The sequence below is a fragment of the Bacillus rossius genome, chromosome 15, assembly GCF_032445375.1.
Source record: "Bacillus rossius redtenbacheri isolate Brsri chromosome 15, Brsri_v3, whole genome shotgun sequence".
Taxonomy (NCBI): Eukaryota; Metazoa; Arthropoda; class Insecta; order Phasmatodea; family Bacillidae; genus Bacillus; species Bacillus rossius.
The window spans coordinates 46972016-47116194 of record NC_086342.1 but is presented as its reverse complement, the minus strand read 5'-3'; the positions used below and the strand labels follow the sequence as shown (position 1 = coordinate 47116194).

Below are 144179 nucleotides of genomic sequence, written 5' to 3'. Positions count from 1 at the left end.
CTGATAGTTAAAGGGCTCAAGGAAGTTATCTATATATTTTTTACTTTTTTTTTGTCGGGGTGGTTGAGGCCACTTGTGGCGGCCTCAGTCGTCTTGGTTATTACTTTTACCTTTATTTTGCGTAAAGTTTATTTTAAGATGAGTTAATTTTTTCAATAACATTATTTATGTGTTTATATTATTTAATGGTGTATGTTATTATTTATTTATTGTAACTTTTTAATCGTATACCTCTTTTATTTTACGTTAAGTACCCTTATTCTGGAGTGGGACTTGCAAGAAATAACCAGAACGATCTAGCGGAGTAAGGGGTGGTAGTAGAGGAGGGGCGTGACGTCAGCTGACGTGACAAGGGGAGGCGACGGCCAGCTATTTGCAGCGGAGGAGTGTGTGTTTGACCGCCGGCCGCGAAACTACTCGAGGGATAGTAGAATTAGCATCCCAGCGATGAGTAACTGGTGTTACGTTACGTGAATAAGATTTAATATGACGGTAACGACACGACACCTTGGGCGAAGCAACATAAGTGGTGGTATACGAGAACGCGATATTTGGGGGCCTAGTGCACGGGCCACCGATACAGCGCGATGCAAGAGGCGCTAAAAAGTGAGTGGGGTTTACACCCGACCCCGGCAGTCACCAACTACAGAGGTATGCTTCAGTAACAAGTAAGTGCGAGAACTGGATTTTGTACTTTTTGCCCGGCTGGTATGACTTATGGAAGACGTGTTTGAAAGACAGAGTGCGGCGACGGGAATTGGTGGTTGAATTTATCTAGACTGAAGGACGTCACAATTTCGTTCCCCCCCCCCCCCCCCTCCGCCGTAATAGACTTTGTGGGACTTTGGAATATAATTAAGTTTAGTGTAAGAGTGTCTGTATACAAATGTCGCTACGTGTGTTAAATTCAATTATAGTAATTTAAATGATATCTCGAATTAACCTTTTAGATCCCTTTACCCTATTCCAGTACTCAATTTTGAGCATATTATTTTTTGTAATTCATTATTATAACTATCACAATAGGTTATGCAGGACTGTCGGTAAATTTAGCATGCTAATGATTTATTTTGCGCACTGGCCAAATGTTACACCAGTCCATGCACGTCTGTTGAATTTAATTTTACTACAATTTCAATATCAGCATGGCAGTGGTGACGCGTATACGGGACTGGCGTGGCGAGTGCGGACGTGTGCAAATACCCCGGTATAAGGGGGGTTGGCCACAATAGAAACCCTGAAGATAGATAGCAGGATCCAGCAGAACCTAATATGGCGTGGTATAGCGCTCACGTCCGTGAATCGCAATATTTCTTGCAAGTTATTAAATGCGCGGATGAATCCTGCTGTTCCCACTTGAGGAGTGCATTAAAATCTGTCTTTCCAGAAACTTTCCTGCCGCCACCCTGCCCAATCCTTCAAACCGCAAACAAGTTCGTGGTACCTAGTCAGATAGACAAAGGATCATGAAAGTTTTCGCCACTTTTTGTGAGGTTGTCTGTTGATCTGTCGCCTCCTCTAGAAGGGTTTAAGCAGATGCCTTACGATTTCTTTTGCCCATCAGTACAATCCGACCTAAAGAACCAAGTATGTTCAACCTGTGGGGTTTATTTTACATCCCACCAGAGTGTGCAAATGCACAATCGTTACATGCATGGCAAGACTGCCCAAGACCTTCGTGAAAGTTGAATACGGCCACAGCGACTTGCTGCAAGAAGGGCAAATGAGCTTCTCTGCATTGTGCGTCGCTGTGAAACATCGTCTGAGGATGCTGATTGGCTCGACGAAGACGAAGTTGATGCAAGCGGGTTAACAATTCCGGAACCCTCTTCGTCTGCTCCCGGATGCCAGTAATGAAAGAATTTGAGTGGCTGGCAAACCCATGTACAGAGGAGCAGTAAAACTCCTGTTGAATTTTTTTTTTTACAATCTACTTATTTTAAATATGGCTAATTTTATTTTAAATGTTTTTCGTTTTCGTTCGATCGTATTCTTAAATACGATTATAGCTAATTTGACAAATATATTTTACTTCAGTTATTTTTATGTTTGTAATTGCATTGCCAAAGGTAAAAATAATTATTAGAAATATAATTTGTTATTTGATTTTAATAGATTTATTAGTAAAACGATAAAACAGGAGAGTGCATGACAAGAACAATGGCGGATAAAGCAAAAAGTGTGTAAGGAAAGAGCCAAGTCAGGAAAACGACGTAATTAAATGTATGATTGCTAAATGTATAATTGAGTAGTAAAAATTTATAAGGACAAAAAAAACATTAGAAAGGTCTTACTTTTAAAAACAAGACATTTCAAATGTTAATAAATAAAATTAACGCGATTAAAACAATAACAAAGGTATTTTAGTGACTTATTCCGGTACGTTACGCCACGTAATTGTGACGTTTAGGTAAAAATGGTCACTTGGGATTACGTAACGTTTTACTAGAGGGGAGGGGGGGGTACAGAAAAACGTTACGGTGCGTTACATGAGGGGGAGGGGGGGTCAAAAATATCAAAAAATTGTGTTACGTAATACGTGAACGCTCCCCTGGCCGGGAAGCCAACCACAGACCACTCAGCCAGCCACCGGTCCTACAGCCAGGAAGGGAACTATCCACCAGTAACAAAGCCCCAACCTGGCCGGGAAGCCAACCACAGACCACTCAGCCAGCCACCGGTCCTACAGCCAGGAAGGGAACTATCCACCAGTAACATCGCCCCAACCTGGCCGGGAAGCCAACCACAGACCACTCAGCCAGCCACCGGTCCTAAAGCCAGGAAGAGAACTATCCACCAGTAAAAAAGCCCCAACCTGGCCGGGAAGCCAACCACAGACCACTCAGCCAGCCACCGGTCCTACAGCCAGGAAGAGAACTATCCACCAGTAACAAAGACCCAACCTGGCCGGGAAGCCAACCACAGACCACTCAGCCAGCCACCGGTCCTACAGCCAGGAAGAGAACTATCCACCAGTAACAAAGCCCCAACCTGGCCGGAAAGCCAACCACGGACCACTCAGCCAGCTACCGGTCCTACAGCCATAAAGGGAACTATCCACCAGTAACAAAGCCCCAACCTGGCCGGGAAGCCAACCACAGAGCACTCAGCCAGCCACCGGTCCTACAGCCAGGAAGGGAACTATCCACCAGTAACAAAGCCCCAACCTGGCCGGGAAGCCAACCACAGACCACTCAGCCAGCCACCGGTCCTACAGCCAGGAAGGGAACTATCCACCAGTAACAAAGCCCCAACCTGGCCGGGAAGCCAACCACGGACCACTCAGCCAGCCACCGGTCCTACATCCAGGAAGGGAACTATCCACCAGTAACAAAGCCCCAACCTGGCCGGGAAGCCAACCACAGACCACTCAGCCAGCCACCGGTCCTACAGCCAGGAAGGGAACTATCCACCAGTAACAATGCCCCAACCTGGCCGGGAAGATAACCACGGACCACTCAGCCAGCCACTCAGGCAATGTGTTTACGAAATGTTGAGACAGTCAGAGTTGGTCTCGCGTTTAATTCTAAAGAGTTGTTTTAATTACTGAGGTGAACAAATTGTAACGCTGAATAAAAATTAATTATGCCAAGTTTAAGTGGGACAAAAGGCTTAAATAAGTTGCAATAAAAAAAGTAGTTTTCAGGTCTTTCTTAAGTGCTCTTATCTGACGCGGTTATAAGTGTCCAGGTAATTTTATAATTTCTAAATGTTGTATCCGATGAGGGTAAACGACTTGTATTTTCTGATTTATGCATCTGGTGAAAGAATAGGTGTACAGGTAGTTTTCTAAAAGCTGCATGTGGTAATGGGAACAGTGTTCATGAGGTGTCCAGGCACTTCGTTAAACGCTGGCATCTGAGTAGAGGGTAAGGGTCCAGGTATGTCTCAACATTCTGGCATCTAGTAAAGAGATAGGTGTCCATGTAGTTCTTTAAAAGCCGTATCTCGCGAGAGGTTAGGTGTCCAGGTATTTCTCTAAAAGCTGGATCTTGCGAGGGTTAGGTGTCCAGTTAGTACTCCAAATAGCCCAGGAAACAAAGATTTCAACCTGTGAAAAATTTGTCCAAAGCTGAATTTTTGCACAGTGGTAGATTAGACTATGCTTAATAACATACCGAAAGTTTACCGCTGTAGACCTTGTGCGTATCACTGAAAATTTGCAGTTAAGTCCTAGATGACAGCGAATTATAGCAGTTCTTTAAAATGCTTCCCATTTACGCACTTTTTACCGTAGACTCTCGATAGATATATGAAAATAATCTTAAAGCACTGCTACTCACATTTATAATGAATAAAGTTCTAAGTGTTAATATTAAAGGTAAGGAAAAAATGTTTAATTAATGAAATAAGTTTTTTTACATCAGTCAAGGCAATAAAAAGACAATTAACTTAAAAATAAAGGGTCTTACGTAAATATTTCTTAAACAAAAGTTGTTGTATAATTCTTAAGCTTTACAATGACATATCTCCCAAAAGTCTAGTTAATTTATAGGATCACTAGAAACTCCCGAGCTTATCAATGTCGTCTACGCACTGCGACAGAGCCACAGCCGCAAGCGCTGTGGCCACTCTCACTCCCACGAAATCGAAGATATTTAATCTTTGTAAAATTTGCTCCTAACTGAAATTTAAAACAGTGGTAACATTCAAGTTTTCTAGCAACATTTGAAATGTTTACCTCCGCAAACCTTACGCGGAACACCGAAAACGAGAAGTTAAGTCCTAAATAATACTTTATTTACCACTCAACAATATGGCACTATAACGTAATTACTATAGTATACTTTCAGAATAGTAAACCAAAACTTACTCAAAACATTATTCTCAATGATTAAATTTAAAATTATTTCACTACGTTTGACTAAATATGCTATTTATTCAATAATATTAAAAGAGAGGTGTTATGATAAAAAAGGCACAAATGGAAATACATATTACAAAAACACGAAGAGCCCGATGTAAAAACATTAAATAAAAGTAGTTGCAAAGTTCTTAAACTTTAAATTAGTTTATTTTTTGAGAGCCTGGTACAATGTGTCTGACCGCTAAAGCGATCCGAGCCGCGTAGTGTATACTACTGCGAGGTTGCCGAAATAGGCTCGGGTCGGGACGAATTTCGCTGTAAAGAAACAAAGGCTTTTAATACATGGAAAATTATCCCAAAGAAGAAACTGTGTACAGTTGTAGAATGATCGTTTCTTAGTAACATTCCAAAAGTTTACCGATGCAAACCTTGTGCGTCACACCAAAAACAAGCAGTTAAGCCCAAAATGACAATTTTTGCAACGATCCACAATAATGGATATTGCAAATTAATTTTATGGAGTAGACTGACAGTATGAAACCCAAAATAATCTAGAAACATTGCCCTATCTGAGGATGGTTATAAATAGTACAAAGTTTAAACATCTTTCTATAAAATAGACAATTTATATCATTAAAGTTAACGAATTCACTTTCATTCAATTTTAAGGAAATATAAATACATTTTACATAAACTTAAAGAGCCAAAAATGGAAATCGCTTAAAGTAAACGTTGTTGCATATTTATTCATCTTTAAATTGGTATATTTTTAAAGTGTCTCATACAATTAGTCTGATCGCTGAAGCGATCCGAGAAGCATAGTGTATACTACTGCGATGTTGTCGAAGTAGGCTCGGGTCGGGACGAAATTCGCTGTAAAGAAACAAAGGTTTTTAATACATGGAAAATTATCCAATAGAAGAAACTTTGTACAGTTGTAGAATGAACGTTTCTTAGTAACATGCCAAAAGTTTACCGATTAAAACCTTGTGCGTCACACCAAAAACGAGCAGTTAAGCCCAAAATGACAATATTTTGCAACGATCCGCAATAATGGATATTATAAATGCAGTTTATGGAGAACGCTGGCAGTATGGAACCCAAAATAATCTAGAAACATTGCCCTATCTGAGGATAGTAATAAAAAGTACACAGTTTTAACATATTTATATAACATAGACAATTTAAATCATTAAAGTTAGTGAATTCACTTTCATTCAATTTTAAGGAAATATAAATACATTTTACATAAACTTAAAAAGCCAAACATGGAAATCTCTTAAAGTAAACGTTGTTGAATATTTATTTATCTTTAAATTGGTATATTTTTAAAGTGTCTCATACAATTAGTCTGATCGCTGAAGCGATCCGAGCCGCGTAGTGTATACTACTGCGAGGTTGTCGAAGTAGGCTCGGGTCGGGACGAATTTCGCTGTAAAGAAACAAAGGTTTTTAATACATGGAAAATTATCCCAAAGAAGAAACTTTGTACAGTTGTAGAATAAACGTTTCTTAGTACAATGTCAAAAGTTTACCGATGCAAACCTTGTGCGTCACACCAAAAACGAGCAGTTAAGCCCAAAATGACAATTTTTTGCAACGATCCACAATAATGGATTTTATAAATGCAGTTTATGGATTAGACTGACAGTATGGAACCAAAAATAATCTAGAAACATTGCCCTATCTGAAGATAGTAATAAAAAGTACAAAGTTTAAACATCTTTCTATAAAATAGACAATTTATATCATTAAAGTTAACGAATTCACTTTCATTCTATTTTAAGGAAATATAAATACATTTTACATAAACTTAAAGAGCCAAAAATGGAAATCGCTTAAAGTAAACGTTGTTGCATATTTATTCATCTTTAAATTGGTATATTTTTTAAGTGTCTCATACAATTAGTCTGATCGCTGAAGCTATCCGAGAAGCATAGTGTATACTACTGCGAGGTTGTCGAAGTAGGCTCGGGTCGGGACGAATTTCGCTGTAAAGAAACAAAGGTTTTCAATACATGGAAAATTATCCAAAAGAAGAAACTTTGTACAGTTGTAGAATGAACGTTTCTTAGTAACATGCCAAAAGTTTACCGATGAAAACCTTGTGATCAAACCAATAACGAGCAGTTAAGCCTAAAATGATAATTTTTTTCATCGATCCACAATAATGGATATTATAAATGCAGTTTATGGAGAACGCTCGCAGTATGGAACCCAAAATAATCTTGAAACATTGCCCTATCTGAGGATAGTAATAAAAAGTACACAGTTTTAACATCATTTATATAATAGACAATTTTAATCATTAAAGTTAAGAAATTCATTTTCATTCAATTTTACGGAACAGTTAATACATCTTACATAAATATAAAGAGCCCTACGTAAAAATCGCTTTCAATAAACGTTGTTGCATATTTATTCATCTTTAAATGGGTATATTTGTTAAGGGTCTCATACAATTTGTTTGACCGCTGAAGCTATCCGAGCCGTGTAGTGTGTACTATACTGTGAGGTTGCCGAAGTCGGCTAGGGGTCGGGACGAATATCGCTGTTAAGAAACATGGAAAATTATCCCAAAGCAGAAACTTTGTACTGTTATAGAATAAACGTTTCTTAGTAACATGTCAAGTTTACCGATGTAACCCTTGTTATCACACCAATAACGAGCAGGTAAGTCTTAAATGATAATTTCCCATACGATCCACAAAATTGTGTTTCGTAAATAATTTAATAACTCCATAAATACTTTTTTTAAGTAGGCTCTCAGTATACAGCAAACTTGGTTTGTCCTCAAACGCCATACTGCAACGGTAATAGGAATATGAAATCACTACAGACAGAATTTTGTTCCGTTTACTATGGTGAAACCAGAGCTAACCGAGAAATGACCGAACGTCCCGGAAAGTTGTGATATTTGACGATATTGCGCGAGTAGCACACCCGTACGTGACTACAGAGAATGGATAGTTTCCTTAACCGTTAGGATTTCTGGTACGAACACCCTCTCACAGCTAGGGTCATAAAATACGGTCAAACTCTTGCAAAAACATCCACCACTGCTCTTTGCCACTAGCAATCCAACGACGTCAGCCAGACGCAGCACTCAAATACATTAACTTATTAAAAAAGACTGAATATGTAATGCTACCTATAGGTTTTACAACACAACTCGTGTTTTATTTATTTTCTGAAAAAAAAAAACCTATTATTGTAGGAATTATGTTGTAAAAGTGAAAAAAAACTCCGAGTACATTTTCGATGTATCGTTTTATTCAATTTTTATGTAGTAAACTGATTTTAAAGAAGTAAAAATATAATTTTTCATTTTGTCGAATACAGGCTACATTAAAATTATGCATTGTTCTGATCGAAAATAAAACGATGTATCAGCAATACAAAAAAAATTTGTTGCTAAAAAAATAATTTTTAATAATAAAATTTTTGAAACAGAATAAATCCATGCAGATATAAAACCAGAGGTCCTCTAGAGTTTTTCATTTACAAGTTCCAAGCAGAAATCGTTTATTGTTAATGTTATTGTATCAAAAACATTCATATAAGAAAAAAATGCATATCTCATTACATGTAACATAAATACACCCTCTCATATGAATTAGCTATGTTTTAAGTAATCCCTAAATAAAACCAAGTTGAATGAGTGTCGCAGTACACAGTGTGTCGCAATGCCGCGCCGGAACGGCGGTGGACGTAAGAGATCAGTACGGCCGCAGTACACTGCAACGCTCGGGCTGCTTTAATGAGCCAACTAATTACGTTAGACTCTTCATAAATATACTGTCTTAAAGCTAAATGTATAACCAAAAACATTTATTTGGACATTTTTCGCATTGGACTCTTCAAATTGATGTAAAAAGTATTTTTATCTGGGTGGCAAAGATAAAAAAAAATATGTCATGAATTAATCGCTTAATATCATATCTTTAATATTAACAATTTATGCTTTTTACAACATTAATGGCTGTATTAGAGTCTCAAGATTATTTTGATAATTTGATGGACAGTCTAAATTAAAAACTGTACAAATGGGTAGCATTTTAATGGACTGATGTAAGTCGCTGTCATCTAGGACTTAAATGCAAATTTTCGGTGATACGCACAAGGTCTACAGCGGTAAACTTTCGGTATGTTATTAAGCATAGTCAAATCTACAACTGTGCAAAAATTCAGCTTTGGACAAATTTTTCACAGGTTTGTGCCTTTTTAAGTCTTGGTTTCCTGGACTAAAAAGCCGCATCACGCGAGGGGTTCTCTCTCGGCTCTAGGGCCGTACACACATGCTCGTCATAAAGCACGCGGCTCACAAACGCGCGCGCCGGTTCGTCACGCGCCCGACCAATTACAGCCGCCGAGCCTCAGTCCTCCCCCGCGCTTTGTTCGGGCGCCGGAAACCAGGCTCCTGCGATCCCCGCCTCGCTTCCGGCCGCGGCTTCTCGCGTCGTGCGGTACGTCCGCGTACAGCACTGTCGTTTTTTTTTTTTTTTTCCTAACCTAACTAATAACTAAGTGTATTTGGGAGGGGTCTGGGTAGGGAAGACTCTAAGTGCGTCTCAGGCCGAAGCCTATACGCTCTAAGCATGCAGGTTATGAACCATGCAGGAGAGGAAGCATGCATCATGTGCTAGGAGGGGATTGGCCAGCCATGGCAACGTTTTAGCCATGACTAACTCCCCTCACTGACTATTCTAAGTTAAAAACTAGATAAGTTGGGCCCAGGTAAAACCTGCATAGACACAGGGAAAACCCTGGGCACTGACATGCGGGATGCAAAATTTCATGCATTAATTACAAGCAGGTTGGTTACAGGAAACAGAAGGATGGTTCTGGAAGAAGAGTTGGACAGAGTAGAAAGACTACTAAGCAAGTGGGCGGGAGCTTGGACATTTTGTCCGCATTTAGTTTGGTGGCACTGGTTGTTTCGGGGGCGACTTTAGTCGTTTCCCCCAGGCTGCCAGCCAGCCTGGTGTTTGAGAAGGGGAAAAAAAAATTGTGTTATGTATATATATATATATACACGCTCAGGCATATATACATATATATACACACGCATACATATCGTTTGGTATGCATGTTGTGTGTGTGCGATGTCACACTAGTTGCAATGGTAGCTGGTATTCAAAATCTCATGCCATCAGAAACACGACCGGCACTGGAGGTGAGGCCTGCCAGGCGAGCCATGCCCATCAGGCATAAAGAGTCAGCCCTAACAACACAGGCAGTGAACCCTGAGGCAGGTTAGAACATACACCTGCGTGCTTCGGACCATTTTGAATAAGCATCATGTTTGGTTATCACATGTATTACAGCCATCTGTGTGTTTATTTAGGTGTAATTCAAAATCTCATGCCATCAGAAACACGACCGGCGCTGGAGGTGAGGCCTGCCAGGCGGGCCATGCCCATCAGGCATAAAGAGTCAGCCCTAACAACACAGGCAGTGAACCCTGAGGCAGGTTAGTACATACACCTGCGTGCTTCGGACCATTTTGAATTATTATAATCATGTTTGGTTATTACATAATCACATAATTAATTGTCATGTATGATAATTAGGGCGCTTATGTTCTTAATTTACTTAACTTATAACTAAGGGGGTGAAACCTTAAATTTATATTATATTAACTTTTACTTATTATCGAGGGGCTGCCAGCACACATGTGTATTGTGCGCGAACTTTGTTTAATTTGTAATGCACACACTGCCCTTAATTATGCGTAAGCATAGGCAGATTTGTTTTGCCGGCCTGCCACGAGTCCGTGGAAGGCCGGCGCGGGAGGTACTGAGCTGCTCCGAGCGCCGGCAACTAGTTTTGTTTGGGGGGGGTCGCGCGCTGATTGGCTGTCAGGCTCGGCCAATCAGAGGGCGCCTCGCCCGCAGCTACGGCGGGCGGTGCGCCAGGATTGATTTCGGAAGCTTATACTTCTGTGTATTATTTGGGTCGTAGTTTCCAAGGGAGGAAATATGTGGATTTAAATTATTCACGCATTTATCGTAAAAATTTTGGGTTGTGCGGATATAAAAATCTTGCAAAGTTTCAGTGTTAGTTTCGCTGTGCAAGTTCTCTACTGGACAGTATATCGGGGCGTCTGCAGCGATTCGAATGCACCTATTCTGAACTCGCTGCAGTTTTATTAGATGGCAGTATGCAGCAGTAGCCCAGACTGGGGCTGCATACGTGATTATCGGGCGTATGAGAGCTTTGTAGAGCAGTAATCCGTTTTTGACTGTGCTGCCACATCGCCTGCTCATTACAGGATATAATGCGCGCATTCTAACCTGAGCTTGGGTTTGTTTAATGTCAATGTGCTGTCTCCACAGGAGTTTCCTATCCATGTGGACACCTAGGTATTTAACTACGTCCTTGTGAGGGATTGGCTCATCAAATAGACGTAGTTGCGGCCTGTTGTCGGCTGGCGGGAGGTTTTTGCGTGTAAACACAATCGCCTCAGACTTGGTCGTGTTTACTTTTATGCGCCAGGCTGTACACCACTGTTCAACTTCAGTGAGCGCAGTCTGGAGCCTGGTAGTGGCCAGCTGTAGGTTATGAGATCTGCTATACAGTACAGTGTCGTCTGCATAGCAGCCTAGCTTGACTAGTCTGTGTGCGGGGCGAGGCATGTCGCGTACATATATATTAAATAGTACTGGGCCTAGGATGCTGCCCTGCGGCACTCCGGCTTTAATTAATTTTAGGTCAGACGTTGCCCCTTCAGATGACACTCTAAAGGTTCTGCCTGCTAGATAGGATGCTATGAGTTTAGTGTAGCAATCCGGGAAGTTTGCTTCATACATTTTATATATTAGCCCTGCATGAAAAACTCTATCAAAGGCCTTTTCTACATCGAGAAACGTAGCAACTACGTAGTCTTGGACGTTGAATGCGCTGGTTATCTCTTCGGTAAGACGGACCAGTTGATGGGTAGTCGAATGAGCACTGCGAAAGCCAAATTGCTCATTTGGCAGCAAGTTATGTTCGTGTATGTGTATTTTGAGTCTGTGTAAAATTATGCGCTCCGCAACTTTAGACACAGTACTTAAGAGGCTTATTGGCCTGTAGTTCTGGGGCAGTGTTTTGTCCTTGCCCGGCTTGTGGAAGACTATTACTTTAGCTTCCTTCCACTGGGAGGGAAAAATATTCAGTCTGAGCATTGCATTAATGCATTCAGCCAGATATTCTAAGGCTTCGTCTGGAAGCTGTTTGAGAACAACTGCTTGTATGCCGTCGTTCCCAGGGGCTTTTCGCGGCTTCATATTCTTGATAGCACGCTTAATTTCTTGGGCCTGGGTGGGGAGAGGCTCAGAGATAGTGGGCTGGTGCAGTTTAGCGCGGAGTTCGCGGTAAATTTGTGCAGTGAATGGCCTGTCGCAAGGCTGCAAATTGGGCTGGAATGCTGTTTCTAAGGTGCTTGCGAAAGCATGCGCCTTGTCCTGGGGAAGAAATGCAAGTCCATTATTTGTTTGGAGGGGTGGAATTTTATCAAATTTATTCAAAATTCGCTTAGTCATTGCCCAGGCACTCCCGTCCTGTACATTGAGCTTCGCGATTTTGGCTTCCCACTGGCTGCTACGCCACAACGAGAGTTCATCTGATATAGCAGTTTGAAGCTCGTTGATTCTGCGTTTGATAATGTGCGTGCGTCGCCGTGTGTATTCGCGGCGCAGTCTGTTCTTTTGCGATATCATATCGCAAATGTATGCTGGCAGCTCGTCATGCACTAACTTAACCTCCTTTTCTGGGATGCACTGGCTAATTCCGTCTTGAATTTTCGCGGTAAAATTTGTTATAGCGGTTTCTAAATTATCACTATTATTTATTTCATCAAGTTCTGAAAGATTTAGTGACAAAAAATTTTTAAAACTGACCCAATCTGCATTTTTGTAATCCCTAACTTTGCGAGGTGGATTTGATTCGACATTTGCGTCGTCAAAAATTAAGTGAATAGGGAAGTGGTCAGACGTTAAGTCGTGTACAACTTCGAGTTCGAATCCCGAGTTCACACGTTTATTAATAACGATGTCTAGAACATCTGGGAGAACCCCCACACGCCCTGTGTCGTGTGTGGGCTCCATGGGAGCATGAATTTGGTAGTTGTGATTTAATTGGTGGTTATAAAGAATTGTACCATTCTGTGTGGCTCGCCTGCTGTTCCACTCTCTGTGTTTAGCATTTATGTCTCCTAAAGCGAGGAAGGTCGGGGCCGCCCCATACAGGGCGTCCAGATCAGCCTCGCTCAGGGACCTACCTGGTCGCGCATACATAGAAATAATTTTTATGTTTTGCCTGTTAATAGTTAGGTTAATGGCTATCGCTTCAAGATTGTGAAAAGCGGGGAGCTGCCACTCTGTGTGCTTTATACTTTTATGAACAAGAAGAGCCACTCCTCCGCCTCTGTGATTTACTCTGTCGCGCCTATAGATTACATAATTTAATATAGTAATTCTATCAGTCGGAGTTAAGTGGGTTTCATTAATCGCAGCTATTTTTATTTTGTATTTTTCTAAATGGTGAATTAATTCCGGTATTTTATTTTTAATGCCGCGTGCATTCCAGAATAGGAGGGACTTAAGACTATGGGCCGCGGTTGGTATGCAACACTGGGCCGGATTACGAGCTGCCATTAAGCTTGGCAGCAAGTGTTTGTACGAAGCCCATCATGGCTTGGACTTTGTCAGGCAGGGAGATGGCTGGGTCGCACCATATTACCATCAACTGGCACATGGGGACGATTGTTTCGGCCAGTGTCGAGTCCTTGTTAAAGGTACTCGACTTTGTCAGTACTTGCATGAAGTCAGCCAAGCCAGGTTGGGCTGGCTGCTCCGTGCGCATGGGCGGGGCTGTCGGCTGCTCTGAGGCCAAGTCGATCAGCATGTCAGCCTCAGGAGCAGGTGCTACCTGGGGCTGCCTGGGCGGGGGCGTTCGCTGCGCCGGGGCTGCTGGAGCCAGTCTGGTGGCCAGCGGCTTGGGCTGGGCAGGCTGCTTATCGCGAGCAGGCTGCTGTGCCCTCTCCTGGGGGGGCTGCTGCGGTTTGCCCTGGCCATTTTTGTGGCCAGTGGCATTTTTCTTGGGCCCCTGGGGCCCCCTTGGCTTGCGCAGCCAAGGGTTGTTGGCCAGGACTGGGTACTCCAGCTCGTTGTACCCCTGGCTGCACTGCTGCAGAGGTGTCCAGGGGTTGACGCCAGCCTGGGCCATGTACTGGCCGAAAGTGGCGGGCGGTGGGTACCTGGGGGGGCCCCAGGGATTCTGCCTGGGGGGGCCCTGGTAGCCTGAGGGGCCTGACTGCGGAGGCTGGGCAGCAGCCCGCCTATTTTCCCGCACGTCGCGGCGAGACTGTTGCTCGCGCCTCTTGCGGACGTCGGGGGGCAGGTGACGGCGGGTCTCCTTCTTATAGGCCTGGCAGCCCTTGAAATTGGCGCAGTGTGCCTCTTTGCAATGAGCACACTTCTTGTGGTCCGGGTTGCCCCCATTGGGGCAGTCGGGGGCGCGGTGTGGCCCGCTGCACCACCGGCACACTGGGGCAGCATGGCAGGCCTTGCCAACATGGTTATAGCGTTGGCAAACGCTGCATTGGGCGGGGCCTGAGGGGCGCCTGTAGTCGACGACACGCACCAGCATGCCGCCGAACTCTGTCAGGGAGTAGATGCGCTCAGAATCGCACGTCTGAGGCACCTCAATGACCAGGGCGTCGCATTTTTCCCTGCGCAGCCTGTTCTCCAAGAACCAGTGGTTCTGGACAGGCAGGTTCAGGGCTGCAAATTCCTCCTGGAGGAAATCGGTCGGGGTGTGGCGGTGTACTCCGCGCAAGACGAATTTCTTGGGCACTTCGTCACTCTGAAGGAGGACGGAGTGCTGGGCGCCTATCGCCTTAAGGGCCTGGACTGCCCTTTGGTAGTCCGGGACGGACGCAGGATTGACCTGGATCTCGTCCTTGCCGCGGTTTTGGCAGGTGAACTTTTCCGCCAGGGCCTGCTTGAGGGCGGTGTATACCCTTGGGTACGTGTGCCCCTGGTCTAAAAACACGAACAGGGGCTTCACTCGGAGCTTTTTGGGCGGTGCCGCAGCTCCGGCGGCATGGCCTGCAGTTGGTTGTGGGCGAGGGGGGGAGGGGCCCGCCTCGTCGTCGCTGCTGCCTGCACCGGACACCTCCGTGTGCAGGCGCTTGTTGCGCTTACCAGTGGCAACACTCCAGCCACTGGATTGATCGGTGCTAGGCCCTGAGGGGGCCTCGCTTTCTGTCATCTCGACAGCGTCGCTCATGTCGTCGTGGTAGCCTACGCTCGGGTCCACCCACTGACCGTCCCCCGGGGCTAAGTTAGCCGGGTTCAGGCTAGGCTACAGGGGAGCTAGCTCCCCGGGTGTTGCCGAGTTGTTGGTTGCCAATAACTTACTTTACCGCAGCTCACTCTTACCGCCTGTGCGCATGTAGCACACAGGCACCTTTCAGTACACCGCTGGGTAGCACTAAGAAGTGCTAACCACAGCTTGGGCGTCGACGATCTATAAATTCACGGCGAGCAGCTCCGGGACACGTCCGTCCTCTACCGAAGCGCAGCTGGAACTCCAGCACTGTCTGCCGTTCACACAAGGTATCGCCAGACGAGTTGCTCGTTCAATTCACTTACTGTCACTGCCGTCAGTGAAACCTTCACTACAACTCTCTCGCAACAGCTGTTGTGTTAACCAACTGTTCAACCAGATATTTACTAAACTATTGCATTCGAGCTGTGCATGTCACACACTTTATCCCCTCACTAGCTTCAATCGCGCACTTTCAGGGTATTGCTAGTGTTTTACCATTCGATATGTGTGATTTTGTAATTATTATGTGGTGGCGAGATGTGGATTGTCTGAGAAGGTTTTGGTTTGGTAGGATTGAGGCGCCAAGATGAGTTGGACGGTGTTATGTAAAAATGGTTCAACCCACAAACATCTTCAACTGAGTAAATTGAGCTCAAAGTTGAACACACAATAACCGGTATTGTGGCAGTGCGTTGAATGTTTGGTCGCAAGATAGCATAGTAGCAAGGAAAGTCGGTTACAAAAATTTAGCTCAATTAAAAGTGTCATTTTACCTACACAATTATTTCAATAACTTTTTTTTTTTCCTTTTGTTGGTTAACTCATTTGTGCATAACACCGTCCAGTTAGTTCTTGCCCCTGGTGGCAGCTACTGGAGCTGCCTAGTCTCCAGCCTGTGTCGGCAGGCAGGCGCCTCCCCCCTCCACGGGAGAACAGCACGTGCGCTGTGCGCCGAGGGGTGACTCAGGCAGCACCGGAAGGGCGCAGCCAGGGTGGGAAATAGCCCGACGTGACTCCTCTATGAGCCCCCCCCCCCCCCACCCACGGGCGATGACAAGTCTTCCGCTCCATACACGCGCTTCCTCAAGCCGCACCAACCCACAAGTGTTGCCTCTCTGTCTCTGGACCTCGTTACCAGAGTTCAGCTGTCGGCGACCCGAACAGTACCCAAGCAGTGTTTCTAAATACACACACGAGAGATGGCATAATAATAATTTATTCCGGTAAAGTTATGACAAAACCTGTGCCATGTGAGGAGTCCCGATTGTCTTGCTCACAAGTACTCCAAGTACCAATGGTCCACATATGCTTCTTCCTACGGCTGGCGTTCTTCCAACAGTGTTTGTAAACAACCTAGTGTAGTAAACCAGTCCGTAAACAAACTCGTGATGCTGTGCACGTGACAGTCGGGAAAGGTGCCACTGAACTACTTTTGAGAACCATCAAATTTAAGAGAGGTTAAATGACAGACTTTACAGTGAACTCCCTATTATCCGCGGGCGGATGATCCGCGGTGCGGATTATCCGCGCATGCTACGAAAAAATACAGCACATATGTAAATCTGTATTTTATTACAAGTGAGCAAATCTGAACTCTACTGACGAGTGTATTGTGTGCAGTATACAGTAAAACGCCACAGGCCTTCTCGGAACTCACGCAGTGACTGATTAAGTCTCTGAGTACGTCCTAGTTACGAAGCAAGTAACGAGCACTTTTATGCTTACATTACTGAAATGTATTGCATGTTAATTATTCAGTAAAATACTATAATTTTATCATAAATTAATTTTTTTATTGTTAATTGTTACTTTAACTGTACATTAATTTTTAGATTTTTAAGTTGAAATTATGTTTTCCTTTTTTGTTTCCCATTTTCGGCTCTTTTGCGGATTATTCGCGATTTTCAATATCCGCGGTGGCCCTGCAACTTAATTTCGCGGATAATCGGGAGTGTACTGTACTCTCAACCAACACTTTTGGTGATTGCTATTGCGAAAATTGTAACGCCGCAGAATACACGTTCCTCTTATAATTTTCACATCTCCGTTCCCAAATTTCCGATTAAAATATTATTTTGTGGAAACCTCTGTAAGAACTATAGGCACTTCTAAACCACCTTTACCTACCACTTAACATATTAACATTGCTGATAGCTATTCAAACACAACGAAAAGAATAACAATCGTATCTAATTATGATACTGTTGTCTAAAACACTGAGTGTTGAATAATCGGGTAAACTAATTAAATACTGAGAAAATTATTAAATAATAATCAAATGACAAAGAACCGGCTTGCAAACACACACTATTATATTCAAAAAAGGTATTATCAGACGTGATAACGTCTTATAAATCGATGAACGCCGGCTGCACGCACGAAAAAGCATGACTCATTGTCACGTTCCGCCTGAACCGAGCGTGCAAGAACCGGCCAACCACCGTGCGAGAAAATCTTCTATAATATCAAACAGGTTAAGGCGGGCTTTTTAAAAGCAGCAATTTAAATAATTTGATTTATTTGTCCAATCTCGTCATTTCAAATTAACAATTTATTGACATTAATATGATTTCAGTTTATTTCTATAACCAATCGTTCGTGATTATATTTAAACAAATTATTTAAATTAAATTTGCAAAAACTGTAAATAATATTTGAAAATTAAAAAGTATGCAATTTTTCATCAATGTTTTCTTATGACGTTATCACGTAAAATTATCGTCCGTAAACCGACTTAACAGACAAACCACCCCCCCCCCTTTTTTATTAAAGCATACAACGTCCATTAAAATAAAATAGTACAGATACTTATGTATCTTGATGTGTTTTGGGAGGGTTATGAAATCGTTTTAAGTAGCAAATGTACTATGCAACATCCTTGTATACGTGATAAGGGATGTGTAGAATGGGTTAGCCGAGGTAAAACTCGTGTCATAGAATTCAACAAACTTCAACTGCTGCAATGCATCTGAAACAAAACTCAACTTAATTTGAAACTTACGGCTTATACCAACAAACATGACTGATTAGTGCATAATGTTGCCTTATTACGATGTCGTTCACTTCCTACGTAAAGAATCCGGAAAAAAAAATTTTCGTCACGCATTTTGGCTACATTTCCCCATCGCTTTCTTTTATCTCACGCTCCAAATACCGCTGCTGGAAACAATAATAGTCCGTACACATTCGGTTCTATGAAGTGTCTGTACAAATATTTTCCAGATAAATTCAAAATTATACATTTGTACCTCAGAACCACAAAAGCCTTAGTCACAACTGGGAAACTTTACAGGAAAGTTAAAAAAAAAAAGAACTTTTTTTTTAAATATTACCGAGTTTTCCATCAATATCCATTATGTGGGTGGCAAAAAACAACTTGCGTTGAATTTATTACAAATGGAGAACTTAAGTTTTGGACTTACATACGTTCGTAAAACTCACACAATTCTTAAGAAGTTTTGAAGTGAAAACTTCTATGGGAAGGTTCGGATAGGGAGTAAATTGGGGACGCACCACAACGCCGAAATACCACAACGCCGAACGTACAATAACGCCGAATACCATAACGCCGAATTCCAAATTGACCACAACGCCGACGACCCGAAAACTGCCGTGTACCACAACGCCGAATGACCACAACGCCGAAATACATTAACGCCGAAAAATGTCATTGCAGTACTGCCACAAAAACAAACTCAGAAGAAAGTCACTAAATATACTGAAAGAGAATTGAAATGTACAACAACGCCGAAATACCATAACGCCGAATGCCACAACAACGAATCTACAATATGACCATAACGCCGAAACCATTATATGACCATAAGGCCGAAACCATTATATGACCATAACGCCGAAATTCTAATATGACCATAACGCCGAAATTCTAATATGACCATAACGCCGAAACCATAACTTGTTGCCTACCTGCCAGGCATTGAAATGCTGTATTCGTAAGATAAGCGCACTCTCTTGCAACTGTGAAGCTAAACATACAGCCAACATGTTTATCTTTTTGCACATTCAATATCAGTACTGATTTTTCCCCTAGTTAAAACATAACACTTTATTATTTTTTATAGGGCAAATGGAACATTGATCGAAATGAAATATATTTTTGAAAGAATAATTTTTTTTTTTTTACAATTGGACCCGGATCGCCTAGGTGGGAGGCTAATGCTGTAGCTAACCTCCACTCTTGCAGTTACTAATATATTATTCGATTCAGACTTACGTAGTTATAGCAAAAATGATAAGGTTACCGCTTAAAGTCCCGTAGGTACACGCTGCACAATGAAAACGCTGCATGCTCGTTCAATTGCTTGTGCGTGAAGGGCGACTCAGAGTTGGAGGCACCGAGGATAAGGGCGGTATATCGATTTAGTGTCTCATTCACACAAGTCACCTGTGAGTGGACGAGCGTCTTAAAACATTTGTCTCAATAAGTGTAGTAGTTTGTTGTTCGTAATTTACACATAAAGTATTTGATGTTTATTATAAATATCGTTAATTCTGTATACATTAGTTGTAAGCAAAGTTTGCATATTTTTCTCAAAACAGCTTGTTAAAGACAAAATATGCATGTTACACGAGCATACAATAAGTAAAAACCAATATTAAATTATTCAGAATGAAATTACATGCGATAGGCAATATGCTGAAATATACCCATAACGAAATAATTTCTTCTTTTTTTATAATTGCTGAGTTTTCGAATTTTTTTGTAAAATACGACGTTCTTCTGGTATTCATGTGATATCTTTGGGTTATTATATCCAGTTACGTGAAATTATTTAAGGAGGTTGTTTAGACCGGCCACTATAAATACTGTGCAGAGCTTCAGCAGTTCACGTATCACACAAGTGTACCGCGTGTGAGCTCGGCACTTGCTACCAATACCACTTAACATATGTTACACGTGTTCCTAGACCATTGATGCCAGCTTATACAATCCTCTATATAAATAACCTCTTTTGGAAGCTGAAAATGGCTAAAATGGTTATTTTCACCGTCAATTTTAGGTTTGAAAATAAAGTTTCACTGACTTTAAAATGGTTTAGGAACGTGTAAAAAACCTTCATATTTAATATTTCGTCATAAAATGATAGGATCCCCACTGAAATTGCCTTAGAGGGGAGTCTTCGACAATGTTGCTGCATGTCAGAAGACCGCCTGGCGGATATAGGCGTAAGGACCTTGATGCGCGTGTCTGTATCGCTCTTAGCTCTCCCGCCCTTCCCACGCCTCGAACATTAAAAACATACCCGCTATCAGATGGCCACCTTAAATCGTTGCGCAATATTTAGGATTCCTGCGTAGAACTGTTTCACAGCGGAAAGTTTTAACATATTTATGTTGAAATCATCTAATAAGATTATATCTTCATATTTTTCTAACATGTTAAATAATTCATTTTCAAGGTAGGCCGTTCACGGTAAAGTGGACACTTTGAAAATCACTACTATTTGAATAACCTAACAACCAATATTATATTTCGTAGAGGTTTCGGACATATAATTTTTGTTGGGTTGAAAAAACAGACTATCCTGAATAGAAAAATATAAATATTTAGCATAAATAAGTAGTGAAAGGATACAAATTTATCGAGAGAAAAAAGTAACCAGGTGCTCAGAAGTGTTAAATTTACCATGAACAGTCTTCAGTTTAATTAGTATATGGAATATACCTACATATTATTTTTTTTTTTGCTTGTACAGGACCCTTACGGCAATATCCCTGTGCTTATGACGTACTTCTGCTGATAAGTATTCATGCCTACCTGGCATGAGAAAGTCTAAGGCAGTCACTTTTATGCTTTTGTGTATATATATCGCTATTCCTACACCTGATATTCCAGTGATTCATTCTCATTTATGAACGTCTTTAAAAGCGCAGAGGGCATGCTAACGTTCCTTACACTGGACACATTTAAAATACACTTTCTTTTTATTGATATGTTATTTAAAAATCAATGCTCAAACGATACAATTACATAAATGTTACAAATACACAAAAACACTCCTAAGTGGCAGACTAAGTACTAATATAAAAAATTACAATTCTATTACGTTCATGAACACTCACACCCACAATTATACAGATCTGAATAAACATTTTGCGTGATGTCAGTGTCATCCCCTCAGCCATGGGATGACTAATCTGATGTCGGTAAACTGTTCCAAGCTTATGACAAGGCATTGGTGGATGACTTTGAATATAAATTAGTCTTGCATAGTGGTGTTAACCATCTATTGTCACTTTAAGAGCGGTGTTTACAAGGTGAAAATAATTCAAATATGAAAATAATTTTTTTTTAAGTTATCAAGCGTGGAAGAATTTAGTATTTTAGCGCCAGTGGTATGGCAGATCACAACCAGCATTCAGTATTTGCGTAAATCTGTAAGTATTATCATCATCTTTAGTCTATTATATCCCTCACATTGTTGACACACTACTAAATGAACGTTTATAATAGTAGTTATAGTACTTAGTAGTTGATGGTAGACGTTGTTTGTTTACAATGTGGGATATGTACCACCCCGCCCCTTCCCTCCACTTAAGTCCCTAAACAGGTTTATGGTAGTGTGAGGATGGTTCAACCAAATATTTTAGGACAATATAGGAAAGTCGTCGAAAAAACGGGCGACACTTTCATTAGCGCATTCTGGCGGCCTAGCCTGGACATACGTTGTAAGCGCATTTGAGACAATGTTATTTTGATAATTTTGAATGGGCGTTTTTTCTTTGTTTTCTCCTGTTTAAGTTATTTATAATGACTGGAAAAGTTTGTGCAATGTTTGGTTGCAATAATTACGATGTATCTAGCTTTTAGAAGTCGTTTTTTAGTTTTCCGAAGGCTGAAACTATAGCCAAATATCTTAATAGGAACTACAATATTTGCTATAGCCATGTTTACTTGTGTATAGTTTAAATCAAATATTCCTTTTCCACTGTTTAAAAATGATAGTGCCTTATTGGAAACAATGATGCATATTTCAAAATTCAATGTTTTAAAATATTTTTTAATCTATTTTTAATATAATTTTGTTTTTAAATTTTTATTGTATATTTTTAAACCAGAGCATTACCTAAAAAATAATTTAAATATCCTCAAATTTGTATTTTTGCGCTCCACTCATTATGCTGAATGACTTAGTTGTCACTGTAGTATTTCAAGCAGTTTACCTAAATTATTGATTTCAAAGGTTTTATGTTTGGTTTTCAACATAAAAATAATGTAAATTAGTTTTAAGTGTTTGGTTATGTTAAATAAATTAAATTAATCTCAATTTTATAAGTGTTTGGTTGACTTCAAATTAGCAACATTAAAAATACTTAATTTTGGTTCGGGACAATTCATATTCAATTTTTAAGTTGTTTTTTTCACTGTAAGCAGTTCCTCGAGGAAATTTTTTTCAACTTTCACGGAATATTTATAAAATATGTGATTTATAAAATTTCAGGTTTAGAGTTAAGTATGTTTCATTATTAAAAACTGTCTGATTTGCGTCATTTGGTTGTCTGTTATGTTTACAGTAACACTATATTTAATGGTCTTAAAAATCAATATAGCTCTGTAAATTGGGTAACTGTTTTGAAATATGAATACTCTGTTTCAGTAAAAATATATTGACCGTAAATTTATTTCACGATAACAACAATATTTCAAGAGACGAGAGTAAATCTGTGCTGGTATCTCCCATTGTAATGCATGGTAATTTTAATTTCGCGGGCGTTCCTTTAGGCAAAGCCACCAGGGTCGCTGCTGTCGGGTGTCGCCAGCTTTCACCATGTTAAAAGGCTCGAATTTCCTATATTGTCATTCTAAAATATTTGGTTTAACCCTCCACCACCACCCCCACACTCCTACTACAAAACGCTCATTCCGCACAGTGACCTTGACTATCCAGGGTGGACGGCATAACCTCCCGCAATTTGTTTTGATTTATTTTTGTAAAATTTTTATTTTTTTATTTTTATTTTACAGAAACAAAATGTAAACAAGTTTTGTGATTTAATTGTTCGTGTGTTTTTCGTCGTGATGAATTTTAACGAACTGCTGATTTTCATGGTAAAATATTTTAGAGGTGTAAAAGTAACGAAAATAAGCGTACCCGTATGTATTCGTTACTATAACATTCAGTACTCGTTACTATCGTATCGTTACTCGTTACTTCTGATACCGCATAACATGCAACGAATCGAGTCGTATTGCGTACGCGTACAGTATGACGTCGCGTAAATAATAATAATTAGAATATATACAATTAACAATATTTGATAATTAACAGTTTTTGTTAACCAAGAAACAATTAAATCTCATTAGAGCGGCCTTATTATATTATCTCTTTTAAGATAATAAAAAAAACGTGAAAATTCGCGATAGTAAAAAAAACAAAAACATACATATTTCTAATTTGTAAAAAATACTTTCATACGTTGTTTCTGTTCCAATCTCAAACTTTGTCTACACACACAATACCTTTAATAAACAGTAAAATAACTTGGACGACGAATTTCCAAATTATACTTTACTTAATAAACAAACATCGTTCTTTGTAACGTAAATTCATCGAATATGCGCGCGCATGCGTGAAACATACGAAAGATGCGAGTAACGAAATGCAGCCGTGTGCAACGTTTCGTTACTCGTATATAGACGGCGCACCCGTTACTCAGTAACGAATACATACGGTTCGCTACAGCTCTAAAATATTTACTATATATATGACAAGTTGGAGAAAAACTTTAAAATGAAATGTTTAAACGTAAGACGAGGAGATTTATGCCTTCCATTATTTCTGAATTCCTTTCCAAATGTCTATTTAATATATTTCCAGATATACTACCGTACATATACAAAGATTTAAAAAGTAATTAATTTGATACTCTTAGTTTTATGTGACGCCACGCTTGCTATTTACCGGCTGTTTTTCTTACGGGTCTGTGTAGTTGTAGAAAGAGAAAAATACGGACGGAACGGAACAACGATCCGTTTTCGTTTTCGGTTCCGTCTGTTCCGTTACCGTTGTATTTTAGAACAGGCCTTACTAGAAAAACGTAACGATTTTTCACTATACGCACAGTACCTACTGCATCACGGCAACGTAAATTTATGGCAAACCCAATAAAATATCTGACCTACGCTTTCGAACTGAACATACATATATTTAGTTTACATAAATATTCACACTGTCGACTACGAAGTTGTCACGTTTTGTGTTCTGGACTTTCCGGCGCACTTCGTTCACTTGGAAAAGAACAGACGAGTAAGTGACAACAGCGCGCCTTCCTTAGCACAATGGCCGCGCCAAGCACCTCTAGCAGAGCACTCCACGCATTCTAGCGGGCTCTTCGGAAGCAACGTTTACCCTCGCGGTATAGAGAATAGTTAGTTCTTGCGCTCCTGCACAAACCAATTACCTTTCTTGAACGCAGTAAACTTACGAACGGGACCTAACTCTAGCTCTATCAGTTTACATACATGCTATTTTACTAATTCGTCGCTACGCTTTAATAAGATAAATTTATAATTAGGTGCATACAATTTACAGTACGGTATCCAAGTAAATAATATTTAATTTATTATTTATTGCATCACACTAATTTCTATCTATGCTAGGCTCAAGATAAAGCCCCTGGGAATAAAAAAACAGCAAATATGTTCGCTAATTATACTTTCATAAAATCTGTAACATAAATACGAATGGTTCAAGAAAACATTATTAGGTGTACTATGCTTATTTTTTTTGTTAAACACATTTATATCGCATTTAAGAATGCATTTGCGGCTAGAACAAGATTTATTCTTAACATGAAAAAATTCACAAACCCCTACGATATGTAAGGAATTTATGAAATGTAATTTTCAAGACCCTAAAAACGCCCGAATATCTCAACCGCGCCATTTCAGCATTATCCTTTCGGGAAACCATTGAAAACCGGAATCAATGGTTAAAAGTTGGACATTGTTTGGTACAAATATAAAACTACAACTATTATTGCGTCCAAACCACCTTAATATAATGCATAATTATGTTATGTAGTCATCTTGCAAGACTTAAATGTTTTCCAAGCATTTGAATAGCTACTTCAGCTATATGTACCTCCACAGTGCACAATGAAACTTAGGCATGCGGGTTAATAATGATACATGTAAGTGAGTTTAAATGCTATCATGAAATGATAACGAAGCATTAACTGAGGAGACAGCTCGAGAGGAATGATTTTATAAATAACTATTCCGTTCACCAAGTATCCGGGGCTACTAATCACCGCTAACAATTCATATAACAACTGACAATTATAACTTACTTTAATTAATTGTGCCACTTTACAACTACAGATAAGATTCTAAACTTTTCTGCTTTCGTTATAAAGAAAATAAGTTTCCAAATACTGAGTTTAGGTTCCTGGCTGGTAGGCAACACGCTAGGGATTCGGCGCTGTGGTCAAATACGGATTCGGCGTTGTGGTCAAGTATGGATTCGGCGTTATGGTCAATTTGTATTTCGGCGTTATCGTCAACATTTAATTCTGCGTTATTGTCAATTACCGATTCGGCGTTATGGCATTCGGCGTTGTGGTATTTCGGCGTTAAGGTACTTTTGAGAAACACACATAAATTCATTTAGTAGTTTTCAGTTTGCTCATTTGGCACTCCCGCAGCAACATTTTTCGGCGTTATGGTCATTCGGCGTTGTGGTCATTCGGCGTTGTGGTACACAGCAGTTTTCGGGTCGTCGGCGTTGTGGTCAATTTGGAATTCGGCGTTATGGTATTCGGCGTTATTGTACGTTCGGCGTTGTGGTAATTCGGCGTTGTGGTAACGACCCGAGTAAATTCATGTAAGTCGTCATCGACATGGTCACGTGACGTGTTAACGATGACACTATATCTGTTCCTATTAGTACAACTTATTGCGCTTTTAAATCTTAAATAAACGAATACTGTGCAGTAAAAAGTGAGTATAAAACATATTAATATTCTCATATAGATGTATAGTTTGAATAATGAAGAAAACGGAGTCTTTGTAGTATTATAACCTAAAAATTAAGACCATCATTATTTATTTTTTAATGCCTACAATTACTATGAAATGCGTATTTTATAGTAATTTAGGAGTTATTTTACTAACGTGATAAAACAAATTTGTAGTGTGATATTTTTTTTGTATAAATTGCGAAAACGTTTTCACTTCTGTCGGCAGTCCTCATGACTGCTTTAAATTTTTTTTTTTTTTTTTGAGTGTGTGGAAGATGCATCATGTAACTGCCTTGCGTTCAAACACTGTATGTGGTTATTTCACAAGAAATTACACGTGTTTCCGTGATTCATAAAAACACGTTTCTTTCGCCAGAAACGACACAAAGCTCGTACCTAGTCGGCGCCCAAAAAAAGCCACAATCAGGTACAAAGCCAATGTTAACTCAAGAAGCACAGTCAAAAGTAACGTACAGTTAAACGCGAATAAACGGCACGAAACTTTAAAAAGGAAGAAAGAAAAGTGTTATGAACGCTTCTTGAATAAAAGTTTAGTTCCTTCAGAGGAATTCTTGTGCTGTCTGATATTTATATGTTGAACATTTTTTGTCCGTGCTGTCGTCGTTGTGTTGTTCATAACACTTGCTTAGTTTCATCGTTGGATACGTTTGTCCGACATCAGCTGATTCAGTCTTGTTTTCTGTGAATTTTTTATCTTCATATTTTTGACGTGAATACGTCTTTAAAATTGCTTCCATCGTGGGAGGCAATTCAAAAAACGAATAATAACAAAATCTGGGGATACAGTTTGGTGTTGTAGCTACACATCTATCATCTCCATCCAACAATCTAATTACACCACTGGATAGCTAAAGGATCAAAGAATTCGTTACGCCAAGTGAGGACTGTGACGCATCGCGCGCGGTGGAGGGGGAAGCGCCGCCATTTTGAGGTCATTTTGCTGCGTTTCGAGATTTCCATTTTAGTATGACTTTTGACTCGGAGAAGCTACGACGTTCGTTTGAGTTTCAATCGTCATATCTCGTCAAAATCTATCGGTTGCATGTATAAAAAATTAGTGTAAAATAGTTACAGAGAATATATATGGTGTTAAAATAAAAAAAATAGCGTATTTTATATTTCGTTTAGAAAATCTTACCTGTTACGCACACGTATTCACGTACAACACACGGCCGTGTCCATGACACAGCCACAACCCATTTTTTCCCCCGAAATTTTTCCATTGCGAACAGTGCCAAATTGCAATAGCGTATGTCCAAAAAAAAATTGGTTGCCTGTAAAGTCGGTTTACAGACGATAGTTTAACGTGACAACGTCATAACAAAACATTGATGAAATTATTGCATACTTTTATGAAATTATAGTAGTAATCAGATTTTTAAAATGCAAGAATAATTAACCTTTATTGCCGAAATTGTTGTTGTAATAAGCAATGAAAACAACATTAACTTTTCACTTCACTTTATTAACAGTCGACGAAACAGTTCACGTGTAGATAACTTGTAAATTATTTTAAAAACTGGCGTTTAGATATAAAGTTTAAAAATAATTATAAACAAGTTTTCATATAAGTAAAGTGTAATCAAATATATATCATCAATTATATCTTTGAATATATATACTGTATAGAAGTCGCCAGCCCAGGTTAAAATTTCTAATACGGTTTTGAGGTAGTTGGTTAATTCACCGCCGCAATCGCCACCATCTCTAGGGCATCGACTCGTGGTGGTCCCTGGCGGACAAGTGTCGAACTCTTCAAACACCCCTTCCCCCTCCCGTTGAACGACGTTGAGCTGCAGTGAATGATGGATGAGGGCTGCGGGGTATGACAGCAGGCGACAGCGCTGCGCTCTAACTTGTAAATAACAACTAAGACGATACAGGGCGTTACGGCAGCGCCCTGCAGCGGTGAAGTTCCCAAGCTGCTCATCATACGCTTCTGAAAAACGTAGAGTAAATCCTATCCACTCGCGACTTCTATACAGTATATATATTCAAAGATTATATGAATCACCATAAATTTTTAGTCAATTGTAACATAACCTATTATTACTGCACTCGCCGACAGCGTAACGGATCAATGAGCGTAACGGGACACAGCGTAACGGGACACAGCGTAACGGATCAATGAGCGTAACGGGACACACCGTAACGGGACAATGTGCGTAACGGTACACTTTTTCGTGCGTGCAGCCGGCGTTTATCGATTTATTAGACGCTGTCACGTCAAAAACAGCATTTAGTTTAGTGATTGACAAATACTGTAGACAGCGCACATCACTCCTACAGACAGGGCCAGATAAAGCAGAGAGCTTTTTTTTTTTCTCGCCAGCCAGCGAGCCAGGAACTCACACTGGGTCGACTGAGATCTGAATTAAATTTCACTTGCAGGAACAACTTCCCACAGAGGAAACTATACACACGTGATGAACAATATTATCACTTGCACGCAACAATTATTAATGCTAGTATAAATCTCCGCATTCCTCGACGAATAAAATCTTCCTGTAAAGATAAGGTTATAGACATAAAAAAAAACTTATTATTCGGAAGAATTTAATACCAAACTTTTAAATAATACTGTCTTTTTTTTTTCTTGTCTATAACAAGAAACAATATTTACCGAAGAAACTAACACTTTCATATCACACTAGCTGCAGTAACCGGCGTTGCCCGGGCTGAACACAGGCTGATATATTGTCCTCACGTTAAAGCAAAGTGGAAAGCGCTATATGACAGTGTGGTGGATACGGAGAAATGACACACAATTTTCTGTTTGCATGTTTATGACCTATTATTTATCTATTTTTTACCCATGACGATCGGCTTGTAAGGTTCATGCGCTGCAAAAACACTTCGATGTGCCAACATTCATGGCGATCGGTCAACGGTTACTGAGTACATCCACGTCATACATACATACATACCATAATCCTATTATATAGATATATACATCAGATAAAAAAAGGGGGGGTATGTCTGTAAAGTCAGTTTACGGACGATAATTTTACGTGATAACGTCATAAGAAAAAACTGATGAAAAATTGCATACTATTTAATTTTCAAATATTATTTACAGTTTTTGCAAATTTATTTTAAATAATTTGTTTAAATATAATCACGAACAATTAGTTAAAAAGCCCGCCTTAACCTGTCTGATATTATAGAAGATTTTCTCGCACGGTGGTTGGCCGGTTCTTGCACGCTCGGCTCAGGCGGAACGTGACAATATTTTCGTGCGAGTAGCCGGCGTTCATCGATTTATAAGACGTTATCACGTCAAAAAAAAGTTCGGAAAGACAAAATAACTTAAGACAAGTAAACATACACAATTATTAGAGACCGGAAAAATTCGCGGATTCATTTCACGACATGCTAGAATCCAAACAACTGTACATTTATATATTGCTTCTGCGATTGGCTTACAGTTTATCTGAAAGACTTTTAGCCAATGGGAAACCTTCGACCAAAAAAGTATCGAATCGCAAGCGTCCCAGATGACAAGTGTCACGAGTCAATAGGCAATGAGCAAGTGGCATTTGCCTGAGTGTGTAGATGGTTGTGGAGTCTATCCTAGAGGTCATTGAAAGCGCGAATTATTCCAGTCTCTAACAATTGTTGACCTAACCTAAAAATGGAATGAGGGGGACAGCTGTGACAGCCCCCCATACACAGTTCAGTGACACAGGAGGGCAGCGGTGACCCAGCTCCCACGCGCCCGCGCCAATCACACGAATTGATCATGGCGGCCTATTAGCTCGACCCCTCCTCCCCCCCCCCTTTCAGGGGAACACCCCCGGGGGTTCCCACGCTATGCGGCTCTTCAAAACCTTCGCATCCGCAAACCTACTGCATTTCATATCGGTGGACTCTTTCTCTTTTGGTACACTCCATAACTGTCCCATGACGCTTTCTTTAAGAATAGTAGGCCTACCTGTATGATTTAGTAGAAACCTGTAAGTAAAAAAAATCCTTTAAAGATATTTCATTACCTCATTTATTACATAATACTACCGTTAATGTGACCTGCAGATATAAAGTATTGAAAAATTGGTTTTCTGTAAAGTCGGTTTACGGACGATAGTTTAACGTGACGTCATAACAAAACATTGATGAAATGATTGCATACTTTTATGAATACAATAGAATAATTTCTATTGAATTATCACTATTTTGTATGGATACAAAGAAGGAGTGAAATTAAATCTACAATTTAATTGATAAATTTACTTTTATTTGCACTCATTAATTCAAATATGTTTATTACTTTAACGAACAGATTATTTTAACTATAACTTTTACACATGTTTGCTATTTAACTTCTTCCAATCTGTGTTATTCTGTTAAGGATAGGACGATGATAGGAAAAGTAGGAAACGAATGGGAGTGTTCCAAGTTTAATGTGCCTCGAAAAAGTCAAATCGATGGTTGTTCCAATCGTGTGGAAGAAAGATAGATGCGGCACAAGCGTACAATGAGCGTGACGGGACAATGTGCATTACGGGACATTTTCGTGCGTGCAGCCGGCGTTCATCGATTTATTAGATGTTGTCACGTCAAAAAAAATGTGACAGGCTACTACAAATAGTTCCCCACTGCGATGACATTGGCATTTAGTATTGAATTCATCTTCGTGGACGACTAGAACTGTAAAAACAATGTCAATAGAATGTCAATACGCACTTTGTAAATCTCTTGATTGTGATGCCGCCTCGTCAGGGGTGTATCTGTGTCAGTGAGGCTGGATGATAAGCACGACGCTCGCTGGTGCTTCTAGCGCGGTGTCTTCTCGTCGTGAATAGGACAACTGTGAGATTTGAGTGGTGACAACATTATGTAGTGGGGAAATGAAAATAAATGTGAATAACAAGTCCCTTAAGTGCTTTCAAGAATCTGTACCGGTTGTTTTATGCCTAAACATTACTCTGAAGAAAAAAACGCATTTTAGTCATTTTAACTCTTATAAAAATACATTTTAAAAACTTAATCCAGAAACAATTATATTTTTCGGCCTCCGCGAATTCTTAAATGCTTTTCGTAAGCAGACCCCACTCAGATATCTCGAGTAGTTTTCAAATCGCGTGGTTTTTCTTGAAGCTCTGCGCACCAGGTAGGCGGCGCCCTTAACGAAGACACATTTCCACGATTAAAACTCTGCTACGATATAAAAACTATTGGAACCAATATGGTGACAGTTCCCACATCTCCTCCAGTAACGAAATATTCATAAACATAAAAAAAATCATAACTGTTAATGCCATATTAACGTTTACAGAATCTTCCCGTAAAGACAACTAAGTGGATTACATAACTTGACGTTTTAAGTTAAAAAAATCTAATGCCACTAGCTTATCCAGACTTCATGGCGTAACTGTAATATATATTAGTTAAATTATTTCACTTTATTTATTAAATGTCCAAACTCTCGATGATTGTACGAATTATTTAATTCAAAATGAAAAATGAAATAATTCATCTTGCTAGGTCTGCGCCTTCACAGCACTACCAGACACCAAGGCTACTTGAAATTTTGTCGATTTGGGGATCTAAATAATTATTGTGTGAACCTCTCTAATATTGATTCACAATCGCCAATAAATTAATGTATCTAACATTAATAACAATATTTGGGGATGAAGTACCTTGGCTTCTGGGTTGTAGTCGTCTGGGTTGTAGCCGTGTCCTAGGCGAATAATTCAACGACGTTTCGGTCGACATAGCAGTCGCCATCATCAGGGAGCAGTATGTAACTGCTCCCTGATGATGGCGACTGCTGTGTCGACCGAAACGTCGGTGAATTATTCGCCTAGGACACGGCTACAACCCAGAAGCCAAGCTACTTCAGAAAATGGCCGTGAATGCCTGCGAACATTAGATGCTGTTAAAAAAAACTGATCACAATGAAAATAGCATACACATACCTTATGTCACGTGGTTTTGAGTAATTTTTGCAAATACGTCAATAAAGATCACCAGCTTTCGCGGCCATTGTCCGCAGTTGCTTGTCCATGTTGGAATCAATGACTTTCCAGATCAACCTTCGGAACAGTTCCACGCATCGTTGCCCATCGCTAAGCACGGCCTGGCGCCACAAACAATTCTCACAGCTGGTAGCGAGGTAACTGAAGCATTTCCTCGTCTTAAAGCATTGCTATGCTTGTCGGTTCATTAAAACCTGTAACTTATTTAGGTGGTCTCAGTAAGTAAAGCAAAATGACACGGTTCATTCCTCATCAAGGTCCCCGGAGTAGTGTATATGGTACATTAGTCCTCATTAATTATTGTATAGTCTTAAACCGGTAACCAGCATAGAAGGGGTGAGATATAGAAATTCGACTCTTATAGAGGAAACAGAAAATATGTTTTGCGCGACATCTGTCAGGTGGCCCCATAACTTCTAAAAGAGATCTTAACTGTGCAAAAAAAAAAAAAAAAAAACATTAAATATATTTTGTAATAAAAAAAAGCATGTTCTATATAAATGCGTAGGAGTAGAAAAATTTCTGGTTATGCCACAAGACAAAAAAAAATGGCTACCAAAAAAATAATAATTTTCACTGGTTTGTTTGCCTGTTAATAGTGTACATGCATTTCTTATCACAATATACAGATTGTCCATAAAAGAATGTCTCAGTTTCAATGGTATATTGTAACAGCTTAATTTTGACTACTTACAACAGATCATACATCAAACTGAAAATAAACTAACCTAGTTTTTCTTACAAATGTTCAATAAGTGCACCTTTAGTTATACGGCACGCATCCAACCTGAAGTCCAATTCTTCCCACACTTTGGTTAACAAGTCCGGAGTAATGGAAGCAATAGCGTCTTCAGTTCTGTGTCTCAACTCTGGCAGATCATTAAGTAGCGGCGGAACGTAGACACGATCTTCTATACCATCGGAGGATGTTTTTGCCCCTTGGAGGAAGGGGGGAGGTGTTTATCACAATTAAACTTTCAACGAAACGCACGTCGAACTGAAACTACGCTCTTAGGAAATTGCAGAACACAAAACGCCTTGCGCGTAGGTGGCGCAGTGAGTCTTGACCGCATGTTAAGAAGCACTCCCTCGTGACTTGCCTGAACAATACTTATTTACTTGCGCTTTCACTCAACACGCCTTGATGGCCTTCTTTTCATTTTCTCGTCATTACCATTGGTTAAGGACTGCCTCGCTTTCATTTTTTGTTCGGTCACAAATATGCTCGAGAGATATTTACCAAGTATGATATAATCTGGTGAACTAAAACACAGGACTTTTTTCGAAACCTTTTAATACAATGTTCTTACAACTTTCGGCGTAACAAAAGATGCAAGTTTCCAAAAGGATATTGGAAATTAAGGTGTTTACGTAGGGTCGTTTGCGAGACTTAAGTGAACTGTAGATCACCCTGTTTGTTTAGCAAAACAATGCTTAAGAAGACAAATTATGCCTACATCGCTTTATGTTTAACTATTGGCAAATATTGTACAAGACAATATAGGAAACCAAGGCTCGTTAACATGGGCCAGGCACGAGACACGATATTACAGCGATCGTAGCGGCGTGAGCTAAAAGTAAAAGTGCGAAATTTAAATTTATGTACGTATGCCAGCTCTATAGATTGTCAGCTGGAATTCGGTACGTCTACACTTCACCAAATATTGTAGTAGAAGCCAGAAAGAATGCTAATTATTTGTTTATAACACATTTCAATAAAAGTAATATATATAAACATCTCGTACGGTACACTAACATTGTTTATACAACGCTAAGTACAGCTCCTGCCACCAGGATAATTGCCATCACTTGTCTCGCGGATTTTCGACGACTTTCCTATATTGCCCTACTACAATATTTGCTATTAGTGTCAAATTATTATCTTGACGCATAAACGCTTGAAATTCATGGAAAATTGAGCTTGAACAACTTGTAATGACTGCCGATATAGTATTACTTTGGCGATCCACCAGTCTTGTGTTGAGTCTCTCTCAGAACAGAGCGGATCAGATCAAGGCTGCATCGGTAAAGGACACACGCTAAACAGTTCGGAAGCGAGGTTCTTGTCTTACGCGAACGAACCTAGTAGTGGATCAAACTGATTCAACAGAAGTAAACAAAGCCACGTGTTTTGTTTGCAAACAGCACAATAAAAGACGCGCTCTTGTATGTTTGTAATAATACATGTTGTAAGTGCTACGAATGAGATAGCAATGGCACTGTCGACAAGCAGACGGGCAGTCGGACCACAGACGAGCCCAGGTCGGATGGCTCGCGTCAGGTCAACGGGAAACCTTCATTTCACAGACGAGAGAGCCACACCCGAAGTTCATGCTCTTTTTTTCCGTTCTATCTCTTTGTATAAACCGGCGTGGCATTAAATTTTTCTGTCGATTAGGATAGGTTAGCTACATTATAAATACTTTAAAACATTGTGGATGGTTGGTTATATTAGGTAAGTATAGCTACATTAAAAATACTGTAAAATCATTTTATGGTTGCTTAGCAAATAACTTTTTAATATGTAGCTATCCAGGGCTAGGAAACCGTTTACATGATATCACAGTATCTTTAATGTAGCTATCCTAACCAAATCTATCGTCCACGATGTTTTAAAGTATTTATAATGTAGCTAACCTAACCTAATTGACCATTAGTTATCATGAGTTGTCCAAAATAAACATTCACGGACACTCCTCTAAAAAAAACAATTACAAATAAATACCGTTGCCTTGTTTATGGTCTTTCCTTTTATCAACACCGCCATATTTATTTACAATGAACAAAAAAAAATACCCCGAAGATGCACGATCGGGCGCTCGGCTGTCTCGTCTGTGAAAAGAAGGCTTCCCGACGAGCCTAGCTCGGATGGCTCGCGCGAGGTCAACAGCCATCACGAGTCATCGCCGCGCGTCTGAAGGCGACCTGACCTTGACGGCGTCCTCGCCCGCCGCGGACTGCGTGCTGAATGCCAGCACTTCAGTCCTTCAGAGTTTCAGACTTCAGCCGAGACGTCTCCGGAAACTCAACCCGCATTCCCCCGCGATGTGCCATGAGCCATGCTATCAACTATCAGAAGCACACGTAGAATTTCATTTCGGAAAAAGGGAATCGGGAAGGTGGTAGTTAGTGTTGATGGTAATGGTTATCACTCACCCCCCCCCCTCTACAAACCTTTTGCGTAAGCCCCTGTAACCTATATAATTTGAACAGAAGAACCAAACTCATCTAATGCAAAACAAGTATTGTTATTTTTTTAATGACCCAGTTCAATCACTAATGGATAAAAATTTCTCAATAAAGAAGAGTTTTTTTTTTTAATTCACACAGAAAAAAAAACTACTACGAGATTCAAAACCATTGTGAAAAACGAAAAAGACTTGTTTTATAAACTTTTTTTTTTGTATTTGGCATGTCCTACGCCATTGCACCTGAAGATCGATTGCTCGTATGATAAACAACAAAAAATAAGGCATAATAATTTACTGAGGATAAGTTAGATTCGAATCCCAGATTCATTTCCAAAAGCATTCCATAATTATAGTACGGTGCGATAAAACTCAACGCAAACCATGCGGTCATTTATGAAAACGGATGTAAAATTATTATAATATTATATAATATTATATTATTCCAAAATAAAACAAGGTTATGTTAACCTTCCAAATAGCTCTATTGTTTACTGGTCAACTTGTATACCACAGATCAAGCAATTTTAACAGGGTTTTATTTGAAAAAAAAAAAATGAAAATATTACACACACTATTTTATACATCATTAGATTCAGAGTCATATCGGTATGTTAGCCTTCATGTAAGTAGCTATAAAAGGTCACCCGAATTTGGTAGGTTTTAGCGAGGTACCTCACTTTAAAGAACGCCTTGCTAACTGTAAAAGAGCATATGCTTCATAGTTATAGTATCATATTGTCATGCACTCAGCTAGGCGTTATTTAAGGTGCGGTACATCGCTACATCCTACGAAATTAGGATCCATTGATAAACTTCAATATATGAAACGGAAGAATTAGCGTATTTTTAATTCTCCATAGTTGGCTACAGTTGTACCATTGAATATATATAACTTATAGAAGTCGCGAGGGGATACGATTTATTCTGCCAGTTTTGGAATCAAAACTGAGGTAGTTGCAAGCTCCCCCGCCAGACAGCTCTGCTTTCGAAAAGAAGGCACTCGTGGTTAGTGTCTCCCACGCTAGAGCGCTATAGTATCGCTTGTCTCAAGGTCGCGCGCGTATTATCTCTCTCTCTCTCTCTATCTTTTGTATTTTGTTTCCGTTGCTGTGTGGAGGGCCAGCGCATTGACAAGGCGGGAGGTTATGCTCGTCAAAACGATACGTAAATATATTGAACACAAATGTATTTTGTTTAAAGAACCGAAAGCAAAAAAATATTCCTTGAAATATTACACAATTATTTAAAAAGAGCCACATATATCAGTACTTCATTGGTGTTGGATTCCAGATGGTGTAATAAATATTGTATTTGAATAAAAATCGGTCCAATTGGAAATAAAATAAATATTTTATTCACCAAATTAATTAAAGTACCTCATAGAATCCACTTTAATATAAATTAAACCAAATGTATGCAAAGAGGAAATTATAAAATACCAGACACTGTTATATAAATAGTTGATCAGTGTAAATCTGTGCACGAACTTAGTCATGCATTAATAAAAACTTTAGTAAGCTCTAACACAAGAAACTCGTTTTTATCGGGGAAAAATATTGTATGTCAAAGAAATAACTAAACAGTAAACATGTACATACATAATATTTATGTTCGCATACGTGCAGTGAATATTATTTTGCAGTGATAAATTAATATTTTATTAACATGGCTAGATCTAAAAAAAAGTTTATACAAAATTTTAAAAATATTTACTACCTATACTTTTCAGAAGTAAAGTTGGTTTGTAAATTCTCCTTCAGGAGCATTATACAACACAGTGCATTAAATTGCGTTTCAAGTCAAATAAAAAAAAAATTAAAAATGGGTGGAAGTAAAATAAAAATACCACAAACAAATGATTATACGTACTATTTTATCATCTTTATAATTTACAAATAATGAGGGCCCAGTAACTTTGAGTTAAGTTGGTGTATAAAACTCTAGCGAAAAACAGTTCTCTGTATTCTAGAGTTGTTTGAAGTGTTTATTTACATGCACAAAAACTTTCAATGTAAAAAAAGCCACATAATCATCCTACCATAGTAGGTGACATTTTTGACAGTTCGTACAACGAAATTTGTGACTTTGACATATGAATTATATGAAGCATTAAGAATTGGTGAAGCAATAAACAAAACTAACACATATTCATGTAGTGCAAGACTAGCTAATCATGTATTAATAACTTTTGTTTATTTTACAGTAAAATATTCAGCGGCCAAAGACTTAATCCGTTGCAATAAATGTAATCTAAAGCCATCTTAAGTGAAACAAACTGTGGCTAAATGATGCCCAGTAATTTTGAGCGAAATTGTAATCGTGCAAGTTCCCATATACCACAGCTGTATTTACCTTATATTATATGTATATGCATAATAAATTTAAATATCACTTAACAACTTTAAAAAAATAAAACAGAGTACAATATAAATTTCAAAGAATTATTTAATTCTAAATATCAGTATATAAAACTCTTCCATTGCGTATAAATTTTTTTAACTTTTACTTCCGTACATTCTTAACGATACGAAACATGCACAATGCCATCTAATGACATTTAACAAAACTATTGTGTTATTGTCCCTAGGTATTCGTTACGTATACGTTTTATACGTTAAGTAAAATAATCTCATTAGTAAGTAATTAATGTAAAATATTTCATTGTCGAGCTTTAGCAAACGACTTACACACGTGCAATCACTGACACGTATAGAGGAAAGTTTATAAATCAATGACTCGTTAGAAAATGTACGTGTTTGTTTCATCATCTGTGAAATATGTAAAAATATGATCGTGTAAAACGCAGAGGAATAATCAACTGTCATATGTCAGGACTGAGATTATTTGTCAGAAACGTTTGTTGAAAGCTTTCAAACTAGCATAGTTCTAATGAGAGAATAAATAGCCCAGTCAAAATATGCTAACATTTCGCTTGTACTCGAATTAAATCCGATATTTTTGTTACACTTTGCACGTATTCAGTAGTGTCCAGGGGAATTAAAATCAAAAGTCATGATGAATAGGAAGTGAGGTAGTCAGAAACTAGAAAGGATTATAAAAAAAGGCATTTGTTTTTGATTTTTAAAAAAATATCTCGTAAATGAGTAACCTTAAAAGAAAAAAGGTTTTAATAAAAAAATGAAAGAGTATTAAAAATCCTATAAAAAATTATTTTCACTTTTTCATTTCTCTAATATTGTTTGAGATAGTTTCACTTAAAAAATGAGTTTTTTTATTTATCTCAAACCTTTTTCCTATAGCAACTGACCTATATATTTGTGAACCGTGCTTCTTGTATGCCAAACGCTGTTACTTGACTTTACAAGACATGTTTAAGCTAGAGTCCATGATGACCCCAGAATTAAACATTTTTACATGTCAGGGTTACTTCTCAAAGAAAAGAACTGATAGCGTTTGGTCAGACAGACCACAGAACAGACTTAAATGCGTAACATGAAAATTGTTGGAAGCCTCACACGAGGACGAGGATTCACTAACAAGTTCTTGAGCGAGTGGACCTTGGGAATGACTGCATTTGCATCTGCTCATCATTGAAGAGTTATGCGCTACTCATTTTATATCTTTGAACAACTAGATTTCTGACAATATCGAAGAAGTAGGGATGCCACAGATTAATATAAGATCTCTGCTTAGCTAAATAATCACCCACCATTTCCTGGAACACAACAAATCATCTATATAGCAACTGGACTAGTAGGGGATGCCACAGTTACCTTTTTCAATGCTATAGTAATTGGCGAGCAATCAATACAGAGTAATGTTGGAAAAATTCTAATCAAGCATTGACACGAAAAGATCAAGCTCTCCCTCTGGCGAATATTAGCTACACTATTACATTCAATTGTAATAGCTCATTTATCATTTGTTAGTTTTCCAGAGGATAACGATAAGTGATGAAAAATAGGATGACTTGATCATGTATATGCAGTATGAGTTGGCTCCATTTCATTTAGCTCTCTTTGACGAAGCTGGGATACGCAAAACCAAGAAAGCAACCCTGTACATGTTTTATGTGACGAGGGAGAATTTGGACTTGGAGAACCCTGACTTTGTTCTTAATGGTGGATTCTTACTACACAGTCATATAGCCGATAAGAGGTACTGATTCCTCTATTTGCCCAAAATATGTCAATTACATTATCATTTCCTATTTATCATGACTGTTGATGTGACGTTCCGTGCAGACCACTGAACAATTGAAACACAAAATCATAAACAACGGATTGAATTTGAGCACAAAATATACTTTGACTGGGCTAGAAGTCTATAACACTCGTGTTTAAATGCGTACCTAATTTTTAGAATCTCAATATAAGTGTCTTCCAGGTGAATTTTTTTTTCTGAATACATAATAAAATATTTTTGAATTTAAATTGTTCATAACTTAAGTAATAACGGTAGAATTCAAAGTATTTTATACAGTTTTATCTACTTAAAAAAAGTACGGAGGTGGTTGTGTGGACCAATGTTTACCACGTTTTTGTTTTTATTTTTGTATAAAACAAAAGTTCGAACTTATGTTTTTCTTACACTAATCCACTTAAAAAGTATGTTCTCTGGTAAATAAACGCAAAATTTTTCACATGACGTTTTTTGACAGCGATCATTAAGCTACTAACATCTTAATATTGTAAAGTAATAAACAAAAAATACTAATGCAGCTGCAGTCTATCTACTCACAAATAATTAATTGTTTAGTTATTTCTTAAGCACATTTTGCAATCTATCTTAAAATTTTGTTGAAACGCTTGCCAAACAAATGCATTTTATGACAGACGACGTGGGTAATACTTGGCTAAAACTTTGCGTTTATTAAAATTTACATCGAAAATTAACTAGCGTTCACTCGGTTTTAGTCAAAATGATGAAATTAAAAATATGTGGTTGCTGTAATATAATTAGTTTTTTAAAGTAATTAAAACGTGGATATTTTAAATATAATAGAAAAGAATTCTTTACTAATTCATATTAAATAATTAGGACTTTCCTCGCATACTTGCGTCAACTTTTTTTACACAGTATATAACTGATAAATAATGTAAAACAAAATTGGCAAGTTATAATTCACAACATCCCTGTCATTATTTTTAACTGGAAAACGGAACATTGATGTGCCTTGTGAACCGATCCTCGTATTCTGACAACCCGTGTACGCACATTTATTACCCTTCAGCATGTCTGAAATTATAAAATTATCAATGCGAAATAAAGTTAAAATAAGTAGGTATTTAACTTTTAAATTAAATCATATTTTAAACTCAACACGGACTGAAGGCCTGATACAAAGTTCTTAGGAGCTAATTTTCACGTTACTAGGGTACACAATCCCTCGATACAGTGATCCAAGTAACTGTTTTTTCCCGGGATTTCGTGGCTCTCAAAGTCAGTGGTAAGGAATACTTATCGTCAAGGTCGCCGAACGGTGCTGATACCAGCTTCCCGTATATGGGAGGGTGACTGGCTGGTTAACCTAGTACGCCCTAAGACCGCTAGGGGCGTGCGCTGTCGATACCCAGCGATTGAAGCGATCGCAGCGGCGGAGCTTGGAACTACAACAATTCTTCTGCGAAACCGGACAGAAAATTTAACCTGGGCTCGCGACTTCTATACATTATATATATTCAATGGTTGTACTAAACAAATAGATACACGATCGCTGGTAAACATTGACTGGCGACAGCAGTGTGAAAACACAGGTATTGCAATGCAAGCTTTAAACTGTTATTTTTCATGAACCAATAAGGTACATTTAGGGACGTCTCTAGTAATTGATAAAACATATTTTTCGTTTTTATTTACTTTTCGTTCCCCGAAGGCGCGACCTGGTATAGTAATGTAAGCTTTAAACCATTATTTTTCACAAACCAGTATGAATTAAGAAACCATCCATTTAGAGTAAATTTAGGGACATGTGTAGGGAGTGAAAATCACGTTTTCCGATTTTTTCTTTCAGTTTTAAAAAGCCGTGACGTCAGATAATTATCTGAAATAGTGCACGAGTAATATTTTCAACTGCACTAATTTTATTTAAAACCAATGAAAGAATAAAAAAAAGTTGCTTTAATTACAATTTACGATCAACACTACATAAATTACCCAACGGGTCGGTACATAACATTCATAGTTACCTCGCAGACTAGATCAAACACAATAAACACTTTTTTTTTTGTTAACTGCCAACAAGATCTGTGTACAGCGACGTAACTAGACTAGTTTCCACCCGGGCCTATCTTGGCGCCCCCTCCCCCTTATTATGAAACCAAAATCTTTCCCAACACCACCTCATATCGCCACTAATGTAATAATTCCACTACTCCAAAAATAATTTATTTAACTTACATGGTAAATAAATATATTTAACTTGCAGTCATTTCATATTTAATTCACCGTAGGTAGGATAGTATTTGACGATATACAACACTACGATATTAAAAAAAAAAAAAAATCTATAGTAAAAATAACTCTGCCAGTTCAGCGCCCCCCAAATTAATTGGCGCCCAGGGCATAAGCCCCGTCTGCCCCCTTTTGTTTCGTCACTGACTGTGTACTCTAAGCCACAGTATGCAGTCTCACACCTTGAGTTATTAATATCCAAAACGGAAAACTGCACTGACCTTGGGTGTGTGATGAGAGTGTTTCTCCATTGATAGCACACAAAACAACAAAGAAAACAACACAGCACCACACTAACAACCTCACACCACTCGCCATCTTACATGCTCCTCTACATTCGACTGACGAAGTGAAGCTGGCGTGTTGTGTAGCTTGCTCGCCAACGATTTTCCTTTTCGACTGCACAGTATATCGATTGTTGAATCTCTATCGACGGACTCGACGATCAGTCGTTTCTATGGCAGCGATGCCTAACAAACTACATTGTTTACAATATTTTTTTTTGTGAAATTAATTTAACAATAAAAATCGTATTATAATAAAAAAATTGTAAGTAGTACCAATTATTTTAATTTATCGTAAGTATTAGTATTATGTGTGTGAACATGGTTTTATAATACGTCTTTACAGATATTATTATCAATTAACGTAAGAATGTAGGCGTGTAGTATGATGTAGATTGTTTACATACAATTATAATATTATTCTAAATATAGCATAGTATCATTTCTTTAAAATTTTTAATTGATATATTTCCTAAATTGTTCATGGATGTTATAGACTTAATTTAGAGCTTTTTTGTTTTTTTTATCGGGCATGTGTTTTTGTAGGTAAATGTAGATTCTTTTAACTAGGCCGGGGGGGGGGGGGGGGGAGACCTTGGGTGTGAACTGCAAAGGGTTAGAATGAGTTGAATGAGACAATCGGCCTGAGTGAGATCTTGCATTACTTTCATAAGAGATATAAAACGAACAATCAATAACGTATTTTTAGCTTACCGTAATTAACATGAAATATATTTGTATGTTAGAGACCATTATTTACATGGAAGTTATTTCTGAAATACATATTTTATAAATTTTGCTGACTTTATAATTGTTAGTCTGAAAAGCTACCATTTACTTTTTTTGAGCTAGATAATATTCTGTTCTTATTTTACACCTAGTGAAACATAAAAACACAAATATGTTTGGCTGGTGTCTGTTTGATGTTACTGTTGTACCTAATCTTGCGACAGTTTCCCCAGCCTCGCCCCTCCCTTGCCCACCTTCAACAGCCTCATCAGTGTCTCCCCCTGAGTTCTGGAGTCTCTGACCATCATGTGTGGCCCATGCATCCCGCCCTCTCCCCCTTAGTTTATTTCCCACACACGTGTCAGCCATTTCGCTGCCCTGCGTGTACCTAGCCCTGTCACCAGGTGTGGGTCGAGCATGCTCCAGCGTGGGCCTTGTGTTCCAGAGGACCCGGGTCTGAACCCTGGCTCACCACCCTGATTTTGGTTTACGGGTCATTCCATGTGAAATGACCCTAAATAGAATTTTTTTTTCTTTTTTTTTTTAAATTTAAATTCTATATAAATTCAATAACAGTATTCCAAAGATTATGTAAAAGTAAAATGTAATGCTAAATTTGTAAACTGATGGCAATGGTCTATTTACAAAGTTTTGACAGTTAACTGAATGTGTTACATACTCTGACAATAACCCAGAAGTTGGTTACACTGAAAATTTCACTCTTAACAAACAGCTGATAGGTGGCAATTGGAATGGTTTCTCCAGCCCTAGAAGAATATTTCCACAGTGTATAAAAGTTGATTGCAGGTAAATATATACATTTTATTCACATTTAAAAAGTTACTTGTACCACGTCACACCCGTAACACTGTTTAGTACTTAAAGTTTGAAACAAATGAAACTAAAAGTAATAGGGAACTGAAAATTTATATGCACTATCTCAAGTCATATTATAACCTACAAATTTCAATCACAATTTTTTTTAGTAAGACTGCTAATAAGAGCTGAAAATACTGTTACGGGTGTGACAATACATTAATAATCAATGTGTACATAGCATATCAGACATGTTTGGTTTAGATACACTGCACATTTCTTAGAATTTTTTTGGGTGTTTCTTAATACTCTTAGAGTACCTACCCATAAGTTCATAATTTTCTTGATACATGTATACTCATCTATACATTGGTAGTGCTAACTTAACCTATAATTAACATAACCTTGCTAATTTTTCCATTAAATTAATAAGTTATTACATTTAAATTATTTATTACTATTTAATAATGATCTGGTAAGTTTAAAGTGCTTATGGCAGTGATCATGTACAGTAATATACTATAAGATAATGACTGATTGTCAATACTGGAAAATGTTACTAAGACAGCTTATTTTTTTCCTTTGTTATAGCCTATATAGTACGACTAGATGTCTTCTACTGAGAGGGTAAAAAAGTATCGGCAAAAGTTACACCAGAATAAAGAAGAACATGAAAAACATTTGGAGAAGGAAAGGGAAAGAGACAGAAAAAGACGCGACAAAGCAAGAGAAATGTGTCAGATAAGCAAAAAAGCATTAAAACGTAAAAGGCTGAACGATGCAGACAGACAAAGAAAACACAGAGAGAAAATAAAGAAGAGAGGAGCAGCAACAATTTCAACAGGACTGACACCTGATAAAGAGTCATATTCTTGTATCCGTTCTTTTGGAAGAGCTGTTAATAAAGTAAGAAAGCACCTTCCGTCTAGTCCAAGGAAGAAAAGTGCAGTGGTTAAGAAACTTTTGTTAGAGGTACTACCTGAGGTAGCTAAAAAAGTTGCTAATATTTCTAAAACAGGAAAACATTTACACAAAGAAACAGAAGAAAAAGTACTGGAGTTTTATGTAAGAGATTATGTTAGTTGTCAAAAACCCGGTCGAAAGGATGTTGTAATCATTAAAAATCTTCAAACAGGTGAGAAAGAATATTTTCAAAAGAGAATTATGATTACAACAATAGGAGAGGCGTACGAGCTGTTTATTTCTGAATATCCAAATCTAGAAATCAAGAAGTCCAAATTTTACTCCTTGCGACCCCCGTATGTTCTGCCAGTAGCAGAAACACCACCTAATGTGTGTGGCTGCAAATACCATTCCAATATGCAGTTATTAATTGATGCTGTGAGCAAAGCTGTTACGTTCCCTTGTCAAATGGATGATCTTCTAGTTACTGCAGTATGTGATGAAGACAATTACCCTTGCATGGCTAATTTTTGTGACCAGTGTAGACACTTTCCTATAATTGGGCTCATTGATAAAGACAACATGGACATAGATGTCAAGTGGCAACAATGGAAAGATGTCAACCTCATAGAGCATACAGGAAAAATACACAACTGCATACAAGAAATTCAGAATCAATTTCCACAATTTAAACTGCACTGTTACATTAAAAGAAAGCAAGCACAGCATTTCGAAGCTACAAAATTAAAAGTTACAACAAATACTGCTGTTCTTCAAATAGACTTCGCAGAAAACTATACAGCAGGGTTTCAAGATGAAATTCAAAGTGCACATTGGCACAAACAACAAGTATCACTTTTCACTGCAGTTGCTTGGGTTGGTGTCTGCAGACGTTGTTTTGTAATAGTCAGTGATGACTTGAACCACAACAAATACAGTGTCTGGGTTTTCTTAAATAAATTGATCACTGTCTTGAAAGAAGAATTTCCCAGCCTTGCACAGGTTCATATATTTTTGGATGGAAGTGCATCTCAATTTAAGAACCATTACATAATTCTGTCTTTGACATATTTTCAGCAAGATTTTGGTATTGATTGCACTTGGAACTTCTTTGCTACATCTCATGGCAAAGGGTCTGTAGACGGTGTAGGAGGGACAGTCAAACGTACAGTTTGGCGTTTAGTCAAGTCACGTCAGTGTGTTGTACAGTGTGCAGAAGACTTTTTTGACTGTGCTAGGAATGCCTTAAAGGGGATAACAATCCTCTTCACATCTGCCATTGAGATTATTTCAATGTATGAAACTGTGTCCTCAAGATGGGTTAATGTTGATCCGGTTCCAAGGCTCCAAAAACTTCACAGCTTCCAGCCTGTGACTGAAGGCGTTGTTAGAGTTGCTATAACATCTTATGGTGAAAACAGTTTGGTTGTAAACTTGAAAAATGCATATAATGAGTGTGAAGTTAGTGATGCTCCACAACCAGGCCCATCTGCATCAGTCAGCATAGAGGGCACAGACAGTATTGAAGTTGGCGACTTTGTATTTGTGCAACTTAATGTAATGGGTCTTGGGACCAAAACCAATAGCCAGAAAGACTATTTTGCTGAAGTGCTTAGTATTGACATTGAAACTAACCAAGTAGTTTTAAAATACATGCATCCAAGTGGGAAGATGTGGATCTGGCCAAAAGAAAATGACATTTCAACTGAGGACATTTCTGTTATTGTGAATAAATGTGAACCTCCCAAACTTGTCAATAACCATGGACAGTTTACATTTAAATAATTTCTTTCTAGTCAAAATGAAGTTTAAAGGATGGTTAAAGTAAGTTTTTTTGATTTTAAATAAATAAATAAATAAATAATTTTTAAGAATTGATTTTACAAATCTATCATCATTAAAATGTTTTGTCACACCCGCAACATGTAGAAAATTTTTTAAAAATTATAAAAAAATAGTTGTGCTTGTTTAAAATTCATTTTCAGATAATTTTAATCATCAGAATACACTTAAGTTATTTTTTAAGAATTTAAATTATTTTTTCCAAAATTTTATTAACAGACATTTCCAGTCAAAAACACCGTTGTTCATAAAGAGAGGTATTTTTTGTCACACCCGTAACAATTTTAATTTTAGCACCACGGTACCTTAATAAAGAGTTTAGATATATTTTAAGCTTTTGGTTTGTGAACTAATCATTTAGAGAAGAGTACATCCACTTTAAAAAATTATGCTTACTTAAAATTTTTCTGGACATACTGTTTTGCATTGCAGAATCTACCAATTTTGTCACACCCATAACAATGGAATGACCCTTACCCTAAATCAGTGGGATAGTTCCTTGTTTTAAGCCATGTCTGATTCCTTTCTGGGCATTCCTGGTCTGTGATATTGTGTGTTACTTGTTCTAATGGCTTTGCAGGGGCGGCTTCAGGGCAGAGCCAGTCAGGCAACTGCCCAGGGTCCCATGACTAATAAGGCCCATCGACTAACAGGACCCATCAACTTACAGGTCCCATCGAATAGCAGGGCCCCATGACTACCAGGGCCCATCGACTACAAGGGCCCATTGACTAATAAGGCTTATTGACTACCAGAGCCCTTCGACTTACAGGGTCCATCGACTACAAGGGACCATTGACTAGAAGGGCCCCGTGCTAGCTCTTTCATTTTAATTTTTCTTTTGTGTTTAGTTTTCTCTGATAAATTTCTATATTAATGAGAAAATGGGAGTATAAAATCATTTTTAGCATGATATTCAAAGTGCTGGTCAATTCGTTTTACATTTCAATTGAGTTTTTATGATTGCTTACAATAAAAACTTTCAAAAATTTTATTGTCCCATGTAATGACGCAACTTCACCAAAATTTGATAATTTGATCATCAATATTTCTAAAACTAACTCGAATATAATTTATTGGCAAAATATATCATATTTTGTTAAGATATAAGAGGAAAACATTCGCTGAAGTTTAATTTTGAGGTTGGCTCAAAAATGTTCCATACCTCCCAGGCCAGTTGATAAGGCCTCTCTCCAAATTATTTTTGGGCCCAGAAAAACTAAATTTTTAAAAGACCCCACAAATTCTAGGGCCCCCATTCGTTGTTGGCAATAGTTTAAGCACAAAAAATAAAATTAAACTTGCTTCACTATCTTCACCGTCTTCACTATCTTGTTCTCTTATGTGTCCTTAACGTGTTTGCAACGGACCAGAGCTCTAGCCCGTCAATACTCACCTGCATGTGTCTTTCTACTGTCGTCTGTGACCAACCGTAGTCTTCCTTCCGTTCCTTCTCCTGGTTTATTTCAAAATAAAGTGAAAACACAATAATAAAACATTAAAGCTGCTACAAACAATTTTAATATTATTAATTAGGAATTATGAATGTCAAAATTTCATTGCCAGAATGAACTGTTGTCTATGCTAACAACACAGACATGTATCTGAGCTATGTTTAGTTTGATTGGATTTTTGGTGTGAAATGCTCATTATAAAATCTTCTTGGTTGTATCTCTTAATGTTGTTATTGCCAAATGCAAAGTCTCATCTTTTAATATCAAACATCACTCTGTTTGCTTCAACTTTGTCTTCTGATAGACGCATGGTATTAATGATTCTGACAACTTGCTGGCTGCCGACAGGAAATCTGTAACGTTGGTTTCAGCTTTTGACTGCTTCACTCAACATTGCAGCACATTTTTGACCTTTGCGCCTACCCCATCCACAACCCCTTTGCCTTCCTCAAGTCTTCCAGAAAATTTCTCATTTTCCCTTGCCTCTTTACTCTTATCACTCATACGATTCTTTAAATCTTCAGGTGTCTCTAATTTTCGTCTAAATTTACTTGTTCCATCTCATACACATTATGATGACTAGTGTAAATGAGTTAGCTATAAATGATTTTGTGCAGAAAATGGTAAAAGTTTACTTTTTGCTTCCAGATTTAAGTTTTTGTATCAGGGATGTTACTAGGCAATGGAATTATGAGCCCAGTTGTACATCCGTGACAAGTATCTAAGGGTGGATCCAGATTGAGGGTTTAGGGGTGTACATTTAGTACATTCAGAATTGAAATATTTGTGCAGTTTATTTGTGGTTCAAAAAGTCCTGTCTTATATAGCACTGCAGTAAATAATACTTCAGTAATTTTGGTATAGACTATGATAAGTAATTCGGAGAAAATCTGAAAATTATTCTGTGTTCAGAGGGGTGGTGTTAAGTATTCCGCCAGTGAAAGTCAGGGGTGGGACATGTATTAACATTTAAAATTACTTGATTAACTTTTAGAAGAGTATAATTAAATCAAAGATCTTTTCTACAAAATTCAACAGTGTTCAACAATTTCCAAACAGAAATGCTTAGCTAGTAATTAATAAAAACTACTTTTAAAACCATTTTTGTAATAGGTGTGAAGAGACTAGCCCTGTTCAATTCATTCTAATGTGTGATCAAAGACAGTTGCTGTATTTATTTTCTGCATCAGACGTGTGAAATGTTAAACGTTAACAATTTTGCAATGGTTAAAAAATTAACAACTAAAGTGACATTTATTTATGTTTATACAGTTGATGATTATAACAGTAATAATAAGAAATGTCCTTACATTTTTAAACTAAGTTTTATTTAAGGTTTCAACTTCTGTTTTATCTAGCATAGTGATGGTTATAAAAAATTTAGATTTTACTTTGCAAACTAATGGTTTAACCAGTAATTTTTATTATTTTATTTTTTTTATAAAATAGTAAATGATGATCAAAAAAAATTGGTTTCATATGTCCAATTGACATTAGTACCTATATACTTATGTAAATTTAATTTTGTAATTGACTTTGTTGGACTTGCATAATAAAAGTACATGCAAATGGTCATGTTTATTAAGTAAATTTTTGTGAAGGAGTTATTTCTTTGCACTTTATTTAAACTAAATTTTAATGATGTGTTTCATGGCCATGTCGTAAGGTAAACGAAGAATCACATCAACATGTACACAGCTGCACAATTGAAAACTGTAGCTCAGGAAGTTGTCAGACACTGCTTGTCGAAAGGGATTCATGTAACAGAAGAATGCGCAGAATTTGTGGTGAGTGTTTTCATTTATTGATTCATTAGTGTAGTTGAGTTTTGATGACAACTACCCATGATTGTGGCAAGAAGTTTAATTAACGAAAGTTGGCACACATTCCTTAATGAGACAAAATCTTGTAGTGATTCATCTCTATTCAACTGTCCCAACCTTAGTTCAAGCTACACCATCCTATAGGCCCTATTAGCAGACAAAAAAATGGTACATAAAACATATAATACCATTTTAATTTTTTTTTAAATATTTTTTTAATGAAATCATATTAAAGGATCCAAACCAAGTATTGTTTTTGTTCCGTTATATTTAATTCTTTAAAAATTATGGAAGAAAATGTAGTTTTCGAAAATTCTAAAACATATAACAGTTGGTTTTTAATATATTGACTGCAGTCTGCCAATACCATTTTATTTGCGTGTTAATTATCAATTGTTCATTCCGTTGGAATAAACTTCAGTTTTGAAAAACTAAAATAAACAAAAATAGGCTAAATTACACTGCTTCCCTGACTTGTGACCAATAATTATTAGCATTCAACTGCAGTACAGTATGTCTTAATTTTATGGGACTAATGGCTGCTCATGAAGCCATTAAATGCAAAAAAAAAAAAAGTAAAATGCAAAAAGAAAGAATTGTTGAAATCATGACCACATATTATTTTTACATGTAAAAACGTGTTTTACTATGTTTTAGAAATGTGTATAAATTATTTAACTCTATTTATTAAATTTGTTTTAATGGGTCCCACTCGCTGCCTATCTATTGGTTACAAATAATATAAAAAAAAATTTATATGAATACCTATACAAGAAAATATCAAATTATTCTATTTTAGTTTAATATTTTTTATAATGTTTTCGCAGAGGGAGAGGTATGGTATGGAGCACAGGATGTAGGGAGAGAGAGACCTGGAATTAAAGATATAGGAGGTGATAAGGGAGGTGGATAGGCTAAAAGAGAAAGACGGAGGCTGGTCGCGATGGGATAGGAAACAGTCACCTCGGATCAGGAGGGAAGGAGGTGTGTAGAAAGTGCTATACACGCAGTCTCTGGAGGATGAACAGCTGTCAAGACAATGGAAGGAGGCAGTGGTGGTGCCTGTTTTCAAGGGAGCTGGAAGTAAGGCAAAACCAGCAAATTACAGGCCGGTCAGTGTAGGGAAGGTGATGGAAAAACTGATAGGAAAAATTGGAGAGCTGGAATGGATGGATGAGAGGAAGGGTTTCTCCTGTGGGACGCAGACGGCTGGACAGCCAGAGGATTTGGCGGAGGCAGTGCACGAGGGCAGACAGGTGGACGCAGTCATTACTGATTTTGAGAAGGCGTTCAATAGGATGCCACACAAGAAGGTGATGGAGAAGGTTGATAGTCTGACACGAGGACAGTAGGGCGGTGAACTGGACAGGGGACTTCCTGAGGGATAGGAATCAGCAGGTGAAGGTGGGGATGAAATGGTCAGAATAGGGGCGACGTGACATCAGGGGTACCGCAGGGGAGCGTTACGGGGCCCCTGCTGTTGCTAGTCATAATGAACGTTGTTGGGGAGGAATTAGACACCAAACCGAGACTGTTCGCTGATGATCTACGGAACAGTGGGGGAAGCAGCACACCTGCAGGAAGACTTGATGAAGCTGGGAGTTCGGTCGACGGCATATGGAACGGGGATGAATATCAACGAAACGAAGGTGGTCAGATTCACAAGGAGAAGGAAGGTCGCTAAGCAAATGTACAGTTGGAAGGGGCCAGAGATTCAGGAGGTTCGGGAACACAAGTACCTAGGAGTAGCCCCGCAGAGTGACCCGGGCTGGGGAAAGCAGGTGCAGCGGGTGGTAAAGAAGGGGAGGAGAGGGCTGGGGGTTGATTGCAGGGACACTGAAGGGGACAGGACGGAGAGTAAAGGAGAAGGCGTATACAATGTTAGTGAGGCCAATGCTTGAATATGCAATGGTAATCTGGGACCCATACCCTAGGGATAGAAATGAAGGAACTTTAAAGGGTGCAACGTAGAGCGTCTAGATGGCAGATGGGTATGTGGAGGAGGAGGGAAGGGGTGAAGGATGAGACACATAGGCCATGTGTGATGACGAAGGAGCTGGGTGGGACACACTACACAGAAGGAGGAAAGTAGAGAACTGGTGAAGTTTGTTAGGTTGACCAGGGGTGAGGGTGGCTGGAGGACGCTGGAAGACTGTTTGAACAAAGGGGTGTACAGAGGGAGAAGCGATCAAGAGTGGAAGATTCTGAGAGAGAGTGGAGAAGAACGGAAAAGGAGGCCAGGTCAGGGCGGTAGTGGAATAGGATTGAGGGAAAGATGCTGGATGTGAGAAGAGGAAAGGACATGAAGAATATTGAGAAATTGAATGAGTAGGTACGGAGGACTCCTTTGCTTACTGGTGGAAGCCCAATCGCAAGTCAAAATCAAATAAAAAAATATACTTGCAGCCCTACCACCTAACTCTAAAATTAAAAATTAACTTGACAACAGTATCACATTTTGAGCATGATCATATATTTCATCCAGCAAACTGTGAAATTTCAAGTCCATTCACTTTGTTTGTAGATTATAATGATATGGGTTTACCGGACATAAAAATTGGTAATGCTGTTTGGCAATGATAAAGGCTGCGATGTGATCTGTAAGGCATTGCCAAAAAACTATATGATTCAAAATTGTATTATTGTATTGATGCATTTTTTTAATATCTCAGAGATATAAGATTAAGTTCATCAGATGCAAAATTTTATTAACTACAATAAGAAAATTTTATGTCCACAATATTTTCATTTCAAACCTTAACAAAGGACAGCTAAGACTACTGAAACCATATAAAATACAATGAAAGAGAGCAAAGATTCATTATATATTGCAGACTGCAGACCAGGCATGAGATGTACTGTTGATAAATTAAAATAACTTTTCTTTCCCTGCTAAGGTGCATCTCTCGATAAACTTTGCCCCTACATATTGAGAAACCACGAAGTGTACGACTATTTTTATAGCATATGCTTTCTGTGAAAAAAAAAATAGATTAAAAAAAAAGCCGAGTTTATATATAATAATAAAAATAATAATAATTCCCTTCAGAACTTATTTATGATTTTTATTATAATTAGTTTTGTGTCTGCCAACAGTCATGACATTTAATAGGTAGGCACTTACAAATATTTCATAAAATAATACATAATTAACACATAATAGTACACAGAGACAGTCACAAAAAAAAATCATAATAATAAAACATGATAAAACAAACACATGACAAAGACAAAAAAAAAAAGGAATCAGAAAGATTAACATTGTCAATTTTAAATTAGTTCTAACTATTGAAATAATGATATTAAAATATTTACATTAAAAAATTACATTAACTGCATAGAAATTAGTACGTAGCTGAAATGTCTTTCATTGAGATTATTGATTTTAGAAATGGATCAAAACTTTTAAACAATCATTACATTCTAAAATGTTAAAATTAACATTATCAATTTTAAATTAATTCTAGGTAAAAAAGTAAAAAAATAAAATACATGAAGCATAATGATGTCGATGATGATGATGATTATGATGATGATAACGTAAATAAATATTTCATGAAATGCTAACAAAATGTTTATAAATAAATTTCATGTACTAAATACAACAGGCTGTGAATTCTTTAAAATTATGTACAAAACCTGTAGTTCATTGATTAAATTTTTATTTCCACTCCTGTTGTTTTCTGTGAATTATTCCTTGTGATCTTTTTTGTGTGATGTGAAGTTCACCAGTTTGAAACTTAACAGACAATATCAATAATACGATTATCTGTAAAATGTTTCTTTTTTATTCTTAAACTTTATGATAATAAATTTGCACAATTCCTAAGATTTTATTTGATCTAGTAAAATTAAATAAAATTATTTATGGGTACTTGTGTCAATATTATCATATCACAGATTCTATCACATCAAGTTGCTGTTATTAAGTTTTTTTTTGACGTGACAACGTCTAATAAATTGATGAACGCCAGCTGCACGCACGAAAGTGTCCCTTTATGCACATTGTCCCATTACTCTGTGTCCCATTACACTCATTGTACGCTTGCGCCGCATCTATCTTCCACTCGATTGGCCTATGAATCTACTATTATATTAAATAGGTAAAGGCGGGCTTTTCAAAAGTAGCTTTTAAATTTAGTACTTTAACTAAACTATTTTTTTATTAAATAATTTTTTTGGTTATTTTTCCTTTTTTACAAAATAAAAATAATTCAATAAAAATTATTCAATTTTATTCATAAAAGTATGCAATCATTTCATCAATTTTTTGTTATGACGTTGTCATGTTAAACTATCATCCGTAAACCAACTTTACAGACAACCAATTTTTAAAAAAAATTTTTTTAGCCATATATAGGTTATACTTTAAAATGGCATGCTAAGTATTCTTGTAACTATAATACGTATTCCTCATGAACCCAGTTAAAACTGCTGCTATCAGACCCTAGCAGTGATTTTTCCTCGGGAGTGCCAATTAACGAAGACGACCTCAAGCACTTGATGAAGCTATGTGTCAGCAAGCTGACCTCTGAGAAGGACTCCCTGTCGCTTGCGACAATCAAGATGCAGGTCTACTTCAACACCAACTATGCTTCTCGAGGTTCGTAACTAAATACAGTTATGTCATTTCATTTGAAAATACGTACATAGAGATAGAAAACCGAGTTGCTATTTTTTTTTTGTAATGTTGTGGCTCAGTTTTAAATATTATATTATTATACATACTATGTTACTTGAAAAATTTTAAGGACATATCAAATTATATCTCTGGAAAAAAAAAATTAGAATTCTCGTATGAAAACAAAATCATTTTTAATTAGAGTTTATATAAGATTTTTTCATTCCTTCACTAATCAGTTACCTCAATATGAATTTCAAAGAGATTTCCACTCATCATTACAAAAAAACTCTATTGTTTGAACTTGAAGCAAAAATCTGTTTTGTTTATGCATAACAGCTCAGATTGTAGTTCTTGAAAGCAGTACATAGTAATGCCAGAGTGTAATAACATCAGTGTGCATCAAGGTGTATAGTTAGGTTGCTTAACGATGACTACGTAAAATCGTTTCCCAACCTTCTTTGAATCGTTGCACCAGAAATACCAATCACTGTAATTTGCAGCACACACACAGCATATATTTGTATGGCCTGTTTTTACACATTAATATTTTATACATACCTATGTATATATTTTTTGGATTTTTAACTTTCTGATCTTTTATAACATAAATAAACCAATTTGTTTCTACTCTACTATTTAATAATGTTCAAGTCAGAAATTGAAACAAATCATTTTTGAAAAAAAATTTTTTATTGTTAGGTAATATTTTAGCTGCCCAAATCTTGCGCATACTTACAGATGCTTCGTGGCACGCTAGCGTGCCACGGAACACTCGCTTCAGCACGCCAGCTTGCACGCTCATCAATAATGTCACGTTTGTGCAGACAATGAAACACGCGTAAAACAAACGCCATTAAGTTCATGCCAAATACTAGACTCTAAAAAATAATTAGCAGTCACTTCTATACCGTAACAAGTCAAAACCCGTCCATTAGATAATTTTCAAAAATATCACACAGGTTCACAAATCATTTAATATTTTGTAGCTAAAATAATTTCAAGCATTTAATTTTTGTAAATTACTTTAACAAAGGTTCTTACAGTTACATGAGCTATATGAGCTAAGTAGGTATATTTATTGTACAAAATGCTATTTAAGACGTCTTATTAGGTTTTCTGTCTCTGTAATAAATAATAACACTTCGTAATTTCTTACCTGGATGACTAAAACATTACGAATTACGTAAAACCAGTAAAACAGCTGGTTCAAGTGACGAGCTTGCTTCTCGGCAGACACAACGCAGCACGCGTCCTCCGGGGGTTTTGGTTTTCACGGCCGCAAGTCCCGCTGGACACTTCCGTGTTCGTCTGTCAGTGTTCACACAACCTTCCACTTTTCATCCGGTGCAATTTTCGCTGATAGAAGTCCATTATGGAAGTACTTTAAAGTATTTGAGAAACATGTTGCGCGAATGTATTCAAGAATGTCGTCGAAGTTACAAAATGCGTGTTTATTTTCTCAGCGTACCTACTCTTGTCTACCTGACATCCAGGGGGTTTAGCGAGAGCTTGTGTCTTCAGGGGTGGACGCCGCTCTATGAGAGAGCAGCGTTCCCGGCGACACTTGCTTAGAGAGTGATGGTGCTCTTACGGGTTTTATGTAATTCGTAATGCTTAAGTCATCCAGGTAAGAAATTACGAAGTGTTATTTATTTATCACAGAGACAGAAAACCTAATAAGACAGCTGAAACATTGTGTGTACCAGCGTTTTGTGAAATAAATATACTTAGCTCGTTTCGCTCACGTAACTATAAGGTAAACCTTTGGTAAAGTATTTTACATGAATTAAATGCTTGAACTTATTTTAGCTGTTGAAAAATATTAAGAGGTTTGCGTACCTGTATAATTTTTTTGAAAATTACCTTATGGGTGGGTTTTGACTTCTTACTGTATAGAAGTGACTGCTACAGTACATAGTATTTGGCGTGAACTTGGCGGTGTTTGTTTTGCGCGTGTTTTATTGTCCGCGCAAATGTGACTGATTATTGATGAGTGTGTCTGGCAGTTGGCGGCACTGCTCCCATGGTTACTGGTCTTTGTTGATTCCGTTGTATTGTCTCTCACGCAGAGATGTAGCTGGCTCTCGCGCTTCGATCCGTACCTGCTCACCCTCGTGGCCGATGAGCGACGTGTCGCTCAACAGTTTATGTGCTTGCTGCGATTCGTCTGTTTGCAGAAGAACTTGTGCAGCAGCGAGAAGCCTTACGGCACAGTATCAATTAGGTTGAGGTGACCAGTTCTCACCGCATGGTCGGCCAGCTACCGCAAGCAGCGGAGAGCGAGAGAGCAGAGAAGTGTCTGATCTCCCATGCACTGCAGTGTTACGAATGATGTAAACAATACCAGAAGTAAAACATACATTATAAAATAATGTACAATGAACAAATTGTTCCCTATAAAAATACTACATAGCTAAATAACTGATTAGTCAAGACAGGTACGTTAGGTAAGCTGGAAATTTACTGGGCACAAAACTAAACAAATATGATGTGTAACTTTCGAAGTAGTAACTACTGCAGGACTTATATTTTCAGTTACATTTTAGCATTCTTGTTATATCTGTTATGATCCTGTGTGAAAGCAGATTAAATTTTAGTTGGAATGACAGTAACAAAGCGAGCAAGCTACTCGAGCATATATTCGTCACCTGCAGTCATTTCAACAGCAACTAAATAGGTCGTGATTGCTCAGAATCAAGCCATCATTTATGTTTTTACTAACACGCTTTTATTAGCTTCATACGTATGTACGCCGGTATGTAACAGAAACTTTGAAAGTGATTTTGACCCCCTTCCAAACGTCGGATCAACTCGAAATTTTGGCATACTTATCGAGGACTGATGACAATTCAGTATTTTAAAACAGTTAGACCCGTTTACCTTGCCGGGATGATCGGGAATATCAATTTTTTTTTTGTTTTCCCAAACTAGATAGCGCGGCATTTCTGCATCCGGACTAACTCGCGTAGGATTCCCCATGATGGTTCATTTGTTCTCTGCGAGTGGTTTTGTTATTTGATGTTGAATTGTTTCAATCATGAAGTACGATCATGCGCCCATGGGTATTCCGTAGCAGAATCAGCTGCATCTCTCGTGATCAGTGGCGGATCCAGAGTTTCAACTCGGAGGGGGGCACTCTAGGATTTCAGAAAAGCCAGAGAATAAATGTCTTAAAATTACCAAATTTGTATTTAATCTACTCACACTACGCATAACATCCAACCACCAGATTTTATGATTCTACAAGCAATTCATTAATTATATTGAAATATTTTATTTGGTTTCAGAAACCATCATTTTGGTCGGCAATATTAATGTAGCAGACAACTGGTTAGTCAGGGGGGGCACATGCCACTGCTGGTGAGGGGTTATCGTTGTCGTCCGGGCCTGACGCAGAAGACGCGGCGTCGAGGAGCCGGGAGGAGACGCGGGCCCGGGCGTCCCCGCTAGTGAAGGAGATCGTGGAGACGGGAGCGGCCGACTGCAGGGCGGAGCTGGAGGGCCTGTACCGCCGGCTGGTGATGGCGGTGGTGCTCTGCTCGGGCCTGGGCCACCCGGCGAGTCCTGGCGTCCTCAAGGAGGCCACCGGTGAGCGCGTGCTACTGCCATCTTCAATCATAGTCAGCTCTTTCTGTGAAACATTTAATGTACTCGTTTATGGTACAGCGTGTGTTTATTATGTGAACTGTGCTGTTGTACACCCAATAGTGGCGCCATGGGCGTCGCAAGGATATAATTTTTTGGGGGGGGACTTCAATTGATTCAGTTGTTGAGGTATATCCATCCCCTGGGAAAAATAAGGGGGGGGGGGGGGGTCCGGGGGTCCTCCCCCGGGAAAATATGGGGTTTGAAGGTGCAGAAAGGTGGTTTTTAAGCATTTTTCTTTCCTAAATATTCTAATTATAGTTGGTTGCAATATATAATTTATTTTTTCTAAAAAATATTTTCAGAGAACAAATTTGTAAAAACACAGTTAACATATTTGTATTCGGTATCGGACCTGATTTTGATTTTACACGAAGATCGAAATAATAAGTGCTCACATTACCACGATTGGACTAAATGCACCATGCGCAACATATGGGTTATATCACAGAAATCATATTTTTAATATAACTACGAAACTAAATATATTTTTGGAGGGGACGAAATTGAAGACATTTATTATTGGGGGGGACGTGTCCCCCCCGTCCCCCGGTTGCGACGCCCATGGTGGCGCATGCGCAGTGTCACTAAGATTAGTACAAGATGGAGCCTCTGCTACTGTGCAATAGAAGTTAAAAACTCGCAGTCACAAAGTGTAAAATTAACATTTTAAATTTTGCTTTTTGAAGATCTACTTCTCTAGGTACGTTATGAAAAATTTATAAGAAAGATAATTTTTATGGTGCATGTGAACCATACAACAAAATTTGTATAGGATGAAAGAAAAGGATAAAAACTATACATTTCCTTTTAAATCTTGTACTTTAGTGATTGATATTGAATACTGTTTCATATCATTAAAAAAAATTGTTTATTGTGAATATTAGTGATAGAAATTGTGTTTTTAAACTTTTTCAAGTGTGTTTATATAAGTGAGGTTATGTCCCCCAATTTAAAATTTATTTTCACTATAAATTATTTTATTATAATTTAATAAATAATTAAAACTAAAAAATCAGAATGAACATTCAGCACATTTATTGATTTTCATTATTAATTAAAATTTAACTCATTTATTTAACTAAGTAAAATAATTTTCTTTATCCATGTCTTTCTTATAATATTAAATTGGTACTGAGCGTTAATTAAAATTTTTAATTTATTTAATTTATAATTTACCAACCATATTTTTAATTTACCTCCAGTCCTTTTATTATTTTGTATCTATTAATTATTTGGTTGCAAAATTAAAGTTAGTTTTTTTATGACACCAAGTAAGTATAACTTCTAATTTGCATACATAAGTAGGTACATGCATCTAGTTTTAAAAATAAATTTTAATACCATAAATTTTGGTCTATTGACAGTATGATTTGTTGTAGTCATTTTGACAAAATAATTCAGTTCTTGACACCAGTGAATATTTCCCCGGAGAAACTATTTGTGGCACTCGGTCACTGTAATTAACACAATGATCCATAAAATTATGTGCTATATGCAGAAGAGCAAAAATTTTAAATAATAAATTATATCAAAAAATTGTACCAAAAACAGTTTTAAACCAAGATGGTATTTCAAATTTAATTCCTTTGAAAATAAAAAGTGAATTATATTAGATAATGCTCTTGATTAAATAAAACAAGAATAAGTATTGCCACTATTCTCATTCCAATTTTATTTTACAAAATACAATGTTACAGATAAATAAATAAATAAAAATTTTAATTGCTTTATAAAGTTGTGTCTAAAACTTTGGTGCTCTATGGTGTACATTTGGCAACATAGCACACTAAAAAAAGGACAGTGCTAATGGCAGAAATTGTGCGTTGGAAAGAGAGGGTAAATGCCCATTTAGATCCACACTGCAATCTAAGGCTAAGAAGTGCTGTAACCACTTACCTTGCACCAGCCTAACCAGTGTGTGTGAGTGTGTAGCACTTTCTGTGTGTCTCATACCACAGACAAAATGGTGGCCCGTGAGTTCACAACAGTGCCTGGACAGGCCAGCTCTAAACAAATGTCACTACGTAGCAGATCAGGTTCGATTCTTGACGTGAAGGAATCCAAATACTTTTCAAATGGAAAACATGATGGTGGTTGGCTTTTCTCAAGTTTCTGCCATTTTACCCTCCCATTAATTCCTTCAATGCTCTATTAGCCAGTTTTAACTTTTTGAAACATTTTTTTTTAATTTCATTTCACACGAGACATTGTTAATTAAAGTTAAAAATTAAAAACTTTTTTGCTAAAACTATAAGACAGTTCAAAAAACTATATTACTAAGTAACATAGCTACGTTATTTGCTGTTAAGATTTGTTTTTATTTTTTAATGAGAAATGGCATCTCTAAGTGCCACTCATGAGAATACACATATTCATGTTTGTTTAAATTCTTGGACAAATTCATATATCAGGTTCTATTCATGACGTGAAGGAATCCAAATATTTTTAAAGTGGAAAACGTGGTGGCCTTTGGGTTTTCTCATGGATCTGCCATTTTACCCTCTTATTCATTCCTTCAATGCTCCATTAGCATCTCTTCCCCTTTCATAGCCTCTAATTACCTTAGTGCGTATGAAATGTTCAGCTCAATCCTTTTCATTTTATTTCTGAAAAAATCACTTTAATCAGAAGTTATGTTCATGCCAGTAACATAATCAGTATCACCAATTAAAAATAGATGCTTACTGAATGAATGAATGAATGAATGAATGAATGAATGAATAAATTTAGGCCTTAAGCGACAATGAACAAGCTCAACGACACCTCAGTTTCTATATTATTCTTTCATATTGGTTTCATTTGCTTTTTGATATGCTTCTCGTATTAATTTTTTTTTATTTCTGTTTTGACTTATGTATTTATCCAAATGGCTCATAAAATCAGTACATTCCTGTGAACATTTTTTTTCAAAAACTTAGAAAATTTAGATTTATTAATAATGAAATTTTACTAATCAGTAAAATTGTATGTATTTATAAGCCCAGTGCTAAATTTTAAAACTTATTATGCTGGAAATTTTCTTAGGTGGGGTTTTTCTTTAGAGGGTTTTTTTTTTAAGTATTTTTCCAAACTTTTGCTGCTTATGGCCACTGAAAGGAAATGATCACGATTGAGACCATGGGCCCTTTTTGGGGAGAATACAAAAATTAATTCTACATATCTGAATCTCTATGTTCACCAAATATTATCCAGAAATTTTAATTTGTTGCATTGGTACGAAAAGTTTTATGTGATGACAGGCCCGTTACATGATTTTATATGTTTTAGTATAGTAGTTTATCGAACTGTGGGATTAGGAAAACATTTATTTAGTAAGTTAATGTTATTCAATAACTTAATGTTTGTATGTGTTCATTAGAGTAACTGTACCACTAAGAAAACTTTGTGTCTTGATATCTCAGAACATTGTTTTGGAGCACGGGCCCTGAATGAATGATTGAGGTCACGTTTCAGCATTGTCTGTCGACAGCTGCGTTGCAGAGCGTGTTCCCGCTGAGCGAGCTGAGTCAGTTCCTGAGCCTCGGTCGCCGGGACCGCGAGAGACAGCTCGCCGAGCTCACCCAGGTCGTGACCGGCATACGGCTGTTCAACCGCGACTGCCAGAAGGGAGGCGACGGGATTGACGACCGTGAGTGCTCCGCCCGAGTGCTCGAACCTCACTTGAACCTCCCGTCTGCTGGACCTTGTTGACTGCCGTCCTTGGTGTTTTGGCTTCATTTACGTTTCATATAACTAGAGACATGCAAAATTCCCGGTTTCGATGGCCTTCAGGATAGACTGCACGATACCCCTGTACACTCGGGCAAATAACGCAAGTTCATTGGCTGCCGACTTGTAAGTCGTCTCAGCTGGTTTGTCTGTGATTCGATCCTTCTTTGGTTGAGGGTTCATAACTGGTTGAAATTCGTCCAGATGAACAGTAAGCCAATAGCAAAATTATCTAAGAGGTATATGTGTTTGAATTCTAGCCTATCTCCGAATAAATCCGCAAATTTTGCAGGTCTCTACATATAACCATCTTTGTGAGACTTGTTCGTGTATGAAATAGCTCCGAGATATTTCTGAAGTCTTGGTCCCACCCACAGTGTGAGGCTGCATTTTTATGTTAGGGATATTCCCAGGAATGTTTCACTACGTACGCTTTGCAAATCATGTTTTTTTCTTTTTTTTTTGGGGAAACTTGAGACAAATATTTGCTGCATGCCAGGTGTGGCTCCGGGACAGGGCAAGCGGGGCAGTCTCCCAGGAGCCCCGCAAATGGCGAGACCCCGCGCCACCCCTTTTATTCCCGATGCACCTTTAAAATAAACAATTCTTGAGATACTTTTAGCAAAACCATCAACGAAATTTAAGTTTCACGTCTGCTTGAAAAAAAAAAAAAACCTGTTTTGAATCGTTTCTGTGTACAGAGCAACTTGAATCTGGAGACATGTTTTTTTATTTTTTTTATTTATGTTTTTTACTTTGAAAATGAAGACAACGTCGTTCCTCTGGGGGAAAAACGGGAAAGGGCAGAGAATTTTGTGAGTTTTGTTTCGTTATGTTTAAGCAAATGTATTATATCACTTAAATGAACGTTAATATGTATGATATCTGTAATCTACATTCAAAGTAAAGTTTAGTGTGTTTCACTTTCACAAAGATTCAAAAATTTTATTTTATAATGTGAAGAAATGCGAATAGTTGTAGTTTTGCCTCTCAAGAACCATGATAAGGTACTCGTAAGGTACCCTGTGATGCTAATTAGGGTCTTTAGCATGGAATTGAAAATCATTGCTATGTATGGTTAATACGTAATACTAAACATAAATATACACCTGTTAATGTGGAAAAGTTCATTTTTTAAATTGGAGCCACAATAAATGTAATATTATCAATGAAAAAAAAAATTTTACCCTTTAAATTATGTAATTATCAAGGGCAAGATTATTTGGGAAAATTTGATTAACTAGAAATAACACTGCAAAGCATGTAAATACAACATATAACCCTGAAATGCGAGATAAAACCCCATTCAGCCCGAAATGTTACTAAAAACATGAAATGAATCAGAGGTATTACAAAACTTAACTCAAATTAAAAAAAAATGGTTCTCTGTAAAGTTGGTTTACAGACGATAGTTTAACGTGACGTCATAACAAAACATTGATGAAATGATTGCATACTTTTATGAATAAAATTGAATAATTTATTTTAATTATCACTCTTTTGTATGGATACAAAGAAGGAGTGAAATGAAATATACAATTTAATTGATAAATTTACTTTTATTTGCACTCATTAATTCAAATATGTTTATTAGTTTAACGAAAGGATTATTTTAACTATAACTTTTATACATGTTTGCTATTTAACTTCTTCCAATCTGTGTTATTGTGTTAAGGATAGGAGGATGATAGGAAAAGTAGGAAACGAATGGGAGTGTTTCAAGTTTAATGTGCCGCGAAAAAGTCAAATCGATGGTTGTTCCAATTGAGTGGAAGAGAGATAGATGCGGTGCAAGCTTACAATGAGCATAACGGGACAACGTGTAACGTGACAATGTACGTTACGGGACACTTTTTTGTGCGTGCAGCTGGCATTCATCGATTTATTAGACGTCATGTCAAAAAAATTATCTTTTCTTATTGTAAATTCATTTATTGTCAATTTTTAGCATGAATTTTGTACCAAAATGGAATGGAACTAATTAATATTAAGTTGTTTGCACTTGCTTTCCTTATTAGTAACACACGTTTGATTAATAACGTTGGCATACTATTCAAACACAAAAATTTGCATATTTATTTGGATTTTTCTGAGTTGTTCTGTTCCGCACATGCTTATTGCTAATGATTTTACTGTGTTAGTGCATCAGGTGTGAATCAAAATGAAACTAAACTATTTTGGTGAAAAAAGAATTAATAAATACTTCAGTTTTATATTTATTGAATAATACACAAATTTTATAAATAAAGACCTTGTACGAAATAAAACCAAAAACACTGAACTCTCCTGTTTTAAAAAAGAAATTGTCTTAACAATAAAACTGTAAAATCTTGCCCCTACTAATTATATGTAGTGTTTTGCTAAAATTGTCACTTACTACTTCTTAGCAGTTGGGTTTAGGCCACATCAGTGACAATGAAGATGCAAGATGTGGCTGAGGTTTGCGTAGCCTTGCAGCTATGTACAAGGGCTATTCATATGAGGCGTGTTTTTTAAGTAAGTACCGTACCATTTTGAAATTAGGCCGCTGCTTTGCTAGGGTCACCATTCCTTGCATGCAGGCTGTGTACCCACATCTGTTGGCCTGCTACAGACGCCATTACACAGTTTTTAACGTTTGTTTGTGAGTATTTGAAATGCCTCCGCCGATTGAGAATCCTGCCAACTGTCAAATACGTGCTGAGATTCGTTTTCTTAGTGCTAAAAGCGTGACAGCGGCTGAAATTCATCGTCAGATCAGTGAAGTGTTTGGAGAAAACATAATGACCGATGGAATGGTATGGAAATGGTTTAGAGCTTTTAAAGATGACCGCATGAATGTTCATGATGAGAAACGAAGTGGGTGTGAACCATCTGTCATTTGTCAAGATTTATTTCAGAAAGTTGACGAAAAAGTGAAAGAGAACAGATTTTTACGATTCCGTCATTATCTCATTGAATCTTTCGTGGGCTGATTTAATGATGTGAAGCTCGAATTTAAGAGTCAATAGTCATTTACTTGATCACAATCAGTAATGTTATGTTTCAAATGTTTGATCAAATGTAATACAAATTTACAGCATTGGTTGCATAGCAGTGATTGAAATGATAACAGTGCAAAACTGTGAATTGTGCATGAAAAAAATTTGATAGTTGTTCAACGTGTTATGTGTGATTGAAATGGGTTATGGTGTACATATTTGTAGTTACAGGTGAAGGCAGGGCCGGCGCGTCCATATAGGCGAGCTAGGCAACCGCTTAGGGCGCCAAGTAGTTGGGGGCGGCGCAGCACGACACATAACAGCTGATATAATATGTTTAACGGTTATTGAAACTAGATGAAAATGGATTTTTGTAACAGTTTGGAATGTTTATATTGATATAAGTAATTATTTAAAGTCCATGGTGACCTGTTTATGATTTGTAATAAGTAAAAAAGGAAAGAAAAAAAAACACAAGCCTGCTTACATTTGATTGTTGACAAAATATTAGGCTTACGTGATGTATTTTGAGGCAAGGACAATTTTTTGGGGTGTCCGGCGGGGGGGGGGGGGGGAAAGGGGGGGGGGGGCATTAAGGTTTTTCACCTAGGGTGCCAATTTACCTTGCACTGGCCCTGGGTGAAGGAGTGGGGGAAAGACGCTACCAAAAGAAAAAAGGGGAACGGGTAGCAAGGGGAAGGGAGAAGGAAGGTGGGCTGAATGACGAAGCCTGGAAGATGCGTGACGAGTGCAGTTGCAAGGTTGACTGACGAGACGAGGGAACTCGGGGGTAACGTGTCTGGGCGGTACCCGGGGCTCGAGACAGCACGGGCGCGCCGTGTGCTGTGCAGTGCCCAGCGTGCTCCAGCGGGCGCTGACGAGCGCGCACGGCGGCCTGGAGGGCGGCCTCAGGGAGCTGATGGGCCGCGCGAGCGTGCTCACGGCCGCGGTGGACGCGGGCTGGCGGGGGCTGGCGCTGACGGGCCGCGCGCGCGTTTCCTGGGCGGAGGTGGAGCGCTGCCGAGACGCGCTGCTGCTCGCCCGGCAGCAGGAGGTGTACCTCCGGTACAGCAGTGTCTTTACCCTGCACACGTCTTTACTCGTTAATAGAGACCGGAAAAATTCGCGGATTCGTTTCACGACAGCCTGAAATTCAAATTCAAATAGTTATACCTCAGTGCTGCCTCTGCTATTGGCTCACAACTCACCTGGATGACTCTGGGCCAATGAGAAACACTCGACCGTAGCTGTATCGAATCACAGGCCGCTACGTTGGGACACCTTCACAAGACAGCAGCCGATGAGAGGGTGGCATTTGACTGAGTGTACGTGGAACTATGAAGTTCATCCTAGAGGTCGCGGAACCCACGAATTTTTCCGGTCCCTATTTATTAAAGACACAACTCTTAACAAACATGGCTACAGTTCAACTGTCACGTACATAAATACCAACCAGATAACACAACTATATTAACCCAGATAATGCCAACCTTGTCGTATAAAATTTCTTAACCCAAATACGTAACACCTCTTTTATCGCATAATCGTCGCACGCGCATAATTGTCGCACCCATATTTTAGGGCGTCAAAATTGGGATAAAAAAAAACTCTCTCGTAAACGTCGCATGATGTTTTTGGTCCCGCTATTAGATTTCGAGCGCTTTGTGTACGTATCTATTCCATATAAAACGATGTATTTTAAAGTAGAAATCTAATATTTTTTCGGACATTACCACCTACTTATTTAATTAACAGAAATACGAAGTGGTCTGGTGTGTAAATTTTTCTTTGAAAGGTGTTTTTAAACGTTATAATCTTTATCTGTTCGTCTGCGTTGCCGCGGTGTACCGCTTATAAAAATGTAGCCAGCACTAGTTGGCATCATTCATGTTTGGTTATGTTGCTTCCCGTATAGAGCACGCGCACGTAGTCGAATATTGATATCTCGCCAATTGCATGCAACGCTCTCTCTGTCAAGTGCCGAGTTAACTGCATAAGTGTGTATTAGGATGATAGTTGCGCGTTAGTTCACCTCACAGATTCAAGTGGCTTGCGTTCAGGTCACAGATTTTGTTTTTCTATTTAAAGTTGAAGAAAGGTTTTTGTTGCATTACTTATTAATATAAATTGTTTGGCGTGCTCTTGTATACTCCATTGTTCTTTTTTTAAATAAACGTACTTTCCATGAATGGGTTTTGTTTTATAAATAACTTTTCCTAACAACAACAAAGTTTTCCACAAAAAAGTGCACCATTACTTTTCAAACTTGATTTTAGTATTAAATGTGCGACGGTTATGCGATAAAACATGATACTTTCATTGCACCTAGCACAGTCATCTCATTTACAATTGCCTAATGTCATTCGACTTTCCTAATCCATAAAAACTCAGCCACTTCTTTTCTGGAGCAATGAAAGTGTTTTGTGAGGTCTAGCAAATGTTTAATGGAAAAGGTAAGAATATCAAGTAAGGCCCCATGTTGTAATATCAATTTACACACAATATCACCTCACGTAGTGTGTTAGTCCAATTGAGAATCATTTTTTTACTTGGCTACTGTTGTATCTGTAACAATATCAGATCGTCACAAAGCGAAACCTTACAATGAAACAAAAATCTAAGATGTGCATACTTATCTTTACTTAGGCAAGGGTGAATGTGTTAGGCACAAGACAATCTAAAAAACAGCATAAAAACTCGTATCTCTCAGTCAAAAAAAAATTAATGATCAAAATGATCTGATATAGGATTTTTTTTGGACCTATGCCATTGCTTGTTATACTGTATGTCATAAGACCTCAATCAGAAACAAACAAAAAAAGTATATGTAAAACACAGAAAACAAACCAAAATCAGCCGCTGTCAAAAGTCAATAAAACATAGACGGAACAGAAAATTCCATGGAAGAATTAAGTCAGAAAATATACCACATAATAGGCAAACACAGTGGGCTGACAGCAATCAGACAATTACAACAAGACAGTAAATAAAGACAAAAGAAATCCTTGGACACCACAGTGACAAAGAGACGAACTTAACGATGATACTAAACTAATAATGCTGTTGTGTTGTTCACGTTATATGTTTAGTATCATTGCTGTGGTGTTGTCATTGTCAAAGGTCGTTTTTGACGTGACGTCTAATAAATCGATGAACGCCGGCTGCACACACGAAAAAGTGTCCCGTTATGCGGTGTCCCATTACTCTCATTGTATGCTTGCGCCGCATCTATCTCTCTTCCACTCAATTGGAACAACCATTGATTTGACTTTTTCGAGGCACATTAAACTTGAAACACTCCCATTCGTTTACTACTTTTCCTATCATCCTCCTATCCTTAACAGAATAACACATATTGGAAGAAGTTAAATAGCAAACATGTATTAAAGTTATAGTTAAAATAATCTGTTTGTTAAAGTAATAAACATATTTGAATTAATGAGTGCAAATAAAAGTAAATTTATCAATTAAATTGTATATTTCATTACACTCCTTCTTTGTATCCATACAAAATAGTGATAATTCAATAAAAATGATTCAATTTTATTAATAAAAGTATGCAATCATTTCATCAATGTTTTGTTATGACTTTGGTGTCACGTTAAACTATCGTCCGCAAACCGACTCTACAGACAACCATCTTTTTTTGTCTGAATTTACTGTTTTTTTGCAACTGTCTTGTCGTTGTAAACCCACAGTATCTGTCTGTGCTGTGATATTATTCTAGACTAATTTCTTCCATGGAATTTTCTCTGCTGTCTATGTTTTTTTAACTTTTGACATTGGCTGATTTTGGCTGGTTGTCTGTGTGTTTGCATATCATGTTTTTTTTGTTCATAATTGAGGTGTCTTTAGACATGTTTTTAATGCAGTGAAGACATATGACCACAAAAAATTTCCTAAGTCAATCTTCCCCATTAAACGAGCAATTATGTATTCTCTAAACAAATGTTTGCTCCTCTGTGAACAGTCTTCTGTGATGAAAGGTGTAAACAGCATTATTATTGATTATTCTTTCAATATCTTGGTTACATTATTTACTCTAAAATGTCACTTTTGCCTTATTTTTACTCTTACATCATGTAAATGTGATAATTTGAAATACCACGATCCTGCTTTCTAGCTTTTCTTATCAGTAAGCTTTAATTTCAGTTTCATTAGTAGCTACCTGTCTGTTAGTCCAACCTTTATTAGCTCTGTTGCAACCCTCTTAAACAACTATATATCACCTCTTAATAGTGATACTAGTTGGGACATTAGTCATCACCTGCCCGTTACCTCTCATTTTAGCCTGTCCAGGTTCTGCCTACTATCAAGTTATTTTTTTTTCCATCTACTAAATCACTTGTATCTGTGCTTGAGTTACGTTTTACTAGTAACATACCTAAATAGTTGTATTTTATTATGTACACTTGTACATGAAAAGAAAATAACCTATTTTAAGCTGCAGTTTTCCGTTTCCTGTGTCTTTTAGACTATGTTCAGCCAGCTTGGAGTTAATGTTATTATTTCAACGAAAATAAAGGTAGGCCTGAGGGTAACTGTAGCATGCATGGCATCTTGCTGCATTTCACATTGACAATATAACTTTGGGAAAATAACAAGGTTCATTGCTGGCCTCATGAAAAGTTTTATATGTAGAGCGTATTCAGTAGGAAGTTTTTTAGATAACAGATATAAAAAGAAAATACTAATTTTTTCTTACTATATTTATCTGCTTCATTCCAGTGTTTACCAGCTGAAATGTCTTGAAAGTTGGCTTTTTGTTCAGCTTTAAGTTTGCTTCATTCTGCGAACACTAACTATGAACAAGTTAGGGATTTTATGTAAAATATATATATAAAAAAAAACTAGAAGTCAGTCATGGGGACTGTTGACAGAAGTGAAAACTTAAATTTTTTTTTTATTAAATGTGTAATATGATTTCATTTCTACGTCAAATGTACACAAGAAAATGAATTTGGTATTATATTACTAGCATGTCGTCAACGCGAACCCATAAGTTTTGCTCCTGCCTATAATGCCTTTTAACTAGAAGAAATGAAGTATTGAAAGAATAAAAAATTATTAAGTATTAACTTTAATCTACAAATAATCAACATTATTCTCTAATAAATCAATAACCTGACATTTGAAGAAATGCACAAGGTAAATAAATAAACGAAAGAAAAAACATAACCTCAACTTAACTACCTACTAAAAAATATCCAATACTTGGAATATGTACCACACGATAACGTTAAAAATTCCTTGGTAAATAAAAGATAAAATTAAAAACTTGTATCTTTAAAAATAGAATAAATTAAGTTTTATCCTTGAAATTTAAAAACATTAACACATCACGTGACCATGTCGATGACGACTTACATTAATTTACTCCCTATCCAAACCTTCCTATAGAAGTTTTCACTTCAAAAATTTATACTGTATCTTTCAAATACACTGCAGTGCAAGTGTGCTCGGTAGAAATGAGTTGAAAAAATGTCTAATCATTTTATTACACAAGTTGCTACCCAATGGGAGTTGAAGTGTCCGTCGAATGCTAGGGCGCCGCCACATGTATGACGGGCATGTGGACCCGGCTACTCTGTTCCCAGGGCCGTGACATAGCCCGTGTGTTTCCCCCTGCATCACTGACAGGTGCGTGAAGCTCCTTCCTCTCGCAGCGCTCGTGACTCACTGACTGTTCGTCCTTGCTCGGCAGCTCTCGGGAGCGGAGCACTGACACCACATCGGCGGGCGCGGGCCGACCAGGGTGTTCACAGTTAGTGCTTTCGTACTAGATCTAGTACTTGTAGTGGTCTAGTACATTTACGCTCAGATCTAGTACTTTTTTTCTTTAATATAATAATATCACAGTAACTCCAATATGTTTTATTATTAAGCGTAATTATTTTTAAAAACTATGGAATGTTTTATGTGTGTGGTGTGGTATTTAAAATCGAGCATTGCAATGCCATAATAACTTCCTAAATTGTTAAAAATCATAAAAAAAATTATAATTTAGTACTTTTTTTTTCATATCTAGTACTTTTTTCTCGCCTAAGTTGGTACGAAATATTTTTTCCTCTTGGACACCCTGGGGCCGACACACTCACACACTAGAGGGCGGTGGTGGGAGGAGGGGGCTCGCGGCGTGTGAGGGGGGAGGTGGTGGCACATCGGGCTCAGTCAAAGCTTTGAATATATATATATACTAGCTGCCCGACCCGGCTTCGCACGGCTATAGGTACTAATGGAAAAAAATTAAGCCACATCTCCCATTTATAGTAATGGTAAATAAAAAAAAAATTCAGTGAAAATTTATTACAATGCTGTATAATGTACCGGAGAGAAAATGAATAGCACCGATGGTTTCCCGACTCGTGCACGCAACGTACAACTGATGTACCCGTACTTCGCTACGGCAGTCTACAGGCAGATCACTCTTGCGCCGCTCATAATACATGCCCCTCGTTGTGGGTACGCCACTGCCGCGCGATGCCCGTTGCCATGGAGACGCAGAAGGCATGAACAATGCAAAATACTGTTCTCATGCAGACAAAGTACCCACTGTTGCCTGGTTTTAACCACCCATTAGATCTAATTTTCGGAAAATGTCATCCTGCGTAACATAAGGAACATTAGGGGCAGGTATATTTCGCGAAAAAATCTGCTCGGCGTCGGCGGTCCCTCTCCCACCCTCCCCCTACCCCTGCCCACTACCGCCACACCTCCCCCTCCCACTCCCGCCACACCTCCCCTTCCCAATACCACCACACCTCCCCTTCCCAATACCACCACACCTCCCCCTCCACCCCCCACTACCACCACACCTCCCCCTCCCACTCCCGCCACACCTCCCCTTCCCACTACCACCACACCTCCCCCTCCACCCCCCCACTACCACCACACCTCCCCCTCCCACTACCACCACACCTCCCCCTCCCACTACCACTTGCAAAATTTCAACGGTGATGAGGACTGCACTAACAATGAAATAGCCGTTGCCATAGAGACGAATGAAGCATCAACAAAGCAACAGCCGTTGCCATGGTGATTTCCTACCAAAAACTGGAAATAAAAAAAAAATTTAGGGGTGGACTACCCCTAACATTTAGGGGGATGAAAAATAGATGTTGGCCGATTCTCATAGATACCGGATAAGCACAAAAAATTTCATCAAAATCGGTCAAGCCGTTTCGGAGGAGTATGGCAACGAAAACTGTGACACGAGAATTTTATATATAAGATATATATATATATATACTGTATAGAAGTCGCCAGCACATGTTAAAATTTCTAATACGGTTTTGAGGTAGTTGGTTAATTCACCGCCGCAATCGCCACCATCTCTAGGGCATCGACTTGTGGTGGTCCCTAGCGGACAAGTGTCGAACTCTTCAAACACCCCTCCCCCCTCCCGTTGAACGATCTTGAGCTGCAGTGAATGATTGATGGGGGTGCGGGGAATGACAGCGGGCGACAGTGCTGTGCTCTAACGTGCAAATAACAACCTAAGACGATACAGGGCGTCACGGCAGCGCACTGCAGCGGTGAAGTTCCCAAGCTGCTCATCGTACGCTCCTGAAAAATGTAGAGCAAATCCTATCCACTCGCGACTTCTATGCAGTATATATATATATTCAAAGGTCAAAGTTTCCACGTGGTTGTGAAGGCGAAGCGCCCCGGATGCGCGGAGAGTGAAGCTGGCGGTGTGTGCTGGCGTAACAGGAGGCTGCTGGCGGACGTGGAGTCCTCGCAGAGCTGCGTGGAGGAGCTCCTGGTCGGACTGCAGGCGACGCTGCTGCAGATACACGGCTCCGTGCGCTACCGCACCGCCGTGCCGACCGTCGAGGTGTACGTGAGTATCCGCCCGCCGGCGTCCTCGGGAGTGTGTGTACGTCTACTTCTCTAGTCTCGTGAGCCCCCCCGAGGGCGTCCACAAGGAAAAAAATATTTCCTACCAACTCAGGCGAGAAAAGAGTACTAGATTTGAAAATTATAATTCGTTATGGTTTTAACAATTCAGGAAGTTATTATGACATCTCAATGCTCGAACTTAAATATCACCACACACACACGCACATACATTCCATAGTTTTTTAAAAATAATCACGCTTAATAATAAAACATATTGGAGTTAACTGTAATATTATTATATTAAAGGAAAAAGTACTAGATCTGAGCGTAAATGTACTAGACCACTACAAAAAAAAATATAAAAGTACGATCTAGTACGAAAGTACTAACTGTGGACACCTTGACCGCGAAGCCCCCAAGACGACAGTGAAACTCCGGATTATCCAAGCGCCGACAGAGTTTGAATGGGAATACCAAATTAGAAATCATTAAATAATCTGCAAAGTTACTATGCATGAGATAAATAATCTTAGTAAAGCAATTTAATCTCCCATCATGAAATAAATTACTATAAAATCTTCGTGCTTCCCTTTAGAAACATTGGATGATTTGTTAGTGAAACATTAATTTATTTATTTAACTAGAGCTCTTCTTGAGCATAAATCTGTAGCCTACTTTATATGAAATATCCATTGTCTCTCATTGCCAAAGGAAGTGTAAAGACAGATTGGTGCAGAATTCTTAGCGAGCGGACCGCAGGAAGTCCATTTTTAGTGGCTCATGTTAGAAAACAAGAAGTTTTATTTATGAAACATAACATTTTTTTGTTTAGTGATGTGTCTTCCAAACAAAATTTTTACCAAATATGGGAATATTTTATGAAAAAAGTTTATGTTTTAGGGATGTTCGTACAAAGTCTATTTTCTGAATCTTCTTACATTAAGTTATAAAATATTTTATGAACGTAAAAAAAAAATTGTTTGCTAGAAATAAAATACTCCCATAAAAAGCAACAACCTCACGTGTATAAAATAAGTGTGGATCAAGCTGTACCCCACCAACTTTCCGTGTGGGGCAGTGTATTCTGACGGGCTTGTCTCGCGTGGTTATCTGCAACTGGAGTAACCTCTTGCATGTTCGAGTGGGGAGATAAGTGGGATAAGCCGTGCTGGTCATCTCTGTTTGCATGGAGAAGAAGGGGGTGTATGTAGAACAAAGAAGAGCACTCCTGCACTGACTTGCCTTCTAGGCAGCTGGCAGCATGATTAGTGTCATTCTAAACAACCACGACTGCAGTTTTTAAACATATTCAATTTTCAATTCAATTTTTTTTTCAACTTGCTGGAGAATACAAATAAATGGCAATGGCAACAAGACCTGTACACTTAATTTTTCTAGCTGTCAGAAATATGTTAAATCAATTTTCATATTCTTTTTTTAAATGAATCATGCAATAGAGAATTTTTATTTTGAGATCAGCTGATTTAGGCTTTTATTCTGTGGGTTTATTTTTTTTTTTAATTTTTATTTCTTATTTTGCATTTACAAATTTTTCCCATGACGAACAGCGCAAATCTCTAATGGCATTTGTGTCCCAAGAGATCGTACTAAATCAAATTTTCATTTCATTTCATCTACTTTTGATGGGACTTCAAAAGCCTGAATACCCCCAAATAATCTAAATGCAAGCAGCCCAATTGGCGATGGATCACAGAATTTGCGGAACCAAGAAATTCTGGTTTTCATACTTCTTTCAAACTGCAGCCGACTTCCATAGCACAGTAGGTTCCAGAGCCGAACTTTCGTCTCAGGGGTTCTGGTTTGCAATCATAAGAAATGCATATTTTACTTGATGTAATCTTTTGGACATATGCCATTGCTAAGCACATGTATGTCTGTAGAAGAAAACTACAAAAAACACAAAATACAAAAACACAAATTAAGCAATAAATTGCTGTTGTCAACAGGATATAAACACCATATAATATTCTATAACAGGAATATGGTCAGCAAACAAAGAAAAACAAAGAAAAATGGACTAACAGAACGAAAAAAAACCCACAATTGATGACAGCACAAAAATATTGAACACAAAAAAAAATTCAGTACAACAGTTGAGACGAGACAAAAGCACGACAAAACGAAAAGACGAAAAAAACACAATAGTTTTCCAAAAACAGAAAAGAACGGAAAAAAAACCCACGAATGACGACAGCACAAAAATATTGAACCCAAAAAAATTTCAGCACAACAGTTGAAAGGAGACACAAAAACACGACAAAACGAAAAGACGAAACAAACACAATAGTTTTCTTAAACAGAAACAAGTGACGTTTCGGGAACAGCTATCTGCTCCCGTCCTCAGGCAGAGACGCACATGGTACGAAAACACAGGTGCAACTGTTGACAACAGCAATTTTTTGCTTAATTTGTGTTTTTTGTAGTTTTCTTCTACAGACATACATGTGCTTAGCAATGGCATATGTCCAAAAGCTTACATCAAGTCATGCACTCCCATTGCACAAATCTTTCAAAGATAATAAAGGCATGTTTGTGGTGACGTTAGGTTGAGTTTAACTTGAAAGCAGCCCCCTGATCAGCCAAACAGCATCATGGCGGGGGTTGCGGTGGTCTTGTTTTACAGCCGAACTTTATAAAGCTGTCGGACATCTGGTGCGGACTTCAGGACGAGATGGCCGTGCTGACCGGCATCAGCAGCGTCATGTGGAGCCTGCACGACTACGCAGAGGTACAGCGCGGCGCCGTGCCGACACTTGGGCGCGGTGGTTCTCAGAGCGCGGCGTGCACCGTGTGGTATTCCAGAGATATGTGTGTCGAGTAGCCACTCTGTTACATAATTTCACTACGGATAGCCCTCACTTTTTGAAGTGACGTCTAATAAATCTATGAACGCCGGCTGCACGCATGAAAAAGTGTCCCATAACGCACATTGTCCCGTTACGTTGTGTCCCGTTACACTCATTGTACGCTTGCGCCGCATCTATCTCTCTTCCACTCGATTGGAACAACCATCTATTTGACTTTTTAGAGGCACATTAAACTTGAAACACTCCCATTCGTTTCCTACTTTTCCTATCATCGTCCTATCCTTAACAGAATAACACAGATTGGAAGAAGTTAAATAGCAAACATGTATAAAAGTTATAGTTACAATAATCTGTTCGTTAAAGTAATAAACATATTTGAATTAATGAGTGCAAATAAAAGTAAATTTATCAATTAAAATGTAGATTTAATTTCACTTCTTTGTATCCATACAAAATAGTGATAATTCAATAAGAATGATTCAATTTTATTCATAGAAGTATGCAATCATTTCATCAATGTTTTGTTATGACGTCACGTTAAACTATCGTCCGTAAACTAACTTTACAGACAACCAATTTTTGACATATCATATTGTTTGAACTCTACAGGCTCATGTTTCTCATAAACACAAGAATGAATATACTTGAGGAATGTTTCATTTTATTTGTTTTATCACAGTCTTTCTATAGTATTTCACTAAATTACTATAAAATATTTCTCAGAAACTTGTATATTGTGCGCCTACAATTATTTTTAGGATTTTAAATGTGCCCCCGACTTCAAAAAGTTTGAGAACCAATACTTTTAGTTCATCTGGCAAGTGGAGTAATACACCTTTGAGTCGAACTAACTCCGGATCGTATTTAGGTGTGATGAAGGACTGCATTGGCTAGGTGATACTGGATTATCCTGAAAAAACATATTACATTCTCTGTGAGACAGTACAAATTTTGGACCCAGATCTCTCTTTGAGGGTGAGAGGCCTTTGTGTTAGTTGCACAACCATGAAGGATCATTTATGTTTTTTTTAATGATAACTTTTTTCTATATGAGTGATCACTTTTAAACATTTATTTGTAATTAGCACATATTGTTTTGTACAAATTTTTTTTGTCTTTTTTATTGCTACTAAACCACATCTCTTTACTGCAGTGCTATACAAAATCTTTACAAATACTCTTATGCTAGGACTTGATTCAATACACGTATTTTGCTTCCTGCTGTTCTGCCTTCCTTGTTTGAAGAACATGCAAAAAATTTTGCATCCTCTTCTAAACACTTACCTGCTGCTTGTATATATTAGAAATTTTTGTGTTTTTACATAAATACAATTAAGATTTTTGAAGTGATAACTTCTTTAGCCGCGTTGAGCGATTTTTGGTAGAGGCAAAACTCTTGGGTTCGCGTCACTAACATGCTAGTGACGTGTTGCGCCAGACTGGCGACGTACATGTATACGCATATGTACACTAATACATTGTATATATGTACTCTACTGTATCATGTGCGTGTTGGACTCTTTTTTGGATGGGTTAAAATCTTGTGAGTTCGCGTCACCGACATGATGTAGTAGCAGTAAGCGAAGTTAATTTGTCCACGTCCATTTGTCTAACATCTCTGGTAAGTCATAGCTAGGTAATGAATTTTTACGTAATTTTTACATACCACTGACATCTGTTGTGACTTAAAAAATTATGTAAGGATAAATTATATCATGCTGACATCGTACTGATTTAATACCAAAATCATTTTCTTACGTACATTTGACGTAGAAATGATGTAGTATTACACATTTAAAAACAAAGTTTGTAGATTTCACTTTTGTTGACAATCCCCATGACTGGCTATTTATTTATTTTTTTTTTTTTAGAAAATAACTTTTTAATTGGTGTTGACGATGTGCAAATGGAAACTGTGGCTCGTACAGCAAGTCCATGCTCAGCAAAGTGACGGACGTGCCGACCCACAGGCGCTGGACGGCATAGACGACGCCCTCCTGCGGTCGATGCTGGGCGACGAGCTGGTGCTCTCGGACGAGGCGCGCCTGCAGGCCAGCATGGGCGCCCTCATCGACCAGGCCGGCATGGCCTGCCCGGTCGTCCACCCGGCCTCCTCCCCCGACTTCGACCGCATCTGCCTGCAGGTGAGGCGCGGGACGGTGACCCCATTACCAATCACTAGGGACCGGAAAAATTCGCGGATTCAGTGACCTCTAGGATAGCCTCCATTATCCTCTGCATTTCCCAAGTAAACACGCGTGTTCATTGGGTACTAAATTGTGAGGCGTCTCCACTGGGTAGCTTGTGATTCGATGCTTCTTTGGTCGATAGTCTCTCATTGGCCCAGAGAGCTCCAGTTAAACCGCTATCCAATAGCAGAACCAGCAGAATTGTACACTTGTTTGAATTTCAGCCTATCACGAAATGAATCCGCGAATTTTTCCGGTCTCTACCAATCACATAACTGCAATGTAATTGACTACTTTGCAGTTTAACAATACAAAACATATGTAGATAACTGTGCAAATTTTTTTAAATTAATGCAACAAATGGGTTTTTACAGAAGTAGTAGATATAATTCAGTTTTATATAGTTAACATAATGTTTATTATATTTTAAAATGATATAATTGTATTGAACATAGCATAACAGTAATTTTTTTCTTTAGCAGTTTTTACCATATAATTTCTTTTGCATACAAAACATTTTGTGTGGTGGAAAAAGGTATGAAATCTTCCTTTGTACTGTCTCTCTGTTCTGAAGACTTTCAAAACAGTCCAACACCTTAACTTTAATTCTCTCCGTGCATTCTCATGAGATATTTCGAAAACTCTCTGTGCTCTCCGTGCTTCATGCCTGCTGTTCTGAATGTCTGGGTCTCTTCTCGATCCATATTAACATTTAAATAATACGTATAGTGGTTGTGTGAAGATTACTTAGCTCCATACACAATATCCTTGGAAAAAATTCAAAATATACTTGAATGTGTTCCAAAATGGATTAGAGCATACTTAATTTTAAAAACTTTTAGTGTTTTAAGAGTTTACTTGTTAATTTGTTAACTTGGTTCATTTGTTTGATTTGACCTCCTGCAATTTGAGTTCTTAACGATCAGCATTTATTATTGTTTTATAAAAACTGTAACATGGAAATAGATCTATAGTTAAGTGGCAATGTGTTGTTGTGATGGCAGTACCAAGGCTTCTGCCCCTGGGTGCTGGCGAAGGGACGCGGTGCCTTGGTCCCGGCCAATCAGAACATAGGAGTGGTCAGCTGGCAGGGAAAATACTACGCCTTCTCTTCCCCGGAGGCTGCCTACGAGTTCGACAAGGATCCCGAATAGTGAGGCTCACTCAGCAGACACGAAGTAGTTGTGCAGCTACTCTGTGGGGACACGCTTGCAGAATACAGTACAGTATCCACACAGCAAGGCCACATTTATGAGGGGAAAAAAAAGGGGGGGGGGGGTTGGGGGGCTGTCTATGAAGTCAGTTTACGAACGATAATTTTACGTGACGTCATAAGAAAACATTGATGAAAAAATTGCATACTTTTTAATTTTCAAATATTATTTACAGTTTTTGCAAATTTAATTTAAATAATTTGTTTTAAATATAATCACGGACAATTAGTTATAAAATTAAACTGAAATCAAATCAATGTTAATAAATTGTTAATTTGAAATGACGAAATTGGACAAATAATACAAATTTTTTAAATTGCTGCTTTTAAAAAGCCCGCATTAACCTGTTTGATATTATAGAAGTTTTTCTCGCACGGTGGTTGGCCGGTTCTTGCACGCTCGGCTCGGGCGGTACGTGACAATGAGTCATGTTTTTTGGTGCGTGCAGCCGGCGTTCATCGTTTTATGAGACGTTATCATGTCAAAAAGATATCTTGTTTTTGCTGAAGTACGTACCTCCAGCTAACCGCCCCCTCTTCAGAGCAAATAGAAGTTTTAGGGCGGTATTCCAAGACGTTCGGGTAAGGTAGTGAATAAGCACAGCCGTGTTGGGATACAACTGCAACCTAACTCACGTGCCGTTTTCCAGAACGAATCCAAACCGAAACCCAGCAAGGTAACAGAAAGACAACGGATTTTATAAATGGTGCCCTTTGCGAGAGGCTACAAACGGGTTTCAGCGCATTCTTGTGGACGTTCAGAAACCATTGATACAATTTTTACGGCAAAAATCCTAGTGATATCAACACCGTTGCACGAATTAAATAGTATTATTCTAATTTTTCCTAGTATTTTTTTTAAAATTGTGGTTATTTTTTGTTATGGCCATTGAAATGTACAGTGTATTCCAGGATAGTTGGGCTATAATATAGTTTAATTTGGCACACCAATATGTTTTGTACATCCCTGGATATTCACGAATTTGAATATATACAAGTGCATACCTACCAACTTTCATGGTCTTCCAGTAATTTGTACGGAAAATAATCTACATTACGGTAGTGCAGAAATTCTATATATCTTATGCTTTTCAAGCTTACAGTTCATTTCAACCTTTTTTATAGCAGTAGTGGAAATTTTTTTTATTGATTGTCTGCATTTTGTTTCTGTTACAATATGGCCGCTCTTCTTGATGTATTTTGTCATGTAAACAAGAAAAGGTGAACAGTATTGAACAGAATCGAGCTGACCAACTGGAAAGCAAGCAGATGAACAAATTCTTTCCCTTCCCCCCTTTCCCTTTCATGAAACAACTGAGAGGGAAATTTATTCACATGACTTCTAGTTCCGTCGTGGAAATGGCGGCATGTGTTGGGTTGTATTGTTCTGTGCGTGTTCAGAAGTTAAATGCTTGTGCATGAAAATATTTAGTAATGTGGTTTGTGCCGTCATAATGTCCACAAACAATAAAAATCAGTATGGTCAGGTGTTTAGGTCGGTATACATGAAATTTTCCTTTTATCACCAAAAGTGAACAATTATCGAACTATGCGTTTTGCAACATGTGCCATAGTGATATAAAAACTTATTTTGGCGGAAAGAAAATGTTTCTGTTTCTAATCATCTTTGTGAAGTTTTTGAAACACACAAAGACGAAATTACAATAGCCTGACACCTCCATCCGTCATCCGTCCATCCGTCACCTTTTCATCCGTCAGAGCCACGCAGCTAGCAAAGCCATTCACGACATGACTTCATCTGTCCATCAAAATATTTTCCCAAGTAATTGCTTCTAACAATCAGTGTTTTACTCTCAGAAAATTACTTTGATGTAGTTTACTATTTACGTCAAGTTTTTGTACGTGCTGTAATTAGTGTATTCTCGGAAAAATTCTGAGTCGTGAGGGCATACAAAACATATGAACGACCAAATACAAACACTACAGTTCCGTATTGTAGTGACAATTGACTGTCGCAGCCAAAACCATAGATTCCATCCATCCGTCAAAAGTATGAGTTTGCCAAACTTTTGATGGGCCGACGGATGAAATTTATCGAGCACTCCGATTGGCTGCAGGCCACATGACCGACGGATGGATGACGGATGGAGCCGATGGACTATTGTATATCCGGCTTAAGCAATGTAAAATCTGGCGAGAAAAAAAAAATCAACAATTTCTTTTTCGCAAGCCGTACTAGCAACATGGGTTTGATTCAAGCGAAATGCTAATTCACCAGGTTTTTAATAGAACATACTACATTTCATTTAGCGTAGCCGATCTTGCTGGAAATTTTTTTCTGGAAAACGTCCCTGACTTCGAATTACAACAACAAGGAATTGTTGCAGCGCACCTAAACTGCTGCAATACAGTCAAATAAATGGAATCCAGCACAACTATCACGGTTGTTAAGCCTTGCAGGGTGGACAATTTTCTTTGCAAACAGATGGGAACTATAACGATGATAACAAATAATAAGTGGTGTCTATTTGTAGTTACTTGTTGTTATGTGTTGGCTATGCTATCTTTGCAAGGTGCTTCAAATAATGGACTGCTTTTATTGATAGAACTTAAAAACATGTTGTGCCTTGACAAAATTATATAGTCTTTTGGCCTGACAATGCAGGCAATATTGTTGGACATAATATAGTGATTCCTGTCTTAAAAGAAAAAAAAATTATGTTTTTATTTTTTTAATGAATACTTTAAAGAGTCATTTAGGTATTTAGTAGTTTTTATACAGATATGCATGCATAAGATGTGTTTAGAATAATGATGGAATAATGGTGCGTTTTTCAATAACACTGATTGAAACGTGTTTGATTTACCCAAAAACTTAGTGTTTTTTTAATATTACTGATGGTGTTCATGCCAAGTTGTCACATATGTTTGAATGGCGTCAGATGCGTATCCGTCATCTGAATGAAATCAACAAAAAAGTGAGCTCTGCGCACGCGTGGAATTTGAGCAACAGATTAAGTCACAGATATGACACCAAAATCCGTTCCCTAAAAATAAGAGACTGGATGTCCTATCGTGCACTAGGAATACGGTTTGGGTACAGTTGTAGCATATTCAACACCTAAACCCTTATTTTTGTCTTGGAATACATGCCTTAGGGAAGTAGATATTCAATCAAGATGAGGAAATTAACAAAGAACTTGATTCAGCACAACAATAAAACAAAACTTAATACTAGTAAAACTTTTTTACTGACTGTTAGTAATTTTTATTTTTAAAAATGAAGTTTAAACTATTTTCTAAGTTCATAGACTTGCACTTTTCTAACCAAAAACATAGTGGCGTGAGTCAATGTTTAGGGTTAAAAAAAATATTAAATATGTATAAAAATAGTTTGGTAATATTTCGATTTTTACTGAACATTTTTTAACTTGAAACAAACTTTTAAGAGAATTCTTATTTTTCTGCATACTCAAATGCAGAAAGTTAACGTCTGTAAAATTTTGATGTCCCAGAGGCCCCCACTCATACGTCTGATGTTTCCGCTGAGAAAGTTGTTAGTATCGAGCTAGGTGGCACATTGTTGAGACACTGGACTTACAGTCCATAGGGCGTGAGTTCTAATCCTGCTTATCAAATTTCAGCGTTCTCTCGAAATCGCTACCGACAAATGCTGGTATGATACCTTTTCATAGACCAGTCGTCCCGCACCTCTGGGTTTGTTACACTCGCAGTCTCTTTCCGAACTTTGAACTCTCGGGACTCCCTCATGCGTGCTACTTGCTGGAAACAGCGCGGCAGGTGGTGAGATGGTAGGATGGGGGCCCTCGATGCTGCTCCTGTCGGGAGAGTTACGCTTCTGTGTTGTTCCTGATGTTCAGTGGAGTGTAATATTTGGGCCAATCAATTTACTTATCACATAACACCAAACAATGAAAATGGTTTATTGAAGTGAAACTTCTAATGCGACTTCCAACAAGGTTGCGTTAAACGTTTAACGCTACCATGGAGGAAGCACATGCGCGTGGTATTCTTGCTATGCAGCGAAGTAAACAGTGTGAGCGTCGTGAAAACCAAGGGGGAACTACCATTGATGCAGTTTTTGCAAGAAATATTGAAAAAATAGAACTCAATATTTTTTATCTTACTTTAGTTATCATAATCCCATTGTAAATGTTATAGATTTGGATATTTCGCCACTCGAAAATTATAATTAAAAGATGTGATCAATTATGAATTGTAAGCAATGTTAATAAAGTTTGTCTTAAAGAAACAATATGATTTCACTAAAAATCAATTTCTACCCCTTCCTATTTTCATTTCCACATTACGAAGTTTCACTTCTTCCGCGCGGAGGGACTCCACGCACTGTTTTTTTTATATATGATGTTAATTTGAATATGTAAAGTATATCTTTTGACATGTATTTCTTTAATTACTACAGGTTGTGTGAATCACATCCTTATCACAATGTTATTTTTGAACATACACAACATAACTTTATTAAGCTCTCATCATTTGTGGCACAATATTTGATATTGCCAAAAAACATTTTCAATGTCATATGAATCTTAACTCACAATTGTGTATTTTAAGATGTCAGGTTTAAAATAAAAAGAATCCTCAAGTCGTTCTCCTGGCCTGTGTGAGAGTTACCTAGGTTCATATGCCCCTAGGGAGCAAAAGAAATGGTGAGTAGAACCATCTTTTTGTGTGCAATCGTCTGTAATCACCTCGCTGTCCACAAGACTTTAGGCATAAATAAAATTTAAAAATATAAAAAACTAGCTGCCCGACCCGGCTTCGCACGGTTGTATTAATGGGGGGGGGGGGGGGTAATGTGACCAAATCTCTTATTTACAGTTATAATAAATGAAATAAAATGAAAAATAATTAATTTTGACAAAAACTTAATACAATGCTTTGTAATGTACCGAAGAAAACACGAATAGCACCGATGGTTTCCCGACTCTCAAGCACGCAACGTTGTCATGGAGACGAAGTACCCACTGTTTCCCAGACTTAAACGCCAATCAACATTGATAATCAGTTTATTATTAATTATAAATTATTAAGACCATTAATCAAAATAAAAACCATCCTATCTCTCAAGTTGGAAAAAATTACACATAAATGCCAGTTTTCATCAAAATCGGTTGACTTGGTGAAGAGTTTACTGGAAACAAACACCAGGACACTGGATTTATATATATATTAAGATGTAAGTGCATTTATCAAACTTATGCTGTTTGAATCTCTGTTGAATTTAGAGTGTAGATATATATTTAAGATTCAAGCACTGAATTATGCATTAATTGTGGTCATGTGTTTGAACCCTGATACTTTCTTCTGTCAAACCATCAGTTTTGTGTTAAACTTTATTTGGGTACATTTCTCTTTGTGTTCAACACCTCAAGAATTCCACAATGCTGTGTTTGTTTGTGAGTGTCTTTTGTGTATATAAAGAAAAGGTTTTTGTTAGTCTGCCGTATGATTTGTTTCTACATTTTGGCAATAGAAAATACCAATTTGTATTTACGTATGTATAGTTCTAGTGGATGTTTTGTACTGAATTTTGAAATCACTGAAAATTACTGGCACAATATCTCTTAAAAGCACTAATAAAATTTAACAATCTTAATAACCTCTCTTTTAACTAGACACAGAACCCAAGAAAATTAAACCACTTGTGAGGTCAAAGGTAACATTAACAAAAAAAGGAAAAAAGAAATTGACAACTTTCTGGAATTGTTAAATTCAAAACAATTTACTTCAAAAAATATTTTCCATTTGTTACAGGAATTAAATTTTTTTTTTCTTTGACATGATTTACTTTAGTAATGGTATGTATTGCATGTATATGTATGCCATCATGTCATATATATATTTTTTTAAATTTTGATGGTGATCAGTAGTCATACTTTATCTTGCTAAAGAATCAAAAAAGCGCTGAACACACATTCATCACTCCAGGCAAATACTGGGATGATTTCTTACAATAGTCTGCCATATTCTTCACAATATCTCTGACTTGCGATGTGTGCTTCAGACTTAAATAATCTGGCTGTTTGTGAAATTTTTTTATTTAAAGAATACAGTGTAGAGATATAATTGATTTTATTTTATATTTTTCTAACTTTACATAAATTATTCCCTTGGACCTAAACTATTTCGAAAATACATACCTACTTTTCTTTTGCAAGCAAATATATTATGCTGTGTTTTGAGATAGAAACTCTATATAAAAAAAACAATCATAGTAATGTGTAGGAATGGTGGTTGTTAAAGAGTGCAGTCTGGTGTTATTGAGGCAGGGTGATAAGTGTGACGCTCGCTGGTGCTTCTAGTGTGGTATCATCGCCTTTAAGCACAAGTCTGTATATTAGCGTGCAGTCTTTATGTCGTGCATGGAGCAAAAATTGGTACCGGGTGTTTAATGTCTAAACATGATTTGAAAAACACACATTTAAACAATTTTCACTCATTTAAAATTACATTTTTAAAACCAAATGCGGAAACAAAACTGCTGTTCCTTCCTCAGCGTATTCTCAGTTCCACAGTTACTCAGTTCCCGAAACCTCGCTTGTTTCTGTTTTTAGAAACCCATTGTGTTTGTTTCGTCTTTTCATTTTGTCGTGTTTTTGTCTCGTTTCAACTGTTGTGCTGATTTTTTTTTTGTGTTCAATATTTTTGTGCTGTCATCATTTGTAAGAGTTTTTTCGTTCTGTTAGACCATTTTTCTTTTTTTTCTTTTTTTTTTGTTTGTTGACCATATTCCTGTTATGGAATATTATGTGGTGTTTATATCCTGTTGATAACACCAATTTTTTGCTTAATTTGGGTTTTTGTCTTTTGGGTTTTTTGTAGTTTTCTTCTACAGACATACATGTGCTTAGCAATGGCGTATGTCCAAAAGCTTACATCAAGTCGTATTCTTAAATGCTTTTTTTAAACAGACCCCCACTCGAATATCCTGAGCAGTTTTCAAACCGCGTGTTTTTCCTGAAGCTCTGCTCACACTGTGCGAGGGCCGGGGTAGGCGGGGCCTCAAGAGTGTATTTTAAATAAAAATCAAATTTAGATGACTCTGGCCACAGTGGTCTTAGTTTTTACACATAATGTCGTGTTCACAGTTACGTGACCACCATCGCTGCACTGGCCCACTTCGTTCCGGAGCTCATCAACTTCCTTGAGACGGACGTGCAGACCTTGCCTTCGAAGACTGACGATGAGTACGTGTCGTATGTAACTTCATTTATTTAATTATTTATTGCCTTATTTCAAGTGGTGAAGTTAAGGCGTATCGCCTTGTCTTACACTTAACCACATACATATTTACTAAGTAGGTACATGCAAAGTAAACCTGATAAATATTATAGCCTAGAGTCCTAGACATACCAAAAATTGTCACAAATACGTTTAAATAAAAACTGAATTAACATATCAGTACAAATATGAAAATAACAAAAAAAATGAGCATATAAGATACACATGAGCTGCCTAAAGTATAATATATTATAGGAATATTATAAAAAGGCATTTTTTTAAATCTATCTAATGCTAAAGTTATAAAGATTTAAATGTATTTAATAAGCTAAACATTTATGTAAAAACTAATGTAGACACAAACAATTTAAATATACACACCAATAGATATCTTACAATATATCATACATATACACGAACATTCACACATATTCACTTTAGTGTAGTGCGTCATCAGTCTGTCAGCTGTTTAAGAAATTCATCCGTTCACTTGCATTTGTTTTGCATGCATTTATGACACACTTTTTTTACTCACAAAGTATGGTAGGAATCCACAACCTCTTGTGAAAGAAATTAAAAGCTCACACTTAATTGTCACAGGTTTTATAAACCTTCAAACAGTGGATATGAGCCACTCAATTAAGTTAACAACGGTTACTGTCTTTGAATGAGAGTTTAAAATGTGCAAGAGGATAAGATTTATACCTACCATGATGTTCACGTTTGTAACTGTATTTTGGATATCCGGAAAGTATAGCATATTTAATTGACTAGTTTTTAATTTATTTACCAATATTAAATCTTTTAATTATGTTATAAAAATTAAATTGTCTCTTTGCAAATTAACCAGTATTTAATGAAGTCCACAATTCACACTGAATTTTTTATGGTCATCAGTAGGTATATTTTATTTTGTTAAAGAATCAAGTAAAGCGCTGAACACACATTCATCACTCCAGGCAAATACTGGGATGATTTCTTACAATAATCTGCCATATTCTTCACAATATCTCTGACTTGCGATGTGTGCTTCCGGCTCTAATGACCTGAGCTTGGCTCAGCAGTGGCTCTTCCTACTGCTCCACTCTCACCGCACACCTCGGTTCAAGCACACTGCCTGAAACTACTCTCTCGTCTGCTGCACGTACTGACGTGGACCGGGGCTACGCCCTCCCCTTCCATCTTCTCCTGGTTCGTCTGCCCTGCAAGAGTGTGCCACACAACCCTAACATAATTACCATTTAAATAATTAATTGACATTCTTTATCTTTTCTTTTACTGTTCCCTACAGTGTTTATGTTAACAGGCTAGACATAAGGACTGAGCAGCGCCATGTGCGGCAGATTTCAGAACCACCCGATGCGGGTAAACTATTTTTTGAACTTAAGTAGAAATTAGTGACGTTGTTATTTACTGTTAATTCAGGGAAAATATGTTTAAATTTGTGTTAAGAGCTGTAAGGGCTTTGCTTTGCTAGATAGTTCCTCCACGTCATTGTCCGTTGCCTAACGGTAAATCTGAATCTTCCTGCGGCCATGACACCTCGACCACAGGCCAGTCCGTCTCGATCGCCACCCGGAGCAGGACGCAGCGACCACGTGTGATTCCTTCCCGTCCTCCGGCGTGTGGGGACACCTGGAAGCCACTCTGGCTTCAGGAGCGTGCCCGCCGTAGAGAGCGGGTGGTTAGGCCAGCTTTGAGTAGTCGCACTTGGGCGACATCACGGCCCTCAGAGGGGATAGCCGGGTCCATGTGCCCTTAAACCACGTGGTGGCGCACATGTTTAGTCGATGCTCACACGCCGCGCGACTCTTTCAACCCCAGTGCGATAGCAATACAAACCGGAAACTTCGGTTCCTGATGCACCAGTCTTCAAAAAAGAAGCTCGTCGCTTGTCGTCCACTTTCGCTCACCGAGGGTGGTGTCACTCGAACGCCACTCTCCGCAGGCCAGAGCCTACGTCTCGAACACCCGCTAAGTCCCGACCCGGAAAGTTCCCTGACTCAACACTCGAATGTGTGGCTGTGATTCTAAAACACAACACAACTGTTGTCTCCTCTCCGACAGGCTGAAGCTGAAGTCTGCGGAGATCGCGAAGCAAGACTACGGCATGCAGACGGAGCTCCACCCTGTGCCGTCCAACATCGACCCGAGCTATTCCTGGAACGTGTGGGACCTGAAGAGACAGGCCGTTCATCTGGTAGGTGCTCCCTTCCATCACCAGCTTCACAGGCACCCAGGCTAGTCCGAGTGTGTAAACGCATTTACGAAAATGTAAAAAAAAACACTACTCAGATATCAATGGCGTGAATACCTGACTTTGTTGGCTAAATACAGCACACTAGGTAGCGTAAATGTATTTATGAAAAAGTAAAATATTCTCAAATATCTACGGCTTTCCCGAATGTAAACTTTCTTGTCTAATCATATCACCCTAGGTAACGAAAACATATTTATGAAAAAGTAATAACAACGCAGATATCTAAAGGCTTGCTCAGAACCTGAACTCCTGACTTTGTTGTCTAAATGCAGCACCTTAGGCACCTTGACTTTGGAGATAGCAAATTTTCTGTAAGTGGTTTGGATTATCACAGTGAATCACTAGTTAACAAACCTGCCACTTTACTGCATGGACAGTTACTTGTGCACAAAATGAGAAAATAAGTTAGTTCTCTGGTTCCTCAGCTGCTTTGTTTGACAAATTGTAAAGGTTTGAGGCTCATGAGTTCAAGTGATCAGACTATCGATGATTCACAGCCAACCTCCGACTCACAACTTGTGTGTGCTCTAGTTTTCAGGGGTCCACTGTATTTATGAATGTCTTCTTGTCATAAACCAGTCGTTATCTATAACACATCACATCCTTAATTTTCAATGTTAAGTTCAAAGGACTTTTTCCAATACACAATTTCTACCACTAGCACTATTCTTGTTTTGGTTTGCACTGATGCTGGGTTTAGGCCATAGAGCACAAATGTTTTAGACACAAATTTGTAATACTTCAGAAAAATTATGTTCCTGTAAGTTTATGAAACATTATTGAAAAAAAAAATTCTTAATGTTTGTAGTATGCTGTAAAGGGAAATTTCAATTGATAATTTGTGGCAAAATTCATTTTCTTGTTGTATTTCATTAAAAGTGTAATATAATTTTTACTTCTGAGGAGACAGAACCGAATGTTGCCAGCTTATTTTCAAATTCCTTTATCAACAACCTTTTTTAACAACGTATTATTATCATTTTACTTTATTTGAGCATAGCACATGATTTAGTGGAATGCTTGAAATTAATAGTGATGGGCTGCTACAGTTAGTTGCTCATGTGAATTAATTCCCATTTAGTACTGAATTAGTGTTTTCAGAATGACTACAGCCGTAATGATGCTGTCAATAGACTCTATTTTTTTTTTGTCCTAGAAAAATCTGAAAATCTTGAAATTAAAAAATTTAAAACTTTATATAATATGATTGCGTACAAACTTAAATTTTTATTGTAAATAAGCCATATGATTAACAAGTGGTCAAGTAGTACCACACTACCAGCAGCGGGTGCCATTTACTCTTTACAAAAAACAAAGAGTGAGAAAACACTATGTAACATGATTTTCTATGATTCTTTGATCTTAGGTGTTCCTAAAGTATTTTTTTTTGCTCTGATTCCAGATCTACAATCCATTTTTTCCCTATCACATACAGTTTTTTTGCAAATTGAAACTCATTTTTTATTTAAACGTAAATGTTACAAAGGTAATTTTCATTGCGAAGGGAAATTTTATTTAGGTAAGAGGGAATGGTTAGCAACACTTGTTACACTCAGGTGACTTTAGGAGGGAAACAGTAATTCCTTGTGTACATGCTGTAGTGTGAGGTTATGTTTGAGAAATGAGTTCCCGTAAGTGTTTAAATAACCCAAATGTGAACTTTTATATTTATGGTAGTTATGTAACTGCTAAGCAAAGACAAGACGTAAACACTTTTGTGAGAAATGTCTATTATTCTTACTTCGGCAGTAAAGCTTGGTGATCAAAACAAAAACTAGCACCGCACAAGGTATGTCGTACATGTGTCGAGGGACTGAGAATGTGAAAAAATGGTGCGAAAAATCAATGCCCGTTGCCATTCCAATGGTTTTGGGGGTACCACAAAATCTTAATGACTGTTATTTATGTTTGGTTAACGTTCAAGGTCATAACACAAAAACTACATTCCTTCGGCAATGCGACCAGTTAAACATTGTGAATCTCTTCCTATCCCAGTTCTGCCTCCCGTTCTCGAAAATGTGCTACAGGAGAGCAGTTCAGAAAATGAATGTGATAATGCTGATGATTACAAGTCTGAAGAAAATTCTGCCCCAAAATCACTCACTCAAAATGAACTTAACAATTTAACTCGTGAATTAAATCTGACAAAGGATGCTGATGAATTGCTTGGATCAAGATTGAAAGCAAATAACTCCCACTGCCTGGAGTTTCGCTCTCTTGGTATAGGACTCGAGAGAAGGAATTAATAAAAAAATTTCAAGAAGAAGACGCTCTGGTTTATTGTTGTGATATTGAGGGTTTTTTTAATTTATTTAACGGCACTTACAATCCAAGTTAGTGGAGGTTATTTATAGACTCGTCCAAAAGTAGACTCAAAGGTGTAATTTTACATAATGGGAATTTCTTTCGTTCATTACCCATTGTGCATTCAGTGCATCTCAAGGAAAAATATGAAAATCTCAAAGTTCTGCTAATATGTGTGAACTATGAAAAAACATTCTTGGACAATTTGCAGTGATTTAAAAAAAAATTGTATGCTACTTGGTCTACAATCTGGCTACACCAAAATGCCATGTTTTATTTGTGAATGGGACAGCAGAGCCAATGACAAACATTGGAAGCAGACAGACTGGCCCAAAAGAAGAACCCTACAACCCGGTTCACAGAACATAATAAATGTACCACTTGTTCAACAAAGCAGTGTACTATTACCTCCTCTTCACATTAAACTCAGATTAATGAAGCAGTTTACTAAAGCACTTCCAAACGAAGGTGACTGCTTCCAGTATTTGGTAACAAAATTTCTGAAAACATCTTATGAGAATCTGAAAGAAGGTGTCTTTGTGGGACCGCAGATCAGAAAATTAATGAAAGACAGGAATTTCGAAAATACAATGAATCCTGGGTGTCTTTTAAAGAAGTTGTGGCCAACCTTTTTAGTTAGCAAAAATACATCCAGAGTACAAAAGAATGGTTAAAGAAATGTTGGAGGAATTCATGAAATTAGGAAGTAACATGAGTGTGAAGAAACTAGCGCGCCATTGGTGGGACTCTTACCGGGATCCCTCGGTGACAACGGAACATGGTCCAGTACAGTGTGTTCAGAGACGCACGTGCGACCGACCTATCTCCTCGCAAGCTGTGACGAGGGGGGACGAGGGGGGAACGGCCACTGGGAGAGGCCTGGCTCGAGTTCCGGCAGGTTGAAGCCCGGATGACACTGCGGGTGTCCGCAGGCTACTGCTCCATCCTCAGATCTGGGCACCTCATCCACCGCAGTGAGGCATTCAGCCCCAACTTGCCTATCTCATGAGCCTTGCACGAGACAGTGATACGTCATGAGACTGATGACAACCAGCAGGAGGGTGTGCAGAATTTCATTTTTGGGAGGGGTGTGGGGAGGAGATAGAACCATTTCGCATGCTGTTTGCTTTCATAATTTTTTTCTATTTACGGAGGAGAATCATAGATTTTTTTTTTTTTTTTATGATTACGGAGGGCTGGACCGAGTCCCAGCATGCACTCTGAGGTTCTTCAACGCCCCTCTCCTTCCCACTCACGTACACGTACACACAAGGCACTCTAAATACCTATACACAACCTCTGCCATGTGATGGTTAGTGCAGACATCTTCCACACGCCAAAAACCATAAAACAAACAAGTAAAGTCGGTTTACGGACGATAATTTTATGTGATAACGTCATATGAAAACATTGATGAAAAATTGCATACTTTTTAATTTTCAAATATTATTTACAGTTTTTTGCAAATTTAATTTAAATAATTTGTTTCAATACAATCAGGAACAATTAGTTAAAAAGCCCGCCTTCAACCTGTTTGATATTACAGAAGATTTTGTGGCACGGTGGTTGGCCGGTTCTTGCACGCTCGGCTCGGACGGAATTTGACAATGAGTCCTGCTTTTCCGTGCGTGCAGCCGGCGTTCATCGATTTGTAAGACGTTTATCACGTTAAAAATCACACAAAGGCCATAAGGTACAAAAAGTTACTAATGAACTTTGAAATAAAATAGTTAAGCAATTTTGAAAGTAAGGAAAAACACATTACTTGCATAGTTGCATAGCTCAATGTACCAGCACCGAGTGTATACCCAAGGGGTCCTGATGCGACGTAAAACCCTGGAAGTCAGAAGGAAAGAATGGGTGCAGCAGGTGCCATCAAGTGAAGCGTGTGGTCGTTCCTCGTGCTCCGTGTCCAGGCCGACATCTGCAACTCGCGGACGCGCAGCACGCAGACGCTGGCGACGCGCGGCCGCCTGAGCATCGGCTGCCAGGCGCGGCCGCCGCGCGACGCCTGCAGCCAGACGAGGCGAGAGAGCTGCACCTCCATGCCGCAGCCGCGCAGCTTCATCTTCGGGCTGCGCGGCCGCCGGGAGAACATCCAGCACGTCGTCTCCATCACGCAGCACCTGCACGGCTGACACCGGTCGTAGTTGTCCCGTGAACCTCGGTCTGAAGTCGCTAGAATAAAAAATATATATATCCAGTATCCACACATACTTATCACTAGGGACACCTGTACTTCGCGAATACATTTAGTGTCAAGGTATTTCACAAAATACTGTAGCTTTCCTCCTGTGGTTATTGGCCGAGGTCGGTGGTAGGTGTCGTCCCGCTCCTGATGGGGCTGATGAGAATGTGGTCACCTTTACTGCTGCACCCTCACAATTTGCCATATGACTTAGAAAAAAGCTACAGTGTTTTGTGAGAAATACCTTGACGTGAAATGAAATCGCGAAATACAGGTGTCCCTACTTATCACTTACTAAGAGGAGAGGAGACGTGGTGTTGTTTTAATGCTATCAACCTATTTGTTTCCGATAGCGATGGAAATTTTTAAATTACAAGTAATTGTGCTACCAATAGCAATTATTATATAATACTTACCACTTTTATTTGTTACACTATAGAAAAATTAATTTATAACTTGTGATGTACTTGTGAAAGAAAGAAAGTTAGCATGTATGGTAGAGTTCTTTTTATTTTAATTTTATAAAAATTAATTACTAAGGATTTTTTAACACAATAATCCTAATTACATAAATTTGGATGATGATGATAATTACAATGATAATTAACTGATTTAAAGCAGCAGAGACTGTGTTTTAAAGACTACAAAAATGGTTATTTTTTGTGTTTTTTCTCAGTTTTCAATGTGTCTTAAAAAAGAGAATATATTATTTATATCGAGTTACTTATAATTTGTAATATTAATTGTTATGTAGATATTCCACTGATTCTTGGTGGAAGACAGAATAAAATTTATTGGCTTCAGTGAATCTAGCAAAACTCTCAATCTTGGACACTTCTCTTGGACACTTTACCCGGACTGTCCGGGTAAATCAAACACATGATGCGTCAAGCCTAAGAGTGGGTGTGGATGTTCCTCGTTGAACTCTCATTGGCCAGCCAGTTACCTGTGTTTTGTTTATTCCGTCGCCACAAGTCCCCAACTCATCTTGCCTCTTCTCTTATTTGTTCAGATCTCTGTTCTTTGGATAGGAAGGCAGACTATCTTTGATCTCACTGAACTAAGCTTCACTCAGTTTGGATCAGTATCCAGATTATGATTGAACTGCGTTTTCTGTGCTGAAAACTTTGGCTAATCAACATAACAAAAACACATCTATCATAATAAATAATGTATTTTTATCTGAATACAAATTAGGAGCATCCACAACATGCAACTGAGTCGTATTATAATAACATATGGCCACACATTGGGAGGTACAGCTACTACAATACTGCAATCCACCAAAATAATACAAGAAACTTTGTTTATTTGTCAAAGAATACATATATATCACTATCATCTGTATGAAAAATTTTAATAAAAAAAGTGGGGTTGTCTGTAAAGTCGGTTTACGGACGATAATTTTACGTGGTAACGTCATAAAGAAAACATTCATGAAAAATTGCATACTTTTTAATTTTCAATTATTATTTACAGTTTTTGCACATTTAATTTAAATAATTTGTTTAAATATAATCACGAACAATTAGTTAAAAAGCTGGCCTTAACCTGTTTGATATTATAGAAGATTTTCTCGCACGGTGGTTGGCCAATCTTGCACGCTTGGCTCAGGCGGAACGTGACAATGAGTCATGCTTTTCGTGCGTGCAGCCTGTGTTCATCGATTTATAATACGTTATCACGTCAATAATAAAATTTTGCCTTTATGTAGTACTTATTGACTGTAATACAAAATCCATTTCCTTAAGGGTATTGTAGTGGATATTATCTTCAACTTACATGGACAATGCCTTCAACTGAAAATGTTAACTTAAACTGACCTCATATTTTCATGTGTACAATTTTATTTTTACCTTGGTGAACATGGATCGTATACCTCGAAATTCATCTGCCATGTAATAGGAATCGCGTGAGATGAGCGCTGATTATATATAATCTATTTGCAACATACAACACGCTGGCTGGTTGACGTTATACCAATAGACTTTACCAACTCCATAGATATTTCATACACTACTAACCATTTGATGTAACACCACTTATGTCTATCCTGTTTCAAAGGCTGTCCACTCATTTTAAGATAAGTCATGGTAGTGGCTTTTTCTATTGGAAGAGAAAAAAACTGAGTGATTGGTTCTACCAGAAATTTGCATTACGCTTGGAATTATTTGATAATGGAGCCTTATTGTCTTGAAAACTTTCTCTATTCCTTTTTGTCTTCATGCGGGCTGCACTTTTAGTAGGCCTGCCCATGAAGCTAAGTTAGCGACAGTTCAATTGTTATAGTTACTTAACTAAACACTACATTACTTACCTACCTATATTCACACTAAAAATGTAAAAATAAACAAACATTTAAAAAAATGTAACCAACTTCAAAAAAAAATTTTCTACACTAAAAAAAAATATAAAAAATACAGATTTAATTCCAACAACACACGTAATAATTTTTTATTTAATATTTGTCATATTTCGTTTAGTACACAGTATTATAATTACTTATTAATCAATCTCTCTACATTTGTGATTTATTTATACAATTACAATGTGACAATACTTGTCCAAACTTATTACCTATAATTTTAATATAATATTATTATTGGTATGTGTATGTGTTACCTACTAATTCATTTGAATTCGGTGCCAATCCCAAAACCAAATTAAAATTTAAAAATATAAACAGCTTAAATTTATACCGAAATATACCTCTAATGAAATACATAAACAAATAATTTATTATTTATTAAAGATTAATCTACATAAAAAAAAACTAAAAATCTATGTGAAACAGACTAAAACTTTACTATAGATATAAACAGCTCAAATTAATACCAGAATAAATATCTAATGAAATACCAACATTTTTTGTTATTGATTAAAGATATCCTATAAATAGCTATGTGAAAGAGTCATATTATGAAAATCTTTCAACTACGTTATAATGCATCAAAAATTCAGTCATTCGAGACGACCGTCAATGATGTCTGCCCGCTCGTGTCTGTCCGCTCAAGTTGGTTTGCTTACGATGAAACCGCCACACACGCGGAGAGACTTGCAGGCTCAGAGTCCTCGGTTAGAACCGGGTGAGGTCAATCGATTAAATAATTATCCCCCTGTGGTGGCAGCTTGCAGACTGACCCCCACCACTTTTACAAATGCATATATGAACTTGCATCCCCGCTTCTCCTTTCCCAAATTACTTTTTTGCTTACAGTTCTCACCCCCTGTACACACACAGCAGTTTCCCGGCCAGTACCAGTCGGACAGGGAGGATATGAGTTGGAACCTCTCACGCAGAACACACGCTAGCCTCCGGAAGCGAGTTCGTCGCCGGTTCAACCGTGTGACGACATTGTCGGGACTGCGGCCGGTATAGTCATGAACATTGTCCTCCAAACCGTGTTATCCACCAGCTCAGTCCTAAACGAAATGTTCCCGGAGCCTGCAGACGTGTGCATCACCAGCTGGATATCAGCTGACATATCGCTCTGTGAGGCGACGGTACCCAGACAAGCTTCGATACCACCATGGTTCAAAATGTTGATGTTACGATGGCAGTTGCAGTCGGGTGATGGACCGCGGTCAGTTTGACAGCCAGGATCTGTAAACTGCAGTACTGGAACAGTAGGTGCAGCCATGCACCGCTGGAACCTCTGGAGCCTTCGGCTTCGTGACCACCTGGATCTCCGCTGCCGTCGAGGTCACTGCCATCCACGAAGGTCTCCATTAGAGCTTCACTGCGAGGTGGTCAGCCATGTCGATAAAAGTCTTCATCGGGGGTTGCTGGAGGGCCTAGGCCTACAGCTCACAAAATTTGATTATAAATTTTTTTTATAAATTGTAGAATTTTTTTCATTAAAATCGTATAATAAATGTAGATTTTCAAGATTGCGGCCGTAACGGAAATGCAACGGTGATGTCATAATCCGAGATGGCGGTCATGGCATCCTAATTCCTAGAAACAGCTTATCGGAGGCTGTAGACATGTGTGGTAGAGGGGCTGAGGCGGTGACTATGCTGGGTTGGTGGCCCTAGCATCTGCAATTCCCTCCCAGTCAACAACAGGGAATAATCCCTAACAGTTCTGTATTATTAAAAAGCTCTGGAATGATTTTTAAACTGAACTGGAAGATACTCCCACACTACCCTTCAAGGGCACATACTGGGAGGGGAACGTTGAGAAATGCCGGCCGCAAGTTCGGAATCCTATCTGTCGACATGGACGCTTAAGCCTTTTTTTAAGGATTTTGTGTTCTAAGGCAAAAAAGTATTTTTAGGTTTCTCGAAATCCCAATTTTCGAATTTAAAAATTGTTGGGGTTTTTTGATGGGTTTTTTTTCCTTCAAAAAACTGAAATTTTGGCGAATTTTGAAGGTCAAAGGTCAATGTCATTCTAGATGGCCGCCGTGATGTCAGAATCCAAGATGGCGGCCGGCACCTCAGCGCCTCACCCAGAACCCGGTGCCCGGAGGAACTATTATATATACCTACTACTGTCAACGTATGGAGCGACAGTTTCCCCGGGGATTCACCATGGCTCACGGAGTTCCGTGTTCTCGAGTTGTTCGTGTTGCAAATGAAACTCGCAGAGCGAATTTAAAGTATATAATTCTTTAAAATAATGCCGAGCGTGATCAATACAAGCAAATTGCTGCGAGAGAAATTCATACGGATGAATCAAGTGGAGTCCCTAATCTTATTGATAATTCCGATACTTCCACAGGTGGCAGCACTGTGTTCACACATTTGAAACCAGCGATTTCAGTCACAAGCCCTATTCCCTCAATATGCTGGTTTCGTACGTGATATAAACATAATCACATCATTCAACAAACAAAACATGATTATATATTATAATTTTAATATTCTATTTTCTTTGGAGTGAGTACAAAACCCTTATAATAAAATATCAGAAATACACACAGCATATAAAATTAGCTAAATCATATTTGTTACGACCCTCATGTAGCCGAAAATACAGTAAGAAGTTGACTATGTGTTTATCTCATATAAAGGAAATTAAGAAAGTTACATATTATTACCAAGAGTAAAATCACATATCGGATACAGCTGTATATACTAGCCGCCTTTACAAATTCAAGATTACGGTTATGGAGCGTGTCGTAGCCCGACACGTATACTACACATAATTAGTTACATTCTTAATCAACATTACAATAGCTTTCACATATAAGTCATTCATGTAACGTGCTCGAGCTTCTTGTATACTTAATAGCTTTCATAAAAAAAAAGTAACCAGAATGTAACTCAACATTAAACAAGCATCAGCAGTTTGCCGAATCTAAACAGTACCCTATAGTGCTAATTTATTACGCGACCAAATTGATTGCAAGTAAACTCCATTTAAATTACGATAGAAAAACTATGTATATTAGTCTAAAATGACATAGCAGACTAAACCAATGCATCATAGAAAGCCTGATCGAAATGTCGCTCGGGCAACATGTTCATTAACTAGTACATAAAAGATAAAGGTTACATTCAAATCAATTTCTAAGGGCGTGCCGAAACGAATTGACTAGATAAACGTTCCTACGATCCGTACTCACGCTAAGTGCTGCCCAGACACCCAACTGCCATCACGACCTGACCAGACTATGTCATGTCAGTTACAAAGTTACGCCGGAGAAGAAGGAGCCAACCAAATTTACGAGCTTATATAAACTTGATGTGACGTCGGCACATGCGCAGAGTGGACAAATCCAATTCAGGAGGGGTAAGGGAGACATATAGGAGGGGATATCAATATCTCATCCCGCGGCGGGCACTTCAAAATATCCGCCATTACGTCGTTCTGCCGGCTCACATTTCCGTTCCAATCGGCTTCCGTTCATGTCACGAAATCACTCCTACCCACAAGCGCGGCTCCAGAAGGGGGGGCGGTGTGGGTGATAGCCCCTCCCGAGACCAATTTTATTGATTAGTGTATATTTATGTTTACTTAAATATTTAATTTCATATGTTAAACTTTTATCTCATCAAAAGTTGCATGGAGCTACTAAGGTTCTGTATTTGAAACCTGTAATTTGTAAATAATATTCCAAGGTAAATATCTGACCACTTTCATTATTTTGCAACTACGACCTTTCTTTGTGCGATAGCCCCTCCCGAAAAGTCATCCTGAAGCCGCCATTGCCTACCCAATGTCGTAAACTGAGAGCTAAGATGTTCACACATCAAAAATTAAGGCAAAATATACTCCGTGCCAGTAAATATAATGTTTTTGTTCACCCAGGTTTCTTGCCACAGGAGCATCATTTCGCTCCATGTCAAAGTCATTCCAAATGGGGAAAAGTACTGCTGCTCAGATAGTACTACTCATATGTATGACTATATGAACAGGTTAAATGGCTGTTAAGATGGTGGCTGAATTAATCTGATGTTTGACAGTACTGCACTCTATAAGGTAAGAAATAAACTAATATGGCAGTTGCACAATCTATCAGACAAAAAAGGGGGTTGTCTGTAAAGTCGGTTTACGGACGATAATTTTACGCGATAACGTCATAAGAAAACATTGATGAAAAATTGCATACTTTTTTAAATTTTCAAATATTATTTACAGTTTTTGCACATTTAATTTCAATAATTTGTTTAAATATAATCACGAACAATTAATTAAAAAGCCCGCCTTAACCTGTTTGATATTATAGATGATTTTCTCGCACGGTGGTTGGCCGGTTCTTGCACGCTCGGCTCAGGCGGAACGTGACAATGAGTCATGTTTTTTCGTGCGTTTTGCCGGCGTTCATCGATTTATAAGACGTTATCACGTAAAAAAAAAAAGATGTCGCATTTAAGATGGACGCCATGACGTCATATTGTTTGGCGTAATATATATTCCTCAGTGGCGAGGCGTGAGGTTTACATGAGGGGAAGCAATAACTCCGTTCACACCAAAACATGATGAGGTTGGAGGGGGGGGGGTCTGGGGGCCCTCCGCCGGGAAAATATGGATTTCAAGGTACAAAATGGTGCTATTTAAGTAGTTTTCTTAACTGAACATTGACTATTCCACAGGTAGAAAAATTGACATTTTTTTTAAATACATTATTTTTGAAAAATAATGATTGACTTACATTATTCTGATAGTAAAATACCTACTCTACATTACTTATATACTAAGTGGGAGTGTAGTATCATCGTACGCCCACAAATCCCCCACGCACTGCCAGCCAACATCCCGCGGGAGAGATGCGCGCGCCCCGAGAGACGACCGCCGACTGAAACGCGACATCGCCACCTGCCGTGCCGAACTGTACCGGACATAGCCGAAGCAGTCGGCGGAAGAATTCCACCGTCTGCTTCGGCCATGTTCGCTCCAGTTCGGCAAGAAAGCGTTACCTTCGTAGCTTCTACCACGTATTTTTCCAGCCAATCCCCTCCCTGAACCTTTGTACCATGCCACCCCCCTTCCGAAAGGAAACTACTGCGGCAGCCTTCCTGCTGAAAGCGATCCTACCAGCGCTTCTAAACCTAGCAACGCTTCTAAAACAGCATGTTTTTGTGTCAACGAGTTCTTTTTTTATAGCGCACAGCGCACAGTATTGGGTCCCAAGAAGATAGTGTAAAAAATACATACACCTAACTGCACGATCCAACGTAAAATACTAATCTGAATAAAATATTTATTTAAAAAATACAATGTCTGGAAACTGCCTGGGCAAGCACTGCTTGCCTTGCTTGCCCTGACGAGACGCCACTGATATTCCTTGTTATTAGTGGTGTGGGTCAGTCTGCCAGTAGCCACAATGGGGGAAGGATCGGATGATGTTTTTAACCTAACGAAATTAATGGGAATCAAACAGAGAACTTCATGATTCAAGATGTAAGTGCGTTTTTAATTAAAATTTTATTCATTTTTAAACTAAATAACTGGTTTATAAATGTTAAAATATGGCTCTTTTCTTGGATATCATGTACTTTCCATGTGGGGGACGTCACTTCATAATTCAAAATGGCGGAATTAAAAATGGTGGAAAGTTCTAGATTCTAATATGGTGAACTGGACATATTTATTTAAAATGGCGAAATACAAAATGTTGAAAAGTTCTAGAATCTAAGATGGCGGAATCCAAGATGACGGTTTGGGTCAAGGTCATCCAAAATGGCGGCTGGAGTCATTTTTAAGGACACTGGCTCAGACACTTGGTTCTAAATTATTTTAGGAAACTAAAGCCATTTTCAAAAAGGATATTTGGTTCTTCTAATGGAAAAGCACATTGAGGAATTTATCGTTTAGAATTTTGTAAATACTTTGGGTTTTATTTCCTCGAAAATGGTGTTACCTCCTGTCCGGAAGGGCGGGAGGACAAGGTTTAGAATCTCAGAGATTTGGTTCAAAGGTTCGTGAAATAAAAGTTATTTTATTGACAAAACGTGTAACCACATCACACCCTTCATTACACGAATGATCAGACTTGACAAACTTATGAGGTATTACTGGATGACTAGCACAATGAGAAGTGTCCAAGGTGTCTGTGAACAGATTAACAAGATTAACAATATTGGATAACTTATACAAATTACACAAATTTAATTAGTGCCTTTTTCTAAAGCAAACAGCAATAAATATCACTGTAACCAACGAACGCCAAATTATTAGGCTCCTTACAATTCACGTTTTTGGCACATTCAAATATTACGTTAATTATCTTTACTAGCCTTGAATTTCACATTGCCAAACAATTGTCGTTATAAAATAAGACATGCTAAAGAATATAATCAAGGACAACTGAAATAAAATTGCTTATAGCACAGTTTACATATCTCCTCTAACTTGGTTACACAGTTTATGAAAATATCGATTAAATTCACAATACATACACTCTCGCTGTGGTATGATTAAAGGAAACATTACTTTAAAGTTATCAAACAGTTTTCCTGGTGTAAGTGTGCATAGTCTCGGTCTTACTTATTATACATCTCACCAGACCCAAATTGCAAATTTATTACACTAAAATGTTTATGTTCTTACACACACATTTTGTTATAGGCAGCGAGTTCTGTTCAAATATCTCCTGACTAGTGACAGCGGTACTCGTATTCCGTGGTGCCCCGCCAATATTGCGGCGAGTATTCTTTTATTTACTCGCCTTGGTAGGTAGCTGCCTCCTGGAGAACTCAGCAGACAACCCCGCTGGTAGCGCGCCCGTTACACCAGTTGATTGGGCAGGCTGGTTCTGGGTCGACGCCTGCCACGGAGTTGGCGACGTCTATGTGGACTCGCCCTGTCAGTAGTTCTACGCCTCCACGAAGTAGCTGTGTACTGATGGTTAAAAAGAAAATGTCGTTTCATTGACCTGCACTGTTCAGGAACTTAGAGAACTGTTCAGTCATGTCCAGTTACGTAAAGGATACGTTGGTTACGGACGTGTCAGTTTGTTACGTCAAGGTAATCATCAACGTACTGCTGGTTGGTATAATTTACGTTATGCGAATGGCCTCGACCTCTCCTCCGTCACTTGCCACACCGCCTTACTGCCGTATTACTATCAGCTCCAGCCCCGTGACCTTCACGAGACAATTCCCTTTATTCTACAGACGAGGCAGAACTTCTGTTTCCTCACTCTGCGAAAATATTTTAAGTCCAAAATATTTCTGCTTGAAATTCCCTCGTGGACTTGTGTTTTTTCTACTAGGTTGAAAATAATTTCAGAGTCCCTTACGGACTTGGTTTCTGACGGCGTCTCTTACCGTATTTTCCTGCTGAAGTGGTCGGCATGTCCGCGGGCAGCGTGACGGAGGAGGTCGTTGTTGCGGGTCGTGGTCACCGCAAGTTCACGCAGTCGGCCGAGTCAGAGACTGACTGCAGAAGCAATTTTTTTTCCTAGCCTAAATTATTCTAAGTGTGTAGGGGAGAGTCCAGGTTAGGGGAGGACCTAAGTGTGTCTCAGGCCGAAGCCTATACACTCTACCATGCGGGTTTTCAACCATGCAGGACAAGGGCGCGTGCATCGTGTGCTTATTGGGGTTTACTGGCCAGTCATGGCTGCGATTGGCGCCATGACTGACGCCCCATTGGTCGTCTAGCTTAAAAGCTAGCTAATGTAACCCAGGTAAAACCTGCATAGACACAGGGAAAACCCTGGGCCGGGTCATGCGGGGATCAATTAACATGCATTATGCAAGCAGGTAGCTACTGGACAAGAGGGAAGAAGGGTCCAGGTAAGAAGAGTTGGAGGGGCTGAAAAATCAACCATGCTGGAGTTGGGTGCTTGGGCCTTGCGGCCCGCATTTAAAGGTTGGGAACTCCTGGGTTATTATTAACCAGGGGCGAATGCGCCCCCAGGGACGGGCGACTTCACTCGTCAGCCCAGCCCAGCTGCCCAGGCAGCCACAGTTAAAACAGAAGTGGGCAGACGAGCCAGTAAACCGGCTCGAACTGCGGGCGCACGGAGCGAAAGGCAGCCTGACGTTGTGCCATCTTTATCTTCCTTCTTCAGGTCAACAGCAGTGTACCTTTCAAGCCAGGGTGGGTGGAGGGAACCAACCTCGCCACCCAAAATCCCCGAGACGGTTGAAGGTCGCGCCGCTCGAGGCTACTACTGCCACACCTACAGTAGCCCCAGCTGGAGGTTCCTGATGTCTTCCTTCAGAGTTCCGATGCATTTCAGTTCCGTTGCGCGCGCAGCAGTCCACAGCTCCGCAAGTTCCAGCCAGCAGTTAGTCTACACTTCGCTACTAAGGCACATCGAGCTCCCCTGCGGGCCTTCGCCGACGAAGCTGCTTCCTGCCACGCGCCGAGCTGCATTCAGGCTACCTTTCACACCGACAGCCGTAATAACGACTCCACAGGCCGGCCATTGGTCCGCGGACTGCTATTGGTTATTCACAGCCACCCCAGCGAGATTGCAACTCTCGGGCTGGGCTCCCGTATCCGTCACCCGCGGGACGCGGTCGGTAGCAGTTGGCGCTGCTAGGCCGCCTCCCGTACGCACACAATTCCCCCGCGCACTGCCAGCCTTCGGTTACCCAATAGGTCGCAGGGAACTCCCAGCCAACAGCCCGCGAGAGAGATGCGCGCGCCCCGAGAGACGACCGGTGAAATTGGTTTCTTAAAAACGAGAACTTTCAAGTCATATAGGTGAATTTTGGGTCGATTTTGGCGAATTTAGGCCAATTTTCAAGGTAAAGTTAAAGGTCATCCAATATGGCAATCGTGACGTCACAATATAAGATGGCGGACACCTGCTCCATCTCCTCACTGCGACTACAGTACCAGGACCGGCTAGTTCATACTACTCAGGAGTGTTTATACTACAGGGCACCCTTTGTCCGTCATTCCAGTTTCTATACGCTTAGTGTTTTATTGACGTGATAACGTCTTGTAAATCGACGAACGCCGACTGCACGCACGAAAAAGCACGACTCATCGTCACGTTCCGCCTGAGCCGAGCGTGCAAGCGAGAGCGCGGAACAAGCGACAGAGAGGCATGATCGGCTTGTGACGCATCTATCTCTCTTCCACTCCGTCGGCCGATGCGTCCGAGTAGAAGAGAGACAGCGGCAGCACACATCCTGCACGTGAACTGTTATGTCAACTGTTTATAAAGTGAAGTGAAAAGTTAATGTGGTTTCCATTGTTTGTTACAACAATTGTGGCAAAAAAAAAGTAATTAATTCTTGCATTTTAAGAATTTGATTAGCGATATAATCTCATATATTTGTTCTTATGATGTTATCACGTAAAATTATCGTCCGTAAACCGACTTTACAGACAACCCCCCCCCTTTTTTTTTTTACTTCTTTTCAACTTTATGAAACTCTTAAATCGTTATTTATTCTAAATTAAACACAAAGTTTTATTTAAATTTTCTAACGCATGCTGCACATTTTCAGTCTTGGCAAAACGAATAGGTGTACCAACTGTCAGGAATCTCATCCAGCAGTTCGGATTTCCTTGAAACATGCACGAGTTGAAATTCAATCTTCCATCGTGACGTTTGCTGAATAAGATGTTACAAATTCCCTTAGAATAAATTCTGTGACGCTACACTACATGCTAACGAAAATAATTCCTGTTTTTTCTAATTTAAGTTTGATACACATTTTAACTTTTTATTGCATGCGTACATATTAAGTTTGCGTTTAGACATATTGTTTACTTAAAAATAATAATAAATTGACATAATATGCATTTATCACATTTTAAAAGAACGAAAAAAAAATTGGTTGTCTGTAAAGTCGGTTTACGGACGATAGTTTCACGTGACAACGTCATAACAAAAGATTGATGAAATGATTGCATACTTTTATTAATAAAATTGAATCATTTTTATTGAATTATCACTATTTTTTATGTATACAAAGAAGGAGTGAAATGAAATCTACAATTTGATTAATAACTTTTATTTTATTTGCACTCATTAATTCAAATATGTTTATTACTTCAACGACGAGATTATTTTAACTATAACTTTTATACATGTTTGCTATTTAACTTCTTCCAATCTGTGTTATTCTGTTAAGGATAGGACGATGATAGGAAAAGTAGGAAAAGAATGGGAGTGTTTCAAGTTTAATGTGCCTCGAAAAAGTCAAATCGATGGTTGTTCCAATCGAGTGGAATAGAGATAGATGCGGCGCAAGCGTACAATGAGCTTAACGGGACAAAGCGTAACGGGACAATGAGTCAACATTTTTCGTGCTTGCAGCCGCTGTTCATCGATTTATTAGACGTTGTTTCTTCAAAAATAATAATAAATTGACCTAAGATGCATTTATTACATTTTAAAAGAACGAAAAAAAAAACAAAAAAAAAACAGGTTTTCATGTTTCTCTAGTTTGCAAGTTTATCAAACGAACTACGAAGAGACCGCGAAGATTGATAGCACTGAATGTCGACTCTGTACTAGTTCTTTATTAATTATGTGTACAGTGAGGTCGTCATTGTAGTTGTGGAAGGATGTGCTGCCGTATCTCAGTTGTGACCTCACCAAGGCTCGAAGCGAAGACACAACTTCCATCATCAATAGCTAACGTTTTAACGAGTATATTGAATTAAATTCATTTTTACTAATATCATTTTGAAATAAACAAGTTGAATTCATGGAAACATTTATTTCAGCCTTTTTTGGATGGTAATTGCAGTAGATCGAAGTAAACTATTGTCAGATTTTGCCGAAACTTATTACTCACAGTCAACTCAAAAGTTAAGATTTATTGATTTTCATTTTACACGCTAATACAAAATCTAGATACACGGGTGGTTCCAACTGTTTTATACAAATCACTTTTGTGCAGTGGCGTTCTCGTATATGATTTAATTTCTTGTCCTGAAATAACATTTCCCAACGAATACTTACGACGAGTGTAAAACGCTCGATGAATTAAAATTGTAGAAAACCCTTTTCCTTGACTTGCATTAAAGGTTGTTGCAGGTTACGAAGTGAATTTCTGCAGGAGCTCCTGTTTTAAAGCTTCAGAGTAAAATTCGTCTTTCTTGTACGTCATGAAGTCGTGAATTTCGATGAGTGTCACCAATCTCGTGATTTTTCTTTCCATTTCTTTTCTGTCTCGCACCGCGGACTGAAGTCCAGACAAATCAGCTCCTCTTAAAAAATCTTTCACTTTGTCGACACTTTCCGGGTACATTTCCCGAACAACAAGTAGCAACTGCTCAACCGTCGAACTTTCTGTTCCGCCATGAGACGAATTGTGCGACGGGACGGATTCACCAGCTTCGCACTTGGCTGCTTCTGTGAAAATGTCTTGGGTTTTACTCTCCTCGTTTTCAAACTCACCATTTTGCTCTCTCACCAACTCGTGGGGGTGATCACAGGAGTTTTCTTCCTCGCCTGAGATGAGCGTGGCAGGAGGATCATCCGGCGTGTTCTTCATCTGCAGGGCCTCTGGCGGCGTTCCTCCGGGAACCGGTTCTCCGTCGCCGTCGTCGCGCATCTCCGTCTGGGTCGTGGAATCACTCGAGACCCGGACTGCCTCGGAGGCGCGGCAGCTGTCGTCGCCCTGCGGAAGGTGCGAGGTGCCGGGAACTTCTTGCACCTTGACGGGCTCACTGCTGGGTTCAAGGTCGGCGCGGCGGAACTTCTCCGCGAGGTAGGCCCTGCGCTCCTCCCTGGTCTGCGCCAGGCACACGTACATGGGCTTCCCCCGCACCGCGCGGCCGTGCATCGCGGCGATGGCCGCCGAGGCCTCTTCCACCGTCGACAGGCACACGAACCCGAACCCGCGGCTGCGACCCAGGGTCTCCGCCACCTTGGCGCTCAGCACGCCGCCGAACACGGAGAACTGCTGGCGCAGGAAGTCGTCGTCCACCGAGGCGTCCAGGTTCTTGACGTAGAGGTTCCTGCCGCGCGAGGCCTCGGCTCGCTCCCTCCTGAGCGCCTCGTGTCTCTGCCTCAGCATGGCGCGGCGCTGGCACTTCTTCTGCGCCGGCGCCACGTACAGCCGCTTGCCGCCGGCCAATAGCAGGCCGTCCAGCTCCTCCACGGCGCGCGCCGCGTCGCGCGGGCTCTCGAAGGACACGAACCCGAACCCGCGGTGCTCGCGGTCGTCCACCACCTTGCAGCTGAGGATGCTGCCGTAGCTCTGGAACAGCCTGGTCAGCATGTCCACGGCGGCCCCCAGGTCCTCGGGCAGGTTCTTGATGTAGATGTTGTTGGTCTGCTGCTCCCGCGCGCGCCTCTCCCGCGGCACGAACCTGCTGACCACCAGCTCCCGCCCGCCGACACACACGCCGTTCAGCTGCTCGATCGCGCTGTCCGCCGAGTCCTCCCTCTCGAACTGCACGTAGCCGTAGCACTTGGACTCGCCCTGCCCGTCGAAGGCCAGCTTGCAGCTCACTACGTTCCCGAAGGCCACGAACATCCCGCGGAACTTTTTGATGTCCACGTTCTTGGGCAGATTCTTCACGAAGATGTTTCCCCCGTCAGGCTTCTGGAAGATCGACGAGATCTTCACCCACATGATCCGCATCGGGCGACCGTGGATGATCTCGAAGTTGTTCTTCTCCAGAGCGATTTCGGCGTCGGCTTGCTGTTTGAAGTTGACGTACGCGCAGCCCAGATGTTCTTTCGTGTTTTTCTCGCGACAGAGCCTGATGGACGCTATTGGACCAACGTCAGAGAATACCTTGAACAGCATTGCTTCGTCCACTCTCGGGTCCAGATCAGCTACGAACAGAGACGCCATACCTCGACGATTCCGTCCAATTGATTCTCTTCCTTAGACTCTTCACACAAAATAACTTATGTTGTACATAAATAAATAAACATTAACTTTTACCAAATACGTTCGCTTTTTTATGCAGCGAGCACGTTTACAAACAATTTTGGATTGTGATTTTGTGATAGTATCATTTGGCCATTACAAATAAAGATTAGCCAGATAAATTTCATGACTCTTACAATCTTGCTGTTATATATTTATTTGGATATCACTAACGTAAACTTAAATTTCTTTTTCAAATTTAATGTCAGCGTTATTTATGTGTAAATTAATAAATACAATGTGGCTTAAAAATATTTTATGACCTAGCTAAAAATTAAGAGTCCATTTATTTCCTAAAAAAAAATCACATAAATGAGAGATACGATTTGCTAAAAATAGTTAAATGAAAATTAATTATTCCTTGCATGCGTATAATTTTCTGCGTACATGTATAGGAAAAAAATTATTCAATGCTTAGTTATAGAAAATACTGTAGTAGGGCAATATAGGAAAGTCGTCGAAAATCCACGAGACAAGTGATGGTATTTATCCTGGAGGCAGGAGCTGTACTTACTGTTATATAAACAATGTTAGTACGAGGTTTTGTTTGGTTTTATTATACTTTTATTGCTCTTTAATGCGTAAATAGACTATAAACAAAAAATTTGCATTCATTATCGCTTCTACTACAATATTTGGTGAAGTGTGGGCTTTCCGAATTCCAGATGACAGTCCATAGAGTTACCTGCAATGGGTAAAAAACATTCGTACACAAATTTAAATTTCGCACGTATGCTTTCAGATCACGCCGCTAGTATCGCTGTCTCGTGCCTGGCCCATGTTAACGGGTCTGAGTTTACTATATTGTCTTGTACAATATTTGGTTATAGCCAGCGAGTATAAAGCATATATCAGCCACGTAACAGCGACTAATTACGTAGGCGTTCTCAGGGCCGCGTTCCTCTTTGCTGTGTGGGTTTACTTACTTATTGTATGGATCCATAAGTATAGTAACACTTTGAAAATAGAGGTGCGTTTATATATATAAAGTTAAAATATTACGTAAACATCACACCTCAAAAATATCTTAGAGCTACTTTGCTGATTTCTCCATATTTACATTTAAAAGCTAATAGAAAATAGTTTTACGATTCATAATGTGAGGATAACTGGGTTCGCAAGGGATACCCAATTAAGTTTTATTGCAGTTTTATTAATTACTAATATTTAAATTAATAAATAGTGGTACTTATAAATAAGGTCCAATCACAAATCACTAGCACTTAAAAATGTTTATTCGCAAGTCACTCAACGTCTGTCTAGTCCCACAGTTCGCACTCCTCACTGGAGCTAGGCTCCACAGTGGTTCGCCCCTCACCACGCGCCTGTCCACACACACAGTCTCGCGCCACTCAGTCGCACTCTCTCGATCCCGTCACTCCGCGTCGCGTCACTCTCGAGGTGGTCTCTCTCTCTCTTCGCCGATGTCGCACTTCCCTTCGCTGGGAATCCGCTCGGAACACGGCACTCACGTGGCACACAACGTCGCAGAACTCCATCGTCAAACTGACATGGAGACCAGCGTTGCTGCTTAAGTACTGTGGCAACCTTCTAGAACCGACGAGAGCGGCTGTGGCGAGTCGCGTCATCCCGGGCCGAACCGACGCCCGAACAGTCCAGAAGGGCGGCGTCAATTCCCGCCGCTCCGCGCGGCGGCCCGCGGAATTCCCAAGGCCGCTCAGCGACAGATAACAGCGCCGCGGCAGGACGATGCTCGGGTAATGGAGGGAGGGTGGGGGGGGGGGGGTTACGACGACCCTTGTAATCCGGCCAGACACGCGTGGCATGCCTTACGTCAAAGGATAGCTTGGGGCCGCCAGCCAGCTCCAAACCTGGCATAGCGGCCTGGTCTCTTGCGTTCGTAACAATAATAACCAATGGAATTGTTAGCTTAAATAAGAAGTATGTTGACTGGTCTCTGTTTTGACGTGACAACGTCTAATAAATCGATGAACGCCGGCTGCACGCACGAAAAAGTGTCCCGTTACGCACATCGTCCCGTTACGCTGTGTCCCGTTACGCTCATTGTGCGCTTGCGCCGCATCTATCTCTCTTCCACTCGATTGGAACAACCATCGATTTGACTTTTTCGAGACACATTAAACTTGAAACACTCCCATTCGTTTCCTACTTTTCCTATCTTCGTCCTATCCTTAACAGAATAACACAGATTGGAAGAAGTTAAATAGCAAACATGTATAAAAGTTATAGTTAAAATAATCTCTTCGTTAAAGTAATAAACACATTTGAATTAATGAGTGGAAATAAAAGTAAATTTATCAATTAAATTGTAGATTTCATTTCACTCCTTCTTTGTATACATACAAAATAGTGATAATTCAATAAAAATGATTCAATTTTATTTATAAAAGTATGCAATCATTTCATCAATGTTTTGTTATGACGTTGTCACGTTAAATTATCGTCCGTAAACCGACTTTACAGACAACCAATTTTTTTTGACAATAAAAAGGGTTTGCGATGCATCCCATGCACTCTCTCGTGAAGAGTTCATACCTCACCAGAGACCAGGAGCTAACAAGAGACATGAGTGGTCAAACATACAGCTCATCGACAATGGCTAATTTGCACATTTTGTCACAGTAAATTAGAATATTACAGTAAATGACGGTTTGGAAAATTGTTATCCAGTTCATAAGAACATTTAGAGATTTATCTACAACATAGTGAACAATATATTACTTCCCTGATCAGTAATGTTTTCAAGTGTCTGCAAAACTATGTTTCGAAGCATGAAGTCGAGTACCCATGTGTCTCTTTCTTAAGTATGAACACAAAATGCTGCCGAGCTTTCAACAAGGACCTAGGAAAAACCAGTGGGTCGCTGAACCAGAGACACACAAATCTAGCATCAGATATTATTATTATTATCATTTAGGTTTTCAAAATGTTGAAAACCTTGTACAATCGCATTCTTCATGACCACTGCGTGACTCTGGTTCTGAGCCACACAGGACTTGGTAGACTGAATATAAACAATGATGTCTTTATTGAATTATTACTGGAACAATGTCTCATAGGTAGGGACTGGAAAAATTCGCAGTTACAATGACTTCTAGGATAGACTCCAAGATCCCCTACATACTCGGGCAAATGCCACCTGTTCATTGGCTGCTGACTTGTGAGACCTGTCAACTGGGATTGCTTCCGACGAGATACTTCTTTGGTTAAAGGTATTTCATTGGCTCAAAGTCCTTCAGAAAAACTGTGAGCCAATCACAGGAGAAATATGAAGTTGTATGTGTTTGGATTCCAGCATTCCGGGAAATGAATCCGCGAATTTTTCCGGTCTCTACTCATAGGACTTAACACAGTTCTACTCGGTTTAAGCTTCAAGTTTAAATCAACTACAAAGCTCGCTGGCGGGATCTTATCACTCCAGGAAAGTATTCTAGATTTTTACTCAAGCTTTTGACGTGAGCCCGTCCAAAGTATAAAGTTCAAAGCTTCACTAAAAAAACTCTCAGTTGCAACGAGTGTTGACGAACTGAATTTACTTGATTTGAGATGTGAATCGCCACTTGTTACTGTGTCTGTATAAAAAATATTGTCTTGTACTCGCCTCGAATAACTCGCCGCACTAGTTCCGCTCGCTGACCGAGAGACTGAACTCGCTCGCTAAAGATGGCGCCGCGTGCTGGATGTTGATGCAGACTCTGCTCGCTCGCCGAAACCCAGCACTCGCTCCACGAGTGACCTCCTCTTCTGCACCACTGTGCTCGCCAATTGGAGCGCCGACGGGAGTCGGGACTCGCTCGGCGAGTTGTTGCTCCCGGGCGATGATGGTCTCTTCATCGGCGCTCGTCCAGTGCCCTGGCGCAGCTGGCGCTGTGTTCGGACTCGCCCAGCGAGTAAGCCGCTCGCCACGGCGAGTAACCGGGGAGTTCTCGTCTCTCCTTCCGCCCCGCTGATGGTTCAATAACTCGCCTCGGGTTTCAATAAGATGAGCGAGTGTTTACTCGCTCACCCGCAGGATGGGACCCACAGAACAAAAGGAGGGAGATACAGACGTGCGACTCTTGCACTGGAAACTGAAACCATGTTTCACGCGACTTGTGAAGCCATCTGTCGGGTGGGCCCACAACTACACGAAGAAAAAAAAATCCTTAGATAGAGGTTCTAGCACAAAGTTTTATGTTAGTAATGTTAAATTATCTACTTCACGACTAATTACTTAGCAAAAGTTATTTCATTTGTGCTAAAAACACTTAATGCTGTTTTGTAATAAAAAGGTCATGTTACGTATAAATGAGTAGGATATGCAAACATTTCTGGTTTGCCACGCCACAAAATATGTAGCTAGCAAAATAAAGTGAATTTATTTTCACTAGTTTGGTTGCCCGATAATAGCTTATGCATTACTTCTCACAATCAGTGTAGCTATTTTAGCAATATATTATAAAAGCAACCATCTAGCGGACGAGCCCAAAACTGCTTTTTAAAAAATTGGTTGTTTGTAAAGTCGGTTTACGGATGATAGTTTAACGTGACAACGTCATAACAAAACATTGATGAAATGATTGCATAGTTTTATGAATAAAATTGAATAATTTTTATTGAATTATATCTATTTTGTATGGATACAAAGAAGGAGTGAAATGGAAAAGTAGGAAACGAATGGGAGTGTTTCATGTTTAATGTGCCTCGAAAAAGTCAAATCGATGGTTGTTCCAATCGAGTGGAAGAAAGAGAGATGAGGCGCAAGCGTACAATGAGCGTAACGGGACACAGCGTAACGGGATAATGTGCGTAACGGGATAATGTGCGTAACGGGACACTTTCTCGTGCGTGCAGCCAGCGTTCATCGATTTATTAGACGTAATCAAGTCAAAAAACTAGGTCTCAGTTTCGGCAGTTACAGTTTCTCCCTCGTGAAGGGACCCCCGTCATGCTTCATGCTGCCTCGGGTTGTCTCTGATAGCGTCGATTGCTGGTGTGGTTGTAGCCACTTCGCGCGCCGGCCTGGCCGCTTTCTTATATACGCGCGGTTGTGCCTCCAGTCTTTCCAGAACATTCTCGTCTGTTCTTGCCGATCACTGAGCTCCAGTCCACCCTGCTCACGGTTCACTTACCTTCAACCAGTGACGCTCGAACTAACGGCGCTGCTGGTAGTTCAGCCCAGTCTTAACACGGTGTTTGATGGGAGTTTTGCAAAAAATAGGAGTATATTTAAAAAAAAAACTCTGTTAACGTTTTTAACATCGGTTGCAGTTTTTGGAGTTTTAAATTAATTGTGTGAATTTTAGGAGTTGAAAGCAAAGCAATAACTTGTAACTTTGCCGCAACTGTCAGTTAAAAGTTGGAGTGTTGAGAATGCAGATGCCTAACAAAATGGAATCTCCCATAAGAAAGCGTGTTTTAAATGTTAAGTGCGTATTAAAATCAAGAATATTCGTTTGTTATAGGACGTGCCTAAAGACTTATATTTTCCAAAAAAATTCTAAAATTAGATTATTTAACTTGCTTAAAAATTTGTGTGTACAGTGAAAGCTATTTAATCTGTCACGTTTTGGATCAGTGATGTCAGATTGGGATACTTCAATACAAAAGTTATTACCGAAATGAAGCTGCATAATAAATCATTAATTACTTCTTTTTTAAACACATAAATACGTTTTTCGAAATTGTTTTTTATCTTATAAATACTATCGAAATCTTTTGCCTAAAACATTTTTGATAACTGCAAGCCTTAGAGCAAGGGGAGATAATTTTTTCACGGTGAATAGCTTACGGTAGTAAATTGGTACTTGTGTTATTTTAATGGGAGTTTCCATTAGAAACACAGCACAGAACTATCCACCTGTAAAGGGGCAATGCTAAGTCATAGCTGCCTCATTACTAGAGACCTGTAAAATTCGCGGATTCATTCGGTGATAGGCTAGAATTCAAACACATATACCTCTTAGATAATTTTGCTATTGGCTTACTGTTCATCTGGACGAATCTCAACCAGTTATAAACCCTCAACCAAAGAAGGATCGAATCACAGACAAACCAGCTGAGACGACTTACAAGTCGGCAGCCAATGAACTTGCGTTATTTGCCCGAGTGTACAGGGGTATGTGGAGTCTATCCTGAATGCCATCGAAACCGCGTATTTTGCAGGTCTCTACTCATTACTATCTGTAATATCCTAAAAAAAATATGCTGGATGCATTTAATAAAGAAAAATTCGAATCATTTTGACTGCTTTGAATATGCAAGAATGTTTATAGATAATTTTGGAATACTTGAGAATACAAGTAGCCATTATCTTATTTTACAGAAATTTACATACATTTTGATGTGTTATAACTAGAGACCTGCAAAATTCGCGGATTCATTTCGTGATATGCTACAATTCAAATAATTATACCTTAGCGCTGCTTCTACCACTGGTTCACTGTTAATCTGGAGTAATGAGGGCCAATCAGAGACCCTCTCTCTCAGAAGTGTCGAATCACAGACACTCAGTCGAGACGACTTACAAGTCAGCAGCCAATGAACAGGTGGCTTTGCCCGAGTGTGTAGAGTGTAGTAGAGTCTATCCTGGAGGTCATTGAATCCGCGAATTTTGCAGGTCTCTAGTTATAGCATATTAGCTCTCAGTATAAGATATTTATTAGGAGTAATTTCATGAAAATGGAACGTAATACGACGAACGGAAATGTGTAATCAAGATGACGGACTCACATGCAGCAACATAAACCCATGTATGGTCAGTTTTTTTTAAATATTAGGGGAATTCACAAACGTATTGGTGTGCCAAATGTAACTTCTTGATAGTGAAACTACCCTGTTATATATTTGGTAACCTAAAAAAAGCCATAGTTTAACGTAATTTAAAATACATCAGAAAACTGGCATTACAATGATTAGGCCTATAATACAGATTCTCCTTCGCAGTTCCCAAGAGACTTAACAACCACAGAGGTAGAGGACATATACTTGTTGACATCAATGGAGACGGATCAACTCTAGTACTGAAATAAAAACAGTTTTTACTTTTTTAATTAATTTATAATATAATAATAATAATTTTGAATCAGCTCAATAAGGTAATGGTTTCTTTTTAGGAAGTATTTACAGACTGATTTCAGTCGTTTAACCAAAATATAAATATACAAACATACATTAATTTTTATAATAAGTGTTTTAAAATGTTTCAGTTTAATAATTTAATAATTCCATAGACGTATAACTTCTAATGTGTGCGGAAACTTTATAGTATTAACTGTTTAGTGAGCTTTAACAAGATGGGCAGTATTTTAATAAAATTCCCGGTAAAATCAGGTCCAAAACCTGTATTTAAGAATTTTTTCAAGTTTTTTCGCTTTTATCGGAGCCTTTTCGAAAAATTTAAAATTTACGGTTATTACGTGCTGATATCTGCGCGTGACAGTGGCAAGCGACGTTTACGATTCAGACAGCGCATTCTAGCGGTGGGCGCATAAATTACCTACATTTGTGATTCGCGTCCCGAAATTTCGTTACTTGAAAAGAGAATATTTTATTTATCTGTTCATATTGAAGCAATGCATTATTTTAAATAATCCTAAGTTAAATTAAGTTTCCAAGGTTTATATTATAACATGATGTAAGCTTTTGAACATACGCCATTGCTAAGCACTTTTTCTGTAGAAGAAAACTAAAAATACCCAAAAGACAAAAAACACAAATTAAGAAAAAAATGCTGTTGTCAACAGGATATAAACACCACATAATATTCCATAACAGGAATATGGTCAACAAACAAATAAAAACAAAGAAAAATGGACTAACAGAACGAAAAAAACACAAATGATGACAGCACAAAAATATTGAACCCAAAGAAAATTCAGCACAACAATTGAAACGAGACAAAAAAAAACGACAAAATGAAAATACGAAACAAACACAATAGTTTCCCAAAACAGAAACAAGCGACGTTTCAGGAACTGCTATATGCTCCCCTCAGGCAGAGACGCACATGGTACGAAAGCACAGGTGCGACTCTTGTTGACAACAGCAATTTTTTGCTTAATTTGTGTTTTTTGTCTTTTGGGTATTTTTTAGTTTTCTTCTACAGACATACATGTGCTTAGCAATCGCGTATGTCCAAAAGCTTACATCACGTCATGCACTCCCATTGCACAAATCTTTCAAAGGTAATTTATATTATAAGATAATTTGCAACATGAACAACATGGGAACACATGGATTTGCTCGTTTCCGAGGTTAGATATTTACACATCACTGGCGAGTACTGAAGGACTCGCACAAATGTTTTAAAAAGAATATCCTAGAAGTTTCCGGCATGTTCTGAGATAAATTTAAACTTCAAAATCTCGAAATCTACCCGTGGCTGTAGGTTGAGCTGAAAGGCTTGTCGATATCTAGACGATACGCCAAGAAGTATGCTTTTGTCCACCCAGCTTGTAGCGAAAGGCGGGGTTCCGCATTATAAACACGTTTCTGTACTTCAGTGTCACTTTAGAGAATAAAGTTTACTCGCAGATTTAGAAAAAGTCTTTCTATAAACGTAATCGAGAAAAATAAACTATAAACGCAGCACAGGCAAAATGGCTATGTGACCACAATGCAATTTTAATTAAATTAATGAAAAAAAATGTTTGTCTAGACTCTAGACTCTGCAGAGAACTAAGACAATTTTATGGTGTGTGGACCATTAATAGTAGGTACAGAAAAGTACCGTTCGCAGTGATGTTGGATTGAAAAGTATAAAGGCCTTAGTCTTTCCACCAGGCAAAAAATCATTCAAAACATATATAGCACATAATAAAATTTTGCCGTGATAACGTCTAATAAATCGATGAACGCCGGCTGCACGCACGAAAAAGTGTCCCGTTACAGACATTGTTCCGTTACGCTGTGTCCGGTTACGCTCATTGTACGCATGCGCATGCGACTGTTTATAAAGTGAAGTGAAAAGTTAATGTGGTTTTCATTGCTTATTACAACAATTTCGGCAATAAAGGTTAATTATTCTTGCATTTTAAAAATCTGATTACTAGTATAATTTCAAATATTTATTCTTTTATTATTAAAATAAAAATGATTAAATTTTATTCATAAAGTATGCAATAAATTCATCAATGTTTTGTTATGACGTTGTCACGTTAAACTATCGTCCGTAAACCGATTTTACAGATAACTAATTTTTTATGTAAGTCATAAATGTTAAAATTAAGGGCAAGTCCATCGGATGTTATTAATACTTATCTTTAAATTAGAAGCGGTAAAAAAAAATCTTGAAAGCATTGAATTTAGATTTCAGATATGTTGAAACCGCTCCGCTTGAATGAGTTACACTCTACAGTTTTATGGATAGAGACGAAGCAGTAGTTACACTGAACTTGCATTCCAAAAGACCCAAGTTCGTATCCCTGTACATGGATCTTAACTTCGGTGTTGCGCGGTTTCCCTGCATCATTCCACAGAAATGTAGAGAATACCGACTCCTAGTCTATTACTAGGGACCGGAAAAATTCGCGGTTTCCATGTGGCCTCTAGGATGAACTTTATAGTTCTACGTACACTCAGTCAAATGCCACCCTCTCATTGGCTGCTGTCTTGTGAAGGTGTCCCAACGTAGCGGCCTGTGATTAGATACAGCTACGGTTGAGTGTTTCTCACTGGCCCAGAGTCGTCCAGGTGAGTTGTGAGCCAATAGCAGAGGCAGCACTAAGGTATAACTATTTGAATTTCAGGCTGTCGTGAAATGAATCCGCGAATTTTTCCGGTCTCTATCTATTACTGTGTCGTCATGTGTTATCTTGCCTGTCTAGCGACCTCGCCCTAGACAAGACTGAAATCTTCCCTAAAACCCGATGTCTTTTCCAGGTGGAACCAGGTTCAGGGCAAAGCTCACGAGTGTAACAAGTGGTTGCGTCACGTCGTGCACAGGGCCATCAACAGAATCCAAGAGCCCGGGGGCCAATCATTTTGTCGGGCCTCCAACACATTACTCTATGAACATTTTTTCAAACAAAAAAAAAGCCAGTCATGGGAACTTTCAACAGAAGTGAAAACTTAAAACTTTTTTTTTAAATGTGTAATATGTAGGGGCAGGCATTTTTCGCGAAATTATCTGAACTTTTATTATCTGCAACAAGGTATACCCGCACCTGTGGTTTCTCACTTGTAATTGGCGACCGACTGCGAGAGAAGTCGTTGACTTGTTCGACCGGGCCACTCAGGACGCGTTTACTTCCACGCTGAGTCACTGTGATTGGTGTTGTTACAATCGACATGTACCTGGGAGAAACTCACCCAATCACGAAACACAGACAATGCTATAGTGTTTTAACTTTCATCTAGTCTCGAAATCTTTTCGCGAAATCTGCATGCCCCTAATAATTCGCAGCAAAAAAAGCGATCACCGTGCCCGTGCGAAACTGGGGAACCAACAAGCAGCAGGGCCTCAACGGGACGGCGCGCGTGGCCCCTCCGCGCGCCGGAACCTCCGTGGCCTCGTCACCCGGGTGCATGCCGTCTGGCCGCCGTCTGGCGCGGAGTGCAAGGCAAGGTCAGCCCTGATTGGGCCCGGTCCCCCCCACTGGCGTGGAGTCTGCACCGCGACACTTTCCGTCGCTTATGGCGACACGCGGGGTACGTTCCGGAAAAAAAAAAAAAAAAAAACATCTTACGTAAGCCATTTCTGCGAACGCGTGCAAATCATTTCTCTCCCCCCCCCCCCCCCCCCCACCAACCTTGAACGATGAAAATTAGGTGCCGTGTTTTTGGAGGACTTGGTGCCAAGAGGAAGAGGGGGAGGGGGGTTATTAAATGACGCAATTATCGCCGCCTTTTGGGGACCGTCGGGGCCCAGACAGCGGCGAGCTCGAAGCATGAAGGGGGAGGGGAGGGGAGGGGAGGTTGCATTTCGGGACTGACCTTGGACCGTCTCGCGCAGAGTCCGCGCGGGTAATTACCAGCTCCGCCGGCCACCGGAAGCCGCGTGATCCGCCCGAACTGCTTGCGCTGGTCCGGACAACTCCCGATATCTGCTGAAGCACGGGTCTTCAAACACTCTGCAATAGATATTTCAGTTTAAAAAATTGGTTGTCTGTAAAGTTGGTTTACGGACGATAGTTTAACGTGACAACGTCATGACAAAACATTGATGAAATGATTGCATACTTTTATGAATAAAATTGAATCATTTTTATTGAATTATCACTATCTTGTATGGATACAAAGAAGGAGTGAAATGAAATCTACAATTTAATTGATAAATTTACTTTTATTTGCACTCATTAATTCAAATATGTTTATTACTTTAACGAAGAGATTCTTTTAACTATAACTTTTATACATGTTTGCTATTTAACTTCTTCCAATCTGTGTTATTCTTTTAAGGATAGGGCGATGATAGGAAAAGTAGGAAACGAATGGGAGTGTTTCAAGTTTAATGTGCCTCGAAAAAGTCAAATCGATGGTTGTTCCAATCGAGTGGAAGAGAGATAGATGCTGCGCAAGCGTACAATGAGCGTAACGGAACACAGCGTAACGGGACTATGTGCGTTACGGGACACTTTTTCGTGCGTGCAGCCGGCGTTCATCGATTTATTAGACGTTGTCACGTCAAAAAAAAGGGGGTGTGGCTGTGTCATGGACACGGCCGTGTGTTGTACGTGAATACGTGTACGTAACAGGTAATATTTTCTATACGAAATATAAAATACGCTATTTTCATTATATTTTAACACCATATGTATTCACTGTAACTATTTTATATTACATTTTTATAAGTGCAATCGATATATTTTGACGAGAGCTGACGATTGAAAACCAAACGAACGTCGTAGCTTCTCCGAGTAAATTGTTATACTAAATGAAAATCTCGAAACGCAGCAAAATGACCTCAAAATGGCAGCTCTTTCCCCTCCACCGCGCGCGATGCGTCGCAGTCCTCACTTAGCGTAACGAATTATTTGATCCTTTAGATATCCAGTGGTGTAATTAAATTTGGGATGGAGATCAGTAGTGGCCGGTGATATTAAATTATGGGTGTTCACACACTCATACATACACACATGCGAACACATAGGCACTCATAAAGAAAAAAAAGACGTCCTACCTTACTGCGTTCTTGAAGCCTGTTTTGTTGTCAGATTATGTGTGTTGGTGCGAAAAGTAGCAGTAACTGATACTCTTGGAGTCGTGAATGATATATTTAGTTTATTACACAAACTCATGTCTGTATTTGTAGCCCGAATTTACACAACGAAGCTTATTGAGCAGACTAGTTGTTTTTTAAGAGATTTTAAATTGTAATTCAAAATGGTAGATCGCTGATCAAGCCTCACATAAATAATAAAAAAATATGTTTGATGTTCTTGATTTTTCAAATTTGTAATTTTCTCGCCCAAATGTACGAGGTCCTTATAACCTGACTTTGTCCACGTGCTAACTTCTGCACTAAAAATCAGGCACGGAAAACAAAACAGAGCATTTGTTTTTACACAGCCGCATAGCCACTTGTGTTTTGTGTAAATGTTTTGTTAAATTTACGTCTGAAAATACGTTTTTGTGACTTTGTTTACGTAGTTATTTCTAAATGAGGCTGATCAGGACCTAAATTTTTAATTGTTAACTTTTCCTCGTACGTAAGTTTTCTGTTCGCTAAAATTTTTTGTACGGAATTCATTATGGCGATTTTTAAAAATCGTAAATGTTTGCTGTACGCGCCAAATAACGCAGTCACATTTTCACAGTTAAAGTCTTACAACAAAGGGAAACTTTATAACATACCTCAGAAAAATGTCGTCCTGCGTAAGGCACAGAAAAATATTTTACAAACGCACACGCACACTAATTATTTAAAGATATTTACGCTCGCATTGAACCACACGCACTACTTGTTTCCATTGGACGTAAAAAACTGAAAACGAAAAGTTTGTTTGGTTAGGGGTGATAGTATTGGAGTGGACAATACTGGCATCTACCGGGCTGATTCATAAGTTATGACTTACTTCTCTGATCAGTGCTGCTGTGCGTGCTGAAATTTGGAACTCCACCAATGAGCAACGAGACGCCAGGACAATCACGAGCACACCAGAGTCGTGCACTCGTCCAGTGTTGATTTGCCCCGTAGGAGGTGACGTAATTCCTTCGTGCGCATGCGCATAAGGACCGAGGCAGGCATGCAGGCAGCACGTTTCGTGCACAGATCCACTGTGAACACTACAGCGTTGCCATATCGCCCCAATCGAAAAAATAAAAAAAGACGTCCGTGACACATGCAAACAAAGCAACGAGTGTAACTCTGGTAGCTGCCACTGGTAAAAGTAGATAAAAAGGAACTTTTAACTCTACAAAATAAATAAATAAAAGTTCTGTAGAAAACTGGGTGTGCACGTGCACCTGTGCTCTTTAATACCGGCAGCTACTGATGGAGATGATAGATGTGTAGCTGCAACATTAAACTGTTTCCCTGATTTTGTTATCATTTATTTTTTTTGAATTGCATCTCACTATGAAAACAATTTTGAAGACGTATTCAGATTTAAAAAATGCTTTTGACGATAGGCCTATCTAAGGAACCTCAGGTTTCTAAGCTGAACATTTTGTCAGGAAGCCTAAGATGCACATTAAGTTCTGCCATTCCCGATTACCCCCGAACAATTCACCTTCGGCCAACATCTGGTTTATTTATATATATATTTATATTTCTCTGTTTATTTTAATGTAGCTATACTAACTAACTAACGGTCAATAGTATTTTAAAGTGTTTTAATGTAGCTAACCTAACCGGCCACTTTTAATATTTGAATTCATTTTTCCTGCACAAAAATAAAACAAATCCCGAAGTTGACCGAAGGTGAATTGTTCGGGTGTAATCGGGAATGGCAGAACTTTATGTGCATCTAAGGTCTCCCCATTTTGTCACAGAATGACTAAGGAATCAGATATCATAGAGAGCTAACTACACTATGGTACGTAGCAGTAGTAACACACACACACACACACACACACACACACACACACACACATATATATATATATATATATATATATATATATATATATATATATATATAAACATGAATGTTTGTTTGTTTGTTTGTTTGTCCTCCATACGTTCCTAAACCATTCATCCGATTGTGATGAGTCTTTGCCCATAACACCTTTGAAACCCGAGGAAGGTTACTGTCTGTACAATAGGCAGCGCGCGAGTCGTATCCATGGAGGTATTAGTCTAGGGAGTGGGCATACGTTCTGAAGTTGAAGTCAACTGGTTAACAATTGGATAGCGAAACTAATCGTAGCTGTAATCTTTTTATGTATAAAAATGAATGATTGTTTTTTTTTGTTCGTCCCGTATGCATTCCTATTCCATTCACCTGATTGCAATGAAAATTTGGTGAGTTGTTGTGCTTATGCCCGTTAAGGTTTCTGAATAAGGACAACCATTTTACAATAGGTGACGCGTGAATCGTTTCAACAAATGTGTGTATTTCATTTAGTTTAGCAGCGATTCGAGTGTTTTCGTTGTATGAGTGTGCACGCATGGTAGAATTGAATTGAATTAAATATAAAAGAGAGATAGAGAGCTTTATAAAGATATATAAGATAGTGAGAGATAGAGAAGCATAGACAGTAAGATAGAGATAGATAAAGATGTATAGATACTTCCAGAGACATATATATATATAGGTATATAAAGGAGATAGATAGTGGGAGACATGGAGGGAGATATAGATACATAGTGAGAAAGATAAAGAGAGATAGAGAGAGGTACAAATATATACACATATAGATAGAGAGCTGGAGATAGAGATATATACAGAGATAGAGGGAGATAGAAATATATATGTAGATATAGATATACATAGATATAGATAGAGAGATAAAGAATTAGAGAGAGGCAGAGAGATGCTTTGTATATGTGTACATACTTCAAACAAATTACAAAAAAAAAAATTGAATGAGGCATTGCAACGCATGCCGGCAGGGCAAGTATGGTTCTCTTTACTCTTTTTTATCTATCATCATCGGCATGACTATTCGCCACTAAAAGCGAGCATGGATTGAAAATCGTCTTTCGTTAAGGCGTAGTCGCCATGACACGCCCGTCGTAAGTATGGCACTCTTTCAACCTCGTCATACAGCCTGCTCTTTCATTTCCTACTACAAATAATTCTTTCAAACATGCTCAGTGATATACTCTCGTCAAATTTAATGTTATGCTTCATTCCTATACACAAATAAATGAAGAAGGCGCGATACATGCTCGATCTAAAAAAAGGTAATGTTGGTCTCGGAACAAACTTCAGAACTACTCGTCTTCGCTAGTAATTACGTAGCATGAATGTATAGTATTGTATGTTTCTTGTGAATAAGTCACATGGATTCAAAATTTCTCGTTATTCTTAACCCACACAATACTCATTTCGCCAAATTTGCTGTATTAAAAAATAATCTACAGGCAAGCTGTCTAGAATCACGTATTATTCTTAACAAGATAAAGTCAAAGCGTAACGGATTCTTTGATCCTTTAGCTATCCAGTGGTGCAATTAAATTTTGGATGGAGATGATAGATGTGTAGCTGCAACACCATACTGTATCCCCCGATTTTGTTATCATTCGTTTGAATTGCCTCCCACTATGGAAGCAATTTTAAAGATTTATTCACGTCCAAACGAGAACACATCGAAAGCAAATAATAATTGTGTCCTGATATTTTGGCTGCATTGTTCTGATCTCGACATTGATTGAACAGAAACTATAAACTGGGCAATGAAACCTTCGAGGGCTGAAGAACTTTACAAATTTCATTATAAAGGAAAACAACTCAAACGTTTATAGCCTACATGTAAATCTAATTAAATATTAAATTAAAAAAGGCTAATTTCATTAATTCATCAATTTTAAGTTATTATTTTAGATTTTTTCCGACTCAACTGTTAAGAGCTTTAGTTTAACATCTCCAGATTTTGTGGCTGAAGATCTCGTTACTTGTAATTTGAAAGAAGAAAATTTGACGTAACAAACAAAATCCGTTATAAAAAAATTGGTTCTCTGTAAAGTCGGTTTACGGACGGTAGTTTAACGTGACGTCATAGCAAAACATAGATGAAATGATTGCATACTTTTATGAATAAAATTGAATCATTTTTATTGAATTATCTCTATTATGTATGGATACAAAGAAGGAGGGAAATGAAATCTACAATTTAATTGATAAATTTACTTTTATTTGCACTCATTAATTCAAATATGTTTATTACTTTAACGAAGAGATTATTTTAACTATAACTTTTATACATGTTTGCTATTTAACTTCTTCCAATCTGTGTTATTCTGTTAAGGATAGGACGATGATAGGAAAAGTAGGAAACGAATGGGAATGTTTCAAGTTTAATGTGCCTCGAAAAAGTCAAATTTATGGTTGTTCCAATCGAGTGGAAGAGAGATAGATTCGGCGCAAGCGTAATATGAGCGTAACGAGACACAGCGTAACGGGACAATGTGCGTAACGGGACATTTTTTCGTGCGTGCAGCCGGCGTTCATTGATTTATTAGACGTCACGTCAAAAATTCGGTAGAGTGACATAAATGCGCTAAAGCAGGCTTCTAAGGGGGTGTTGTTGTTGAACATGCGGTGCAGCAGAGACGCACGCCCCGAGAGGAAGCGACGCCTGTGTCAGCGCCGCGTGGTGCGGAGACCACTGAGACATCGAGAGCCCCGCTCCACACCCTGTGTGGCGTGGCCCGTCATGGCATGCTGGTCGGTCCGCTAGACAACAGTCACTTTCTTGAGGCGATTGAAAAATATCAGCGTGGAAAAAAACCTGCGATCATTTAGTAAATAAACAGGCATTCTTTGTATTAAAAAAAGTTACAGATTCGTTTGAGATTTCATCTGCTTTCACGGAACGCTTTACATGAAATTCACGGGATTTCTAACCAGCTGACGCAAACGTCAAAACTTTTCCAGTGATAATTGGTTCGGCCACCTTATCCTCTAAATGACCAAAAAAAAAAAAAAGTTACGAAACACGTATTGGAGGACTTTTCGCGAGTCCTGGACGAGGCAACCAATCGTCTGATTGGCTCAAGCTCACATCAGCTTGCATGCCGTTCCCCGATCAGCCTTAGTGCATACAAAGAGAAGGGTTGCATTGTCCCTAGAATTGTTTAAAATGACGTGAGTGAGACTCAGTGTGTAGAGCTGTAGCAAACCGCATGTACTCGGTACTGAGTAACGGGTGCGCCATCTAGTACCGAGTAACGAAACATTACACACGAGTGCATTTCGTTACTCGCATTTTTCCTAGTATGGGATTTATCGTTAGAATGTTGTTTAAATTTGATTGTCAAAAAACAATTTTCGACACCTATTTGTTGCTTTTTCATTACAATCGACGCATAATGGATTGCGATGTTATTTTGATATAACATAAGATCACGGTTACAATTTTCAAAATAGTAAATCCATTGCAAATTTAGTAGATTCCACCAACAGTTCACTTGTAGTTCTATACTATACCTATTAAATCAATTTAAATTTAGAATGACCTAAACACAAGTCTGGTTCAAAATACGGAAAAGTGAGAAAAAAAAACACCTTACGCAGTTTGGTATGTAATGCATAAGTATGTTTTCTACAAATTACGAATGTTGCGACGCCGCGACGTCATACGTACGCAGTACGACTCGATTCGTTGCTCCAACATAACATAGCATGTTGTGAGGTATCAGAAGTAATGAGTAACGTAACGATACGATAGTAACGAGTACTAATTTTTATAGAAACGAATACATACGGGTACGCTTTTTTCGTTACTTCTACACCTCTGGACGTGTGTCGGGGGAAGGGGGAAGGGGGAAGACGTATCGGCCGGGAGGGGAAGGAGGGGAAGGAGTGGGAGGGGAAAGACGCCGGGGGCAGGGTGGGGGGATGTCTCAAGGCCCCCGCCTGTCTGGGTCTGTGGGCCGACCCTGCTCCAAGACTGCACTTCCTGCCGCCGCGCTGCCGTCAGCGCGCCTGGCGGCCGAGCGGAGAAACTCGCGCGCCTCTCCACGTGTCCAGAGTGTCCTTACTTCTTCTCGGCATGGTCCATATCGCGTCGGCTTCCAACTCTGAGCGGAGGCAGTGGCGTAGCCAGGATTTGTGTATGGGGGGTGTTAAGAAGCTTGCCCCCCCCCCCCTTCCCGTATTAAAGCGGGGGGTCCGGGGGTCCTCCCCCGGTAAAATTTGGATTTTAAGGAGTAAAATAGTGCTGTTTTAGCAGTTTTCGGTACTTAAATTTAAATATTGTAATGGTAAAAATTTTATTAATTTTTAATATGAAATTTGTTTTAGTGATGAATAAGAAATTTAATTAAAGATTTGGTGCTAAGGGGGGAGGGGGGTTTGAACCCCTAAACCCCCACCCCTGGCTACGCCCCTGAGCGGAGGAATTTATCTTCATTGCTGCGTTGACGGCTATTTATAATGGCTAGGGACACCTGTATTTCGCGATTTCATTTCGTGTCAAGGTATTTCACAAAACACTGTAGCTTTTTCTAAGAGTCATGGCAAATTGTGAGGGTGCAGCAGTACGGTGACCACATTCTCATTGGCCCCGTCAAGAGCGGGACGACACCTCTCACCGACCTCAGCCAATAACCACAGGAGGAAAGCTACAGTATTTTGTGAAATACCTTGACACGAAATGTATTCGCGAAATACAGGTGTCCCTAATAATGGCTGCTATTTAGAAAAAAATAACAGAAATAATTAAAATGCAGTTATAATACACTAAACAGCATTAAAAGAAACCCAATGTAATGAAATAACACTATTTTAACTCAAACGTATTTCAAGGAATCAAATATTTGAATTTTAACCAAATAAATCGAAGAAAAGAACTGAAATGTATTGAAATGTTACCTTACCTACATATCAATGCGAAACCAACGAAATAATCTGAAACGAAACAAATGCAAATGAAATACAACCACATAAACCAAAATGAATCGAAAACTTATTTATCAAACAATATAAATTGATACAATAAAAATAAAATGATATGTAAACATATGTAATAGAATAAATTAAATGGAGCAAAATTACATGAAACACCAACAAAAGAACTCAGTTGTAATGAAATGAAAGTATTTTAATTAAATTTCTGACGTCTAAAAAGTCACAAAACAGTCAAACTAAAAAAATATATAAATTAATAAGCATCAAAATGACTGAACCATCTTCAAAGGTCAGGTATGGACAGAAGTAGATTATTTTTTTGTCACAACTCCAGTGTTTTTAAGGTTCCTGAGTGGTTGGGGGGTGGGGTGGGTTGTCGTTCCTCCCACAGAACTACCAATATGTCACATACGAAGATATTTCTTCGGAATGTGTGTCCTTGTGGCTGGTGATCTGATTTGGAAATCAGGATGATTTAATTTTGAACATCCGAGAGAGAAAAAAAACTACACACGAAATAACAAAAGTACGTAGCGGTCTTATATGTATATATATAAATTTTGTGCAGACGGAGAAAATGGTAGCCGAACCTATTATCACGGGAAAAATTCGACGTTTGCGTCAACTTGTTAAAAAGTTGTAAAATTCCGCGAATTTCGTAAAGCATTCCGTGAAAATCGATGAAATCTTGAATGAATCCATAACTTTTAAAAAAAGACAGCCGATTTATTTTCAAAAGGACCACGTTTTCTCCCCTTTTATTTTACAAAATCTCAAGAGAATGACTGACTGTTTTTTTTTGGTCGAGTGGACCAATTTAAGAGCAATATATTAAGTCTTCCAATGAAACTTCAAAAACCTACTGCGAATAAGTGCAATTCTACTGTATTCAAACATGTTTCACATTCAGAATGTATTTGTCTCTAGAGATCAGGAATTTTTGCGGATTCAGGCAGCCACATGTTACTCTCTGAATGTTGATGTCTTTGGCTGCATCTCCAAGTCGATAAGTAGCTTTGGTGGCTAAATATTACTGTGCCAAAACACTGCAGATAGAAAGTGTTTCAGTGTCTTGCGAAATCTCTTGACATGAAAGTAATGTTTTTTTAAATTCAGATGTCTTCATACGTCTTCAAATTGGCTGCAGTTCTGAAACAACGTCGTCACGTTGCCTGAAGCATTAAAAAACCAACCGCAACTGAACAGACGAGCTAACTTCTGAACTCTCAAGACTATCATTAGAGACCGGAAATATTCGCGGATTCATTTCACGACAGCCTGAAATTCAAATAGTTATACCTCAGTGCTGCCTCTGCTTTGGCTCACAACTCACCTGGATGACTCTGGGCCGGTGAGAAACACTCAACCGTAGCTGTATCGAATCACAGGCCGCTACGTTGGGACACCTTCACAAGACAGCAGCCAATGAGAGGGTGGCATTTGACTGAGTGTACGTAGAACTATAAAGTTCATCCTAGAGGTCATGGAACCCACGAATTTTTTCGGTCCCTTCTAATGGTCAATTAGGTTAGGTTAGCTACATTATAAATACTTCAATACGTTGTGGACGGTTGATTTGGTTAGGATAGCTACATTAAAGATACTGTGACATCATGTAAACGGTTTCCTAGCCCTGGATAGCTACATATTAAAAAGTTCTTTGCTAAGCAACCAGAAAATGCTTTTACAGTATTTTTAATGTAACTATACTTACCTAATATAACCAACCATCCACAATGCTTTAAAGTATTTATAATGTAGCTAACCTATCCTAATCGACCGCAAAATTTAATGCCACACCGGTTTATACAATGAGATAGAACGGAACAAAGAAAGCGAGCATGAACTTCGGGGAACTTCGGGTGTGGCTCTCTCGTCTGTGAAGTGAAGGCTTGCCGTAGACATCGGCAGCCGGCAGACAGCGGCGAGGCAAGCCTCGGACGCAGGGTTCGATCCCCGGCGAGGGTCAGGAGGCCCGGGGGAGGGGGTTGTCGGCGGAAGGGCGCGTCGGTCGCCATGGCAACCGGGGCGCCCCCAGACGCCGTCTGGCCCGCCCTCGTCTGGATCACGACTCCACTCGTGTTCCTCCAGCTGACTAACCTGCGAGGTGTTTGCTTGTACTTCACTTACCTGGACTCTGCAAGCGGCACTGGGATTTTTTTTTTTTTTTTTTCATTTTCTTCTCACTAACATTTTTTTTGACGGATTCATTTCGTGATATGCTACAATTCAAATAATTATACCTTAGCGCTGCTACTGTCACTGGTTCACTGTTAATCTGGAGTAATGAGGGCCAGTTAGAGACCCTCGCTCAAAGAAGTGTCTAATCACAGACACTCAGTCGAGACGACTCACAAGTCAGCAGCCAATGAACAGGTGGCATTTGCCCGAGTGTGTAGAGTGTAGTAGAGTCTATCCTGGAGGTCATTGAACCCGCGAATTTTGCAGGTGTCTACTTATAAATCGATGAACGCCGGCCGCACGCACGCAAAAATTGTCAGTTTCCGCCTGAGCCGAGCGTGCAAGAACCGGCCAACCACCGTGCGAGAAAATCTTCTGTAATATCAAACAGGTTAAGGCGGGCTTTTTAACTAATTGTTCGTGAATACATTCAAACAAATTATTTAAATTAAATTTGCAAAAAACTGTAAATAATATTTTAAAATTAAAAAAATATGCAATTTTTCATCAATGTTTTCTTATGACGTTATCACGTAAAATTATCGTCCGTAAACTGACTTTACAGACAACCATTTTTTTATACATGACTGTTTCCGTTAACAGGTTTATAGACTTACATAAAGGGAAATAATATTGCTTCAGGTTTAATATATAGTAACAGAACACGGAACAAATGAAGTAAAAAAAAAATTATTCGGAATCAACCTGGGCCCTTCAAGTTACGTACCAGGCAAGCCGATGCGAAGGTTACGTTGTGGCAGATCTCACCGTGCGATTACGTCACTGGACGGTTCCTGTACGCAAGGGCGTAACTAGAAACACTTTCCACCCAGGACAAGAACTCATGTAAGCGACCCCATCCCCCCAGCCCCTAAATGAATAGCTGACCAAACGAAAACCTTTCCTGACAACACCTCATCCCTGTCCCAGAATAATTACACTATTCCAAATAATTTTATTCAAAATAGATGGTAAATAAATATAGCATATTCCAGTCATTTCATTTTTAATGCATTACAAGCTGGGTGGTAGGCTAAACCGATATACATGTATCTTCGACCAAACAACATTTCTTTATAATGTTCGCAGGCTTTCACGGCCATTGCTTGAAGTGGCTTGGCTTCTGGGTTGTAGCCGCGTCCTTGGAGAATAATTCACAGACGTTTCGGTTGACATTTCCGTCGCCATCATCAGGGAGCAGTTTCTACAGTAAGTAACTGCTCCCTGATGATGGTGACGGCAATGTCGACCGAAACGCCGGTGAATTAATCGCCAAGGACACGACTACAACCCAGAAGCCAAGCTACTTCAAAATATATTTATGTTCTAACACTACGATATTCAACTAAATACCCAAAGTAAAAATTAACCAGTCAGATTACCCCCAAATGTGGCACTCGGGACATAAACCCGACTGCCCCCCCCCCCTCCAGTTACGTCACAACCTGCACGTGGTGGTGTCACATGTCTTAGTTCCGCTGTTCATCTGCGAGCCTCGTTCTCACGGAACAAGATATAGTTTTGACGTGACGTCTAATAAATCGATGAACGCCGGCTGCACGCACGAAAAAGGATGACTCATTGTCCCGTTACGCTCATTGTACGCTTGCGCCGCATCTATCTCTCTTCCACTCGATTGGAACAACCTTCGATTTTACTTTTTCGAGGCACATTAAACTTGAAACACTCCCATTAGTTTCCTACTTTTCCTATCATCGTCCTATCCTTAACAGAATAACACATTTTGGAAGAAGTTAAATAGCAAACATGTATCAAAGTTATAGTTTAAATAATCTGTTCATTAAAGTAATAAACATATTTGAATTAATGAACACAAATAAAAGTAAATTTATAAATTAAATTGTATATTTCATTTCACTCCTTCTTTGTATCCATGCAAAATAGTGATAATTAAATAAAAATTATTTAATTTTATTCATAAAAGTATGCAATCATTTCATCAATGTTTTGTTATGGCGTTGTCACGTTAAACTATCGTCCGTAAACCGACTTTACAGACAAGCAATTTTTTTTAGCGCTCTGGTTACATTGCATGTTATCAACCAGAAGACTATAACTGCCCTCTCGGAAATCAGAAAGGTATTCCCGATCACCGGACGTGGGCAATTACCTCCCTCTAGTGCTTGCACGCGTGAGATGTTACTCTCGTCAACCCGGTTCACCGTGCACATCTCACCTCTGGCAGTGATACTGAATACTGTTACCACCGTGCGTTACATACTCGCGAATTTTCAAGGTTTTGATGCTGTAACAGAATATATATTTCGTTCTCTTCTGTTTTGGAAAACTATTGTGTTTGTTTCGTCTTTTCGTTTTGTCGTGTTTTTGTCTCGTTTCAACTGTTGTGCTGATTTTTTTTGGGTTCAATATTTCTGTGCTGTCATCATTTGTGTTTTTTTTTCGTTCTCTTAGTCCATTTTTCTTTGTTTTTCTTTGTTTGTTGACCATATTCCTGTTATGGAATATTATGTGGTGTTTATATCATGTTGACGACAGAATTTTTTTGCTTACTTTGTGTTTTTGTCTTTTGAGTATTTTTTTAGTTTTCTTCTACAGACATACATGTGCTTAGCAATGGCGTATGTCCAAAAGCTTACATCAAGTCATGCACTCCCATTGCACAAATCTTTCAAAGATAATTTAAAAGATAATGGTATATACAGTTGGATGGTGGAACACCAGCAGATGTTGCTTTCATGGATGTTGATTTAACTGATGCTGAAGTCACTGCACATGTAAAAGACTCCAGCAGTGCTGTCGGTGACTAAGATAAACCTTCAATTGGAACCTCTGGAGTTTCCATCGTCGTTTCCACCGGAATATCTACAGCTTTTGACGTTGCTGTCGTTGTTCGTGCAGTCAGGATCTCTGTCGATGAAGGAGTTGTAATTACTGTTGTTGTAGGTGGTATGTCAGACTGGCCGAGGTACCGCAATTGCTGATGGTGCGTATGCCATCTAGGTGTTGGTTGTTTCAGTTTCCAAGTCCGCGCAAGGATTAATACTTTTGAGTAGTAGTCAGGATAGTCAGTCCTCACGCTTCCACAAACAAGGCAAATCTTGAGTCACGCCCAAGGCAAGTTAGTTATATATTCATACGCAACACTCGTGTGACACGTTGTGACCAATGAAATTTCACTTTGTATGGTTACAGGATTTGGAATGGAATATCAAATAGTCATGACTTTCTAAACTTGGCTAATGGCTAGGTACTGGATAAACTCGGGCGGTTCTGCGAGCTCTAGGATAAACTCCCACAGCTCTCTGCCTATTCAGGAAAATCTCGCCTGCTGATTGGCTGACTTGTAAGATCCCGACCGGGTAACGTGTGATGTCATGCGTGTTTCGATGAGTGATTTTTCATTGGCCCAGAGTTTTCCACATCAGTCGTGGCCAGTTGCAGAAGCAATTTAGTTGTGTATGTTTTTTGAATTTTGCGTATGGTGAGGTGAAACCGCAAATTTATCTGGGCTCAACTAATGGCCTGTTCATTGACATTTTCAGGCAGTTTCGATCTGAATATTTTACGTCTCAACAATCGGAAATGGTTAAATCAAACATCCCACCGTCGAATCAGACATGTGTCACGTGACGTCCGCGGCCAGAAGAAGGAGACTAGCCGAAGCGCGCTTCACACGATGTCGCAGCGCGGCCGACCGCAGGCATCGGCGCCAATCAGCCCGGAATGCCAATCAGCGGCGCGGCGCCTGCGAGGCAGGCAACCCCCGTGTAGTACCCCTGCGAGGCAGGCAGCCCGCGCTGCGGCGGTGCAAAGCGGGCTGCCCGCACCGCAGCTCGCAGGGGCCGCGGGAAGGCGCGGCATCTAATTAGCGCGGACGAGAGCAACGTGCGGTTCGCAGCTGGACAGACCGACCACCTCGCGTCGAACTAATCAACCCGCGATCCATTATCCCCGCGTCTGTCACAAGCGTGTCTCTTCCTCACCGCAAGGAGTGCAAGTGATAACAAGCACTCTGTGATGGACACGCTCGGGAGAATATCCTATAACTATATAGTCTGTTCTTGGATATTGCTCTGGTTGAGGGTTTCATAATGACCTGGAGTCTTCCAGGTGAACTAAGAGACAACAGCACAAGATATAAACAAGTTGTTGGAAGTTTATAGTTGACCACTACGTATGTTGAAACATGGATAACATGTTGCCTACCTACCCGGCATTAAAACTCCACCTTTTATTTCAAAGAAAGACTACCTTTTGTAGCCGGTACCATGGTGAGACTTGAGGAAACATTTTAACATAATTTTTTCGTTTCGTGCTCCATAGACTTCAAAATCATTGAAAACTCAAAGGTTTATATATATTCATGGACACATTAACTGTCGTAACGTTGCACAAATTACTTCCAAACTTTACATAACCTATAGTAATGGAAAATCTCGGCCGAGTTTATTAATGGCCAACATTCAACCAAGTGGGTATAAATGGGAAAAGTTTTATTGAAAAACAGAAATATAACTCCCTTAATACTACAAATATCGCATCCGTACGAAATTATTATATCTAGTTAGAGTAGTGCCATAATCTTTTGCCAACCATAACTGCTAGAGGTGAAAGTGAAAAAAAACCGAAGCTGGAGGACAAAAATATTCATAATTTCCTTAGTAACACCATCAATACGTTCAAATTGTTTTTAATTTTTTTTTAATATTAATAAAATATTATCTGAAATGTGACTATGCTACGAAGTTACAAGACTACAAGACCACGTGGATACGAGACTATAGTGATACAGGACAACAAGACTACAGGAAATAGGGTTTTGAGACTACGAGTCTACAAGAGTCTCCAACTAGCTACGAATCTGCGAGGCTACTAAGCTACGAGACTACGATGCTACATAGCAACCGGCTACGAGACTATAAGGCCATAGGCTTCTTGGCCATGAAGCTACAAGTCTATGCGACTACAAGGCTGCAAGGCTACCAGGTAACATGTCAATAACGGCTACGAGACTACGAGGATACAGGACTACTAGATTACAAGATTGAAGATTTTCTTGTGAAAACCAAGCGTTGTTTTCACGTCAGTTCCATATATGGCAAACGGTATTTCCATAGTATGAACAATGTATGACATGGTTTTCTCTTAGAATTTTTTCATTATAAAGATTTATGGGAATAAATAAACGTCCAGTGCTTCAGATTCTTAAAAAGATTATTAAGTTTTACACCAGATTAAATAACATATAATTTAACAATTTATCTGTAATAACATTTATAGTCAACACCTCATACAGCTAGGTTATTTTAAAACGTTTTTGCTAACTTGCTTCTTGTCTGTCTGTTTGTCTGTTCGGTACAAATTTTGTAATCGGTTTCGAACTAACTTTCCGATGAATAAGAGACTTGAAACTTTGAACACACTTCAGAACTGGATGTCAATGCAATATTAATTCGCTTTCTTTACAGTTTGCTTGTTTGTTCTTTACAATATATTTTGATATATTTTGTTTAGCAAAACCTCCGGATTCATTACTTTAGGCTACAAGCATAACAGTACAGTGTTGAGGGATGCATAAAGCAGCACTCGCAGGCGGTGCCTATATCCCGCATACAGGGCTAAGGGAATGGTCCGCCACACGGTCATATAGTAAGGTCTGGCAACTTCATATCCTTCTCCTTGGTGAACCTGTCTGCTTAGCAACACTCACAGCGACTAGCGAAATAATGGCACTGATAACAGTTCACTTCATCACTTCGTCAATAGATGGCGTTGCATTGAATTTAACACGCACTTTCGTTTGTTGGCTACGTCACGTCTTATCTCCATAATATCTTATATTGCAAGTGCCCTTTTTTTAGTTTGAAACCTTACAAATATTTTAATAGGTATGGTTAAAATTCACAATCACAAATTTTCACTGCAATCTGTATGGGGCTAGAAATAAAACCGGATACTTTATCTGTACAAAAATTAAATTAACTGCAAAATTTTACACACAAAACTAAATAGCAGAAAAAAATTAAATAAAATTAATAATTTAAAGAAACAAAGTTTCTAAAATGTACTAAAATTATAAAATAATTCTTCCTAGCCCCGTAAAGATTTATAACCCCACACACATTCCTACCCCATACAGATAGTTCTAAAACCTTGTGATTGTTGATTTTTAACACCAATGAATAAACTGGTAAGATTTAAAAGGAAAAACGTGGGGTGCATAAAAAAGACAAGTGAAGCATAAATAGTTCACTAACAATTGTATTGCACAGCAAATGATATGAACTGTTGTGTGTTTTTTCTCAATAACAGCTCCATACTATTATCGATTGGATGCACTCCATATTTTTAGTTTTAAATCTTACAAGTTAATTCATAGATGCTAAAAACAAACAATCACAAATTTATGGCATGATTTGTATGTGGTTAGGAAACTGTATGGGGTTATAAATCTTGACAGGGCTAAGCTAAATTATTTTATACTTTTTAGTCAGTTTTAAAAACCTTTTAAAAATATTATTTTTGGTTAATTATTTCACGCTTTCGCGTATGTTGTTTGTATAGAGCTTTTCGTTATTAGTCTCAATTGTATTTTTCTATTTTTTTCAGTGCATCATTTGTAATAAAATTAAAAATTTGTTTTTACTTAATATTGTTCGTGAAGTAAAACATTAAGGAGTTCCACTTCAATAAAACGTCAAAATTACTATTTAAGGAGTAAAATGTCATATACATACATATTTGTACAAGCCGTTGAGTTAAACATTATTTGGAATAATAAAAGTTTTAAAGCATTTGCGCATGTACTTAAGAAACGAAGAAGCATACTTCATATTCAAAATTTTAATATTAATTCAATAATGTTTTACTATAACGGCTACATTTGCCTGAGCGGTTCGACACTCGCCGTGCAAATGTGCAACTGTGTTGCTGCGGCTGTATCAAACTTATTATGCGGGGTGTCACTTTGCTTGTGGACTTGGGCCGTTCTTGCACCAAGCGGACGAGTGGTATTCGACGGGTTTTGGTTCGAACCTGCGGCAGTCCTTCTTTCAGAAGTCAGCCATGAGTTATGAGGGTGCGTGAAGCCTGTTCCTGTCGCCGTGGCACGAGGCTTCCAGGGGACTTCACTTCGCCGAAACAACGTGTTTTTCTGAGACGTAACTCATTACATGTGCCGGAGAGATTTCTCGAGAAAGTTGCAAGCCTGCCTTCTTGCAACGAAGTTTGGGAGATTGCATTGATAACATTTAGCCGTGTAGACTTCCGTAAATCGAGTTGAAATATCTTCCGCTGCAGAAAACGGCGACTAAAATATAATACTGCCCATTTTAAGCAATTATTTATCAAACTTGATTGGTTTGAATAGTTGGAAAATATTAACATGTTTGCCTTATCACATTTGACTTATCAGGAGAAAGGTTCTCAACTTACTAATTCTGTATCGTAAGCTGGTTCTAGAAACACTCATGCCATAATTATTACTCAAACCCGTGATCCCAGAGTTAAAAATTCAGATGCGCTAACTAAATAACCAGATTACGCGTTTAGTTCTTTTATACAGCATTGTGTTTATCTGTTTACTGAGAGAAATATAATCTAAAGAATTTTACAAACCCTGACTTACTGAATTCAATAAATTTAGCCTTTATAGTAAAACATTTGTAACAAACAAAAAAGAATATTTCAATTTTATTAATGCTTCTTTGTTCTTAAATACATGCGCAATTGCTGTAAAACGTTTTTTATTATTTAAAATAATGTTGACAATTTTTAACTCAACCGCTTTTATTAATATGTATGTCTATAAAATTTTTCTTCTTAAATAGTAATTACTTAAGAGTCACGCAACCAATATTAATTTATCATTTATATAAACTAGCCAAACCTCTAATCTCACTATGTAACATATAAAGAAAATGGCGAAACAATATCATGCATTAAACCAGTTCATGAGTAATTTTATGACGAATACCAAATTTAGTTTAGTTTCTGCAACAAAACCGAACAATGTTAACATAAATCTGTGACATATTAAACATACACAAGCCCCTTACACAGTTCCATCATCAACGTCCATCAAACCTACACTGATGGTCTGAGACTTGGAGTTATGAGAAGTGCCTTTCTATCTTCGAAAGGCAGTGCAAATGTTGGGAGGGAGTTGATAGTCGCGTATACAACGCAGTCCATGCATAGCTGCATGTAGGAACTCCTATCAAAACTATATTGTTTATGTGTAATCTGAAAACAAACGACATTGCAACACCGCAGTGGCGTAGCGTGGGTGGGGCGGAGGGGGCGGCCCGCCCCGGGCGGCAGCCCGCGGGGGCGGGTCGCCGGTGAAGCGGGTTGAGATCTGATCTATGATTCATTCATTACATGTGTCAGACACACTATAGTGTTCCATTTTTATCTAAAATTTTGCGCACCAACTATTTTTTAATATTTATTTAAAAGAAAAACTGCGAAATCACTGACAGAGCTCTTTATAACGTTTGTTTGTTTACATAGGAACGGCAACATCACAACAGCGCGAGTCGAGTTGAGTGGCACTCCTTATTATGTTAATTACTCATACAAAATCTTTTGTTTCACGCGTCGGCCCGTGTCGATGCCTCTCTTTCGCACTCATTGAACTTAGTACTACGCATTGTACTGTAAAGTTTGACCTTAACCCAGGGCAAACCAAACAACTTCCGCAAACCGGGACACAGTAAAACTCATATATTGCCCCGTACCGCGAGCGCAGGTAAACCCAAAAAAATATTAAAACCCAAACTAATAGCAGGCTTAAAAAATACTAATAAGGTTGCGAACAGTGAGAGGAGGCAGCAAGTTAAAAAGACGCAAAATTTATATGACAACATTTAATATATATATATATATATATATATATATATATATATATATATCATAAAATCGTTTCATCACAAATCGGTGCATCCATCAATAAATACATACCCTATTACTACTTATAAAAAATAGCTATATAATAATACTAAAAAAATACTTTAACAATTCCCCCGAAAAATTATAATTTGATCATATACTTCGGAGCTCCGAAAATTAAATATAATTACCAAAAAGGCATTAAAAGTATATAAGAACATAACTCCGCTAGACTATCAAATTTGACTATATTGTCGATTGAACAAGAATTGGCTGCTAATATTGATTTTGACAAAGTTATTTCTGACTTCGCTGCCATAGGCGTACCAAGGGGGGGTGTTCTGGGGGTTCAAACCCCCCCCCCCCCCCCGAAATGAGGCAAGAAAATTATGAACACTCATGTCATTCGAGCTCAATTTCTAAAAACAGAGCAACGAGAGAAATAACGTCACCAAGCAGCCCATTTGGTAAGTAAACGTAAACAAATTTGAATCGCAGTGGTTGGTTCTTGATAGGTCAGTCTAAATTCTCAAATCGCGGTGATTGGTCTATGGAATAATCAGTTCAACTCTACTTTGATTATGTTTTAGATTTGCTTAGTAGAATTGGGCATTGAGTAACAGTAGTGATTGCGACCTAATTTCATACAAAACTCTATAAAACTATTAAAAACGGGGGGGGGATTGGACTTTTTTGGTCGTTTTGTCAAGTCAGGTACTTTCATTTAAATACTGTACATCTGTACGTATAACACGAAGAAAAAAGTTTGATGTCGCAAGGTGCGTAATTTTAAACGACTGTTACAAATATTGAAAAGCTGAAATGTAAATTTATCGCCTCAGATGAAAGGGACCTCGTTGAGTGCAACGTGGTGTGAAGTTATGTTTGAGTCAGTAGCTTAATGGCCTCAACTCAATGTGTAGGTGTTTTTAGCGAATATTGTAATAGAACAATATATTTTAATATATATATAATATACTAGCTGCCCGACCCAGCTTCGCACGGCTATACTAATGGGGAAAAAAATGAGACTAAATATCCAATTTACAGTAATTATAAATTAAATAAAATGCAATTAATTTCGACAAAAATTTATTATAATGCTTTGTAATGTACCGGAGAGAAAACGAGTAGCACCGATGGTTTCCCGATACGTACAACTGATGTACCCGTACTTCGCTACGGCAGTCTACAGGCAGAACACTTGCGCCGCTCATTATACATGCCCCTCCTTGTGGGTACGCCACTGCCGCACCTCGAATGGAAAAAAAAATCAAAGCAATGCTCGTTGCCATGGAGACGCAGAAGGCATAAACAATGCACAATCCTGCTGTCCCACTGTTGCCCGGGCTTAACCACCCTTGGGAGTTGATTTTCGGAAAACGTCATCCTGCATAACATGAGGAACATTACTGTCAAGTTCAAATCTGTAGGATATAAAATTGAAAAAAGGGCAATTTTTGATATTTAAAGTCCCCGTAAAATTTCAAAGGTGATGAGGACTGCACTAATAGTGAATTAGTTGTTGCCATAGAAACGAATGAAGCATCAACAAAGCAACAGCCATTGCCATGGTGATTTTCTACCAAAAACTGGAATTTTGATATTTTACACCCCCAAAACTCCCTTTGGGAGCTGATTTTCGGAAAATCATATCTTAGTGAGCATCTACATACATCACAAAATGAGTAACTATGCTAAGTTTCATTCGGTTGAAAGATTTCAAGTCAATCGTAATGAGTCAGTCGGTGGTATTTCGCAGAAATATATTTTTAAATTTAAATAATTTTACATTAAATAATAATTAAATCTATACAGAAATATGCCTCGAATTGAAAAAAAATCGATCTAAGCGATGCCCGTTGCCATGAAGACGCAGAAGGCATAAACAATGCAAAATCCCGTTGTCATGGAGATGGAGTACCCACTGTTGCCAGTGCTGAAACACCCTTGGGGGCCGATTTCCAGAAAATGCTGTCATTAATCGAAATAAAAAGTAGCCTATATATTAAGTTGGACAAAGTTACAAATATTTGTGCGAAATTTCATTAAAATCAATGCAGCAGTTTCGGAAATTAGCTCGGACAAACATGGTGACGAGATTTTTATATATAAAAATTTAATTATGTTTTGCTACACTTGAATTGTAAAGCTTGAATTACAACAGCCCGTCGCATCCGTCCGTCAGCCGCCAAGCGATATACAACTTCAATTCACTACACTTCACTTCACTTCACTTCACTGCTTGGATTTTGGACTTGAGCGGTATCCGTTTAGCCAGAAATATCAATTTAATTATTCTTTTTCATCATCTTTTATCGCAAGTGTATATTTTGAATAAGTCTCAGTTTTACTCCCATGCCTTACCCAGGACTCGAACCCAGAACCTCTCCCACCATAAGCCGGTGTGCATCCGACTACGCTACGGAGGTCGGCTGGCGATTTACAACACTCCGCTCGTCCGTCATAATATTTCTTCACGTCAATGCTGACAAATGTTGAGAAAACTTAACAATTTGGGGGGAAAAATGATCATATGTAATTATATTACTTAAACAATTATGTAAAGTAAGTAGGTGCTTGAAACTCATTAAACTCGGAGTGTTTTTTTTTTTTTCGGTATGTATTTTCATATTTCCAGAGTTACCATACGTAATTATAATACTTCCGTGACTTAGACCATTTTTGTTTCAAAAAAGAGCTTTCGAAGTGTGTCTAAACGTAAGCTAAGAAATTATTTTGGAATCAGCTAAACAGTTATACAAAATTTAATACATTTTAATATAATATCTTATATGCAAACACCTAGAAGACATAAGGAGGTTATAGTTTCATCCGTTCACCCGTCAAAAGTATAAAGTTACCAAGCTTTAGACGGACGAGTGGATGACATTTTTCAGTTCATCTTATTGGGTGCAGGTCACGTAATTGACAGACGGATGACGGATGGACGGGCTATTGTAATTCCGGCCTTAGTTGCTAACACCCTTACAATCAAATTATACAGCAATTACTATATTGTCATGCCGTCAACTTATTAGGAATAAGTTTGTAAAGTGCGTACGTAAATTCGTTAAGCTAACTAATTATTATATATATATATATAACCTTATATATATCTCTTTTTGGGTGGTTTTGTAGATATTTTAATATTGTAATGTGAATTTACTTAAGTTAATTGAAATAAAAATTACGTACAAATTACATATCAACAATAACCCAGGTAAAAAAATTAAATGTGAGACTATTATATTTATTTACTCAAGAAATAATTAATTTTTGGTGTTTATGCAGTTTTTCCTAAAAATCTGGAAGAACACCCCCCAAAAAAAATTCCTGGGTACGCCTATGTTCGCTGCTCATAAGGCCCGTAGAATCCGCTTGTAAAACCGCTCATCCTATTTTAACTTTAATAAAAGGTACCTCATTGCATGTGAAATTTAATTTTAATTAAGCACCTATAGAATGGGGGCGGCAAAATGGGTTTCCCGCCCCAGGCGCCGAGATGGCACGCTACGCCACTGCAACACCGTAGGAGATTTTTGGAAACAGTCCTAAATATGTACCTAATGGAAGGTCAAAAAACATTAAATTGTATGAGAAATTTACTACATACAAGCATGGTACATTTCCTATTCATTTTACTTTTTCATAACAAATTTGGAAGGGATAATTTATTTATATAATATATTTCCCATACTATTCGAAAGGTTAAAAATCATTCATTACATGTTTAGGAACATTACCAAAATTATGGCAGTAGACCTAAAACCGTTTTGGCGAAAGCTATTCAAACTAAATAATCTGACCTAATACCTGAAAATTTTTCTCTCTAGGAATTTTTTTTAACTCTAGCAACAATCAACTAACGGTCATTTTGCCGAAAGCCATTTTTCAGCAAAGGTTCCTCCAGTTATAGGAATAGTTTAAATACCTCAATATGTTATTTGTGTTCCACTAACAACGGTGTCAACAGTTCTACATCGGATATAGAGTACTTATGTACGTGTACAAGCATATTAGTATTTGCGTTAGTAATTCCAGTGATTAATGATAATAATACACCCGTTAAGTGTACTTATTCAAACTTTAATATTTTTTACTGATTTTTTGAAGAAATATCTGGAAAAAGATATAATAGAATCTTAGCTGGAATAGTTACCAAACTGTGAAAACACAGGAAATTAATTTTTTCGTTAATTACTGCGATGCATTTAGTCATGTAATAAGCTTCAGTTTGTAAAAATACTTGCCTATTTTTTACACAACAGAGATATATATCTGGGATCAAATTCGCCACAAAACATAAAATGCGTTCCTTTATGTTCTTACTCCTATGAATTGCCATAGCTAAGTACTAATAATAAAACTGTTCGAGACAAATGTCTGTACATAGGATGAAATGATGAAAAAAACTATTGCAAATGGCTATTTTCATTCTTGTTAACTTAAAAATATAGTTTTTATTTTTTTTGTCTATTTTAATGTTTAATAATGTTTGTAGGCTTTCACGGCCATTGTCTGAAGAAGCTTGGCTTCTGGGTTGTAGCCGTATCCTTGGCAAATACTTAACCAACGTTTCGGTCGACATTGCAGTCGCCATCATCAGGGAGTAGTTACCTGGTAACTACAGTTGTCAGGCAACTACTCTGCAATGTCGACCGAAACGTTGGTGAAGTATTTTCCAAGGACACGGCTACAACCCAGAAGCCAAGCTACTATTTGACTGTTTGTTCTAGCATCAATTGAAAACTACTTGACGGATTTGTAAGTTTTTTATTGGAAAGGTCTTTGGTTAACTTAAAAATTAGGCTATGTCTAAATACAGAATTCCACCCGTAAGGGGGTGAAAAAGGGGTAGATATGGTTAAGAGGCCATTAATTATATCTCTGAAACTAATCAAGCTTAAGAAAAGATAATGAGTACCATTAACTAACATTCAAAAACTACCCACCAAAATTTTTATATATAGCGAATTTAAATCACCAAGGATGAAAATGGGGTAGTATGTTTTAAAAGTTAATAATTATATCTCCTAAGTTAATTAAGTATAATGAATTATTTTGGGTACCACTAGTGAACATACGAAAACTCCCATCCACAATTTATATACTTTGTGAAATTTAACCCCTAAAGGGTGAAAAAGGGGTATTTTTAAAAATTAATAATTATATCTTCGAATTTAATTAAGTGTAATGAATGTAACCATTAATGAACACATGAAAATATACAACCACATTTTTTATACTTTGCCAATTTAACCCCTAAGAGGTAAAAAAGAGGTAAGTAATTTTTTAATTATTAATTATCATAGCTCCGTATTTTATTTAGTGTAAGGAATGTTTTAGGGTACCAATAATAAACATTCAAAAACTTATGTACTGTTACTATTTTCATAATGCACAGAAAGTTATGACTTATTTTAATGATATTATTATTTATGAAAACTTATTATATTGACTGTTATTATTATTATGAAATTTTATTATTTAATTTGTATATTGTTCGCCCGCAAAAGTTATTTAAATATATTTTTTATTAATTATGTATATCTACGAGAGCTATGCTCTATGACCTGAAATGGACTTATATGGACAGCCAATTGAGTATACCCCTCTAAGGACTAATGAACTTAACGAATAAACGATGATTTTATTCGGGGTATTACTTAAAGAAATTTTCATTGTTGGAAATTTTCGTTTTAAATTTACCGCATTTTTGTGTTTTCAATTGTATTAATGAGTGGTATTTATATTGTAAATTACGCTAACCGATTTTGGTTTCGGCCAATGAGAGGCCGTGTTTTAGATGTGAGGCGTCTAGAACGTCTTAATTAATAAGAATGGTTGTATGAAGGCGTCTGATGCCGACGCAAAGGCGCGAGGCCTATTTTAAATTTGAAATATAGCTAGCTAGATTATGCCATCCGACACTCAGGATGAGCTTAAACGACGTATAAATAAATAATATGTAAGTTTATAAGGGCATATTCTGACGGATATGTTATTAGGAGTGAAAATCTGTAAGTAAAGATCTTGCATTTTGTATCGCCCATAGACATACCCTGCTGTATGTAATTTCTTCGTGAATCACTTCGATTTGACTACAAACTGATTAGTTTTCACGTAAAAGGTGTCAATTATCCTGAACTACGTCATGAATTGTTATTTCCAAGATTTAAATTATTATTTTATTTTGTGATACCCAGAGGTGAAATGGGAGTACAAGTTTCGTGTCTCTACCATATAAACTGAGTTAAGCCAAGGCAAATACGAACCCAAATATAAACATAAATAGTAATCATACAAATTAATTGTGCTATGATTTCAAACATTTTTCTGTTATGTAAGAATGCGTCCGTAAAAATATCATTTGATTGATTTTCTGAACTT

At 38.6% G+C, this 144179-nt stretch overlaps 2 protein-coding genes across 4 annotated transcripts; one reads left to right on the top strand and one right to left on the bottom strand.

The window, feature by feature from the left end:
* Positions 1 to 43458: 43458 nt before the first annotated feature.
* On the top strand, positions 43459 to 94265 carry LOC134539585 (cilia- and flagella-associated protein 206). Of its 3 annotated transcripts, none has more exons than XM_063381751.1 (13): positions 43545 to 46270; positions 49409 to 49529; positions 53991 to 54168; positions 57586 to 57777; positions 61307 to 61465; positions 65357 to 65570; positions 72219 to 72348; positions 74992 to 75096; positions 77146 to 77319; positions 78369 to 78517; positions 85672 to 85770; positions 87872 to 88004; positions 92285 to 94265. In XM_063381751.1, the coding sequence occupies exons 2-13, from the start codon at positions 49431 to 49433 to the stop codon at positions 92504 to 92506; spliced, it is 1854 nt and encodes a 617-aa protein (XP_063237821.1). In that variant the 5' UTR covers positions 43545 to 46270; positions 49409 to 49430; the 3' UTR covers positions 92507 to 94265. The 3 variants fall into 3 exon arrangements, with proteins under 3 accessions (XP_063237818.1, XP_063237821.1, XP_063237820.1); XM_063381750.1 differs by having other exon boundaries at positions 46869 to 49529; XM_063381748.1 differs by lacking the exons at positions 53991 to 54168; positions 57586 to 57777; positions 61307 to 61465; ... (6 more) ...; positions 87872 to 88004; positions 92285 to 94265 and adding an exon at positions 43459 to 43534 and having other exon boundaries at positions 44135 to 46270; positions 46869 to 49419.
* Positions 94266 to 105722: 11457 nt separating this feature from the next.
* Positions 105723 to 107909, bottom strand: LOC134539331 (polyadenylate-binding protein 1-like). The gene has a single exon (XM_063381264.1). It carries the CDS (start codon positions 107731 to 107733, stop codon positions 105964 to 105966), a length of 1770 nt encoding a protein of 589 aa, XP_063237334.1. The 5' UTR covers positions 107734 to 107909; the 3' UTR covers positions 105723 to 105963.
* Between the last annotated feature and the right edge of the window lie 36270 nt (positions 107910 to 144179).

What these genes read in the sequence shown, in the direction of transcription:
- LOC134539331 (XM_063381264.1), bottom strand. Translation starts at nt 107,733, where the DNA reads ATGGCGTCTCTGTTCGTAGCTGATCTGGACCCGAGAGTGGACGAAGCA.
- LOC134539585 (XM_063381748.1), top strand. Translation starts at nt 44,153, where the DNA reads ATGTCTTCTACTGAGAGGGTAAAAAAGTATCGGCAAAAGTTACACCAG.